This window comes from Peromyscus eremicus, chromosome 2, assembly GCF_949786415.1.
Source record: "Peromyscus eremicus chromosome 2, PerEre_H2_v1, whole genome shotgun sequence".
Classification (NCBI taxonomy): domain Eukaryota; kingdom Metazoa; phylum Chordata; class Mammalia; order Rodentia; family Cricetidae; genus Peromyscus; species Peromyscus eremicus.
In genome coordinates, this window is record NC_081417.1 from 64,287,537 (window position 1) to 64,418,175 (window position 130,639).

Below are 130,639 nucleotides of genomic sequence, written 5' to 3' on the forward strand. Positions count from 1 at the left end.
TCAAGAAGGAAGATTGCTTGGCTCTGTTTGCTCTGTCTGCTAATCAGCAGCAAGCTGAGAAAGTCATTTTCACTTTCGTGCATGTCCTTGAGAAAGCGTGGTTTCCTCTTTAACACTGGGAGGAGTGACCCAGCAAGGGCCCGGGCCTCTGAGGACTGACTAGGGGAGTCTCAGGAGGGGAAAAACAGGCTTTCACAAATACGTGTATTTTTTCCTCTCTGGAACAAAAGTCCTGGTTAGTGTGAGATTGAGATTTCCAAATTCTTAAACATTTAAGTGGGCAAACCAACTTGCAGGTTGTGGTCACGTGACCCGTGGAAGAGACACTGGGATTTGTGTCAGAAAACCTGGACAGTTCCGCCGCCATCTGTGTGGCCTTTACTAACCCTTTCTGTCTCTAGGCCTCCTCCAGGTCTGCAATGATAGCAATACAGTCCACTGTGATAAGGTCTTTTATATACAGTGTATTATTTAATCTTTATAATGATCCCGATGAGACGGGAACTTTTATTCTTCCAAATTTACAGAGTGGCTGGCAGGGATTTAGAGAGATTAGAATTTGTCAAAGGTCCTAGGCATGATGGTGCATGCCTTTAGTTCAGCACTCCTGAAGCAGAGGCAGGTGGATCTCTGTGAGTTCAAGGCCAGCCTAATCTACATAGGAAGCTCTAGACCAGACCAGCTAATGCTACATAATAAGACTCTGTCTCAAAAACCCAGAAAAATTAAAAAAAAAACCAACAACAACAACAAAAAAAAAACCAAAACATTTACTTTTTTTTTTTTTTTTTTTTTTCCTTCCCCAGAGCTGAGGACCGAACCCAGGGCCTCTACCACTGAGCTAAATCCCCAACCCCAACAAAACATTTACTAACGGTAACACACAACCACATAGTCTGTCTGTGTAGTTTTGGTTTTTTTTTTTTTTTAAACTTTTTTTTTAAAGATTTATTAATTATGTATACAATGTTCTGCCTGCGTGTACGCCTGCAAGCCAGAAGAGGGCACCAGATCTTATTACAGATGGTTGTGAGCCACCATGTGGTTGCTGGGAATTGAACTCAGGACCTCTGGAAGAGCAGCCAGTGCTCTTAACCTCTGAGCCATCTCTCCAGCCCCCGTAGTTTTGGTTTTAATATAACCCTTCAACGTTGTTATTCGTCACTGATTTGCAGATTGACTTTGTTTCACATCTCTGTGTTTGTCTTTGGGTACCAAATACTACTTGGCTCAAGAAGGAAGTAATCTTTTTGTTGGTGTATCTATTGAAGAGAGTATGAGTAAAGGTTTCCCCTTTCTCATCTTTTCCCCCTGTTTTAATTACATTTATTTTGTATGTTGGAGAGGGCACTTGAGTGTTAAGGTAGGCACGTGGAGGTCGGAGGATGCCTTCCAGGAGTTGGATCTCTCTTTCCACCGTGATCAAACCGAAGCCACAGGCACAGCAGCGGTCACCTCCCTCCGCTGAGCCTTCTTGCCAGTCCCGCCCTTTCTCCTTGTCTTAGGACAGACTTGGGTGAATGTCCTAGCTCTATCCTAGAGATGCCAGCTACAGAACCAGGCAGAGGGTTAGTTACTTTTTCTGTCACTGAAGTCACAATACCTGACAGAAACAGTTAAAAGAGGAAAGACATTTTGGCTCACGTATTTAGAGGGCTTTAGTTCATTATGATGGGGAAGGCATGGAGGAACAGCTGAGGTCATGGTGGCAGGAGTCTGTGGCTAATGCTGCTCACATTACAGAGGGCCAGGAAGCAGATCCTGAGGCTTGAACCTCCAGGTGGACTATCACTTTCTTTCTTTCCTTTTTGTTTGTTTGTTGAGACAGGGTTTCTCTGTGTAGCCCTGGCTGTCCTGGAACTTATTCTGTAGACCAGGCTGGCCTTGAACTCACAGAAAGTCACCTGCCTCTGCCTCCTGAGTGCTGGGATTAAAGGCGTGCGCCACCACTGCCACCACCACCAGCCAGTGAGCTATCACTTTCAAAAGCCTTCCCCTCATGACCTACTTCTGCCAATAGGTCCCACCTCTGGAAGTTTCCATAGCCTCCTAAAATAGTGCCACCAGCTGAGGGATAAATATTCAAAACATGAGCCTGTGGGGTTCATTTCAGATTCCCATAGCAGACAGCATCACTTATGCTAAAAATAACTCCTGACTGTTCAGGTGCCTCTGGGACAGAGCGTATCGGTACCCAAAGGAAGCTTTGACTTTAGGCTTCCCTGGTTATAACGACTCTTACTTGCTGGTTCTTTGGTTTGTGGTGCTGGAGAATGAACCCAGGGCCTTGAGGCTGTTAAGCAAGTGTGAAGGCTGATCTTGACTGTCAGCTTGCCTACACCTGGGGTCAACTAAAACTCAAGCATCTGGGCATGCCTGTGCAGGGTTTTCTTGATTGGATCATTTGGGATGGGAAGACCCACCCTATGCCTGGATTGCACCATCTGTGACAGTCCATAAAAGGATGTTGAAGAAGGACGCTTTTTCTTTTTCTTTGTGCTTGCCCTCACTTTTGTTGGCATGCTCATATATCCTGCAGCTGGTAATACAACACAAGTCCTTTGGGAGTCCAATGTAGATTTGAAGACCAGCAGAAACATTTCGCCTCGTGAACTGAGCACCTACCAGATTCTTGGCCTTTCCTTTGAAAGACCACAGCTGTTTTGGACTATCTGGACCACAGCCTGTGAGCCCCTCTAGTAAATGCCCTTGTAGTATTCATGCCATCGGTTCTGCTGGTCTAGAGAACCTTGACTGACACATTGAGTGTGGTGCTGAGCCACTGCCCGAGCTCTGCAGTGACTCACAGAACAGGGGTCCTCTCCTACGAGCCTCCTGACAGGTATGACCACAAGACACAAGACCTTAATTCCTATCTGGAACAGGGCATCTCCAAATTAAGATCACTATCACACCTGCTGGCCCTACCTCCTTCCCCTGTTAGTCAATTAGGAGCATCAAGAAGCCTAGTCCACTGGGTCACTACAAGAGTGCCCCTCCCCCAAAGCACAACCTCCTTGGCACAGTGCTTCTCATCTTGGACCCTTCAAATTAATGTGATGCCAACCAAGGCTGATGATATTTGAACGGGGTTAAATGTCTAGTTGAAGCTAAAGACAACTTAATAGTGGACATTTCAGTGGCAATCCTGGTCAAGTGGAATTGAAGATTGGATTCCAGCCCTTTTGTGTTCAACCCCAGAGCCATGGTTCTCAGCACTGGCCCAATACTGGTCTGACATTGAAGTGCTGTTGAGTCACTTGTAACAAGAGACACAGAAATGAAAAAGAACAGCTGCTACATTCAGCAACGATGAAGCTCTCAGATGGTGATGCAGGACAAAAGCTGGACACAAAAGAATGCAAACTGAATAATTCCACTGATCTAAGGTCCAAACACAGGCAAAACTAACCCAAATAGTGGTTCTCCCAATGGCCCCTGACTGGAGGTGGAAAAGGATCCTTCCAGGAAGCTGTAAATATTCTGTGTGTTGGCTGAAGGTACAGCTTAGTGGTGGGGTACTTGGCTAATGCACAAAGATCTGGATTTAAAGATCCCCTCCACCACATAAAATGGGCATGGTGGCTAGGCTATAATCCCAGCACTCTGGAAGTGGACTCAGGAGGATCAGAAGTTTGGCCCAGCATGGTGGCACACACCTTTAATCCTAGCACTCAGAGGCAGAGGCAGGTTGATGTCTGTGAGTTTGAGGCCAGCCTGGTCTACATGGTGAGTTTCAGGACAAACAGAGATATAGAGAGACTCTGTCTCAAAAAAAAAAGAAAAAGAAAAAGAAAACAAAACAAAACCAACCAAACAAACAAAACCACACACACACACACACACACACACACACACACACACACACACACACGGGGGGGGAGGGGGGAGGAAAAGAAAAAAAATTGTTCAAGATAACTCAAGAAAGGACAATGACTACTGAGTGGAAATTTGGGGAATTAGAATATGAGAATCTTTCACAAAGTGTCAGAGACCTTACAACTTTCCTAACACACCATGACCTGTGTCGCATCCAGTTATTACTTATTTCCTGTGTTAGACTTTGGGATACAGAATGAGAGACTGGTCCCAGGTCTCTCTCTCTCTCTCTCTCTCTCTCTCTCTCTCTCTCTCCTGTTAAGACCACTACTCAGAAAAGTGATGTCTAGAATTTTAAACTTTGTGTATGTGTGTGTGTGTGTGTGTGTGTGTGTGTGTGAATGTGTGCAGACATGGGGTCAGAGGACAACATCACATCTTTCTCTATTGCTCTTTGCCTTATTCCCTTGAGAATAAGAGTGTTTCTCATTGACCTGAGGCTTGCTCCTTTTTGCTAGGCTAGCTGGCCACCAAGTTCCTAAAATCTGCCTGTCTCCACCTGCAATGTTGGGCTTGCAGGTACATATGGCCATGTTGGGTTATTTAAAAAGATTTTATTTTTATTTGTGATTTTGTGTGTGTGTGTGTGTGTGTCTGTGTGTCTGTGTGTGTGACTGACTGATTATGTGCACATGTGTGCATGTGCTATCAGAGGCTAGAAGAAGTATAAGATCTCCTGGAGCTGGAGTTACAGCAGTTGTGAGCCACTGAATGTGGGTGCTTGGAAATGAACTTGGGTCCTCTGCAAAAGCAGTGGACACATGCGAACCATTTCTCCAGCTCCATTCCTGGCTTTTTAAGAGCAGGGGATTAGAACTCAAGTTCTCATGCTTACATAGCAAGCTCTCTGACCTACTCTCTAGCCACAATGACTGAAGTTTTACTTGCCAATTTGTATGATGGAATTCCTTTCAAAATGAAGCCACCGATGACCCCAGGGCCTTGGGTTTCTAGAAACTCTAGTGTTCCCATGTCATTTTCCCTAAGCTCTTGCTTGACAGTATCTGACCCACAGTCTTTCTTTTCGTGTGGTTCCGGGAATCAAACCAAGGCCTTGCCTGTGCTAACTAGGTGCTCTTTCGCTGGACCACTCTCACAGCTGCCTCTAGGCTTCTTTTCCATTAAAGAAACGATATTCAACTTTGTTTTTGTTACTTATTTACAACCAATCCAAATATGATACACTAAGAAGAACATTGTTTGTTATTAAGAAAAAAAAAATAATGATGTAAAATGACACTTGGGATCCTTGTTGCAAATACCTGGAGAGTTCCAATTATCTTCTGGGTGATGTCATCTTCTGCATGCAACTTCCCCCAGACATGTTAGGGGGACCCGGTCTCTCTGGAATTCTTTGGTTTTCCCACAGCAGTTTGTTTATTCCGTCAGGATAACACTTACCACACTGAGTTTATGCCGGTTCTCTGCACTGTTTGCAGCATGGGCGTGGCTAACACCGAGGGAACCTCCAAAGGGGAGGGCTGTGTGTTGCTGTCCACGGTCCTGAACTTTCAAAGCATTCTGTGGCGTACGTGTTTTCTTATCACGGATTCGCTAATTACACTCGACCAACCTCGCTAAAGAATTCTGAGCAGGCAAGGGAGAGGTAAACATGTGATACAAGAATGAGGACTCAGAGAGAGGCAGACAGAGGCCGCCAGAGAAGAGCCACTGAGAGGAGGCCAGGGAAGAACAACAACAAATAAGAAATGTTTTTCAAAGAATGTCATCAGAGTCAAGAAAGATGGACAGCGAGCCAGGTGTAGTGGCGCATGCCTGTAATCCCAGCATTTAGGAGGTGGAGGCAGGAGGTTCTGAGTTTATTCTTGGCTACACAGGGAATTTGAGGCCAAACTGGCATATATGGAACTGTCCTTAAAAGAAGAAGAGGAGGAGGAGGGAGGAGAAAAGGAGGAGGGAGAGAAGGAAGAGGAGGATGGGGGAGGAGGGGAAGCAGGAGGAGGAGAAAGGGGGAGGAGTTGGCTCACAAGGCTCACAGCTCCTTGGGGTTCTACTGGCAGATGATGATTTCAAGCAGAGGGAGAGACATATTCTTCAGTGGTGTAGCCAGTGGTTAAGTTGTCCATGTCCCTCTAAGTGATCCTACTTAAACTCATTGGTGTACACACACACACACACACACACACACACACACACACACACACACGAGGCATGTGCACAGAGCATCAGAAAGGCAGGGGACTATTTGGGAAGAAGGAGAAACATAAAATTTTTATAATGAAGAAAATTATTATGTATGAGTGGTATATGATAATAAAAACTAAATAATAATAATAATAATAATAATAATAATAATAATAATAATAATAATAGATATGTGAAGTTAAGCTCCCAGAAAAAAAAAAGAGCAACAACTAGATTGAAGATTTTGCCAGGCTGACTGGTTAGGACTTTGTGATTGTGCATGAATGAAAACATGAGGACATGGCTGCTGCAGGTATGGGTTGAGGAGAAGGGCTATTGTAGGTATGAGGGAGAATTCAGCCAGAAGCACCTGGAAGGGTCAAGACTGAGCATGACCAGCAGACTGAGGCAGGTCATGGGGGGCACGATAAAGTAAAAGGGGGGATAAGAGGCCAGGAGTGAGCCCGTAGACCAACTGGCCAAAAGACCACCTGATCAAAATGGCTGAGGTTATATAGAAGAGAGAAGCTGGGGGAAGGAAAGAGGAAGCCCGGCCCTGGGAGGGAGAGGTTTAGGGTAGGAGGTGGGGTGAGAAGCGCTGGGAAGGGCCACAGGTACTGAGGGATGCTGGGGGAGCTAGCCAGAGCCTGCTTTAGTATGTCAATAGGCTCCTCAATTAGCCTTTTGTCCTTGGTTTCTTTGATACCTAATACTGAAGAGTTGGAATGTTGCAAATCTGGGACCAAATTATCTGGGGCTATCTTTAATGTTCTCTAATGGCCATTCAGTGACCGGGTCTGTGTATGACTTAACATTTTTGTGGTTATCAGGAAAAATCTTTTGAAATGCATGAACAGACCACTAATTTCCTCCAACGGAGGAGCAAAGAATGTCATCAGACAGCGTCTGAGGCCTATTACAGAGACTCCCCCTTTGCTGTTACCTGGTGTTTTCACCCATGTGTTTTTATTATATTGTATTTATTATTTATTATTCTAGGTATGGTGGAGGAGAAAAGAAAGCTTATTGTAGATAAAAGGGAGAGTATAGGTAGAGGCAGGGACATCTGAGAGAGTCCAGAGTGGGCGTGACCAGACTAAGCAAGGTCACATGGAAGACGGGGGAGGAGGAGAGGGAGGGGAGAGAGAGGGGGACCAGGTGCAGCAACCAGGAGGCCAAAGGTCCAAAAGGCGGTTAACCAAAATGTCTGGATTATATAGGGAAGAGCTTCTGGGGAAAAGGCAGGGTATGCCAGCCATACCCTGTAACAGGTAGGGACTGAGGAATGCTGGGAGAACCTGGAGGCCAGGTCAGCTTTGATATGTTAAACGGGCACTTCAGCCATCTGTCCTGGGTTTGAAACTTAACAGTCTGTACATGTGTTTATGTATGTGGACATGTATTTGGAGGGCAGAGGACCTGGGGATCAAACTGAGGTCCTAAGTCTTGGCAGAAAGTGCCTTTGCCCACTGAGCCATCTCATCAGCCCTCCACTAGTGTGTTTTTTAAATGCCTTGATTTATGTCTTCTGTTCTCTAAATATAAACACATATAATTCTTTCCATGTTGGAACATGTTGAGGCAACCTGAATCTATGTTCCCCAGGTCATGCTAACTCAAACTTGGCTCCAGAGCACACTCTTATTTCCTTCTGAGGTGAGAATTGTGTTTTGTACCAACAGATATTTAAAGATGTGTCATAAGTTTGTATTCTATGCGGTACAAAGTTGTGCAAGTGTTGATATGAGGAACTATGTTTGTGCAGACAGAGAAGCAACATGTCTTGGGATGGAGACGAGGGAGACATGATCTCGCTCACGCCCAAATTTGTGTGTGTTTGCTTTTCCATCTTGATTGCATTTGATGAGTTTTAAAACAAGTGCAGAGGGGGCTGGAGCTACGGCGTGGATGGTGCTTACTCAGCAAGCCAAAGCCCTGGATCCACCCCCAGGGATTTATTTACTGCATAAACCGTGTGTGGCCCATGCCTGTGATTCCAGCATTCTGGAAATCAGGGCAAGAAGAACAGAAGAAGTTCAAGGTCCTTATGGGCTCCATAGAATGCTGAAGTGCAGCCAGGGATACACAAGACTCTAGCTCAATAAATAAAAAAATATAAAGTCACTCTTGATTTTATTCAAAAGGCCAAGAAGTGACTAAATTAATTAATAATTAAACAAATGCTTCTGGAGCCAGGGATGCAGTTCAGTGGTGTAGGATTTGCCTAGCATGAACGAAGCTCTGGGCTCATTCACTGGTAGCATATACACACATACACAAATACAAAAATTCTTTTTTTTTTTTCCAGAGCTGAGGACCGAACCCAGGGCCTTGCGCTTGCTAGGCAAGCACTCTACCACTGAGCTAAATCCCCAACCCCAAAAATTCTTTTAGTGAAGGATTTGTATAGAGACATCTGTTTTACAGGTAACTCCAGGTACTTTTAGTGACTTCTGCATCAGTACTGGGTACAAGAAGTTCTCTCCCTCTGTGAAACTGGGAGGGTGGAGTGGTTTTTCCCATAATTCCCTTATGCTTCCCTCGCCAAGCCAGTGGTTCCCTCCTGCAAGATTCTTACACAGATCTTGTTTCATATTCATGCTAGGTGCTAAAAACGCATTATCTCAGTTAATCCCCCAAACAGCCCACCATATCATGGTAATTGTTCTCATTACAATTAAATTCATGTCATGGATCTTTGAGGTTGTTTGTGAATAGCGGAGACAATGAACAGTGATTAAAAAATGTCAAGGGTCTATTCATAGTCACCTGTCTCACTCCCAAAATAGCCTTTGAATATTTGAAGTCATGAGACATATCTTATTCATCAGTAAATTCTCAACATTACCTAGTATGGTTTCTAACACATAGTAGGGGCTCAGAAATATTTGTGAATAAATGAATCAATTAATGGAAATGTACAATAATTAGCATTGTATTTGAATAATTGAATATATTTATACATAATAGAGCAAAGATACATAAGAGAAATTGTAAAACTTCTTAACTGTAGTGAAAAGGTTAGAAAAAAGCCTATACACAATGTCTGAGAGACAAAAAAGTGCTCCCTACATAGACCAGGCTGGCCTCCAATCTGTAGCCATCCCCCTGCCTCCTGACATGAGCACTGGGATTGCTCGTATATGCTGCTATGCCTAGCCCCACAAAATGCATTTAATTTTCAGTTAAGGATAGAGAACAAAAATAGTGAAATAACCCCCCTTACATAAACCAAAACTCTTTAGTAACTCTTTAGTTGGGGATTAAAGTGTGTGTGTGTGTGTGTGTGTGTGTGTTGGGGGGGGAGTCCTCCAGTTTATATTCTTCCTTCTGTCTCTTCTTCCTCTTCCTTTTTTGTTCCCAAATAACTGTGAAGATCCTCTGTGTTGAAGCCCATGAAGGTTTCAGACTTGACTTTCAAAGAATTTACTTTTTTCTTTTTTTTTTTGGAGCTGAGGATCGAACCTAGGGCCTTGTGCTTGCTAGGCAAGCACTCTTATCACTGAGCTAAATCCCCAACCCCAAAGAATTTACTCTTATTGAAGCAAACACACCCATCTCACCCCAAACAGGACACAAAATAGTTTCTTTTAGAGCCAAATATGAACGACCATGGCCTGAGAACACAGATTCAGGCTACCCCAAGTTCCATGTTTGAGCATGCTAACAGGCCCACGAAGCTTTACAGCATCTGAACAAAGCAAGTCACAATGAGGCACTTTTCAGTACATTGATAGGGTCATCTGGGAGGGTTCCCTGCTAAGGCCACAGTTGCTATCTGAGGACATTCTTAGCATTTTGATTGTTGGAAGCTTCTGGTCTGTTGAGTTCCAAAGGGTTTCACCTGCTAGTCACATGGATATTAGATGAGCCACAGAGGTGGGTAAGGAATGGCTATTAACTGGGTAGAGCTGGGTGTGGTGGCACACACCTTTAATCCTAGCACTGGGAGGTCAAGGCAGCAGCTGTCTGTAGGCCTAAGGCCAGCCTTAGGTTAGCATAGCAAGTTCCACTTGCTACACAGAGCTACATAGAGACCCCGTCTCAAAATGGGGGAAGAGGTTTAGAGATAGCCCCAAATAAATTGCAACTGGGCTCTGGACCTGCAACATTCCAGCCTCTCCACACTCAGCCTTGCAGCAAGTTTGGGGTGAGTGAGACTTCTTTCCTGGTGCTTTCCTTCACAGGCTCTAGTCAAAAGGGAAAGGTCATGACCCTAGAACCCCTCCACAAGGTGCAATGTTCTACAGTGATCTCAAGCCCAGACTTTGCTCTGAGCTGCCTTCTTGCCCTCATGCACCCCATTGTAGATGGAGTGTTCTTTGGTCTGCCAGCTCACGAATAATGACACAGAGACTTATTATTAATTATGAAAGTTCGGCCTTAGCTTAGACTTGTTTCTGACTAGTTCTTTTTTGTTTGTTTGGGTTTTTTTGTTTGGTTTGTTTTTCCAGACAGGGTTTCTCTGTGTCGTTTTGATGCCTGTCCTGGATCTCACTCTGTAGACCAGGCTGGCCTCGAACTCACAGAGATCCGCCTGCCTCTGCCTCCCAGTGCTGAGATTAAAGGCGTGTGCCCCCCACCCCACCCCCACCCCTGGCTGACTAGTTCTTATAACTTAAATTGACCCATATTTTTTAATCTACTTCCTGTTGCATGGCTCATTACCTCATTTCTCTATACTGCCCACCATGCTTCCTCCGAGTCTGACTATCGACTTTGCCTTTCTTTTTCCCAGAGTCCTTTCTGCCCCGGAAGTTCCGCTTAACCTCTTCCTGCCTAGCTACTGGCTAGTCAGTTCTTTATTAAACCAATCAGAAGGCACCTTGGCAAAGACCCATCTTCACAGTGTAAACAAATATTTGGCAACATCCCATCTTGGAAGACTTGCCTGATCTTGTTTTCTAAACACAGAAACAAAAAAAAAAAAAAACAAAACAAAAAAAAAAACCTCCCTCCTCAGTCTGTGAGCACCTGCGGTAGCTGGCAAACTACAATAATAATGAGGCTTTCAAGCCTCAAAATCATGTTAAAGCAACTCAGAAAAAGGACTGTAACAACTGGGAGGCTCTCTAGAACCTCCAATCCAACTGCCTCATTTGCAATATCTGGATGCCAGAGGCCAGAAGGGTAGATAGAGGATACTCCCACAGACACATGGCAATTCCTTACCAGTGTCCACGCTGAAGCACAGGCTCCCAACCTCCCTGTTTTCTGTTATTTTTTTAGTTCCTGATGTTTCTTCTGCTGATGGGTAAGACCTCAGGCTGGGACCTGAGCAGTGACTGAAACATGACCGTGAGGCAACAGATGCCTGCACTCCTGGTGTTATTAGCTTATTTTAGATAGTGCAAGATTACCTTTGTTTGTTTCTTTTATTTGTTTATTTCAAACAAAGTTTTGCCATGTAGCCCAGGCTGGCCTTAAGCTCATGGCTATCTTCCTTGCTGCATCCTCCTGAAAGCTGGAATTATGGGTATGTATCTGAGCACTGAGCTGGGATAAGCTTTTAGGACAGAAACCACTTTTAAAAAAATATTTTATGTGTGTGTGTGTGTGTGTGTGTGTGTGTGTGTGTGTGTGTAAGCACACATGCTTATACACTTGGCTTGCAGGTGCCCACAGAAGCCACAAGAGGATGTTAAATCTCCTAGAGCTGGATTTATGGATAGTTGACAATTGTTCACTCCAGCTCCCAAGTTTTTGTTTCATTTTGTTTTGTTTGAGACAGGGCTTCTCTGTGTAGCCTTGGTGTGTTGGTTTGAACGAAAATGGCCCCCAAAGGGAGTGGCACTATTAGAGGTGTGGCCTTGTTGGAGGAAGTGTGTCACTGTGGGGGCAGGCTTTGAGGTCTCCTCTGCTCCAGCTTCTCTCAGTGTGAATGTCAGCTGACTTCCTGTTGCCTGCAACCTCAGCTCCAGCTCCACATCTGTCTCCATGCTGGCGTGCTCACTCCCATTCATAGTCATAATGGTCTGAACCTCTGAAATTGTAAGCGAACCACCCTCAATTAAATATTTTCTTTATAACAGTTGCCTTGGTCATGTGTCTTCAGAGAAATAGAAATCCTAAGACACTTGGCCTTCCTGGAACTTGTTCTGTAGACCAGGCTGGCCTCAAACTCACAGAGATCTGCCTGCCTCTGAATCCCAAATGCTGGGATTAAAGATGTGCATCACCACTGCCCGGCTTCCACCTTTTTTTTTTTTTTTTAATGTTTTAAATTTTGATTTATTTTTTAAAAATTTTGTTTGTTTGTAATGTATGAGTGCTCTATTCTCATATATGCCTGCACGACAGAAGAGGGTGTCAGATCTCATTCTAGATGGCTGTGAGGTACCATGTGGTTGCTGGGAATTGGACTCAGGACTTCTGGAAGAGCAACCAGTGTTCATCAAAGGTGAGCCATTTCTCCAGTCCCCAACTTTTTTTTTTTTTTTTTTTTTGGTTTTTCGAGACAGGGTTTCTCTGTGTAGCTTTGTGCCTTTCCTGGGACTCACTTGGTAGCCCAGGCAGGCCTCAAACTCACAGAGATCCGCCTGCCTCTGCCTCTGCCTCCCAAGTGCGGGGATTAAAGGCGTGTGCCACCACCGCCCGGCGCAGCTTTTTTTTTTTTTTTTTTAAAGGTAGGATCTCAGGTAGAACAGGCTACCTCAAATTCACTATGTATGGGAGGATTGATCTTAAACGGCAGATCCCTGTCTCTGCCCCGCAAGTGCTGGGGTTACAGGTATGTCTCACAACATCTGGTTTATGCAGTGTTCAGGATGAAACTCAGGCCTCTGTGTATGCAAAGAAATCACGCTACCAACTGAGCTGCATCCCCAGCTGAATGACACAAATTATTCTCATTAATCTTTTTTTTTTTCCAAGTCAAGGTTTCCTCCATGTAGTGCCTGTCCTGGATCTCACTCTGTAGACCAGGCTGGCCTCGAACTCACAAAGTCATTCATCTTAATGTTCACGAAATACAAGGGCTGGAGAAATGGCTGAGCAGTTAAGAATACTCACCACTCTTCCAAGGGACCCATATTCTAATCCCAGCACCCACATAATGGCTTCCAATGCTCTGTAACTCCAATTCCAGGAGATCTGGTGCCCTCTTCTGGCTCCTCAGGCACCAGGCATACACATGATACACAGATATATATTTATATATATATATATAATTAAATTTAAATATATATATATAATTAAATTTAAAAATATATAAAATGTACATTAAGCTTTGGTTTTTGACATTTTTCTTTTACATTTTAACTTATTTTGTGTGTATGTATGTGGGTAACTTGTATGTGTGTGGACGTCAGAAGAGAACTTTCTATCCTTCCACCAGGTGGATCCTGGGGATCAAACTCAGGTCCTTAGACTTGGTGCAGTGACCCTACCCGCTGAGCCATCTCGCCAACCTAAACTGAGTTTGTCGAGGAGATGAAAGAGTGATCAATAGTTTCCCTTTCCCTTGGGTTTGGAGAGGTTAAGAGCACTGGCTGTTCTCACAGAGGATGTGGGTGTGTTCTCAGTATCAAGCAGCTCACAACTGCCTGTAACTGGAGTCCTACGGAGTCTGACACCCTCTGCTGACCTCCTTGGGCTCTAGACATGCATGAATGCACATACATACATGTAGACACTCACACCTACATTAAAAAAATAAAAATAAATAAATCTTTAAAAGAAAAGTTTTGGTCAGGCACACACCTTTAATCCTGGTGCTCAGGAGGCAGAGGCAGATGGATCTCTGTGAGTTAGAGTCCAGCCTGATCTACACAATGAATTCCAGGTCATCCAGGGTTACAGAGTGAGGCACTTTCTGGAAAAGCAAAAAGGTTATTTTAACTATCGCCCCGCTGATGTAATGGTATCACGCAGGATTCCCATTCTGGGGGTGAGGAGGTGGTTCAGTGGGTAAGGTGTTCTCTGTTAAAGTATGAACACATGAGTGCTGGTTCCCAGTAGGTTTGTGAAAGCCGGGGTATGGTGAGGTGGCACACAGTTATTTATAACCTCAGAGCTGGGGCAAGACAGATCTTACAGAGTTCACTGGCCATCCAGTCTAGCCAATCCACATGTCCATGTTCAGTGAAGAGACCCTGTCTTAAAACTAGAGTAGACAATTATTTAGGAGGACACCCAGTATTAGCTTCTGGCTTCCACACTTATGACCACATTTGTGTGCCTGCACCCACACACTGACACACACCCCCATATGAACACATATATAGCATACATACACCTACACATTAAATTAATTAAGTAAGTAAGTAAAGTTTCCTTTCAGCTTGTGAATATAGCTTAGTTGGTAGAGTGCTTGCTTAGCATGCATCAAGCCCTGGGTTTGATCCCAGACTGAATGTAGTGGTGTAAGCCTGTAATCCCATGACTTGGGAGATGATGCAGGAAGATTAGGAATTAAAGTCTTCTTCTATCATAGCAAGTTTAGGGCTTGAGCTCCATGAAACCTTTTTTTTTTTTTTTTAAGAAAAGAGGGGCTGGAGAGATGGCTCAGAGGTTAAAAGCACTGCTGTGGGATGTCTTTCTGTACGCTGTGAATATGTGCTGCTCTGATTGGTTGATAAATGAAGCTGTTTTGGCCTATGGCAAGAAAGCTTACAGCCAGGTGGGAAATCCAAGCAGAGATACAGAGGAAAGAAGATCGAAGTCAAGGAGACACCAGTCCACTATTAAAGGAGCAACATGCCAGCAGACCTGTAATGCCACGGCCACATGGCAACATATAGATTAATAGGAATGGGTTGAATTAGGTTGAAAGAGCTGATCCACAGGCCATTTTGTAAGTTTATAAGTAATATAAGCTTCTGTTCTGTGTATTTACTTGAGACCAAGTGGCGGCAGGATGCGGGTGGGAGAGATTCAGGTGGGGAGGTTCTTCCTGGCTGTGGGGCTGGGCAGGATCGGAGAAACTTTGTGCTACAAGTACTGGCTGCTCTTCCAGAGGTCCTGAGTTCAATTCCCAGCAACCACATGGTGGCTCACACCCATGTATAATTCATTCCATTTCCCTCTTTCTGGCCTGCAGTGCAGGCATACATACATACAGAATACTGTATACATAATAAATAAATAAACAAATATTAAACAAAAGGAAAGAAAGAAAAAGAGAAGCAAAGGGGGCAGATGAAATGGGTCATCGAGTTAAGACATTAATGGCCAAGCTATGACCTGAATTCAACTCCTGGAGCCCACATGATGAAAGAAGAGAACCTACTCCTGCTGGCTGTGCACACACACACACATACACACACAATAAATAAATGAGTAAATAAATAAAGTTTTAAAGTAAAAAATAAAGGGAGCTGGTGAGATAGCTTGACCTAAGTTCAGTCCCTGGAATCCACGGTGGAAGGAGAGACCCAAGTCCTGGAAATTCCCCTCTCACTTACACAGGCATGTCCCCACACTCACACACACGTCATGCACACACAATGACAATAAAATACATGTTTAAAAGTTAGTACATGAACCCCGAACAAACTGTGTTTATTATACTTTGTCCTTCTAAGATAAGATGAAGGACTTAACCGATATAGCTGCTCAGGACGTTGTAAGAAAACAAGTACTTGACGTGAAAGGGATAATTAGACCTTTGGCATGGTTAGCAGGCCTGGGCTAAATGCAGCCAGAGGTGGACACTTTATTGAGTAGGAGGAGAAGGCTGCTGGATAAGGGAGCCAGACTGTGTTTGGGAGCGCGGTGGGAATGACCACACATTCAAATGTATCTTGGATTAACAAAGGGTGGTGGGGCAGCCCTGTGACCTCTTTTCCTATAATCGCAAGTGACAATGGAAAGATCAGGGTTTGAATCTTGATCCTGGAGGAGGCTGAGTCACGTAGCCCTCTCTGAGTTTATTAACTGACTTGGTTGTGAGGGGTCATCATGGGGCTGTCAAGAGGCTTTGGAAGGGACAGTGAAAGATGGAGGGTTGGGGGAGGAAGAGGACAAAAGAGGAAGCCAGGTGGGAGGGACTATAAGAAGAATGGGGCTGGTGAAACGATTTCAGACTTCGCCTGCTGGAATAGTCGTTCTTGCTGCAAGCTGCTAGGTTCTCTTATGAACACATGTCTAAGGTGGCAGATGAATATATTTAAATTTTTTTCCCTGAAACATAACTCTCCATCAGGATGTGCCAGAGAAATGCCAAGGAAAGCAGAAGGAGGTAAAATCCCTGAATGAAGTCGGTGATAAAGGGACTTCTGCATGGACAGTGCGAGACAAGTCCTCTGGGTCTCCTGGGTGCAACTGACCATCTCCTGTTGGACTCTGGTGATGTCCTTCTCGTGGGATTGGCGTGACGCCTCACAGGCTTCTTGGTTTGTTTGCCATTGGCAGCAGATGCCAGTGCTCCAGAGTGCTAGCACCGTGTTCTAGTCATTTTACTCCCAATTCCCCCACGGAACTTACCTGCAGGACATGTAGCTGTAGCGTGCATGAGCCTGAGTCTAGGATTTGGAGCCATGGCCTTTGAGGGAAGACGGAAATCCAGGGGACAGTTGGCCTGGAAAAGGGACAGCTACGGGGGACAGATTCCCTGTTTTCAAATATTCGAAAGATTATCTGGAGGCCACATTTGCAATGGACTCTGTGGTCCAAATGTCCAGCTGGGACTAAGGAAGTGAGTTTTAGCAGCTGTTGTACAGCAGGTGTCTACAGGTAACAATAACGCTTTGCAGCCTAGAAAATCGCTAAGATGGTATGTTTCTATTTAGTTATTTATTTGTGTGTGTGTGGGTGGGTAGGTGGGTGCTTCACCATATGTGTGCACGTGGCAGGTATCTTCCGTCATCCTTTTTTTTTTTTTTTTTTTTTTTTTTTTTTTTGAGGCAGGGTCATTTATGGAATCTGGTGTTCAGCAGCATGTAATCCTCGGGATCCTCCTCTCTCTACCTCCCAGTGCTGAGATTACAGGTGTGTGCCACCACACCCACTTCTAAAGCTGGGAACTAGGACTCCCTGCTCAGGTCCTCATGTGAGCCCAGAGAGCGCTTTACCCGCTGAGCATCCCCCATCCCTTATTTCATTGTTTCAAATTCATGATTAGCATTTTGAAACAAGGTTTCACTGTGTAGTCCAGGTTGGCCTCAGCTTTGTGATCCTAAATACACAGGTATCTGCAGTAGTTACTTTTCTGTTGCTGTGATGAAATGCCATGACTGAGGCAGCTTACAGAAGGAAGAGTTTATGTGGGTTTATGGTTCCAGAGGAAGAGTCCGTTATCAGTGTAGGAGGCATGGCAGCTGAGGGCTGGAATGGGAAACGAGGGACCACATCTTCAACCACGAGCACAAAGCAGAGAGAATGAGCCAGAAGTGGGGCAAGGCTATGAACTCTCAAAGGCCTCCTCAGTGCTGTTCCTCCAGTGAGGCTGCACACCACATCCCCACAGGCTCCCCAAGCACCAGCTGCTCAAATGCCTGAGCCCGTGGGGGACATTCCCACTCAAACCACCAGATCCCTCCCTGGCCTCCTTGGGCTCATGCCCACATCTATCACAATATAAAAAAAAATGCGTTGAGTTCAACTCCAAACATCTCCACAGTCTTTAACAGTCTCACATTGTTCAAAGGTTCAAAGTTGCCTCTAGGACTCAAGGTACTCTCTCGACTGTCACTCCTGTAAAATAAAAAAAGCAAATTACACACTTCCAGCATTCAATGGCACAAAATGTACACTAGCATTCCAAAAGGGAGGTCTTGGGGCACAGTGAGGAAATATTGGTCCAAAGTAAGATGGAAACACAGCAGGACAAACTCCAAACTCTCCCGCTCCCTGTCTGGTCAAGGAACAAGAGCTTAGCTGGCTCAGGCCCTCCAGCATCGCTGCCTGCAGCCTGCATCTCTGTCTTGGGCTGGCTCCATTTCCTGTGGACAGCTCTCTTTAGCTGATGACATCTCATGGTTCTGGTATCTCCTACATATTAAGGCTTTCACCATAATCCAGGCTTCACTTTCACAACTTCGCACAGTGGCTTCTCAGGGCCTTCTGGATTCCAGACCCTCTTGCAGCAGCTCCAGCACTGACTGGTACAGCAACTCTCTGAAACCCCAGAGGAAGAGTCCACAACCGCCTCCTTCTTGCATCCTTCATGCCCCTAAGCCGGTAGCACGCGGATGACACTACCTAGTTCAACTGCCGGCTTGGGATCCAGCCTCACCCCTCCAGCCGTCGGCAGAAACTTTGATATGTTGAAACTTTCTAGCGGTAGAAGAACTCTTAAGCTCCATTCCACAAGTTGAGAGCTTAGCTGGGTGGGGTCTTTCCCTGAAGGCACCCCTCCCATTATGGCAGCGCACAGCAGGACTGCACATATAGTCCTTAGGAGCTTGTTTTCCCATCGGCCCCTGAAGGTGGGAGACGAAAGTCTACTTTCTATTCTTGTGCCCATTTCCACCAGTATATAATTTATAATGTTGAGAAATAAAAGAGCTGGGAGTGGTGGTGCACACTTTAATCCCAGCACTTGGGAGAGAGAGGCAGACAGTTCCTTGAGTTCACAGTCAGTCTGGTCTATATAGCAAGTTCCAGGACAGACAGGGCTACATAGTGAGACCCTGTCTTCAGAGAGAGAGAGAGAGGAGAGAGAGAGAGAGAGAGAGAGAGAGAGAGAGAGAGAGAGATTTTGGAGAGTTTTATTTTGAGATTCTCTTGTAGCCCAGGTGCTTAAACTTACTATGTAACCAAGAATGACCCTGAACTCCTGATTCTTGTGTCTCTGTCTCCCAAATGCTAAGATTATAGGCATGAGCCATCACACCTGGTTTATGTAGTGTTGGACATCAAACCTAGGGCCTAGGCAAGCAATCTATCAACTGAGCTATGGCTCTAGAGTCCAGAACTTTTCTTTTTCTTTTTCTTTTTTTTTTTTAGTTTTTCGAGACAGGGTTTCTCTGTGTAGCTTTGCGCCTTTCCTGGAACTCACTCTGTAGACCAGGCTGGCCTCGAACTCACAAAGATCCACCTGCCTCTGCCTCCTGAGTGCTGGGATTAAAGACGTGTGCCACCACCGCCTGGCAGAACTTTTCTTTGTAATAATTTCATATCCAGAACCTAATTTTTGTTTTAGTTTTCTGAAATAGGGTCTTGCTTTGCTCCTCTGGTTGGCCTTGAACTCTTGGTCCTTCTGCCTGTTTCCTCAGGGTGTGTGTGTGTGTATGTGTGTGTGTGTTTGTGTGTGTGAGTGTGTGTGTGTGTGTGTGTGTGTGTGTGTGTGTATGTGTTCAGGTGTATATGAATGAACATGTATGTGCGTTTGTGTGACGGCCAGAGGTCAACCTTTAGACTTCCTGTGGTTTGAATGAGAATGGTCCCCACAGGTTCATGTGTTTGAATACTTGGTCTCAGGTTGATGGAACTGCTTGGAAAGGATTAAAAGGTGTGGCCTTGCAGGAGGTAGGGGGGCTTTGAGGTTTCAAAAGCCCACACTGTCTTAGTCAATGTTCTACTGCTGTGAAGAGACACCATGACCAAGGCAACTCTTACAAAGGAAAATATTTAATTGGGCTGGCTTACAGGTTCAGAGATTTAGTCCATTACTGTCATGGAGGGAAGCATGATAGTCTGCAGGCAGACATGGTGCTGGGGAAGTAGCCAAGAGTTCTGTATCTGGCTGGGCATGGTAGCACACACCTTTAATCCCAGCACTTCGGAGGCAGAGGCAGGTGGATCTCTGTCAGTACGAGGCCAGCCTGGGCTACAGTTCTAGGATAGCCAGGGCTGTTACACAGAAAAAACACTGTCTTGAAAAAAAAAAAAAAATCTATATCTGGATCGGTAGGAAGAGAGAGACACTGGGCCTGGCTTGAGACTGTGAAATCCCAAAGCCCTAACCTCAATGACACGTTTCCTCCAAGAGGCCACGTCTCCTAATCCCTGTCAAGTAGTGCCCCCCACTAATGACAAAGCATCCAAATATTCGAGCCTGTGGAGGCCATTCTTTCAAACCACCACACCCATTCCCAGTGAGCTCAATCTGCCTCGAGATTATCTCAGGGTGTAAGGTCCCAGCTTCTGCTCCAGCTCCATGCCTGCCTGCCAGCTGCCATGCCCTCTGCCACGATGGTCAAGGGCTCCAGTCCTCTGAAACTGTGAGCGCCAAATTAAAGGATCTCTTCTATAAGTTGCCTTGCTCATGGTGTCTTATCACAGCAATAGAAAAGTAACCACTGTAGAGTTATTTCTTTGGTTTCATCCACTTTGTTTTGATTTTTTTTTTTTTTTTTGATTTTTCGAGACATGGTTTCTCTATGTAGCTTTGCACCTTTCCTGGATCTCACTCTCTAGACCAGGCTGGCCTCGAACTCACAAAGATCTGCCTGCCTCTGTCTTTCAAGTGCTGGGATTTGTTTTGATTTTTGAGAAAAGAACTCTCATTGGCCTGGGGCTCCACGACTAACCTACCTTGGCTGGAGAGAAAATAAAGAGAGCAGGGTTTGGTGGCACAAGCCTTTAATCCCAGCACCCAGGAAGTAGAGACAGAAGGATCTCTGCAAGCTCAAGGCCAACCTGGTCTACATAGTGAGTCCCAGGATAGGAAGAACTAAATATAGAGACCCTGTTTCACACTCCAACCACCACTGAATAAAAGCAAAGAACTAGACCATGAAACACACAACCACTTCATGAGAGGTCTCAGGGAAAAGCTATTTCTTTCACTACCCACTCCAGCTCCCTAAGTCTTTCACTTCCTGACCCTCTACTCCCATATTTTAAGATAGGGTCTCCTGTGTAGCCCAGGCTAGCCTTGAGCTCAGGCTCACCGGGCCTGTCTCCTGAGTGCTGATCTTAGGAATGTGCACTGCCCATACTTCCACTCCTCACTGTTTACATCTTCTCTCTCTCTCTGCAACCCCAACTTGTGCCTGCTCCCCTACCCCCTGTACTTGCTCCCTCTCCCCCCTCTCCTCTCTCCCCTTCCCCCTCCCCTCCCCATGAAACACTTCAGGCCTACTTGTACCTTCAGCTTGTGTGTGTGTGTTCAGTGTATGCCCGTGCATGTGTGTGCAGGGGAGCTCGCCTGTGCAGGCATGTGTGGAGGTCAGGGCTTGACATTGGGATGTCTTCTCCAACCATTTCTCTACCTTGTTTTCTGAGATAGGGTCTCTCACTGAACCCAGAGATCTCCATTTTGGTTAGATTGGCTGGCCATGAACCCCCAGGATCTGCATGTCTCTGTCCCCCCGGTGCTGAGGAACATGCCTGACTTTAACATGGATGCTGAGGAACCTAAACTGAGGCTTCCTGCTTGTGAAGCTAACACTTGACATGCTGAAGCCATCTCCCCAGCACCCTCTGTTTGCTTTTAGAGACAGGGTCTCCTGCAGTCTAAGCCAGCTTTGCACTCAATCATGTAGACAGGGATGACCTTGAACTTCTGATCCTCCTGCCTCCACCTTCCAAGGGCTAGGACTCCAGGCCTGCAGCACCACACCTAGTTTCTATTCTTAATTTTTTATTTCCCTGGATAGAGAGCAGGTGCAGGAAGCAGAAAGAAGAATTTGAAATGCTAACGTTCAGTGTTTTCTTCTTTTATCCTTATCTCAATCATTAATATTTGCAGAATGAGTTCTGAGAAAACACAGGAATCCTTTGATCATTGTCGAGTATTCCAGAAGAGAGTTCATATAATTCGAGGTGGGTTGATCAAAGTCTACAAAGTACTTCAGAGGCAGGCAGCCAGGCATGGTGGCTCAGGCCTGTAACCTCGGTGTTTGGAGGCAGAGGTGGGAGCCTCAGGAATTCAACCTTATTTTCAGATACACAGTGAGTTCAAGTTGTCTGGGAGAGTATTTCCCAAGGAGGGAAGACCCACCCTGAATGTGGTTGGCATTGTTCCCAGGGCCTGGGTTCCCTCGCTGAGCGTCAGTATCCATCTCTCTGCTTCCTGACCGGGGATGCACTGGAACCCAAGCCCTCCTCCTTCTCCCACCACGACTTTCCCGCCATGATGGGCTCGCACCTTTAAACTATGAGCAGAGTCTCACCCCTTCCTTTCTTCTTCTTCTTTGAGCAGGTGTTTATGATCACATTACTTATTTATTTATTTTGTATCTCTGTGTGTGCGTGTGTGCAAGAGAGCGTACGAGCCACCGGTGGCACTCCAGGGAGGTTGGAGAGGATTCAGTTCTCTTTTTCTACCAGGTGGGTCCTGAGGATTGAACTTGGGCTCTCAGGCTTTGTGGCAGTCACCTGTACCCACTGCACCCCCTTGCCATGGCCCTTTCCCTTTCCTCAGTTGCTGTTGTCAGGTTTTTGTTGTTGGTTGGGGTTTTGTTTGTTTTGTTTGCGTTATAGCAGTAAGAAGAGTAACCGTGGACGGAGGATGTAGTTCAGTTGATGAAGGGTTTACCTGGTATTCGTGAAGTCCTAGGTTCAATTCCAGTGCCACATAAACCGGGTGTGGTAGCGTGCCTCTAATCCCACACTCAGGAGCCTGGGGTTAGAGGATCACACATTTGAGGCCAATTTGAGTTACACAGGCAGACAAAAGAAAACATCTCCCCTGAGCGACCAGCAAGATGGCTCAGCACGTAAAGGTGCTTGCCACTAAGCTGGGTGATCTGAGTTTGATCCCTGAGGCTCACGTGGTGGAAGGAGAGGACAATTCCTAAAGTTTTCCTCCATCTTCCACATGAGCACTGTGGTGTACACACAAACACACCACACACACACACACACACACACACACACACACACACACACACACACAATAAAGTGTACATTGCAAGCAGGAGGACCTGAGATGTTTTGTTTGGTTTTGGCTTTTGAGACAGGGTTTCTCTGTGTAGCTTTGGAGCCTGTCCTGGAACTTGCTCTATAACCCAGACTGGCCTCGAACTTACAGAGATCCGCCTGAAGGCCCTGAGTTTTATCCCCATACCCAAGTCCAAAAGCTGGGTGTCATGGTGCTCAGTTGTATCTTGGTGCTGGGAAAGTGTAGACACGCAGATCCCTGGAACACACTAGCCAGCCAGTCTAGTCTAGTTGGTAAGAGTCACCCCAGTGAGAGACAGTGTCTCTCACTGAAAACAGGTGGATGGTGCTTGAATGACTCCAGAAGTTGTCCTCTAACTTCCCCCTGTAAGTGCACCACCCCCCACAGATACCCACACACATAAACACATACATAAAACAAACACAAAAAACAAAACAAAACAAAACAAAACAAACAAACTCCACCAAACAACAACAAAACCAAAACATGATCAACAACAACCCCAGAAGGATTCTCAGAGTAAAAGGAGCAAAGTGATACTGCACAAGAGACCAGTTTCAGCTGGCCCTGAACCCACCTCTGACCTTCTGCCAGTTTCTGAGAACCCCTCACTTACTCTGTTGCCAGTCGTGTCTGGCATGGACAGAAGTGCATCTTCTCTCAGCCCGGCAGAATTCCGGAAAGACGCTGTCCCTCCGGCACAGAGCTGTTTATAACATGAAGCAAGGTTTAATTCAGAGGAATTCCTGACAGTAATGGGAGCAGAGAGAGGCAAGGCACCGCAGAGGCATTGGTGAGGACAGAACCCTGTTATCCAGGGTGTCGTGTATTTACATGGAGGGACCTCCCGCAATGGAGCTGTTGAGTCTGGAAGGAGACAAGGCACATATGGGGCTTGACATTCTCCTCTTTCTCTTTTTCTCTGGTACAAGCCCCTATGGATATAATGAATATTCTAGAGTGTAAACTGTAAGTGTTGTGTGAGACCAGCAATTGTCTGGACTCAAGTGAGGGTCAGGGATGTATTGCTAAGAGCTATCTCATACTTTGGATGGAGAAAGCATTACAATTGTGGATACAGTTCAATGGTAGAGTGCTTATCTTGAATACCTGAGGTCCTGGAGAGAAAACAAACTACACCACACACACACACACACACACACACCACACCACACCACACCACACACCACACACACATACACACACACAACCAGACTTCAAGAAAAAGAGAAAACATTACAGAAAAGACTTGAGAGAAATGAGCATAATTAAGGTTCTCCAGACACTAGAGAATCTGGTGTACCAGGCAAATACGTGGCAGAAGGGTTTGGGGTACGTGTCGGAGAGTGACAGAAAAGGAAGATGGAAGCCAAGTGTATCGATACTAGCATGTGGATCTTGAAATCGAGAGTCATATTTGCCGGGCGGTGGTGGCGCACGCCTTTAATCCCAGCACTCGGGAGGCAGAGCCAGGTGGATCTCTGTGAGTTCGAGGCCAGCCTGGTCTCCAAAGCGAGTTCCAGGAAAGGCGCAAAGCTACACAGAGAAACCCTGTCTCGAGAAAAAAAAAAAAGAGTCATATTTATCAAGCACCTAATGGTTTCCAGTGATTACAATGGTGTCTCGCTTAGGAGAAAGAATGGAAGACACTGTGTTTAAAGAACTGTGTACTACCTTGTGGGTGATGGGGACTTTGAGCCTGAATTCAGTTGCCATAGTTCAGTTTCTCTTTATCTCCTTCATGGTGCATATCAAGGATCTCTAAAATACTTTCTGTCATGTGCCACAAGCTCAGAAATCCCAGGGTGCACAGCCAGTGGCATTTAAACTAATAAACATGGTGAACCAAGAGAGTCCATATGTGTACTAGACAGAAGTCAAGTGTGTATGTTTGAGTCAAGTGTATGCAACATATGAGTGAGCAGAAACAGCAAACATAACCTTTAGGAAAAGACAACAGGCAAGTGCAAGCTACAAGAAAACAGAACATGCATTATTCATACTGCAAAACAAATCCAAGGCAAGAAATGTCTATTTAGCTATTTACCTAGAGAAAGCAGCTATTGAACAATGCTTACAGGGACGGGCCAAATTTACACGGAAAGTATCTTTGGTTTTCTTTTTCTCTTGTCTTTCTTTCTTTCTTTCTTTCTTTCTTTTTTTCTTTCTTTCTTTCCTTCCTTCCTTCCTTCCTTCCTCCCTTCCTTCCTTTCCTGCTTCTCCTCCTCTTCTTCCTCCTCTTCTTTTCCGAGCTCATGTAGCCCATGCTGACCTCAAAATCCCCAATAGCCCAGGCTGCTCTTCAATTTCTGCTCCTTCTGCTTCCACTTTCCAAGTGCTGGGATTACAGGCATGTATGCATTGACTCTTGAGTTTTCTTATTATCTAAAAGACGGGGCTGAGATGTAGCTCAGCTGGTACAATACTTGCCTAGCATACTTGCCTAGCATACACAAAGCCCTGGGCTCTATCACCAGCTGCTGAATAAACTGTGTGTGGTCGTGGCCTATGTCTGTAAGCCCCGTACTGATGAAGTGGAGGCTGTTGGATCAAAACTTCAAAGTCACCCTCAGCTACATAGCAAGCTGAGGCCAGAGTGGACCATGAGACACCTGAATCATAAAATGAGTAGTGTAGCCAGGCAGTGGTGGCGCACGCCTTTAATCCCAGCACTCAGGAGGCAGAGGCAGGTAGATCTCTGAGTTCAAGGCTAGCCTGGTCTACAGATCGAGTTTCAGGACAGCAAGGGCTCCACAGAGAAACCTTGTCTCAAAAAACCCAAACAAACAAAAATGGGTAGTGGTGGTAGCAGGAGGCTGGTGAGACGGCTCTGTGTGTAAAAACATTTGCCTACTAAGCTTGGCAGCCTGAACTTTACCCCCAGAACCCGCAGGGTGGGAGCAGAGAGCCGATTCCCTGAAGTTCTCTCTGATCTCCACAGTACCTTTGTCCCCTGCCCCACCAAATAAATAAACAAATGCGAGAAGGGGGTGGGGAATCGCGAGGAGAAGAGGAGGGGGAGGTGGGAGAAAAAGAGGGAGGGACTTAAGCGGTCCCTTTGAAGAAACATGACAAAGGTGAGGGAGCTGGGCTAGAGAGACAGGTGGCCTGAGTTCAAACTCCAGAGCCCACATAAACATGGAAGGAGGAACCCAAGTCCGCAAAACTGTCCTCTGACTCCATGCATGCACTTAAGGCGTGCATACACGTGTAGAATGAATTAAAACAAAAGATGAGGGACTCGCCAGTGTGAGAAGGATGCGTGGTGGCAGTTTAGCTTGTCAAACGCACAAGTAATGTGATCAGAGAAGTGGAAAACCAGGCAGGAGGGCTCAGAATCACACAGGAGTTCAAGGCCAGCCTGGGCTACATGATATCCTTAAAAAAGAAAAAAAGTTAAATTTCTACAGGACTTGTCAATTATTAGTAAGAAGACAGTAGAGTTTGGTTTCTTTTTTTTTCCTGACCTCCTGCAGGGAGAAAAAAAAAAGAACTCTTGAGAATGAAAAGATGTTGGGGTAGTGACCTTGTTATGGTAAGTAGTGCCCCACCCTGTTTTGTAATGGAAGAGACGTTGCCAAGTCATGGTTCAGGTGAAGCTGATGCATTTTTTTTCTTTCTTTTTTTCAGGGATTTATTTATTATGTATACAGTGTTCTGCCTGCACATATCCCTACAGGCCAGAAGAGGGTGCCAGATCTCATTACAGATGGTCATGGGCCACCATGTGGTTGCTGGGAATTGAACTCATGACCTTTGGAAGAGCAAGCAGTGCTCTTAACCTCTGAGCCATCTCTCCAGCCCCAAGCTGATGCATTTCTACGTGCAGTTACTGATGTGGGCTGGCCCCCCAGCTCAGAGTCCTGACGCTGTTTCCCGTTTGCCCGTCCCACCCACCTTCACTATTCTAAGCTACCCTAAAGCATGCAGTGGCATGTTTCACACAGCACCAAGGACACACGACAGCTAGGTAGACACCGTGACTAGAAGTGGGCAACCATCTATGTGAAAGGATCGAGAGAGTCACAGTTTTCCAGACACTGGATTAACCCCGGGAATTGTGTGGATCTAGACACAGGAGAAAAAGATCCTCCTGCTGCCTCTCCTGACATCCATTGTGTCCTTGTAGCTGAACTCATCTCTGTGGCAGGAGACTTGTGGCTTACAGTGATGCTGACTAGCCTTGTTCCTAACTTCAGAGATGGGCGTGTGACAAAGGCCTAAGCCACTTCACACAGAACATTCCCTTAAGGGCAGGAGCTATCCAGCGATAGGCCCAAGAGCCAAGTCAGGGCAGTTAGGGCTTAAGAAATCCACTCTGCAAGACATCTGTGTGAAGTGAGCCCTGTAAAGACAAGCAGAAGTCTCCTTTCTGCAGCAACTGAGCAAGACAAGGTAGACGGCCAGAGCTCCGGCAGCCTCTTGCCTCCTTGAGGAGAATCTGAGGCTCCAGCCAGCACAGAGAAAGCTGGACCTTCTAGTGACATTGTTCGAGTCATTTGAGCCTTGTCTGGAGTCTGCCCTACCACTGGGGTTCTGTGTATGTGAGCTAATACATTTCCTCTATTGAAGCTAGCTTAGGTTTGGATTCTCTGTGACACAAAATGGCAAGGATCTCTAGTTTCATTGTGCTTTTCAAAGATAGATCTACCAATTTATTTTCCGTTCTGCATGCCTTTTTTTTACGGTGCGACTGATACTCTACCCGCAGTAGGTGGGTTCTGTGTTCACAACTCTTTTTTTTTTTTAAAGATTTATTTATTTATTATGTATACAGTGTTCTGTCTGCACGTATCCCTGCAGGCCAGAAGAGGGCGCCAGATCTCATTACAGATGGTTGTGAGCCACCATGTGGTTGCTGGGAATTGAACTCAGGACCTTTGGAAGAACAAGCAGTGCTCTTAACCTCTGAGCCATCTCTCCAGCCCCTGTGTTCACAACTCTTGAGAAGGTCAGGCTCGTGGTTGCTGTAACCAACACAGCACATCGAACCTCTGAGACTTCAGAGGCTGAGGCGTCAAAAGGCCCAGGTTCCTTCTCTGCCTCATCACGCGACCCTTGCTTTCGAAACTCCACATAGTGTCAGGAAACTGCATTTGACAGGGCACGTGTAGGCGTTGTAACCAATAGCCCTAGTGAGGTCTCAGCTGACAGCCAGAACAAGTCACAAGACGTAAGTGAAGGAGCCTTGGGGATGACTCCAGTCCCCAGCCCTCAAGTACTCCGGGCAAAATCCCAGACAGCACGGAGCAGAGGCAAGCCCTTGTAGCTGTGCGACCTGTCTGATACGCCAACCCACAGGAGTTACGGAATAAAATAAATACCAGAGATTGTTTTAATGCAACTCACTTTAGGGAGTAATTTCTTCCTCAGCAATAAATGAACTATTATTACAGAGCCTTAATTAATACAATTCGTATTCTAAGAATAGTGGAGGATTGGGAACATGGCACCATTTGCTTGCTTAGCATCATGCATCAGTCCCTGGGTTCAATCCCCAGCTTCATAAAATTAGGTGTGGTGGTAAACACCAGTAATCCCAGCACTTGGGATAATCCGTGTCTCTGCAATATAGAAATAAATGTAATAAAAATCAAGAACAAAACAAAAACCCAAGGTAGAACACTCCTGAAGAATGATACACAAGTTTGACCTCCAGCTTCCACAGGCACACACACACACACACATATAAACATGTACACACCCTTCCACACACTCACATTCACACACATATACCACACACACACACACAGAGCAAAAAGTTCCCTCAGCCCCTACCTCCTTTTAGTTAGTACTTACATGTCCATCCTCTCTGCCTCCCAGAAAACAATTGCTCTGATTTCTGATCAGTTTTGCCCCTTTGAACGTCAAGAACATAATCTAGTGTGTGTCATGCCGCCTTCACTCAGCATAGGTTTTTGATTCAGATGTTTTTTGCATGAAATCATAGTTTCTTCCCATGGGTGAGTAGTATTTCATGGTGTGGATATGTCTAACCATGTCCTTGTTAGATTTGTTCCAAGTTTAAAGTACGGTAAAGTAATATGAGCATCATTCAGCATTGTGAGGGATATGTTCTTGTTTCCTGAGAGGGTGGCTGCTAAGTTACCGGGTAAGTAGATGCTTAAGTTCATAAGAAATACTGAACAGTTTATCTAAGTAATTGTCTTATTTTGTGCTCTTCTCAACAGCAAATGAGAGTTCTGGTTACCCTACCTTTGCCAATATTTGGTATGGTTAGTCTTTTGGTATCTGTTTCATGATCTTTTTAAGTTGCATTTCCCTAGGTATAAAACTTTTTTTTTTTTTTTCATCTGTTTCCGTACTCTGCGTTGAGGCCACTCCTTGTGGGATAAGGAGTAAATAGTGATGCTAGGGTTTGGATGGGAAGCATCCTTCCCAAAGGACACCTGTTGAAAGCCTGGTGGTGCTATTGTGTGGGGACCTAATTGTGAGGTCATTAAGCTCATCAATGTGTTAATCCATCTGTGAATAATTGAATGAGCTAGGAGGATGTGGGTCAATGAGAGCACCATTTTGACTGGTGTGCCTACTCTGTACTTTTTTCTTTGTCTTTCTCTCTCTGGTTTCTGTACCATAAAGTAGGTCACTTTGCTCCCTGACATATTTCCTGTCCTGGGGTACTGCCTCCTGGCTCACAGGTTCAGAAGCAATGGGGCCACATGCCCATGGACTGATACCTTTGAAACTGTGAGCCCAGAGAAATCTTTCTGGGGCTGGAGAAATTGCTCAGTGGTTAAGAGCAGTTGCTGTTCTTGCAGAGGACCAACGTTCGATTCCCAGTGCTTACATAGTGGCTCACAACCATCTCTAACTTCAGCAGCAGGAAATCCAACACCCTCTTCTGGCCTCCTGGGGGCACCCGGCATGCATGTGGTACACATACATACATGCAGGCAAACAATCATAATATAAAATAAAAACTTTTTTTAAAAAGTGCATACTGCTCATGCTGAGGACCTGAGTTAGGTTCCTAGCACCAAGTTTCGTGGCTTACAAGTGCCTGTAACTCCGCCTCTCCCTCCTCCTTCTTGAGACAGGGTCTCACTTGTAATGTAGCCCAAGCTGGTTTCTATTCCTCCATATATAAGGGTATTTTTGGTGCCTGGTATCTGTAGAGGTCCAAAAAGGACATCAGATCCCCTGGAACTGAGGTTACAGATGGTTATAAGCCACCAAATGGGTGCTGGGAACAAAATGTGGCTCTTCTGGAAGAGTAGCCTGTGCTCACAACCTAACTGCTGAGCCATCTCATCACCCATAACTGTTTTCTAATCAAGGGTAATAGTATTTGCTTTCTTGCAGGGGAAATGCCTTGAGCCATTCAGAAAATAACTGTTTGCTTTTTTCAAACCACAGAGAAACTCCAAAGCTTAAGAAAATCAACAATAGAGCCAGTTAGATTGCTCAGCAGATAAAAGTACTGATGTTCTGAGTTCAGTCTCCAGGATCCAGGGTGGAAAGAGAGCATCAGCTCCTGACAGTTGCACTATAGCCCCCACATGTGCCCCTACTCATACACACATAACACACACACACACACACACACACACACACACACACACACACACACACATAAATAAAATACAATTTTAAAAAGTAAAACAACTTAACTGTATCCAGCATTGTGGGTATGCATCTGTGATCTTGACACTGGGTAACCAGAGGCAAGAGGATCATCACAAGTGGGAGGCCAGTGTCCACTACCTACCTAACTCCAGACCAGTTAGGGTTACATAGGGAGATCCTGTCTTTAGGAAAAAAAACCCATATAGATATATAAAAAAGTAAAAAGAAAACCAAATCCTATAAAAGCAAGCCACAGATGCTTGGGCCACATTTCAATTTCCAGAAATATGGTGCAGTGACAGAAAAAGAATGGGTTTGGGAGTTAGAAGTCCTGACTTTTTCTTTCTCGTCCCTCTTCTTTCTTTCGTTTTTGGAGACAGGCTCTTACTCTGTAGTCCATGTTGGCTTTGGACTAGGTCTTGGTCTGTTTTCCATTGCTGTGAAGAGACGCCATGACCAAGGCAACATATAAAACCAAACCAAAGGGCTGGAGAGATGGCTCAGTGGTTAAGAGCACTGACTGTTCTTCCAGAGGTCCTGAGTTCAATTCCCAGCAACCACATGATGGCTCTCAACCATTTGTAATGAGAATATGTATATATAATAAATAGCTAAATCTTTAAAAAACAAAACAAAACAAAACAAAACAAAAAAAACCCAAGCCATTGAATTTGGGACTTGTTTGCAGTGTCAAAGGGTTGGTGCATGACCATCATGGCAGAGAGGGTGGTGGCAATTAATAAATAATAATAAACAGAGCCCACAGTTTATATTTTTTTTATTGTGGAAATTTCAAACACATACAAAAGGAAAAAGGATACCTAAGTGCTTTCAAAGCTTCAGTGTGCCTGTAGAGCCAGGGATCTGGCCAGTGCAGATTCTGTGCAGCAGATCTGGAGAGGGATCTGAGGCTCTGCATCTCTCACAAGTTCTCAGGCAGGCAGGCAGGCATGGCACCGGAGGAGTAGCTGGGTGTTTACTTCTGATCCACAGGCATGAGGCAGAGCCAGACTGTGCCTGGCCTGGGCTTTTGAAATCTCAAAGTTCCCCCCAACTCTCCTACCATTGACATATATCATTCAATAAGAACACACCCCTACTCTAACAGGCCACACCTCCTTCCAAAAACAGTTCCACCATCTAGGGACCAAGCATTCAAATATATGAGCCTATGGGGGTCATCTTTGTTCAAACTACCACAGACTTCCTATGTAGTTCAAACTGGCCTCAAAGTCTCTGAGATCCACCCTGCCTCCAGCCTCCCAGGTGTGGGGATTACAGGGAGTAGCTACCGTGCCTAGCTGAAGTCAGGGATTTTATACTTCTGAATGACGGGGATCTCAGATAAATCATTTGGTTTTCCTACATTCCAGTTTACTCTTCTGAAATATGTAATAACTGTAGAGGCTGCTACAAAGATGAAGTACATTGATAATTGCTATAATTTAATCATAATGTATTGCAGTTAGAATACACTTTTTCTGGTACTAGGGTGCTGTATTCATATTAGGTGAATGCTTTATCACTGAGCTACACCCCTACTTACCTAATTACTGATAAGCAAATTAGAAATATTTGCAAGCTGTGCAGTGGTGGTGCACGCCTTTAATTCCAGCACAGCAGAGGCAGGTAGATCTCAGAGTTTGAGACCAGCCTTGTCTACATAGCAATTTCCAGGACAGCGAGGGCTACACAGGGAAACCTGTCTTCAAAACAAAACAAAACAGAAAAGAAATATTTGTTTTCTGGGCAGCCTCCATCTTACCCCAATCAATATTTGATAATAACTTTTAAGAAATATTTGCTAAGGAATGGAGGATGAGAACATAGGGGAATGGGAAGTTTGAGCTGGAACAGGGACAGAGTGAGAGAACAAGGAAAGAGATAGCATGATAAATGAAGACATCATGGGGAAGTTCCCAGGAATCCACAAGGATAACCCCACCTTAGACTACTGGCAATAGTAGAGAGGGTGCCTGAACTGGCCTACTCTGGTGATCAGAGGGGGGAATACCCTAACTGTCATCATATAGCCTTCATCCAGTGACTGATGGAAGCAGATGCAGAGATCCACGCCGGGTGCCAGGCTAAGCTCTAGGAGTCCAATCGATGAGAGAGAGGAGGGCTTCTACGAGCAAGGGACATTGAGATCATGATAGGAAAACATACAGAGATGGCCAGCCAAACTAGTGGAAACGCATGAACTGTGGACCAACAGCTGTGGAGCCCCCATGACACTGAACTAGGCCCTTTGGATAGGCGAGACAGTTGTTTAGCTTGAACTGTTTAGGGGGCCCCCAGGCAGTGGGACCGGGATCCATCCCTGGTGCATGAGTGGGCTTTTTGGAGTCTAGTGCCTATGGTGGGACACCTTGTGCAGCCTTGGTGCAGGGAGGAGGGGCTTGGACCTGCCTCAACTGAATGTACCAGGCTCTGCTGACTCCCCATGGGAGACCTTACATTTTAGGAGGTGGGGATGGGGGGTGGGTTGGGGGAAAAGGCTGGGGAGTGGGAGGAGAGAGGAGAGGGGGATCTGTGGTTGGTATATAAAATGAATAGAAAATTTCTTAATTATAATAAAAAAAGAAATATTTGCTATACATGATCCATTTCATTGTTATAATTTTATAGTATTTATATATTAAACTTTTATTGCATTATTCTCTCTTTGTGTGTGTGTGTGTGTGTGTGTGTGTGTGTGTGCACATGTGCATATATGCCACAGCAAGTGAAGAGGCCAGAGGACAACCTGTGGGAATTGGTTCTCTTTTTATAGCATGTGGGTCCTGGAGCCTGAACTTACTCAGGTGTCCTGGCTTGGCCGTAAGCACCTTTACCACCGGGCTATCTGGTGAGCGCACTGTTTATATTTTTTTATTGTGGAAATTTCAAACACACACAAAAGGAAAAAGGATACCTAAGTGCTTTCAAAGCTTCAGTGTGCCTGTAGAGCCAGGGATCTGGCCAGTGCAGATTCTGTGCAGCAGATCTGAAGAGGGACCTGACGCTCTGCATCTCTCACAAGTTCTCAGATGGCGTTTTGTGTAGCGAGGATGAACAGGCTTGCAAGTGTCAAAATTCATCCTTCACAACTCCTAATTCTTAGCTAATGTTGCCTCTACTTTCTTAACCAGCTGGCCTCTTTCTGAACTATCTTGAAGTAAATCTCAGATGTCCTATCTTTTATTTATTTATTTATTTACTTATTTACTTATCTATTTACTTACTTACTTACTTACTTACTTATTTATTTATTTATTTATTTATTTATTATTAATCAAATATAACCTAGGCTTACCCCAAACTTGCTGGATAACTGAGGATCATCTTGACTCTCCCTCCCAAGTGTAGGGGTCAGAGGCACCACCGTTCCTGGCTCATGGGGTACTGGGCTCATGCTTGCAAAGCCAGCACTCTGGCTCTGAGCATCACCCCTGGCCCCCTTTCCTTGCTTTTTGTTCTTTGCTTTTTTGAGACACATCTCACTGAATTGTCCTGGCTACCCTTGACCTTGTGAAGATCTCCCGACACCTCCCGAGTGCTGGGATCACAGGCCTATGACACTCGGCTAAAACAAAGGTAATTATTTTGTTTTGCTTGTTCCTGTTTAAAATGGGTTTCAATATGCAGCTTAGACTGGCCTTTGAAATCATGATCTTCCTGCCTCTGTCACCTGAGGGTTAGGGTATAGGTATGATTCACCACACAGGTTTAATTACATTTTTGAAAAGTTGTGGGGAGCTGGGTGTTGCTTTGAATCTCAGTACTTAAGAGGCAGAGGCAGGTAGATCTCTAGGAGTTCAAGGCCAGTCTGGTCTACATATCAAGTTCCAGGCCAGCCAAGGCTATATTACAAGACCATATATTAAAAAAAAAAAAAAAAATCGGGGAGGGTGTGGATGCCACAGAAGGAGTGTGGAGGTCGGGGAAACTTTATGGAGTCACTTCTGTCCTTTCATCTTTACGTGGGTCCTGGGGGTTGAACTCAGGACACAGGCTTTGTGGGCAAGATTGTCTGCATCGTACCAACCATCCCACAGGCCCTAGTCACAGCTTGGAAAGGCTTTTGTTCATCATTTTGCTCCTGGACTTAGGGGTCTAGACTACTTCCATGTTGACTAGAACTCAGACACTGGATTTTGAGGAAATAGCAGTGGGCATATAACCCTAGCATTCTGTGTGTGAGACAGGGTCTCTGCAGTCCAGGCTGGCCTTAAACTCTGACTGTGAGGGTGACATTGATTCCTGATCCTTCTGTCTCCAAAGACTTTTTAAGTTTAATTAGGAATTATCCAAATTTATGGGGTATAACCCAATGCTCAATACATGTGTTTTATATATATATATAACATACTATATACTACACACAGTAATATATAATATATTACATATAATTACATATTATATACATAACTATACGTATTATATAATATATCATATACAATTAGACAATATCATATAATTATATATAACATACTATATACTACCTACAGTAATATATATTACATATAATTACATATTATAAACCTAACTACACATATTATAGAATATATCACATACAATTAGACAATATCATATAATTACATGTAATATTATAATGTGGTAATGTTGTATATAATATGATATGATATATAATTATATATATAATATTTTCTTTTCTCTCTCTTTCCATGGCTGAGAGCTTCACAATTGCTAGGCAAACACTCTGTCACTGAGCCATACCCACTACTAATCCTGTATGCATCTCCCTCTCACCTCCTCCTAAGCTGAGGACCAAACCCAGGGCCTTGTGCTTGTTAGGCACTCACTCCATCACTGAGCTAAATCCCCACCCCATGTATGAATCTTTAAAAAACATTTCCTTTGAAACTTCAGCATTATACAGTCATCAGCCCCTCTCAAATTCAAAGATTAGGGGGAGACGACTCAGTGAATCCAGCGCTGCTGTGTAATCAAGAGGACCCGAGTCTAAATCCTAAGAGCCCATGGAGCAGGACTGGATAGATGTAATCGCAGCATTCTTACAAAGGGATGGGAGGAGAACCCTTGGATGCTTGAGAGTCAGGTAGCTTGGTGTAGGCAAGTGGGAGACAACAAAGAAACTCTAAGGGGCCGAAGAGAAGGCTCATAGTTAAGAACACTGGCTGCTCTTCCAGGTGACTCTGGTTCCATGCCCAGCACCCACGTGGTGGCTCGCTACCATCTGTAACTCCAGTTCTGAGGGATTTGACACTCTTCTGGCCTCTGGCACCAAGTATGAACATGGTACACAGACGTACATGCAGGCAAAACACCCATATACACAAAATTAAAAAAAAAAAATAAGAGAGAAAGAGAGAGGGAGACAGACTCCGACTCATCAAAGAAAACAAGGTGGAAAGCAGGAATCTACTCTATGGTTGTCCTGTGACCTGCTCATGTATGCTATGTCATGTGTGTGTGTTTGTAAATTCATATCTGAGTCAGTGCCTTTGAACCCTCACCCATGATGGGCATATGCTCTTTCCTAGATCTCAGGTTTGGCTTTCTTTTTTCATGACAAGGATGCTTCATAGATGATTCTGTGGTGTACATGTCCATCAGGAGTTACATAATGATTGTCGTCCTTCTGTCCATAGTCATTTTAAGGTAGCCATCTTCCTAAGCGATGGGATCGGTGGTTAGAGTATGCTGCCACCAAGTGGTAACAGTAAGAAACTGCTCTGAGATCCTAGGAAGGGAGATTTTCCTACAACTAATTACAAACCCCACCCCGCAACACACTGAGGTGCTGGTTATGGAACCCAGGGCCTTGCCTGTGTATACTAGGCAAGGGCTCTACCACTGAGCTATATCCCTAAGCCATCCAGCCTGTATCACTACTTAGATGGGTGGATAGATAGATGGGGTCTCACCATGTACCTGTGGTTGGCCTGGAACTTGCCATGCAAAACAGGTTGGCTACAAACTCATGGCAATCTTCCTGCCTCAGCCTTCAAAGTGCTTGGGTTGGATTACAGGTATATGTTACCATGCCTGGCACCACAATGCTTCTTTAACATGACATTTACAGGCAATGTTTTTGGTTTTGTTGTTGTTGTTGTTTAAATACAGGTCTTGTGTACCCCAGACTGGGCTTTAACTCACTATGAAGCCCAAAGATAACCTTGAACTTCTCATCCTTCTGCTTCCATATCCAGAGTGCTGGGATTACAGGCATGCCATCAGACCCAGTCTTATGCTGTTTTGGGGAGAGAGCCTAGGGTTCACACATGCTAGGCAAGAATCCTGTCAACTCAGCTGCAAGAGCTGAACGAGCTGCTTTTTAGAGTAAACTGATGTTGTGACTCCATGGCACATTATAATAGCTAGAAGGCACTGAGCCTAAGAACCTCATGTCTTACAACATCCGGGTTACTAAGGTCAAGCATGTCAGCACATGCCTACAATCTTCTCAATTGAGGGGTGAAGCAGGAAGGGGTGAAGCGAGTTTTGAGGCCAGTCTTTGATAAATAGTGAATATAAGGTCAGCCAGAGCTGTATAGCAAGACCTTGTTCCAAAAAACAAACAAAACAAAACAAAAAACAAGCCCAGCCAAACCAAATCACCAACCAGGGAACTTCTCTTCCAGGGAATCCAACACCCACTTCTGGTCTCCCCAGGCAAGGTTCTCAGGGTTTCTGAGAACTCATTTTGCCCTCCCAGCAACCCTCTGGAGGAGACTGAAGCTGGTCCAGATGCTACTTTTCCCCATGTTAGAGTTCCTGTGTGCCCTGGCATGTGTGTGGAGGTCAGTTTTTACCTTCTTCCTTTGTTGTGAGGCTGAATCTTTCTTGTTTCTGCCTTTGTTGCTCACTCCAGGTTGGCAGGACCATAAGCTTCTGGACTATTCTCCCATCTCCCTCTCTCATCTGACTGTAGGGATGTTGAGACCACAGATGTGCGCCATGGCATCTGGCTTTTTATGTGAGTTTTGGGGATCAAATTCAGGTGATGAGGCTTGCTTGGCAAACCCTTGTAAGCGCAGAGCCGTTATCCTGGCTCCAGGCTCTCTTTCCTCGTGTTAGCTGTTCTAATCCCTCTGATTGTTTTCACTGTAAGTTAGTTGAAATCATTCCCTTATTGAGGCATGGTGCTGCACACCTGTCATTTCAGCACTTGGGAGGTGGATTAGGATTTCAAGGCCAGCCTTCGCTACACAGCAATCTTTAGGCTAGCCTGAGCTCTACAATAAAACCAAATTAAACCAAACCCACAAACTGTCTCTTTAGTGGTGGATATGAGTTGTTTTCAAAACAAAGACAATGGTATGCTGAATATCCTTGTCATGTTGTATGTGGAAAAAAGTATCTATACAATAAATAAGTAGAATTGAAATCCCTGCACCAAAGCTCCACGCCTCTTCAAATTTGGTAGATAATATCAAATTAGTCATAAGGCACATCATTGCCAATTGCCATACTCCTATTAACAGTGTATGCATTGTTCTTAATGCATTCTTGTTAATCAGACTACTGTTAAACCAATATTTGATAACTCCACGCATAAAACATGGTTCTTTACCAAAGTTTCAGTTTGCATTTCTCTTAGAGGTGCAGCTGAACATTTTCTTATTGATTTGTACAAATTGTATGTTAAAGAAGCCAGTTCTCTGCACAAAAGTGGTAGTAGTTTAAATTAATTTTATTTACTTGAGAAAGGTTAGTCTTTTTTTTTTGAGACAGGATTTCTGTGTGACTTTGGAGCCTGTCCTGGAACCCACTTTGTAGACCTTTGTAGACCAGGCTGCAGGCTGGCTTCAAACTCACAGAGATCCGCCTGCCTCTGCCTCCTGAGTGCTGGGATAAAAGGCATGTGCCACCACCGCCGGGCATGAGAAAGGTCAGTCTTGATCTCACTCTGTGCAGGCCTGGAGCTTATGATTCTCTTGTCTCTGCCTACTGAGTGCTGGGGTTACAGGCATGTACCTCCATTAACTACTTTTTTTCCCCTAGGGCTAAAGCAAACTCAGGCTTTCACACAGGCGAGGCAGATGCTTTAGCCATGAGCTGTATCCCTGGATGTTTACTTTTCATTTTGTTTCTGGAGCTTGCTCCCTAGAGAGACAGAAACATCTATTCTCCTTGTAAAGCACCAAGGACAAATCAGACTAGGATTCCACGAAAGTCTAACTTGGAGAGCTGGTGAGTTATTTGGTTTGCAGAGCGTGGGTGAGGGAGGGGTCACTTACAGGGCACGGGTGACCCCAAAGCAACGGGACCACTGGAAAGTCACACACCAGCATGGAGGATAACTTCTCTGTAGCTGCATAGATAGGGTCTCCTCCCCTTCAGTTAAACACCCATAATCACTATGCTCTAGCGGGAGTCCTCCTGCAGTTAGGGTAGAATTACATGGGGAGGGCTTGGAGGCAGAGGAAGGAACAGGTAGAATCTCAGGTGAAAAGCCAATGACCCTCCCCCACTCTCCTCTGATGAGGAAATATCAGCAGTGAGAAGGCAAGTAGCTAGCCGTGATAAGGATGATGGTTGATCTCTGCTGGAGGACCCAACGTGAACCATCCGAATGTAGGGTACCTACAAAGACTTCAGATTTCAAGATGTCCTAGATTAGGACTATTACTTTTATCATAGTTCAATGACCAGAATTAGAAAATTTCACAAATCCCTGAAGTTGTTTCAAAATCAAATCCCAAATGTTTTTCTTTTGGAGATAGGATCTTGCCACACAGCCCGAGCTGTCCCAAACTCACCACCGTGGTCTACTTGCCTCGGTCTCCTGAGTGCTGGGATTGTCACGTGCCACCATGATCAGCTTTGCCCTGAGGAAGTTCTATTTTTTTCAGGACAGGGTTTCTCTGCGTAGTTTTGATGCCTGTCCTAGATCTCGCTGTGTAGACCAGGCTGGCCTCAAACTCACACAGATTCACCTAGCTCTGCCTCCCGAGTGCTGGGATTAAAAAAAAAAAAAAAAAAAAAAAAAAAGCATGCACCACCACTGCCAGCTTGCAAATATTTCTAATTTGCTTATCAATAATTAGGGATGTATGTGTGGCAATTTATGGGAATGATTTCTCTCATTCAACAATGTGGATTCTGGGTATTGAATTCAGGTCATTGGTAGCAAGCACCTTCACCTCCTGAGGCATCTTGATAGCCCTAAACCCAGCCTTTTCTTTTTCTTTTTCTTTTTTTTTTTGTAAAGCAGCTTTAAAAAAATCCATCTCATTAAGGTTGAGAGCAGTTGTGGAAGACGCCCAGTGCCTGCACACACATCTGCATCCACACCTACACCCACAAAACACTTGCACATACATGTATACACCTCATCTTTTTTCCCCCGGCAGAACTATGACCCAAATCTTAATTTTGTGTGGTTTTCCACTTGTAATTGCATTGGATATAAAGTTCAGGGTGTGGTTTGTAGCCTGTGGCCAGTCTGGGTGACCTCAGAAGGCAGAGTCTTGCTATAAACAACATCTTCAGAGTGTGGACTGCGGTTCTTTCCTGTTCCACTAATGACTCAGCCACACTTGGGCACAAGGATCCACGGCAGCCATTCCATCATGAGACACCCCTATGCCCCTTGCCTTAGTAGGCCAAGCACACTCCTCTGTTGGCTATGTAGCCGCTCTGGCTTTCTCTGAAATGCATGTCCACTCATCTGTTTCCAGGCCAGCATCCCCCAGAGCATAGGCTAACATCAAAATTCTTCAGACTGGGTCCGCTGTGTGTCAGCTTTTCTGTCTTATTATACATCCTCTGCATCTTCTGCTGAACAGATTCCCCTTTCTCACCAACCCTCCCTGTGTCCTGGGCTCTGCCCAACTTGCTTTTCCCCACCAGCCTCGTGTTTTCTTGCCTTTGTGCTTCTGCATACTTACTAACACCTCCCACCCCACCCCCAACCCACCCCACCCCCGTCTTGAGGATTCTCTCTCTCTCTCTCTCTCATTTTATTTTCAAGATCTAGTGCTAGAATGTTTCAATTCCGGTCAGAATTAATTGCTCCTGTTTGAGCTCTACCCTGCATGGTTGGCTGCATGCACACCTAATAGTACTTCCGTTTGGCTCTTTATTAGAATAGCTTGTTTATGAGTTTCGCACTTCTGTCTTTGAGCTCCCTTGGGCAGAAGCCACGCCTCTTGTCTTCTTTTCTCTGGCAGTGCCTTGGAAAGGGCAAAAGGTAGATGCTAGTGACTGATGAGAGAGAATGAAGAGCACCAATTATCCTTTGTGACGGGGCAGGCCCTTGTGTATAGGGATGATGCATGTACGTGTATATTGTTTGGAAAACTGTAGTGCGTTTTGGTACTGCCATTAATGGAGTGTTATTGGTAGAGATGTTCCATTCCAAATGGCCTGACCCACTCAGTTAGACACTCTTGAAACAGGGAGCAGCAGAATAGGAATCCAGCCTCCTTATTGCCCGAACAAGGAAATAGGCCCACAAAGGGTCAGGCTTTGATTTTCTGGCACAGAGGTTCATGTCTCCTGCCTTTTTGGACTGGGCTGTTTTTCTCTGCTGTATAATTATTATTTCTTTTCTTCTTTCTAAAATAGGGTTTCTTTGCATAACCTTGGCTATGCTGGAACTAGCCTTGTAGAACAGGCTGGCCTGGAACTCAGAGAAATCCACCTGCCTCTGCCTCCTGAGAGCTGGGATTTTAGGCTTGGGCCACCACCACTTGGCTAATTATTGTTTCTAATGCAGTTATATTCAAACTATTTTGAATATATTCACTCAAAATCTTAGAAATTTTAAGTAGACATTGAATTTTTCATTATAATCTTGAATAGTTACAAAAGATGCACTTTATATATGGTAACCATTTTTTTTTTTGTTTTGTTTTGTTTTGTTTTTCAAGACAGGGTTTCTCTGTGTAGCTTTGTGACTTTCCTGGAACTCTCTTTGGAGACCAGGCTGGCCGCGAACTCACAGAGATCTGCCTGCCTCTGCCTCCCGAGTGCTGGGATTAAAGGAGTGTGCTACCACCGCCTGGCGGTAACCATTTTTGGTTGTTCTTTTTAAAGGGAGATGGAGAAGGAGCCAGAGAAGGGGAAGACATCAGGGACCAGCCACCCAGCTAGACAACCATTAAGCCACAGAGTAAGAGTAAGATTTACAGAAGTAAGAGAATGGGAAAAACCCAGAGGTAAAAGGTAGACGGCATAATTTAAGATAAGGAAAGCCAGAAACTAAGCCAAGCTAAGGCTGGGCATTCATAAGTAAGAATAAACCTCCATGTGTGACTTATTTGGGAGCTGGGTGGTAGGCCAGTAAAATACCACCAACAACAGAGAAATGGCTTACTTCAGCTTATATCTTGTAGCCCAGCATGAAGGGAATTCAGAGCAGGGATTCAATGCTGAACCTGCAGGTAGAAGCTGATGCAGAGGCCGTGAAAGAATTCTGCTAACTGGATTGCTCCTCTTGATTTTTTATACAACGTGGCACTCCTGTCCAGGGGTAGCACTACCCACGCTCCCACATCTATCGGTAGTCAAAAAAATACACCACAGACTTGCCCACAGGCCAATCTGATGAAAACATTTTCTCCATTGGAGTTTCCTCTTCCCAGATGACCCTGGTTTTTGTTAAGTTGACCAAAAAAAAAAAAAAAAAACAAAAAAAAAAAACCTAAAAAAAAAAAAAAACTAACCAGTTCATTTTGTATTTAATGGACTGGAAATATCTGGGTGATTTAACACATCAACTATCAAAAATACATAAACAAAAATTACACCACTTCCTTCCATTGTTATTAATTTTTTTTGTACTGCTGTAATGGACTCTGGGGAAACACACAGGCCTCTGCTACTGAGATATGTCCCCAGCCAGCCAGCAAGTCACCTCTTTATCATTCACTTATTTCCTTTCTCTTTTCCCCCACTCTTTATATTTCCATCCTTCACATTATCTTATTTTTTTCCTTTGCTTGAAAATCTTCTATCCAACACCTTAAAATATTTCACTGTAATAAACAAAATATATAGAGGCAGATCCAGTTTGCTCTTTATTGCTATGATAAAACACCATGGCCAAAAGCAATCTGAGGAGGAGAGGGTTTATTTGGCTTACAGGTTACAGTACACCAGGAAAAGCCAAGGAAAGAACTCAAGGCAGGAACGAGGAAGCAGGAATTAAAGCAGATACCATGGAAGAATGCTGCCTACTGGCTTGCTCCGCATAGCTTGCTTAGCCTGCTTTCTTACACACTCTGGGACCACCTGCCCAGTGGTGGTACCACTGTAGCTGTAAGTTTTTTCAATCCCACCCGGCCCTGAAGTCCCGAGTTTCTCTGGTCCCGCCTGGCTCTGAGGTCCTGCAGCTGCTTATAAAATAATCACTCAGAGGCTTAATATTAGTTGCAAATTTTATGGCCTATTGGCTCAGATTTCTTGCTAGCTAGCTCTTACAACTTAACTCAGCCCATTTCTATTAATCTATGCATTGCCACGTGGCTTTGTGGCTTACTGGTACTTTCACATCTTGCTTCTCCTGGTGGCAGCTTGCAGCACCTGCCCCACTCTCCTTTCTTCTCCTCTCTCCAGTTGGAACGTACCACCTAACCTTATTCTGCCTCACCATTGGCCAAACAGCTTTATCAACCAATCAGAGCAATACATATTCACAGCATGCAGAAAGACATCCCACAGCATACCACCCACAATAGCTTGAACCTTTCACATCAATTATCAGTCAAGAAAATGCCCTACACAGGGACTTAAGAGATGGCTCAGTGCTGAAGAACACTGATTGCTCTTCCAGAGGACAGGGGTTCAATTCCCAGCATCCATGTGGTACCCAGACCAGTTCCAGGGGAATCTGATGCTCCCTCTTCTGGCCTCTGCAGGCACTGCACACATGTGGTGCATACACATAAACACAGGAAAAACACCTGCACATAAAACAAAAATAAATGAATAAATAAAAGAATGAAAAAAGAAAATGCCCTAGTTCCTTGTCTACAGGCCAATCCAATGGAGGCATTTTCTTTCTTTTTTTTCTTTTTTCTTTTTGAGACAGGGTTTCTCTGTGTAGTTTTTTGGTGTCTGTCCTGGATCTTGCTCTGTAGACCAGGCTGGCCTCGAACTCACAGAGATCCGCCTGCCTCTGCCTCTCAAGTGCTGGGATTAAAGGTGTGCACCACTGCCTGGTGGAGGCATTTTCTTAATTAAAGTGCCCTCTTCTTGGATACCTCTAGTTTGTGTCAAGTTGACAAACAACAACAACAACAACAACAACAACAAACAAAAACAAAAAACAAACAAAACAAAAAAACCTCCCAAAACCTAACCCAAACAGGGACCTAGTGGGATGACTCCTGAATGGAAGTGTGATGAGAAGGGCCAGCCTGCCATCAGGTAGTGGTGGCTGAGGCACACTCCATCAGCAATCACAAGTAGGGCTAAGTAGGCTTCCAGGAGCGTGCCCGTGGACGCTCTGAGACCGGAAAATGCGTCATGAAAGAGATGGGGACTCCAAACGTGGACACTGATACTAGATTCAGCAAAATTGCACTAGGGAATGCCTGTGTCGTATCCCTCTGTGTGGCTCTCCATGAGAAGGACTCACTAAAAAGCCCTGTACGTTGGTAGCCTCTGTCCCTTTGGGAGCTACCTTCAATACCAGACAGTCCATGAAGATGTGAATTAACTGCTGATTGTCAAATAATTATAAAACTGCAAATACATATACTTTATTTTTTCTTTCCTATGGCTGTAATTAATATTTTTTTCTGATTAGGGCTGTTGCTATAATTTAATTTATACTACCTATCAAAGTTTTATAATGAGCAAACAGTAAATATGTGAGAAAACTTCTGAGTTCATGACTCAGAAGGGGTGCTATGATGAGAAATACTTTTATTGGAATACTGGATGTTTATGGTACATTGAATTTTTCTTTTTCTTTTTTGGTTTTTTGAGATAGGGTTTCTCTGTGTATTTCTGCCTGTCCTGGAGCTCTGTAGACCCGGCTGGCCTCAAACTCAGAAATCTGCCTGCCTCTGCCTCCTTTTCTTTTTCTTAAAAAAATTTACTTATTTATTTTTTGGGGAGGGGTGAATAAGGAAGTCAGAAGTTCTGGGGATTGAAATCAGGTAGTCAGGACTGGTGGTACCTTCACCTGCTGAGCCATATTGCTAGCATTTTGATGGAGAGTTAATTTAGCTCCTAAGGTTTATAACTCATAGCAACAGATTTTAGTAAGAATCAGGAAATAGACAGGATGGGGAAAAGAAGCTCAAGGTTAGAGTTCTTGATTAGAAGAGTCAAGGCCAGGGAGGGTTTGGGTCCCTATGAACCAGAAGGGAGAAAAAGAGATCAGAAGGATGGTTCAGTGGGTGATGGAGATTGCTGGCAAGCTGACAACCTGAGCTGATTACTTGGACCCACATGGTGGAAGGAGGGAACCAACTCTTGAAAGGTGTCCTCTAACCTCCACACGTGTGAAGTGATACGTGTGCTCAAACACACACACACACACACACACACACACACACACACACACACACACACGAATAAGTGAGCGTAATAAAAACCAAGAGACCATAAGAAAGTTGATTATGTGAAAATTTAACAGGTTGATGTCTTCCAGAAAAATTTTCATACCCCTATGAGATATACACGCTGCAGTTAGTAGAAGCAAGCTACTAAAAAAAAAAAAAAAAAAAAAAAAAAAAAAGAAGACAGGAAGATAAGTGGGTTTTGGGTGGTTTGGGGAGCAAGCAGGGAGATTTAGGTGGATGTGATCAACGTACATTGTCTACATGTATGAAATTGTCAAAGAATAAATAAAAATATCTTTAAAAAAAACAAAGGGTTGGGCGGATGGCTTAGTGGTTAAGAGCGCTGACTGCTCTTCCAAGGGACTCGGGTTCAATTCCCAGCACCCACATAGCAGCTCACAACTGTCTCTAAATCCCAAGATCTGACACTCTCACACAGACATACATGCAGGCAAAACACCAATGCAAATAAAATAAAAGTAAGTAAATTATTAAAAAAAAAAAAAAAAAAACAAAACCAAGAGGCAAGGCCTTAAGTCTTCAGCCAGCCTCTCAAGGGAGCACCCAGCCACCTCTGATCCTGAGCATTGAACACCCTCCCTACGAGCCTAGTGTCCCTTAGAAGTTGGCGCCTATCTCGCCCCGCCCCATTATAGCCCCGCCCAGTCCTCTCCCGGCCCCGCCCCACCTCCCTGGGACTGGGCTTTGGGCTCCTGTGGGCCCCGCCTCTTCCGGCCCGCGAGGTTTGATTCCTTTGGCGGGCGGAAGCTGCTGGAGCTTGAATCCCGTGAAGATTCCCACCGACTTCTCTCTGTCCCAGCTCTGCTGGGTTCTGCGGCGGCTGCTTCGACCTTCTGTCCGGTTCGGTCCCGCCGGGCCTGCCGCCCCTCAGGTCAGTTCTCCCACCCGCAGACCGGGCTGTGAGCTGTGGGGCGCGGCCGGGAGACGGAGCTGCCCCGGGGTTCCGCCCACCCGTGCGGTTCTCCGTGAGAACTTCTAGACTTCTTGATCCAGGATTTTCACAGGTGGTGGTGGTGGTTGCTTCTTTTTTTTTTTTTTTTTCTCTTTCTTCCTGCCGTTCTGAGACGTAGTCTTGTGTGGTCCAGGCTGGTCTTGAACTCACTGTAGCTAAAGCGGTCCCTGAATTCTGCATCCTGTCTCAGCTTCCCAAGGGCTGGGGAGTAAGGGCATGAGCGCTCCCCACCCCCATTACCCGCTCCGGGAGTTAGTGATGGAGTTTGGCGCAGCGGTGGACGCCCAGGAGGCTGCCGTAGATGGGAAATTAAAGTTCCGTTTCAGTGCTCCCGACGGTCCGCAGAAGCGGGTCAGAGAAGGGTTTGGGGATACTTTACCAACTCAGTTTCCTGGGGGTGCTCCACTTAAAAGGGAAATGTGTGATCCCCGTTTTCAGAGTCCTAATCCTTGCTCACCTTACATCTCCTCAAAGCAAGTGGCCTGAGGCGCGCGTATTGTAAGGGTGCTCCGAGGCTGTAGCAGTAAACGGAGCAGCAAGGGGGCTCCTGCCAAGGAGGCTGTGGAGAGACACAGGGGAACCTCTCAGAGCAGGCGTTCCAGGGCAGCTGACTCGCACCACGGTGAGGTGAGTGAGTGTTCCAGTCTCACCGTGGGTAGATTTCTGTAGTTGGTGGAGGAGGAGGAGGGAGGGGTTTCAGCGTGGCCTGAAATGTTGCTTAGAGGCTTAGATTCCCAATTTTAGTTCATGTTTTGGTTTCTGTTTTTTATGAGGTGTGAGAGAAATCAAAACAGCTTATTGCACCTTCGTGGAAACAGTGGATCTTTCCTGCCTATCTACTGTGAACCAACTAAATGGGCAGATTAGTCCCCAAATGCCTTTTGGAGTGAATGCCTCTGTGGCTGTTCTCAGAAACCTGTAAGGGAGCAGGAAGGATGCTACTCAACTATTCTAAGGCCAAATTATAAGGCATTCTGCACTCTCCTTTGAAATGACCAGATCAGTGTCTCATGGGAGGAAGTTAATGTATTTTGTAGCAAGTGATAGCATGGCCCAAATAACATAATACTAGTAGCAAAACAAACTCAGTTTGTGCAGTCCATGCCTGACTTGGAACTCACAGAGATACACATGCCTCTGCCTCCCAAGGGCTGGGATAAAGGCAGGAGCCACAGCATCTTAGAGTTTCATCCCAAATCTCCCAGTATCTAGCTGATGCCTTGTTTCCTCAGAAGTTTATAACATATGCCCCATTTCTTCTATTTCACCACAACCGGAGGAGCACTCAGATATCGGACTTAGGGTCTGGTTTACTTGTACACTAATGGACAGATAGTCAGGCATCTCCAATCACAGGTATTTCTTGTTTCGTATTCCAGTTTCTAGAAGATAAATAGAATGTCTAATATTAGACATGTAGAGGTCAAATATAGTAGATATAATCGCTAGTTTTCTTCCTTCCTTCCTTCCTTTTTTTTTTTTTTTTTTTTTGAGACAGGGTTTCTCAAACAGCTCAGGCTGTCCTGGAACTCCCTTTGTAGATCATGCTGGCCTCAAACTCACAGAGATCCTCCTGCCTCTCGAGTGCTGGGATTAAAGGTATGTGCCACCACTGCCCAGGATTACTAGTTTTCTTAATAGTAGCAAAAATGATGTTCCCTGGGTTTAATAGATATAATCCAGCCCCACAATGGTGTTACTTAAAGCCATGGTGATTTGAGGGAAGAGTAGACAGAAAAAAGTTTTAGTATTTGTGCAAGCCAGTCTCTTCCTAGGAACTGGAAGTTTAAGAGTCCTTTGGGAGAAATCTGTGAAGAAGTTAATTATGAGCCAAGCCTGGTGGTACACTGTGTAATTTTGTGTGTGTGTGGTGGGATTAGGCAGGAAGTGTGGAAAGTCGAAGCTGCCTAGGCTGTGGAGAAAATTTATGACTGTTGGGATTGCAGACTCGAGTCTCCATGCTGGGTTTGCTAGCCTACTTTATAGCAGACAGCTCTCCAACCAAATTTATATCCCCCAACTCCCCCATTTCCTTCTCTTGCCCCCCCCCCCCCTTCTCTTTGAACAGGGATCCCAGGAGTTTCTGAGCTGTGTCTTGACCTCTAATCTGCTATTATTTCTTGTCCTGGAATTTCTTAGTTCTATGTTTCCAGTTTTTTGGGGATGGGGTTCTACCTGATTCCCATATTTGTCTTACTGGCAAATGACCATTAAGAGATTTCTGAGTTAGTGAGGCAAGCATATTCCCTTAAAATCTATCTGGCCGGGTGAGATGTTGTGGTGGATTGGAGAGAACAAAGCTGTTCTCTGTCCTCTCACCTCCACATGCATGCTATGGCATGTGCACACCCATATACACATTTATCATACACACACAATAATTACGAATTTAAAAAATCAGATTTACGCCGGGCGGTGGTGGCGCACGCCTTTAATCCCAGCACTTGGGAGGCAGAGGCAGGCGGGTCTCTGTGAGTTCGAGGCCAGCCTGGGCTACCAAGTGAGTCCCAGGAAAGGCACAAAGCTACACAGAGAAACCCTGTCTTGAAAAACCAAAAAAAAAAAAAAATCAGATTTACATGTATGTGTCTGCGTGACTGTGTAGCATGCTGGTACCTGCAGAGGCCAGAAGAGAGTGTTGGATCCTCTGAACTTGGAGTTACAAGTGGTTGTAAGCAGTCTAACATGGGTGCTAGGAACTTAACTTGGGAGAGCAGCAAGCACTCTTAACTGCCAAGCCTCTCTTCAGTCCTTCCTGCCAACCCTCCATTTTAATATAGTACATTATGTGTGACCTAGGCTAATCTGGAACTTCAAATCCTCTTTTCTGGTATCCGCAGTGCTGTGATTGTGGGCAGGTATCAGCATACCTGGTTCTGTTTTCTTTTTGATTCTGTCTTTGATTGTACAGGGATTCTGAACGAACACACATACACTCTTTAGTTTTTTTTCCCCAGTTGATCTGGAACTCTCTGTGTAGACCAGGCTGGTCTCAAACTTGGAGTAATAATCCTCAAGACTCTGCCTCCCAAGTGCTGGGATTACAGGTGTGTGCCACTGAGCTCAGTCTTGTGTTTTCTGTTTTTTGTTTTTTTTTTGAAAGGTAGTTTTTTTTTTAAAGCTTTATTTATTTACTTACTCGGTGTGTGTGCAGATGTGTGGAGGTCAGAGGACAACTATGGGAGTTGGTCTCTGTCGTGGAGGTCCCAGGGATCAAACTCAGGTTGTCAGGCAAGAGACTTTACCCACTGAGCTAGTTTGTCTTTGATTTTAAGTGGGTTTGTTGTTGTTTGAGGCATAATCTCCTGTAGCCCAGGTAGTCTTGAACTTGCTATGTCTAGGATGACTTTGAGCTCCTGCCTCTACCTTTCAATTACTGGGATTGCAGGGAAGTACTATCACCTGGATATGTTCAAGTCTTTATCTGAACTTGATTTGTATGGATGGTGTGAAGCAGGAATCCAGGGGTTTTTGTTTTTTAATATGACTAATTACTGCTTCACTGTTGCTTATATGCCTAAGATTTATTTTTATCTCTATTTACAAATGGAGGAGGTGAAGCTGGGTGGTGGTGGAGCACAATTTTAATCTCAGTGCTCTGGAGGCAGAGGCAGGCGGATCTCTGCCTGGCCTATGGCCTAGCCCTGGTCCACAGAGTGAGTTCCAGGACAGCCAGGCTACACAGAAACCCTGTCTCAAAAAACTTAAAAAAAAAAAAAAAAAAAATGGAGTGATATTTCTTTTATTGGTCATGTACATTTTTTTTCTGTTTTACAGATTATTTTTGTCATTTCGAATAAACTTCCAGGTGGACTATGAAAGATTATGATGAACTTCTCAAATACTATGAATTATATGAAACTATTGGGACAGGTAATTATTACTATTTTTTTTTTGGAGGCAGAGTACAGATAAAATAATCGGAGGTATGGTCTTTTTGGGTAGTTATGAGCTTTTTAGTATAATTGAAATAGCTTAAATTTTTTCTACCTACAATTAAAAAATTTAAATTTATTTTATTGTGTGTGTGTCTGTGTGTATGATGTATGTGGGACACACATGCCACAGCATGCATATGGAGGTGAGAGGACAGCTTTGTGGAGTAGGTTCTCTTCCACCTTTATGTGGGTTCTGGGGCTGGAACTCAGGCCTGTGTGCCAAGTGCCTTTACCTGCTGAGCCATCTCACCTGGTCCTTTACCTACTTTACTAAGCAGAGCAGAACAAGGGTAGAATGTTAGGGAAAGAACTTTGACTTTTAGCGTAAACGAAAGCCCCGGGGGAGCTTTGAGCTAAGGGGTGTCATCCTGGCTGCTTGAGCTCAGGTGAAGACATGGGGTGGGAGAGGGCACGGGCGGAGGTGGAAAGCTGTTGGGAAGCAATTGCAGTCAGGACAGGGACACTGGAGATGGTGGCAGCGTGGTTAGAATGACAGGGGAAGCTCGTGAGATTGAGTTATAACATAAAATATGCAAAGTGCGCAGATGTTAATGAGTACATGAATGCACAGTCATGCATTACCTGCTCAGAGAGACGTGGGCCATTTCTAGTCAGTACCTGTTTGTTTTCCCCAAGGTAAGGAGGTGGGATTTGCTGATGGAATACTTGGAGTGCTAGAGAAATGAAGTTCCAGGATTTTGTGCCCAGCCAGCCTCCAGGGAAAACAGTGGGGAAGACCTTGGAAGAGGCTATCAGAAACTTCTTTTTGGGTGTATTAACATCTTTCAGACAAATAGAGATATTTAGTTAGCCTTGACTCAGTTTTAAAACATAATTGCTTACCTTCATAGTTTTTTTTTTAATTATTTTTATTTTATGTGCATTGATGTCTTGCCTGCATGTATGTCTGTGTGATGGTGTTGGGTCTCTTGGAACTGGCGTTACAGACAGTTGTGAGCTGTCATGTGGGTGCTGGGAATTGAACCAGGGTCCTCTCGAAGAGCAGCCAGTGCTCTTAATCTGCCATCTCTCCAGGCCCACCTTCATAGTTTTTAAGCTCAGTGAAGTTTTATATAATTTGTCGTCAGTCTCAGTAACTTTATGTTGTGTTCTAGCATGTTAGTAAAGAAAATTTAATTGCAATGTTAACCATAGAGTATATTCTTTTTAAAAAAGATTTATTATTTTTATTTATGTTTATGTGTGTGGTCTGTGTGTGAGTAACGTGTGTGTGTGTGTGTGTGTGTGTGTGTGTGTGGCTGTGGCTGTGGCTGTGGCTGTGGCTGTGGCTGTGGCTGTGGCTGAGGAGCCTAGAAGAGGGTGTTGGATGCTCTGGAGCTGGAGTAACAGACAGTTTTGAGCTGTCTAACATAAGTGCTGGTAACTAAACTCTGGTCATCTGTAAGAGTGCCAAGCATGCTGTGACTTGTTAGCCTTCTCTCCAACTCCCATAAAACATATTTCTAAAGAGTGAGGGTTTTTTTTTCCTGCTTCTTTATTATTTATTCTTTATTTACTGTTCATGGTAGGAAAGAAAAAAACTCCATCTAGCAACCTTCCTAATGCTGTGACCCTTTAATACAGTTCCTCATGTTGTGGTGACTGCCAACTATAAAATCATTTCGTTGCTACTTCATAACTGTAATGTTGCTACTGTAATATATTGTAATGTAAATATCTGTGTTTTCAGATGGTTCTCAGGCAACCCCTGTGAAAGGGTCTTGACCCACAAAGGAGTTGTAACCCACAGGTTGAGAACTGCTGACCTAGAAAGGCTGAAAAGAACCTGGAGTCATGGCTAACCTGTTGGAAGTGACAGAGGAAGGACAAACTTCTAGGAAAATGTGGCTTGAAAGAGCCTTTTTAAAAATCTGTGCTTGGGCCCTTGTTTATCTCTTATTCATTTTTTTATACTTAGGTGGCTTTGCAAAGGTCAAACTTGCCTGTCATATCCTCACTGGAGAAATGGTAGCTATAAAAATCATGGATAAAAATGCTCTAGGGGTAAGTTGAAATTATTTTTTTCCCCTTAATTGTACAAAATAATGGGTTCCATTGTGATACTTATATATATGGAGTTATAGAACATTGACCATTTATCCTTCATGACCTTAAAAAAAAAGGTTATTTTGAGTCAAGATTTCACTATTATATAGCACTGGTCTTGAACTTACTTTGTGTCAAGATTGGCCTTTAACTTGTGATTTTTCTGCTTCAACCTCATGAGTGTTAGGATTGCCAGTGTGTGTCATCATGCCCTACTAAGGAATATATATAGCTTTTCATATGTATGTATGCATGGCATATGTGTGGGCACACGTGTAGGTATGCGTGCATGTGTATGCCCATGCATGTACAGAGACCTGAGGTTGATACTGGAAATCTTCCTTGATTGCTTTCCACTTGATTCTTTTTTGAGGCAAGGTCTCTCAGTCAAACCCCGAGCTTGCTGATATGGCTAGTCTTGCTAGACAGCTTGCTTGCTTTGGGGATCCTGTCTTTGTCTTCTGAAGGTGAAATTCTAAACAAGTTGCCTTATGTATCTGACATTTATGTGGTTTCTGGGGACCCAAATTCTAGTCCCCTTGCTTGCATAGCAAAATGTAAAGATCTGGAGACTCAAGAGATGACTCAGAAGTTAAAAGCGCTTGTTCACTTTCAGAGGACGCAAATTCAGTTCCCATCACCCGTGTCCAGCACTCACAACCATCTGTAACTCCAGTTTCAGGGGATCCAACTCCTCTGACTTCCTGGAACACCTGTAATTATGTGCACATACCCGCGCGCGCATGCGCGCGTGCACACACACATAATTAAAAATAGTAATAAGCCGGGCGGTGGTGGCGCACGCCTTTAATCCCAGCACTCGGGAGGCAGAGCCAGGCGGATCTCTGTGAGTTCGAGGCCAGCCTGGGCTACCAAGCGAGTCCCAGGAAAGGCGCAAAGCTACACAGAGAAACCCTGTCTCGAAAAACCAAAAAAAAAAAAAAAAAAATAGTAATAAAAAAAACTTTAAAAAAGCAAGAGATGGTTCTGTTGGTAAAATATTTACTGTGTAAGAATGAGAACGTTGCCTGGTGGTGATGGCTCACACCTTTAATCCCAGTACTCGGGAGGCAGAGCCAGGCAGATCTCTGAGAGTTTGAGGCCAGCCTGGTCTACAGAGCAAGTTCCAGGATGGCCAGGGCTACACAGAGAAACCCTTTTTTGAAAAAACAAAAACTAATGAGAACATGAGTCTGGATCCAAAGCACCCACATAAAAAGCTGAATGTGAGCGTGGTGGCTTTATACACCTATAATCCAGTGCTGGCAAGGTGTACACCATTTAGCCTAATTGGTAGGCACCAGGTTCAAAGAAAGACCCTGTCACAAAAAATAGATGGGTAACGATTAAAGAAGACATTTAATGTTGACCTCTGGTCTCTACATGTATCTGCACACATGTGCACACACATGGACTTATACATATGCCACACACATATATACCACATTCACAAAGTAAAGACCTGTATTTTTAAAGTAATCTGGATCCAGGCATGGAGGCACATACTTATAATCCCAGCACTCATGAGGCAGAAGCAGGAGGATTGCTCCAAGTACAAGGTCAGCTTGGTCCACATAGCAAGTTCAAGGCTAGTGAGTACCTCAATAACAGACATAACAAAAAGTTTTTTACAATGAATTAATTCTTTTCTTTTTTTGAGACTCCTTGTTCTTTAATCCAGACTGATATATAACTCGCTTTGTAACCCAGGTTGGCCTCAGATTTTCAGTCCTCTCCAAGCCTTCTGGCTGCTAGATTCTATCCAGGCCTGCTAATGGGTGTCTCTGTACTTTGTGTGAAACGGCCACCTTCTGCAGTAGTCCGAGATTCTTTCAGGATTGTGGGCATTGTACTACTCTTGACCTCCTCTGTCAGCTAGCTTCTTGCCATTGTGACAGATACTTAAGGGAAACAATTTAAAAGGGGAAAGATTGAGTTTTGTTTCCTGTTTGGGTCCAGGATCCACTGCTTTGGGCCTGAGGTGAGGTTGAATATCACAGTGGTTTGAGCATGTGCCTCTGTAGCAGCTAGGAAACAGAGAGCATGCCTCTGCTAGTGGGCAACCTCCTCTATCCCACCCATGCCCCAGTTTATTGAGTGGTGCCACCGTGTTCGGTGTGGGTCCTCTCTGGGTCCTCAGACACTTGTAGTATGGGCTTTGCTGATCTCCACTCACTCAAACGGGCAGATTAACTGTCACACTTACATTGAGCTTGCCTTCATAAAATCCTCAGAACACTAATTTTGAAATGTTTTTCTGTATTTTTGAGCAGCTTGTTTTAGAACTATTGATAGGTTTTCCTACCTAGTATTAAAACTATTGATATTGATGCTTGGAACACTTACCAGGAAATTTGTTGCTTATCTGAACTGATGTTTTATCAAACAGAGTGATTTACCCCGAGTCAAAACTGAGATTGATGCCCTGAAGAATCTGAGACATCAGCATATATGTCAGCTCTACCATGTGCTAGAGACAAAAAACAAAATATTCATGGTTCTTGAGGTTAGTGGTGGTTCCCAGACAGCTAAAAGTGCTTGTTAGCTTTTTCAGTAGTTGAGAGATAATTCTATCTTCTTACCTGAAAAATTAGAATCAATTTGTTCATTTCTATCGCCATGATAAAGTAATCCTTATAAGAAGTAACTTAGAGGAGATGGGTTAGCCACAGTCCAGGGTCCCAGGAAGTTAAGGCAGCACAGATTTAGCAGAGCAGAGAGAAATAAGGAAATGCTTGCTTGTCTGTTTGTGCTGAGCTTGACTTCCCCAGTCTTACACAGCTTAAGACCCCTGAATAGGGAATAGTGCCACCCAGAGTGGGCTTTCCACATCAATGAACTTAGAAAAGATAGTCAGCCACAGATATGCCCACAGGCCAACCCAGTATAGACAGTCCCTCACTGGGACTCCTCCCAGGTGATTCTAGGTTTCATTAGGTTAGTAAAGCCAACCCTTAAATAACTTACTGGTTCTTTTCTTCCACCTTTTTGTTGGTTCCTGGGATCAAAGCCATATTGCTGGCCCTTTTTGTGCCTTTTATTAGTATATATTAATTATACATAATGTGTTTCACTGTGACATTTAATACATATATATATATTTATGTATATACAATTTATTTTTAAGTTTGATTATTTTATCTGCATGTCTGTCTGTGTTCTCTCTCTCTCTCTCTCTCTCTCTCTCTCTCTCTCTCTCTCTCTGTGTGTGTGTGTGTGTGTGTGTTTGTGTCTGTGGTGCCTGTGGAGGCTACAAGAGGGTGTTGGATCTTCTGGGGCTAGAGTAATAGATGACTGTGCATTGCCATGTGGTTGCTGAGAAATGAACTCAGGTCCTCTACAAGAGCAGCCAGTGCTCTTAACCTCTCAGCCATCTCTTCAGCACCCTATATAATGTCTTTTTGACCATATTAATCCTCTGCTACCTTCTCTCTATTACCACTGGTCCCCTCCTTCTTCTCAACTAACCCCACTTCTACTTCCACGTAATTTTGGATAACTCAGTGAGTTTTTTGAGGGTTGCTTAGAAGAACATTGCTGTGGGAAGTTCTGTATGGCAAATGTGTTGCTAATTAGTCGATAAATAAAACACTGATTGGCCGTTGGCTAGGTAGGAAGTATAGGCGGGGCAAGGAGGAGAATAAAGCTGGGAAGTGGAAGGCTGAGTCAGAGAGACACTGCCAGCCGCCACGATGACAAACAGCATGGGAAGATACCGGTAAGCCAACAGCCATGTGGCAAGGTATAGATTAATGGAAATGGATTAATTTGAGCTGTAAGAACAGTTAGCAAGAAGCCTGCCACAGCCATACAGTTTGAAAGCAACATAAGTCTCTGTGTTTACTTGGTCGGGTCTGAGAGGCTGTGGGACTGGCAGGTGAAAGAGATTTGCCCTGACTGTGGGCCAGGCAGGAAAACTCAAGCTACAGAACATGGGTACCTTACCAATGACTACATCATTGAAGAAAATGTTTCTCCTCCCTTATCAACCATTAACTATATAAATCTCAGAGAGGGGGCTTTGTAAGCCCTTCCCCTTGTTGTGTGTCTCCTATATTTGTGTGTGTGTGTTTTGTGATGTGGTGTGTATGCCTGTGTGTCAGACATGTGTGTTTGTGGGTATGTGTGCTTGCATACGTGCATATAGAAATTCAGAGTGTCTTTCTGTATTGTTCTCTCCCTTACTTGTTAAGACAGGGCCTCTTACTGAACCCGGAGCTCACTGCTTAGGTTAGGCTGGCTGGCCAGGGAGCCCCAGGATCTGTTTGTCTTTACCTCCTTGGTGCTGGGGTTACAGATGTGTGTTGCTAACGTAGGCTTTTATGTGGGTGCTTGGGGATCTGAACTCAGGTCCTTATGCTTGTTCAGCATGCATTACCCACAGAGCCATCTCCTTGGCCCCTAATGGGCTCTTTGTAGGGAGATGGAAAAATCACTTGCCTTTGGACAATGACCAGCAATAATTGCTTAAGAAACAGTAATTACTGCTGCTTTTCATTTTTGATGACTGTACTAAATGTGGGTATGTTAACTTGAGAATGAGTTTTAGTACTTTGTTATAAAAATATAAAGCCCTGAGTGAGCTTTTTAAAATCACAGTGGTAGTTGGTTTGGCTTCTGTTTATTGGTAGTAAAACTGCTCAAGGGAAGAATTATTGTTCTCCTTCCTGGAATAATTACGGACTTGTTGGATCCTGAGAGTGTAGTTTTAGATATGCTCACTCAGTTCCCTTGCCTTTAAAGTCAAACTAATCCTGAATTCAGTGTGGTTTTTACTTTCCATTCCTGGGAAGTGATTTCTGTCAGCTCTAACTGTGTGACTCTTGCTGTTGAAGCACTGTCCGGGAGGAGAGCTGTTTGACTACATAATCTCCCAGGATCGCCTGTCGGAAGAGGAGACCCGAGTCGTCTTCCGTCAGATACTGTCTGCCGTTGCTTATGTGCACAGCCAGGGCTATGCCCACAGGGACCTCAAGCCAGTAAGTGACCCTGTCACAGGTGCTCGCCTGAGAGTTGAGTGTCGTCTGCTTCTTATTTTCGGGTGTCCATGTGTTCTGTTTAAAAACCACCAGTTTTGTTCCTTAGTTTTTCTGTTTTAGTTAGAATCTGTCACATCCATTTTTCTTTCTTAACATTTCCATCACCTGTCAGTTGTGACATTGGATGCCCTTGGAATGAAGGTTTTATCCTTGGGAAAGATGTGCCTTCAAGTCTTTTCCATTCAGTGTTCTGTTTTTATTTGGGACAATGTCTGCCTATGTAGCCCAGGCTGGCCCCAGCTTTAGATACTCCTGTCACTCCTGACTTAGCCACCCAGAACGCTGAGATTATATTCCTTTAATTTCAAACCAATACTCCCCAGAAGGGAGCAGTTCAGTAGAGTTGACTGACTATTTTTAAAGGACTGATGAAAAATGTGAGCCTCTTTCTGTCTTTAGGCTCTAAGGTGGGTGATACATTTAAATGTAACTTTGTAAAACGGGGTCGGGGACATAGAGAGGGTCTGTGGCAGTGTTATCACTGTTTCATGTTTTAATACCTCACTCTTTGGTGTCAGCTCTGCCTTTGGCAGAAGTTGTCTTCACTGTAGTTGGGCCTCAGTGCTAAGGAGGGATGGTTTTTCCTCCTTTCCTTTACCGTATTCTTTGAGTCGATCTCTTACTGAGCCCAGAGCTTGCTATTTTGCCTCGACTGTCTGGACAGTGAGCCTCAGGGATACTCATATCTCTCCCTCCCCAGTGTGGGGTTGGAGGTGTGTTGTCTGTCATGCCTGGCTTTTTACATGGGTGCTGGGGTCTGAACTTAGCTTCCCCGTGTTCGTATAGCAAGCCCTTCATCCACTGATCCGTCTCCCCACACCGCTCTCTCCTCCTTTCTTTTTGAGGGAAAGTGCTCTTCCTCTGAGCACATCTCCAGTTCCCAGTCTTCTTTTCTCTCTCTCTTTTTTCCTTTTGGTGGTGGTGGTGTGGGGGGAGATAGGGTCTCTGTATGTAGTCGTGGCTGACCTGGAACTCACTACGTATACCATGCTGGCCTCAAACAGATCTACTTGCTTCTGCCTCCTGAATACTGAGATCAAAGGTGTGTGCTTATCCCCAGCTTTGTTTTTTTTCTTATCTTTTCATTAGATTTTAGTGATGTTTTAACTTATATTGGATCTCAGCTTCACATAGAAACAACTCTAAATCAGTTCTAGAAATGGTTAGAGGTGGGATATGATATAAGGAAATCAGAATACAGTTATCAAAATATCTTTGTTTTCTTAGGAAAATTTATTGTTTGATGAGTATCACAAATTAAAGCTGATTGACTTTGGTCTCTGTGCAAAACCCAAGGTAAGTGTGAAAATAAAAATACACTTATGTCTATAAGTATACCTGTTGGTGTGTTATTTTGCACTGACTTTCATTTAATCTTTATTGAGCTAAGTTACATCTATTTTGAAAAATGTTGATTTTTTTCTTTAGCATTGGTAGTTTTATAAGTTTGCTAGATAATTCTGAGATGGAGCCAAGATTGTGAGCCACCACTGTAGGGCTAGGCTTTGTCCCCACAGGTAAGCTATAAGAATCTGTAATGCCAGGTAACAAGAAGCCCTTATACTATGAATACTAAATCATGTGTTTGTAGTTTGAGTATGTTGCCACTAGATGATCCCTTTGTTCATTTGTGTAGAAGCTGAGAATTTGGTGCATATCTAGTTTTTATTACCCAGATGATTTACTGATAACTGAGAATTAGTTATACTCTGAGGTGATTCTCCTTCCTTGTGAAGAAGAAGGAGAATGGATGGCCACGGGCTTCTACGTTTATACTGCTTGGAATTCCCCTAGTTTGCATCTCATATGTAAGTCCTGGTGATCTCTAGCATAACTTCTCTTTGAGGTGACTTTGAACTTTTCAGCTCTGCTGTCTGCAGCAGGTCTCCTGTGTGGCTGCTTGTTGGAGGCTTCCTTCCTGGTTCTCTAATGATGCCACTCCATTGCTAAAATGAGCTGTCTACATTCATTAAGAATGTTGAAATTGCAGACTCCTCTCAGCCCTTTGTAGTCCCATGGTTATTTCCTGCCCCTCAGAATTAGCAAGGTGCAGAGGGAAGCAGATTTTGCCTCTTCAGTTTTGAATGTCTGGTTTTTTCTGATTCTTCTCCCACTGATGTCTATTCTGAGATTATCAGTGGAGGCTTGTGTCTGGGAAGCAGATGATTCAGAAGGCATTTTAAATTTTTTTTACAGACATAAAGCTTATAAAGATCATCCTTTGACAGATAAGTTACATTCTCCACAGGAGGTCGGTGGGGATGTTTGTAGAAGACTATTAACCTTTTTAAAAAATGGCTGCCACAGATTCAACTCACATAGACACCATCTAAGAAAATGGGGGTGGTCTGGGAAAGATGGCCTCGGCCTCTGTGGGGTTCTCTCTTTTGGGCATGTTTCCTTTGTAAACAAAATCTTAACGTTTCTAGATCTTTTGCACCCTATAGGGCTCAGCATAGGAGTGCAGGAGCAACTTCATTTTCATAAGGCCTATGTTTCTGTGGGAGAGTAGGAGAGGTTGGTAGATGTAGCTAGAGTTTTCCTACCTGGCCCACAGTCAGGACAAATCTCTATCACCTGCCAGTCCCACAGCCTCAGACCCGACCAAGTAAACACAGAGACTTATATTGGTTACAAACTGTATGGCCATGGCAGGCTTCTTGCTAACTGTTCTTACAGCTTAAATTAATCCATTTCCATTAATCTATACCTTGCCACGTGGCTCGTGGCTTACCGGCATCTTCACATGCTGTTTCTCATCCTGGCGGCTGGCAGTGTCTCTCTGACTCAGCCTTCCACTTCCCAGCTTTATTCTCCTCCTTGTCCCGCCTACACTTCCTGCCTAGCCAATGGCCAATCAGTGTTTTATTTATTGACTAATTAGCAACACATTTGCCATACAGAACATCCCACAGCAGGTAGATCACCAGTTAAGGTGGTGATTTGTCTTACCACACAGTCTGGACAACAGATTAGCAATGCATCACCTACTTACCAGTTGCTTCTTCCTGTGAACAAAAAGGAAATTCTTCTGTATTTGTAAAGATTTGATGTTAAAGATATGGACTTAAATTGTGTGGTTATTCCTTAAATACCTGGGGGTAGGAAATCATGGGTGCATGGATGGATATGAGGTTAATTACTGTGCAAATGAATATCTAAGGAAGTATGGACTTGATTTGACTTAACTAAGGGGAAAAAGATCTTGTTCATGTGAGGTTGAGTGGTATTGGAAATCCAGAGAATCACAATTGGCTTATGTGCATGTACATATATACAAAGAGCATTTGCAGAAATCTCTTGATTATTTGGAATAGGTTTTTGTTTGTTTGTTTTGTTTTTTTGAGACAGATTTTCTCTGTGTAGCCTTGGCTGTCCTGGAACTTACTCTATAGACCAGACCCAGGCTGGCCTTGAACTCAGATCTTCCTGCCTCTGCCTCTAGAATACTGAGATTGAAGGTGTGCACTACCATGCCTGGCATGGGATAATTCTTCATCTAGCCTTTTTTTTTTTTTTTTTTTTTTTTTTTGAGTTCAAAGGGGAGAGTTTATCAAAGTTGAATGTTTTTAGTGGGTATTTTTGTTTTTTGAGCCAAGGTCTCAGATAGCCCAGACTGATCTCAAGCTTTCTATGTGGTTGAGTCTGGCCTTGAACTCCTGAGCCTCTTGCTTCTTTCTATTGCCCAAGTGCTGGGATTACAATTGTACACACCGTGCCTAACTTGAGATTTACTATTCTTAGGGTCTGTAACTAACAAATGTTTCATTTTTATGTTGTGGTAGGGCCACAAGGACTGCCATCTACAGACATGCTGTGGGAGTCTTGCTTATGCAGCACCTGAACTAATACAAGGCAAATCGTATCTTGGATCAGAGGTAATTGTTACTGATTAGTTTGGGGGCATATTTCTGTCATCGTTGTTGTAGTTGCTTTTTGTCTAAAGTGTTCTGCAGTTTGAGCTGGTTAGGTCAGCTAGGATGGCCCAGTGCTACAGTGGCACACCTAGTTTTCAAAGACGTTTATTAGCACGGAAAAAAACTACCCTTCAAGTGTGGCTGACACCCCGAAGCCAGCCGTCCTGTCACGGGTCCCTGCTCAGAAGGCCTGGCTTTGCTCCTTTGCACTTGCTCCCTCAAGTTAGGCAGCCCCTCTTCTCTGGAGTTCAGGTGGTGCTGCGTTAGTGGTTTAAAGAAATAAAACATGACTTGTCAGAGCTTGGGCGTTGCTGGGCTGAGCGTCTCCTGTCTTGCATGCATGCTTGTACAGTGGGACCTTTGGAGGGGAAACAGCCTAGGTGGCAGCTGGTCCCAGCTTTCTCTACCTGCAGGATCCACTTTTCTGTGGAATATCTCTGGGGAGAACTTTGGAAATACCAGCTTACTTAATTTGGAATACGAGTAAATGGGAATTTGTATATTTTTAGTGACTTCATTTTGATCTCACGTTTAAAGTATTGTACAAAAATAGAATTAAGAACTTTGGCATATTTTTATTTAAATTTGTAATTATTTACATTTTCCTCATTTGCTTCTTTCTCAGAACATACACATTATGCAGATCCTTTTTTTAACCGTATGAATGTGAACTGAACACTGTATCCGTTATAACTATATGTACACTTTATTATTTTTTAATATATTGTCTCTCTTTAAAAAAATTCTTGCCGGGCGGTGGTGGCACACGCCTTTAATCCCAGCACTGGGAGGCAGAGCCAGTTGGATATCTGTGAGTTCGAGGCCAGCCTGGTCTACAGAGTGAGATCCAGGACAGGCACCAAAAGTACATGGAGAAACCCCGTCTTGAAAAAAACCCCAAAAAAAAAGAGAAGAAAAAAAATTCTTTACTATATCTTTGTGTGTATATTGGGTGCAGCGAATGCCACAGTGTACATATAGAGGTCAGAGGATAACTTTTAGGAGTTAGTTCTGTCCTCCCACTGTTAAGGTTCCAGACATTGAACTCAGCTTGTCAGCATTGGTAGCAAGTGCCTTTATCTCTTGAGTCATCTTGCCAGCCCTGTTCTTGTTTGTTTTTGTATTTAAATGAGCCAAATTTTTTAATTGTTCATTTCTTGCATTTGAAGTGCTCTTCCATGACCTCTTGGCCTGAGATTCTTTGCCATAGTCCTTACCCACTAGGTAGCTCCAACCAACCACTCTGTGGGCTTTCCTCCTTGATAGTTCTGAGGCCTACCTATCATTTAGTTTCTTGCTTTCGGTAACTTTAGGTTGATTTGGTGCTCAGCATAAAGGGCCTTCATCCTCCTGACATACATAGGCATATCACAATTGGAAACAGACACACAAAGAAGTGCTTGGCGCTGTCTAAGGCTTTGGCACTTCTGTGCATTCACGTGCTAGGCTCTCATGGATGGGTGTGGCCTTAAACACCTCTTGTAAAGCCATCCATCCATTACACCTTCAGCAGCAGTGCCTTTTTTTGGCCATGATGGTGGGGTGGGGTGACACTGAATCTTGAATGCACTTGAGTCCCTGCCTCTGGGAGACTTGGCTGTGGCAGGGAAATGCTTATTTGTTTATTTGTTCTAGAAGAAAATGCTTATTTATTTATTTGTTTATTTTGGAAGAATAGTTTATTGAGTATATTTCAAGAGAGCATCAGGCTGGGCAGTAACTGGAGTTATAAAGCCTGTAGCTTTTTTTTTTTTCCGGAGCTGAGGACTGAACCCAGGGCTCTGTGCTTGCTAGGCAAGTGCTCTACCACTGAGCTAAATCCCCAGCCCCGCCTGTAGCTTTATGTATGTATATTTTCTGAAAGTCAGGAAGGACCTTTCCTTTTTGGTGTGTGTTCACATGTGTGTTTATAGGTGTACATGCATTTGTGTGCATAAATCTGAAGTTGACATCAGGTCGATAGCTTCTACATTATTGAGGCAGGGTCTCTTACTGAACTCCGTAGTTCATCAATTCCAGCTAGTTTTGGTAGCCAGCATGACAAGGGAGTCACTTGTCTCTGCCTTCCAGGTGCTAGGCTTGGAAGTCACACTGCCTGGCTTTTATGTGGACTTGGGGACCTAAACTGCCATCCTCATGCCTGTATGGGAAGGTATTCATCCACAGAGCCAAACCCATTTTGTATGCTAAGCTGCTCTGGAACTCACTGTGTAGCTCAGGTTGGTCTTGAGTTGTTGAGTGTTTTTGCCTCATCTTCCCTTCACCAGTCCTGGGATTACAGGCTTAAGTCATTCGGCTGCAGACCCCTGTAAAATGTGTGCCTGTACCGATGTACTTTTTATATCCTTATTGCCTTGGTTACTGTATTTCTTTAGCTCTAGTTACATGTATGTATGTATGTATTGTGCATGCAGATGAAGACCAGAGGACAGTTTATGGGAGTTGGTTTTTCTCCTCCCACTGTGAGAGTCTTGGGGATTGAATTTATGTTCAACATGCTTTCAACATGCTTCTTTACCTGCTGATCCATCTTGCTGGCACTCTTGAGCTCTTTTTAAATCCAGAAAACTTAGGCTTTCTTCATTTTCCTTACAAGCGCCCCCCCCCCCCCCCCCGCCCGGTTGCAATATAGTTCTGGTTGGCCTGAAACTCACTATGTAAATCGGGCTAGACTCACAGAGATCCCTTGCTTCTGCCTCCTGAGTGCTGGAATTAAAGGTATGTACCAAAATGCCTGGCTTGTTTGTGAAACAGGTCTCATATAGCTCAGGCTATGAACTTCTGATTTTGTCTTTACCTCCCAAGTGTTGGGATGATGGCCATGCCACTGCATTCAGTTTATGTGGTGCTGGGGATCAAATCAAGGGCTTCATGCATGCTAGGCAAGTGTTCGCCAACCGAACTACATGCCCCCAGCCCTTTCTTTTTAAACTTTGGAAAAATGCACATAACATAAAGTCTACCATGGTAACTGGTTTGCAGTTCAGTTTGTTAAGTATAGTCACACTATTGTGCAATGAAGCTCTATAGTTCTCTACCTTGTAGAGCTAAAACCTGATGTTCACTGAACAATACCTCCCATTTCTACTAACCCCTCTGGCTTTTGTCCTATTCTCCATGTCGCTAAATTTGGTTATTCCATGTCACATATAACTTTTATTCATTCATTCATTCATTCATTCATTTAGGTTTTTCAAGACAGGGTTTCTCTGTGTAGTTTTTGGAGCCTATCCTGGACTCACTCTGTAGACCAGGCTGGCCTTGAACTCACAGAGATCCGCCTGGCTCTGCCTCCTGAGTGCTGGGATTAAAGGCGTATGCCACCACCTCCCGTCACATATAATTTTAATAATTTTTTATGAATATCTTATTTCACTTAACATAATGTCTTCAAGGTTTATCTGTGTAATAGCATGTGTCATTTAAAGAAAAAGTATGTGTGTGTTATGTATGTGAGGGCTTTCCCTGAACTTAAGGCTCCTTGGCTGGATTAGAAGCCAACAGTCCAGTGCAATCCTTCTGTGCCTGCTCTCCTTGGAGCTGGACTTTATAGGCAAGTGCAGGGTGCCCAACTTGTTACATGAGTCGTGGGATTCGAACTCTGGACCTTGTAATTGTGCAGCAGACACTTAACTATTTCGCCATCTCTCTAGCCCTCTTTTTTTTTTTTTTCTCGGTTTTTCGAGACAGGGTTTCTCTGTGTAGCTTTGCGCCTTTCCTGGAACTCACTTGGTAGCCCAGGCTGGCCTCGAACTCACAGAGATCCGCCTGGCTCTGCCTCCCGAGTGCTGGGATTAAAGGCGTGCGCCACCACCGCCCGGCTCTCTCTAGCCCTCTTATGTGATGTTAAGTAGTATCCATGTCCATGTGAGTTTGACTTTTTGTCCTTATGAGATAATGTCTTAAGAACTGTACCAAGGAGTCCATTGTCATGCTTGAGTGATGCAGAACTCAGGCCTATACACTTGGAGATTTTGGTTTGATTGTTTAAGAATAGTGCTTCATTTTAAAGTAAGCAGTTGAGGTAATTCTGGTGTTTATCCTGCCTAGGACATGTTCCATGGTAGGGTCTCTTAAGGCTTCCACAAATTTCTCATGGGAAATGTTTCAGATTTTTTTCTTTCCCCAGTTGTTTTGATCTTACTTGCCAATTGATAGGCTTATTTACATTTGCTTTGGCTTATGATTTTAGTTAATTAGTGTGTTCTCTTATCTAATTTGAAACAGTGACGTGAGATGCTTGATTGTGTTAACTGGAAAGTCTGTTTCTTTTCAGTAGGCTGTTGTAGATTTTTATGGAAACATTACGATACTTTTTTTTCCCTCTTTTAGTATAATCTCAGACATAATCTGTTTTGACCACTCATGGTATTTGACAAGGCTATGTTTACTTTCTGTATTGTCTCAACTTAATAAATGAAATGGCTAACACCTCTCAGGCATAAATGCTTAACTTCTGATCTCCTACAGCTTGGAACACAGATCACTTGTTGACTTGAAAGGCAGATTGTTCACTTCAGCATCGTCACAGAGTCCTGACTGGTACTCTGATGTGATTCAGTGGGCAGGACTGGGTTACCTGGTTATCTAGTGCATATGTACCACCTAGATATGTGATGCTGCCTAGGTCGTTTTAACTGTTTCCTCTTTTTTTTTTTTTTTTCTTTGTAAAAAATGCAGTCCTTATTTCTTACAAATTTCCCAAGGATCAAATGAGGTTGAAAGGTATGACTTACAGTTAGGCACTCTATCACTGGGCTACTTCCCCAGTAAGCGAGCTCTGGTAGAATTCTCTAAAGGAATAGAACTGACAGAATGGAAAAAACAATGTGGATTTATTAGACTGATTTATAGATTGTAGTCCATGTAATCCAATAATGGCTGTCTCACAACAGGAAGGCCAAGAATCTAGTAGTTGTCCAGTCCATGAGCCTGGGTGTCTTTGCAGTCCCAGTCTGGTTGGTGCTGGAGTCTGAGAGGATCTGCATTGGAATCCTGACTGTATTGGGTATAATACCAGTCACAGCAACAGGATAGACAAATTTGCCAGTGAGAGTGAGGGCAAGCGGCAAAAAAAGCTTCATTCTTCCATGCCCCAAGGCTGCTACTGGAAGGTGTGGCCCAGACTTAGGGGTGCGTCTTCACACTTTGAATATCTGATCAAGCAACAGCAGCACCTTGGTTTTAGTTGATTCCAGATGTGGTCAAGTTGACAACCAAGATTAGCCACCACAGGAGCCATGACTAATAATGTGACATTATTATTGATCAAAGCCAAGTACTGCTTGAATAAATAGTTAATGCTGAGGACTCATGGGACTCAAGGATATCTCAGAAAGATGGAAACTTCTTTCTGGAGTTTAGGATTTGTAGTGCTGTTGTTCTGGCAGGCTAACTTCTAGCCTACATATTTGAAAAGTCAACCACTGAATTTTATTAAGATCTCTCTATATACAAAAGATTTTACAGCATGGCTTAATTACATTTGCAGATGACCAGGAAGTTTCCACATTTGTTTTTGACAACCCTCAATATGTTTATATAATCCTCATATGTAACCTTAGCCCCTGGTAGCCTTAAAATTGTCTTTGAGAATCAGAGACCTGGCTTCGTTTCCTTATCGTGGCTCAGTTTCTAGCCAGTTGGGAATTATTTTCTATTCGGTATTAGCATGTAGCTAGAGGAGTATACTAAATTGAAAGTCAGGAGGTCTTCCATTGAGTCAGTGACTTTGGACAAATCTTCCTTTCTGGGCTTCCTCTTCACTGTCTGTAGAATGAGCAAGTTGAATTGGCTGGTTTCTTAGTGCTCTTCCAGCTTTGTGAAGATTCTGTGACTCTCTTTGTGTCCTGCCTTTTTGAAATGTGTTTTAATGCTACTTTTTCTCCCTCATAGGCAGATGTTTGGAGCATGGGCATCCTCTTATATGTGCTTATGTGCGGATTTCTACCGTTTGATGATGATAATGTCATGGCTTTGTACAAGAAGATTATGGTGAGTATTATGGGTACAGAATTTCGGAATAAAAGCTCTCTGTGCTGCTTATTGTATGCTTCCATGGAAAAAAAGTACCAAAAGGCAAACATATTCCGGCCTGTTAGAAGTTAAGACTATAGGTATTATTTGGCCATGGTTAAAAGGAATGGAGTCGGAGGCTGCTTTTTCTTTGCCTTTTTTTTTTTCTCCCGAGGCAGGGTTTGTTTGTGTATCCCTGGCTCTCCTGAACTTACTCTGTAGACCAGGCTGGCCTCAAACTCAGAAATGCTCCTGCCTCTGCTTCCCAAGTGCTGCAGTTATATAGGTGTGCACCATCACTGCCCGGCATGGCTGCTTTTTCTTGATCTGGATTCCAGTCATACTTTTTGTATTCAGTTTTTGAAAACTTATCAAGATAAATGTTTATGATATATTTTAGTATAAATATACATATTTATCTCCTATACTCACTCAGTAAAACGTTTAACAAAACACTAGCTGAAAGTGTTCCATATTTTAGGCTGCTGCAAAATGAGATAAATATGTAAGATTCTTTTCCTGTTTAAGAGTTGTGTGTGTCTATATGTATGTGAATGCATGTATTGAGAGCGTCTGGTAGCAAAAGTCCATGAGAGTATACAGCAGTGACAACTAGTGTTCAGAAGGTCAACCTATCAGAAGCAAGGGTTCTGTTAGAGGAAACCATCACGCAAGGCGTTATGGAATTGCTTCCTTTTGAATGAATTGGCTGTTTCTTGTTGTAAACTTCTTGAGCAATAACAGCTATGATTCTCCCCATTTACCGTGCATTTCCATGTTATGTGCACATGTAATCTCACGATTGCATCTCAATCTTATGGGCACACATAATTGTGGATAGTCTAGAAGATGGTTTCTTATTTAACTGTACAATTTTTATGAATAGAAACATACTAAAATATGCCTCATACTAGATCTATTGTTCCATGTGGACTGTAGACACGTAGAGGTCTTATTCTCTATCCCTAGCTACTAACAAGGTAAAACTGGCCAGACAAAGTGTCTTTGTAGAACTTCACAGAGCGGAATTGCAGGTGCCTGGCCTTGTTGGATCAAAACCCTTTAGAAGAATTGTTAGCGAACTAGAAGTGATATCGCGTGTGTCTGGCCTTATTATATCTTAGTCCTTCAAGAGATCAGTAGCACCTATGTTGCCCTAAGCTTCCTCCACCGGCACCTCCCCACTCTGATTCAAATAACAACACTTTGTATTTATTTCAACACCAGTTTTTAATGCAAGATTTTAGGCTAAGTAGGCTAATTATGTATAGGTCCTGAGAGTCAGATGATTAACAGAAAAAGGCTGTTAATTGACTAACCATGTCTGGATATTATTAATCACATAAAATAGTACACGTATTCTTTGCCTTTTCCTTAAATCTCTCATTGGTTTAATTTCTTCCCTTGTAACTGTTGTATCTGTCCATTTAAGAGACAGCCAGAACTTTTTACAACCCACAGCTGTTGTCAGTCACCAGATAGCTGACCAAGTCTTTGCCAAGTGTGACTCCTATCAGAATGCTTGTGCCTGAGAGAGATTACTTTGTGTTTTTTACTAACAAGTTGTAAATGAAGGGATATATATATATGTATGTGTATGTATATGTGTATATATATATGTATATATATGTATATGTATGTATATGCTTGGGAAGAACAAAGAGGAGGACGAAGATGAGGAAGAACTAAGTCTAGAACAATGAGAGTACAGCAGAAGAAGAGGCATAGGGAGCTAAGTATAAGAACAGAAAAGAAGCTGTGTAGATAGAATTGAATTAGAAGAATTAAGTGAGTGAACTAAAGAACTCAGTGTGCTTAGATTCATTGAATATCCCTCAGATTAGATTCCCAGCTGGTTGTTAGATTCTTCCACGGACCTTAGGAGAAAGCAATATACATGTGTATGTTTATGTGTGTGCTTATGCATGTGTCTGCATATGGAGGCAAGATATGGACAGAGGATGAAACTTAATGACTGTCTGCTAGGGTCTTGTTGGAGTCAACCACAGGCTGTCTAAAAAAAGGGCAAAGAATGCCGTATAATATCAGTGTGTAAGTAAAAGCAGCAGCAGCTGAGGAAGAACTTGGTAGAAGTTCTACAAGTAAGAATTGGGCAGGGTGTTTATAAAAAGTGCTTTTGATAGAGTAGCAAGTACATAGTGATAGGAGAAATGTGTGGGGGAATGTTGAGAAGGTTTTGATTGGACCATGCAGTCTTCTAGCACCTTTATGTAAGGAGAGACCCTAAGTCAATAGAATTGAAATGCAAGCCTAGTTGACTTGTGGCTCACTGTGGAATGCCAAATCTAAGGGCACAGGTTTGAATCTTCATTTTAAAAAAAAAATCAATAGTTTTTCTTTTCTCCTAAGTTGTAAAAAAACTCTTTAGAATTGATGTCTACACTACTCAGAATAATTTTAGGAAGAGATTCAGTTGTGGGAATTGGGCTCCTTGGAGGCTGAGCAGGTCTAATCCTGCAGGCTTGCTGATAAGTGGAATGAAGGCAGTAGCCATTACTGCTGCCTTGGCAGCCTGTGTGCGTCTTTCCTTCTTGGGAAAGAAGAGAGATGGGCATGGAGCTGAAGGCCAGCCTCCTGGAGCCTGCTGGTGTGGCCAGCATGGTCTGTATTTCTACCTATCCCTTCTTAAGCTTTCTCTAAGCTTTGTGGGCTATCAGCTGTGGCTTTGGCTCCTGCTTGCTGAGTGTGGCAGTACTTCCTGTCACAGAGCTGTGTCACCCCAAGGTAGCAGTGCATTTAGAGTAGGGTTGGCTCACTCTGGAGCTTTGTTGTTAGTTGACAGAGTGCAGCCTTGGTCTTTGGGCAGTTCAAGAACATTTTTCCAGTTGTGTTTTGAATAAACAGTAGCTTGTCTTGAATTCTTTTCTCTTCTGGTCTTTTCTGCAAAGTAGAGCTATGTTTCTTGGTCTGAAAAAGAAAGTCTAGTATTGTAAGCTGCTATTTTATTATATTCTATGCTTCTTTGGGGAACCTATGCCAAAGAAGTAAACTGATTTTTCCAAAGGTGGGCTGACTAAATCTGCCTACTGTTATATAGTGCAGAATCTTACACCCCCAGAATTCTAGGTGAGTGTTCTCTTTCCAAGTTCCTCCCCGGCTCTCACCTCCCAAAAGTTCCAGAAAGACAGTGTAGGGCTGCATAATCATTGAAGTTATACTTGTGCAAAGAATCTTGGGAACTTTTTCTTCCTTTGATGCTTGTTCACGCCTTAGATACATGGTGTGGTCTTCTCATGGTGGGAGGAGCCTTTGGAAATAGACTATGAGGAGCAGTTCATGATGCTGACTGAGCGACAGAGTCACCCTTGGTACTGAAGGAAATGCTGATTTCCAGCCTTAGGACATCTGGGCCAGGTGACATTTTGAAAATTAAAGACTACTCTGGCTGTGGGCTTTGGCGAATTAACTTCTTTGTATCTGAGTTTCTTCTGTAAAATGGGTGGAATATACCTACAGCATAGGGCTCTAAGGATTTAGTGAGTTAGCTTATGAAAAGCATTGAGTAGTGTTCACTAAACATCAACTGTTTATTAACAAATTTCTATGTCGGGCTAATGTTTTGTCTAAGACTTAAAATTGTTCAGAGATTAATGTGTCTTTTTTCTTTTTAGAATTTGTAATGATGGCCAGGAGGTGGTGGCACAGGCCTTTAATCCCAGCCCTCGGGAAGCAGAGGCAGGCGGATCTCTCTGAGTTGAAGGCCAGCCTAGTCTATAGAGTGAGTTCCAAGTGTATAGCCAGAGCTACATAGAAAGACCCTTCTCAAAACAAACAAACAAACAAAAAATTGTAATGATGTTGGGCAGTGGTGGCGTTTAATCCCAGCACCCTGTGGATGCCAGCCTGGTCTACAGAGCAAGTTCCAGGACGGCCAACGCTGTTACACAGAAAAACCCTGTCTCGAAACAAAACAATTTGTAATGATGATCTTTTTGTGTGTGTGCATGCATACATGTGCATATGTGTGTGCATGCATACATGATGTCTGCGTATGAGCCCGTAGGTGTGCCATAGCATCCATGTGGATGTCAGAGGACATGATTTAATTTAGTTTTAAAGATTTATTATATTAAACTATGTGTATATGTGTGTATCTATGCATGTGAGTGCAGGTGCCTGCAGAGGCCAGAGGAAGGTGTCAGATCCCCGGGAGCTGGAGTTAACAGGCATTGGGAGCCCCTGACATGGGTGTTGGGAACTAAACCTTCAGAAGAGCAGTAAGTGCTCTTAACCACCAAGAGAACGAAGGAGAACCAGGGTGGGGGGTGTGGTAGGGATTCAGCTAAGAGATTGGGCAGCGTAAATGGTGAGAAGGTGGGCAAGTGAAAGAGAAGGAAAGGGTGGGGAAATGTCTGTTTTATCCTCTTGAAGTACTGGATGGGGGCTGGAGAGGTGGCTCAGCAGTTAAGAGCACTGGCTGTTCTTCCAGAGGACTCAAGTTCAATTCCCAGCACCCACATGACAGCTCACAACTGTCTGTAGTTCCAGTTCCAGGGGCCCCAACACTGTCACACAGATATACAGGCAAAACACCAATGCATATAAGAAAAACAAAAAGTACTGGATGATCTGTCTAGAGCATTTCTCTCTTAAGTTCCTTTTGGTCACTGTCTTATCACAGCACAAATAGTAACTAACTCACAGGAGGGAAAGTGAGGAAGAGAGAGGGAAGGTAATTTGAGGTTACCCACTTCCTGGCAGAATTGATAGGAGCTCAGCTGGTTCAGATTCAGTCTATATTCCTAGCCCGCTAGAGCGAGTCCTGAGGACTAATACCTGTCCTACGTGTTACTAAGCTACATAGTGTAGGGATTTTATACTCTATTTATACTTTTTAGTAGTAATTCTTTTTCTTCCCTTTTTTTTCGTTTTTCGAGACAGGGTTTCTCTGTGTAGCTTTGTGCCTTTCCTGGATCTCGCTCTGTAGACCAGGCTGGCCTTGAACTCACAGAGATCCGCCTGCCTCTGCCTCCCAAGTGCTGGGATTAAAGGCGTGCGCCACCACCGCCTGGCCAGTAGTAATTCTTTGATTAATAATTTTAATGTCAGATGTGGTAGGGATCCAACTTTTCCCTTTTCTTTTTCTTGAGGTACCAGGGTCTCTAATCAAGGGACTTGTGTACGCCAGGTCAGGGCTCCATTACTGAGCTACACCCCAAGCCTAACTTCTTCCCTTTTAAAAAAATGTAAAAATACCCTTTTGTCTTATAAACTTGTGAAGGTAATACAGAGTGTCCATAGCCCCCACTGCTTTGTCTGTGGTGTTGTCCATTACAGGCACACTTGTTACACTAAGGAACTAATGCTGTATTCTCATTAACTAAACTTTTACTTGGATTTCAGCTCACTTTCTCTAATGTCCTTTTGGTATTTTAGATCCCTTCATTTTCTCTCCTTAGTTTTCTCTGATTTAGACTATCTTCTAGTGATTCAACATTTTCCTCATTGGATTAGCTGCTTATTTCAATACTACTTATCAATAACTCATCATTTTTACAGTTTCTGTACTGAGGTTTTTTTTTTTTTTTAGATTTATTTTATTTTATATGTATGAATATTTTACCTGCATGCACAACATGCATGCTTGGTGTATGTAGAGGTAAGAAGAAGGCTTCAGCTTCTCAGATGGTTGTGAGCCCCCTATGTGGGTTCTGGGAATCAAAACCAAGTCCTCTGCAAGAGCAAGTGCTCTAAACCACTGAGCTATCTCTTCAGGCCCTGAAATGAGAGGTTTTTTTTTTTAATAGTACCAATCTCTTAATATTCATGCTTTCCTTGTCTACGGCTTCAAATGGTCCTTTTCTGACTAAATTATACATTTTCCAAATCCCTCTGCCCTTATTAAACTAATGAATACCAGCCATAGTGACCATGCTACAGCTTGGGTGCTGTGCTGTTTTGAAATATCTTTAGTTAGACTATTCCTTTTACATTCATTCTCATCAAAGTCTTGGGATATAGGTCAAATATAGGCAAATTCTTAGCTAGAATTTAACATGAATGGCCAGTAGTATAGTTTCTTATAGAGTGTCCTTTCTCCATCTTCAGCCTCGTGAATCTGACCTTCTTTGTCTGTATTAACATTGACATTCTTCTTTTCTGAGCTCCCTCCAGTCCCTCCTTAAACTCTTCTTGTAGCATTTTAAGCTTTTCCGACCCCGATTCTGCAAACTCTTTTAAATTGTGACAAAATGTGTGACATAGCAATTTATATAGCAGAAGTTGTAGTTTGTTCTGTTTCATGTTTTATCTGTCATGGTCAGGAGAGCATAGTTTTGTAGTTCACAATATGGGCAGGAAGCAGAGTGGAGTGACCAGAAGGGTCCAGGGGCAAGGTACCCCTACTTTTCTAGTTTGGTTTCTGTTGCTGTGATGAAATATCTTGACAAAAGCAACTTAGAGGGGAGAGGGTCACCTCACAATTCCAGATTATAGTCCATTGCTATGGTGATGTCATGGCAGTAGGAGCTTGAGACAGTCATGCCACATCCTCTGTTAAGAGCAGAGACATGGCCGGGCGGTGGTGGCGCACGCCTTTAATCCCAGCACTCGGGAGGCAGAGCCAGGCGGATCTCTGTGAGTTCGAGGCCAGCCTGGGCTACCAAGTGAGTTCCAGGAGAGGTGCAAAGCTACACAGAGAAACCCTGTCTCGAAAAACCAAAAAAAAAAAAAAAAAAAGAGCAGAGACATGAATAAGCGTTTGCTCACTTGCTTGCTTATGCTCAGCCTGGGTTTCCCACAGTTCAGGACTCCTTGCCTAAGGAATGGTACTGCCCAGTGAGCTAGATTTTTCCCCCATCAGTTAATTTTAATTAAAATCTTCTACAAACATGCCCACAGACCCACCTAATATAGACAGTCCTTCACTGAGAGTCTTTAAGTGATTCTAGATTATGTCAAGTGGACAGTTAAAACTAACCATCATATTTATGTACTTCCTCCACTAGTTTCCAGAACCTCCCAAAGTAGCACTACCAGGTGCAGATCAAACTCTTAATACACTTTATACCCATCTTATTAATTCTCTGGACCCATGAGTCTTAGTGCTTTTTTTCCTTTTGGAAAACATTCTTGTTAAATTACAGTAGATATTAATAGTAGAACACCTGTAGATTTAAAAAAGAGCTGGGTGGTGGCGGTGCATGCTTTAATTTCAGCACTCAGGAAGCAGAGGCAGGTGGATCTCTGAGTTCGAGGCCAGCCTGGCCTGCAGCAGTAGACTCATATAAAGGTTTTCCTTCTTTGTTGCCTACTTGCTCTGGCTAGTCCTCCTTTACCATGTTGAATACAAGTGGTGAAAGTGAGCGACTCTTATGTTTTATTTTTTAATGGTGTTTCACTTGCATGTAGGTCTGTGCTCAGGGTGTCAGATTCTCTTGAATAGACAGTTGTGAGCCACCATGTGGGTGCTGGGAATTGAACCTGGGTCCTCTGGAAAAACAGCCAGTGTTCTTAACTGCTGCTGATCCCTCTCTCCAGGCCTTCCCTCACCCCTTTTTAATATATAAATATATGGTCTCATATGGCCCAGGCTGACCTCAAAGTTTTGTTTTTAAAATTCACTTATCTACTTGTTTGGGGGTGGTACTACTGTGTGTGTGTGTGTAGGTCAGAAAACAACTTGTGGGAATTGCTTTTTTTTTCCTAACATGTCGATCCTGGGGATTGAACTTGAGTTGTCAGGCTTGGTACCTTTCCCTACATGCTTAGCCATCTCACTGGCCCCAGACGCGCACTTCATGTTTGTTGTTTTTAGAAAAGGGTTTCAGTATGTAGCCTTGGCTAGCTTGCTATGTAGACCAGGCTTGCCTCAAATTTACAGAGTTCTGTCTGCCTGCCTCTACCTCCTATGTGCTTGGCTTAAAGGCATACACCACCGTATCCAGCTGCAGTTTGTATTTTTGAGGTGGTGTCTCCTACTATATTCCAGGTTGTCCTGGAATTCACTCTGTAGCCCAGGCTGGCCTTACTGCCACACTCAGTTCTGGGTGCTGAGATTATATATAGACTGTCACCACACTCAGCTCTTTCTGTTAATCTTAGAGGGAAAGCTTTCAGGGTTTTCCTGTGGCATATGATGCTAACCTTACGTTTTCATTATGTTGAGGTAGTTCTTGTCTATTCCTACTTTGTTAGGTGCTTTTATGGAGTGGTGTTAAATTTTGCCATATGCTTTTCTGTATCACTGTAGATGATAATGTGTTTTGTTAATGTGATTTTGGTATGTTGAACAGTCTTCAGACCTTGTAAGAGAGACTGTACGGTCATGGTGTATATAATCTTTTTAATGTGCTGTTGAACTTGTTTTGTGAGGATTGGTACTTTATGGATAGGATGGTAAGTTTTTAGTGAGCTGATGTGGAGAGTGGGGAGATGATGGTACTGACCAGCCATGAGTCTCTCTGTAGCTGTATAGAAAAAGAGTTCTTTGCTTTTGAGCTGTGCTGAAATCTTTGTGCCTATAGCATACACTTTAGGCTTTTTGTTGAAGTTTTGTTTTCCTACTGCCCCTGTTCCTCCAAGGGTGTGGAGCCTTCTGACATGTAGGCTGCCTGTCTTTGTTTAGCTGGCACATGGTTGCCCAAGGAAAAAGAAAATGCTTGCTGCATGTGTGTCTTACTCCTTTGTAACAAGAATAACACATGGCGTTTGTTCGGGAGCTGTGCTGATTGCCAGGCTCTGTTAAGGAGGACACTTGCTGTTACTGTTTCCTTCTGTAGTGGAGGGAGCGAAGGTAGAGACTTCGATAACTTACTTCCTCAGGGTCTTCTGGCTACCCAAGCCCAGAGCCCTTCCTCGTAACTACTAGTCACGATTTCTCAGTTCCGTAGTTGCTAGTGTACAAACCCACAGGCGCCCAGAGGAGACATGACTTCCACCGCAAGCTTATGTTTGCGCCTATCGTCTGCAGTGTTCCCAGAAATCCCTGCTTTCCAGGGTTACCATGGTTACAAGTTCACTTCCCTAGTTCACAGTAGGAGTTGTTATGCGTGAGCTTTTCCACTGACTGGATGGCATTGTATCCTGACTAGTTCTGGTTTTGTTCATCAGTATTGTTACAGCATTCCAATAATCAGTGATTTCTAGGGTCCGTTCCAACTCTCTGTAGCTCTGAATTCTTTGACTATTGTTTTATGTTTTTCTTACTGTTATGTTGAAATTTTGAATGCTGATTCTTCTGTCATGTAATAATAACTGCCACTGCCAGTGGGCATTGTGCCACTAATATTTCTAAATTGTTTAAAAACTGAATGGGCAGGACATGTAGTGGCACATGTAATTCTAGCCATTAGGAGGTGGAGGTAAGAGGATCAGGAGTTCAAGGCCATCCTCAGCTGCATAGTAAGTTCAGGTTAGCCTGGGCTGCATGAGACTCTGTCTTAAAAAAATAAAATGGGGCTGGAGAGATGGCTCAGAGGTTAAGAGCACTGACTGCTCTTCCAGAGGTCCTGAGTTCAATTCCTAGCAACCACATGGTGGCTCACAACCATCTGTAATGAGATCTGGCACCCTCTTCTGTATACATAATAAATAAATAAATCTTTAAAAAAAAATAAAAAAAATAAAATGGAAAGAAAAAAAAGGGGGGGGATTGGAGATGTAGTTCACTACATAGAGTGCTTTCCTAGCATTCATGAGGTCCTGATTCTGTCCTTAGCGTTATATAAATTGGGAGTGGTGATGCATTCCTGTGACCCCAGTACTTCATAGATAGAGGCAGGAGTATCAGGAATTCTTTGCTCTATAGTGAATTTTTTTTCAAGCATTTAAAACAGAATTTAATAGAGACATGATTCCTGAAGAAAAACCCAAATGAAATTTTATTGAAATGAAGACTCAATAAACCAAACTGAAAGTTAAGTGGAAAGCCTCACTTACTAGTATGGATCATGTTTAAAATATAGTAACAAAGCTGGAATATAGGGTACAGATATTGATTGGATCATTCAATTAAGGTCAGGGACACATTAAAATTACGAATGGAATATAGGATACCATGAAAAAACAAAACTTCAAAATTAGGGGCATAGGAGAATACTTCACCAGAAACATAGGAAATGTTTTCAATAAGAAATTTCAATAGAAGAAAATGATCAAAATCTGTAGAAAGAGCTCTCAGCACAAGAAGCCTAGAAAAACATCAGCTACAGTGAACAGTAAAAGATGACACTGAAAATAAAAGATGGCACTGATGGTAAATCTGGATCTTTTTTTTTAAATTTTTAATAAATTTTTTGGATTCCCTTGTCCTCTCTCTTCCCTCCAATCCACCCCCCATTCCCATCTCCTCCAGGGCAAGGACTCCCCTGGGGATTCAGCTCAGCCTGGTAGATTCAGTCCAGGCAGGTCTAGTCCCCTCCTCCCTTCACCCAGGCTGAGCAAAGTGTCCCTGCATAGGCCCCAGGTTCCAAACAGCCAGCTCATGCACTAAGGACAGGTTCCAGTCCCACTGCCTGGGGGCCTCCCAAACAGATCAAGCTAATCGACTGTCTCACTTATCCAGAGGGCCTGATCCAGTCAAACATGGTATGTACTCACTCATAGGTGGATATTAGATGTAAAACAAAGATAACTGGACTGCTACTCACAACTCCAGGGAGGCTACCTAGTAAAGAGGACCCTAAGAAAGACACAGGGATCGCCCAATGACAGAGAAATGGATGAGATCTGCATGAGCAAACTGGATGTGAGGGGGGGTAATGAAGGGCAAAGGTCGGGGGAAAGAGAGCTTAGGGGAGCGGGAGATCCTTGCTGGATCAAGAACAGAGAGGGAGAACAAGGAAAGAGAGACCATGATAAATGAAGACCCCATGGGAATAGGAAAAAGCAAAGTGCTAGAGAGGTCCCCAGAAATCCACAAAGATACCTCCACAATAGACTACTGGCAATGGTCGAGAGAAAGCCCGAACTGACCTACTCTGGTGATCGGATGGCCGAACACCCTAACTGTCATGATAGAACTCTCATCCAATGACTGATGGAAGCGGATGCAGAGAGCCACGGCCAGGCTGCAGGTGGAGCTCCGGGAGTCCAATCGGCGAGAGAGAGAGGAGGGAGGAATGAGCCAAAGATGTTGAGACTGTGACTGGAAAAAGTACAGGGACAAATAGCCAAACTAGTGGAAACACATGAACTGTGAACCAATAGCTGAGGAGCCCCCATGGAGCTATATAGTGAATTTAAGGCTGCATGAGACCCAGGCCTCCCCCACCCCCCAGCTCCAGGAAAAAAAAGGGAGGTGCCATCCATCTCTTACTCTGAATCATGGCTGTCCTCAGACCTCTTGTAAAACCCAATATTGTTAAAAAGAGGACCAAAATGTCCCTCTGGCACCAGTCAGACTACATCTGGCAACAGTAGGGGTGGGGTCCAAGGATAGCTTCTTGATGCTCTTAGTGCTGGGTATTGGAGAGACAAGAAAACAAAGCACATGCTATCCAGTGGTTTCCAGATGTTCCTGGTCAGTGCCTTGAGAGAACTAGAATCTTACCTGTGTTGAGATTACCCAGTTTTCCTCCAGAAACCCCAAATCTATTGTAGAAAGAGGAGCTCAGTGGGCCATCAAAATCACAGTCCTGGTGCCAGGCTGTACAGTGACAACAAATAGCTCATGTGCACACTTATTGTATTTACTAAAAGAGCAAGCTAGCAGGAAAAATACACTGAGCAGTACAGGCTTACCTGAGGGTTTGTGTATTCAGTTTTAGGCTGAATCCTATCCAAACTATCAAGATTTTTATAAAAGAAGTGATTGTTCATAGTCTGTGGAAACCGAGTTACATTAGGTCCATGATGTTCTTAATTTACCAACTTGATCGTGAGGTGTTTTTGCCTGTCTGGACCTTAAACTACCGTGCTATTTGCTTTCCTTTGCTGTTTCTGCAAAGTCACATTCATACGGCAGATGTGGCATTAATACTATTAACTATTAATATTGTTTAATCAGTATATTTATTTATTTGAGTGCACTAGTGGATCTTGAATAAATCTTTTGGGGGCTGGAACTTACCTTAAAATAATATGAAAGTGTTCTACCCTAATAGTAAAATCCAAGGTTTTATTTTTGGCAAATTGAGTGCCTTTGCATGACATGAATGTGGTAGAAAATGTCTAATTCTTGTTTGGTAGAATTTGGCCTTCCTAATTAATACTATTTACTAATACTGTGTATTCTTTGTTTCTCCTACTCTGAATTTCATTTTTTAGTTTTTCATGTGTTTGCAAGTTGAAAATTGATTCAAATTAGGATTTTTATGCATTATTGTGGAATTTAATTTCACACATTATAGATTTTGAAATTTATTGTAATCTTGGCTCAGAACTATTGTTCCGAGTCGCGGTGTAATACAGTCTGCTGGTTGAATCTAATTAAGGTGTCGTATCACTTGCATACAGTATGTATCTGCCTAGAGTGTTCTAAAAATTCTCACTTGGGACTATTACAGTCCTCAGTTCTTGGCTTGGCTGAAAAGCCCAGCAATATTTGACAGACACACTGTGTAACTTATTTAAGAGGCAGGCTTCGTTTATCTTTGCATTTGTTGGCTATTTTAACTCAAATGCTGAGCTGTAATTTTCAGCATGATTACTTAGAGATTGTGTATTAATCTTATTAAAGTCACCTATTCATTTGCTATCACAGTATTTGAAGACAAGCATGACCATACTTCAGTTCTGGTACACAAATATTAGAGTAGTCTATGTAATTTAGAAGTCAAAGTTGCATAGCCTGAAGGTAAAATTGCTTATCAGCTGTTACTTTCAAATTTAAAGAAAATGAATAACTTGTCTCTTTATGAGATTATATTTTTATAATTTTTATAGAGTTGACTATGGTGCTGTCATTGTGTGTTGGAGAGACCGCCTGCCTTTCTTAGTACCATGTGCAGAATGAACAATTTCAAGGCTGCTAGAATTCCCAGGATTATTCTTAGCCCGTAGATCCTTCTCCTCCTCCCACTTGGCTTTACCCGCTGTTGCGCTTGTTCTCATTTGCAAGGTAATCATCCTTTAAATAAAGAAATAAAGAAGCAGGGTTAAGGGGCACAGCCCTGGCTGGCACAGGGCCCTCTGTGGAGATGCCCCTCCTCAGCGGCATTGTTCCCTGAGGTCTTTTCTGTTTGGTCTTGGGAGGTATATTTTACCATTTAAATCACCCCTCTGTACTTGTAGGCTTCCCTGGACCTCACAGCACACAGCACAGCGGAAGCAGCACTGCCTCCTCCTCTGGTCCTTTTCTAGCCACTTACAAAATTGTGTTCTGTAACAGCATTTTTCAACCTTGGCTCTGTTGTTGATATTTGGGACCAGATCATTCTTTGCTGTAGGTGGTGGAGTGCTGTAGCACTGGGGTGTACAGCAGCATTATTAGAGGTCAGGACTATCCCCTGACCCTGCACACTCTGGCAAAGCATGGGACATCTACTAAAAAGTTCCTCATGCTGGGTGTAGTGGTATTATGTAATGTGGAGTATTCCTACTTTTAGCTAAGAGTGGTTTTTTTTTTTTTTTTTTTTTTTTTTTTTTTTTTTCCCTTTTGGATGTTAGTTTAAGGGCATAGTTTGGTAGTTATGAGCCTGTTTTGGAGTATCAGAAAAGCTGGGAACCTGGAACCAGACTTCTCCTTGGGAGGCTGATGGGAGAGTGGCAGCTGAGGAGGTGAGACCCTAACTGAAGCTGTAGGAGTTGCTTAGTGCTGCTATAGCCAAGAACTTGAGGGTTGTGGCTTAACACAGCTGATTTACTCACACAGTTGGGGCTGGCACCAGCCAGTATAGAGAGGGTCAGAGAGTAAGCAGCAAAAGTCTGCAGCAGTTAGCATGAGGCAAGGCCACCCAGAGCTCATGGAGTCTGACCAGTGAGTGACAGTCAGAGGAGCATGTTCTGATCAGAAACTCCGGTAGGCAGGTCCAGCTCTTCTTTCTGTGGGACCTTGACAAGAGCAAGCTGAAGCTTATGAGAGAGGCAGGCAGACGGACACTCTGCTGAGAATGAGAACAAATCCAGTTCCCAGGGGGAGACTCGTGAGAAGCCTTTGTGTCAGGAGTTAGGAAATACTCAACTATGGGAGGGGGCCAGCGAGTGGTCCAGCCCCATATTACAGGAGAGTTGGCTGCAGCATCTAAATCCCTCCTTCCTTGGGATAAGAATTGGGGCCAGGTAGCACTGAACCTTCGCATTGGGGTTCAGTTGGCTATAGGTAAAGGCCAATAGGGAGAAATAAATTAGGGATTTTGTCGCCATAGTCTAGAAACAGATTGGGTCAGTTTCTGACTTAGGCAAGCATTAAGACCCCCTAGCAAGGTAAAAATGAGTTGGCTCTCTGTGTCACATTGAAGACTGAAGAGAAAGGCAGTGACAACTTTGGAACTCTGCTTACCTCTTTAACGTAGTGGAAAACCAGCCTGCCATGTAGTTCATCTGTTTATTTCTTTTTCTTTCTTTTCTTTTCTTTTTTGAGATGGTCTCACTATGTAGCCCTTGCTGACCAGGAACTCACTATATTCTCCAGGCTGGCCTCGAACTCACAGAGATCTACCTGCCTCTGCTCTCCCAAGTACTGGGATTAAAGGCCTGAGCCAAAACATCTACCATATAGCTTATGATTTTGAATGACCTGTAACTTGTCCCCGACTTGTAAGCTGGTTTGACTTCTGTTATATACCCTTACTAGTGCATGAGTAGATGGATTCACGGAGTCTCCTTCATTACAACTGGCTTTGACTTTCTTTCTATGCCTGCCTGTATCTCCCTGGACTACATTTCTTTTTTTTTTTTTTTTTTTTTTTTTTGGTTTTTCGAGACAGGGTTTCTCTGTGCAGCTTTGCGCCTCTCCTGGAACTCACTTGGTAGCCCAGGCTGGCCTCGAACTCACAGAGATCCGCCTGGCTCTGCCTCCCGAGTGCTGGGATTAAAGGCGTGCGCCACCACCGCCCGGCTTCTGGACTACATTTCTAACAGTCCTCACTCAAGGGATTTATTTTATTGTGGCTTTCTGTGGTTTAGGAGGCCCTTTGAACTCGGCCATAGGTTCTTTCGTGGTATTACAAACAGTTGTGTAATAAATACTACCATTCTTACATTTTTGTACACCAAATTATTTGCTTAGATTAAATTAATGAAGTTGCTGAATTAAGGATATACAGTTTTGAGTGTCCTAATACATATTTACAAGTTATTCTTCAGAAAAACTTATACTCTTGTAGATTATATAAATACTCCTGGTCCTGAGCTCTTTCTAGTAATAATGTGTGTATTTAAATATCTATCTTTCTAAAAGTGTTTTGGTTTATATGTGCTTCTAGTCTCAGCTACTCAGGTTGAGGCAGGAAGATAACTTGAGCCCTGGCTATTCTGGGCAATTATAGTGACACTCATCTTAGAAAAACTAAATAATATGTTTGTCAGTGTTATGAAAGCAATATCTTAAACTTTTTTTAAAGATTTATTTTTATTTTATGTCTAGGATAGTTTTGCCTTCATGTATATATGTGTACCTTGTGTGTGCCTGGTGCCCATTAGAGGTCAGAAGAGGGTGTTGGATCCCCTGGCAATGAAGTTACAGATGGTTGTGAGCCACCTTAGGGGTGCTGGGAACTGAATTGGGATCCTTATAAAGGATAACAGTCAGTGCTCCTCATTGCTGGGCCATCTTTGCAGCCCCTTTTTCCTTGAGACAGGGCCTCTCCTTGTCTCTGTTTTGTGTGTATTATGCATGTATGTATATGTACATGAAGGTATATCTGTGGAGGTCAGAGGACAACTTTTGGTTCACACCTTCTACCTTGGTGAGACAGTCTCTCTCATTGTTCTGCTGTTGTGCTGTGTAATTCAGGCTAGCTATCCTATTGGCTTCTGGGTGATTCTGTCTCTGCTTCCTATCTCCTTGGAGGACTGCTGGGATACAGGTACAGCACATAAGGGTTTTTAGAACGTGGGTCTCTGGGATTGAATTCTGGTTGCCTAGTTTGTGTGGTTAGTGCCTGTACCCATTGAACCATCTGTCCTACTCCTGCTTGTTTTTTGAGACTATTCTCCTGCAGTCCAAGCTGACCTTGGGTTTGCATGTAGTTTAGGAAGACCTTGAACTCCTGCTCTCATGTCTTAAGTGCTAGGATTACTGATGAGTTGTTGTGGGATAACCTTTTTGTGCACTGTGAAGATGTGTTGCTTTCATTGGTTTAATAAAGAGCTAAATGGCCAGTAGGTAGGCAGGAAGAGGTGGGACTTGAGGACAGGGAGAGAGTTCTGGGATGAAGGAGAGGGCAGAGTTGCTAGGAGATTTGGGGAGAAGCAAAATGAACATGCAGTACTGAGGAAAGGTACCGAGCCATGTGGTAAAACATAGATAAGAATTATGGGTTAATCTAAGTTGTAAGAGCTAGTTAGTAACAAGCCTAAGCTATTGGCTGAGCATTATGATTAATAATAAGTCTCTGTGTGGTTATTTGGGAACTGATTGTCAGGACAGAAAATTCCACCTATAGTGAGTGCCACTACACCTGGTTTTATACAGTGCTGAGGATTGAACCCAGGGTCTTGTACATGTTAGGCAGTCATTCTTCCAACTGAGCCACATCCTCAGCCCTTAAATTAATTTTTTGTTAAATTAATTGAACATAATTTGATGCGTGTTGCCTGTTTTCTTTTAGAGTGTATGCTTTTTGTCTAATTCCTTCCTTTAGTCAAAAAATTTTTTTTTTATTTTATAATTTAATTTAATTTTACATATCAGATTCCCTTGCTCTCCCCCCTCCTGCCCCCCCCAAGTCAAAAAATATTAATTGAGCACTTTATGCACACTAGGGCCAGACACTATTCTGGGTCAACAGAATGGCAAATTCTGTATTAAGGAGCTTGTTTTTGAATGTAGTGAGGAATAAAATAGAAACTGATGGTGGTAATAAGGACTGTAAAACAAGTAGGAATGACGGGTGGAGTGCTGTGGTGAACGGTGCAGGGCAGGCTGGTCTTCACTGAAGCACACTCTCTGCTGGCAGCTAGCACAGGCATGGCAGACAGGGAACCATGAATGCTGAGGCCAAGGCAGGCTGCTTTCGTGAGTGACTCATTTGGTAAGGGAGAGTGAGACATTAGATGAATTTGAGGGGTAACAAGAAGTGGGATGGACATGAGGAAACGGACCACCCTGAGCGAGATTGGGGGGTCACTGGGGAGCTTAGAGTAGTGAGGTGACATGACTTGCCCCACTATTTTTAGGGAATATAAGTGGTAGTGAGTGAAGACTAGACGTCAGGGGACAGTGGTACAGTCTGGAATGTGCCACAAGAGGCTTGTGATGGTGTAGATGAGGTTGCCAGATGTGTTTTGAGCACAGTCCAGATGCTGATGGGTTGAATGTAGGTGTGGCCAGAAGAGAGGTTAGAGTCTGGCAGTCGGCAGAGTGCTTCACCACTCACTGGGCGGGGAGGCATGGAAGAGCTGATGTAGTGCTTAGTGACTTGCAGGCCTTTTAATGTAATTAAATGTTGTAATCTTTCATCTAGGCAGGAAAGTCTTTTCCCCGATGGCTGTTAATCTTGTTAGTGTTTTGCTGTTCAGAAATGTCAAATGTTTGTTTTGTCATGATAGTCTTAAAGTTTTTGATTTTGCTGTTGTGTCTAGAAAAAATTCTAAAAACAACTTCCCCTGCTTTCTCTAAATACTGTTAAAATTTTGTATTTGCATTTAATTTGGGTGAAGTTAATTTTCATGCATGCTATGAATTACACATTCAACTTAATTTAGGTTTTCTCAAATAATTATCTTGTTATTTTAGCATCACTAAGAAATTTGATGTCTGCTACAAGAAATTATTGTATCATTTCCCCAGAATTGGAAAAGAGGATGTTAGTGGCAGGTTCTATCCAAAGGTATTTTCACCTGAATTAAGGTTTAACAACCTCCTGGCTTTGTCTTTGCTTGATGATATAGTGACCAGGATGTGCCAGTTAGCCAGGTTGTAAGCATTTCTTTCCTTAGTCTCTTCCGTTCCCTCAAAAAATGTTTGCCTTAGGAAATGCTTTTAGAGGGCTGGTGAGATGGGTAAAAGCACTTGCCTCCCAGACCTGATGACCTCATACACCTGATGGCCTCACGCCTGATGACCTCATACACCTGATGACCTCATACACCTGATGGCCTCCCAGACCTGATGACCTCATACACCTGATGGCCTCCCAGACCTGATGACCTCATACACCTGATGACCTCATACACCTGATGGCCTCACGCCTGATGACCTCATACACCTGATGACCTCATACACCTGATGGCCTCCCAGACCTGATGGCCTCCCAGACCTGATGGCCTCCCAGACCTGATGGCCTCCCAGACCTGATGGCCTCAGCTCAATCCCCAGAACCATTGCAAAGGTGGAAAGAGATAACCGTCTCCACAGAGTTGTTTTCTGATCGCCACACACATCATGTCACACATGTGCCTGCATTCGCATGCACATACTCACACAGTATTGACAGTTATCAGTTTGTTCAGTGATTAACAGTTCTGCCCTGTGTACCATGTGTGTTAATGACCTGTTTTGTTTTGTTTTGGAGCTGGGTACCAAACTCAAGGCCTTACCCTTGCTAGGCAGACACTCTACCACTGAGTTCATCCCCTGTCCGTTGTGGCCTATTTTTAACTACATGTCCTGCTGTCAAATATGTTTTGCTGTTGCTTCACTGTGTCAGCTGATAATTGCTCTAAGAGGATCAACTCTAGTGTGCTTTGGCAGTACAAAGTGAGTGTAGTGTTCTCTATGCTCTTCCTGTAATCATAATATGGATTCCTAAGCCTGTGAGTATAGATATATTTCACTGTTAATTGTAAATATATTCTCAGTACTGTAGTCCTTTTCTGACAGGTGAATAATTTAGAGATGATGATAGTATTTAATTTACTGGATTTTTTTTTTGTTTTCTGGCAAGAACTAGGAGTTGTTCTTATTGACAATGTTGACTGAATCTTGTAGTTGGTAAAGTATTGAAAGTTATAGAAGCAAATTCTAGCATCTAACTACCATAGAATATCAGCAAGGCAGGTTGGACCTAAGTTGTCTTCTATGTTTTCTTTGCTTTTTTGTAGAGAGGGAAATATGATGTTCCTAAGTGGCTCTCTCCCAGTAGCATTCTGCTTCTCCAACAGATGCTTCAGGTAAAGTTTGTTGTTTATTTTTAAGTAATAGAAGCCCATTGTAATCATTTGGTTTAACTTTTAATATAACTGTGGGACTGCAGCATTTATCATTATCTATTAGCTTAAAAAGGATTCCAGTCATCCTGTATCTTGTAAATATCCTTTCCGAGAACCTCTGCTAATCATGTTGTAAACACAGTTGCTTTAGACCTCGTCTGTCTTTGATGATGTGCTTTTTAAAAACCTTTATTATTTATTTGTTTGTTTAATAATCATTCTGTTTTCTCTAGCTCTTGCTCTCCTCTCCATTTTCTTGTTTCTACTCCTGCACATTAGGCATATAAACTACTGAACAGATGCTTGGATGAACTGATATGTGGTCTATGGGCCCTGTGATCTAGTGTGCTTTTCAAACTTAAATGTGTCAGAATTGCCAGGTGTGCCTGTTAAGACACAACTTACTAGGCCCCATCCCAGTTACCTAACGTAACAGATCTCAGGCAGGACTAAGCATTTGCATTTCTAAAAGGCTCCTGAATGGTGTTGGTGCTGATGGTTTTGGGACCACTTTGAGAATGACTCTTTGGTGGAATGATGGTGAAAGGTGCTGAAGTCTGGGTATTCACCCTCTTAACCAGGCAGTAAGCCTGTCTTCTAAGCTGTGGTCTATAAAATGGAAAGGGTGTGTCTGAGCCCACCTCACTGCTCTGGCGTGTGCTTTGGATGCAATGAATTGGAAATACTTGGAAATAGTGAATTATTTTATTTATTACGTTCCCTGAATATCTTCCAGTTTTCCATCGATTAAGTCATCTTTACCTTTAATTTAAAATGTACCTCAGGCTCACCCACCTTGATTAAGTAGAGCCAGACCACCAAATCTCCATAGTGAGATTGAAAAATGCCTCAGCCTTTCTTCTAGACCCCAAAACTTAATCTTTGTTGATTAATTTTTCTCTCCTCACATTTGAACATCACAAATGGAAACGAAAGGTGTGCTTTTCAGCTTGTTCTATGTGATTGCGAGTGAATCGGAAGTAGAGATTGCATATTCAGTGTGAATGCCTGGCATTGCGCTTGCTTGAATACTAAACTGGTGACTATTTCCCATGAATAGGTTTTCCAGCAAAAAGACTATTACATCATACAATAGATTGACTGAACTTCATGAATAATGTCCATACCAATGAAGTTCGTGTTTGTTAAACATTTATCATGTAGGCCTGTGTTGGTTGCTATAGTTTTCTTGCCTCAATTGCCTTTTTAAAAGAATTCATTCCAAGGCCATTTTAAGGTCTTTGACAGCGTTGTTTGTGATGATAACGTTTACATCTGTTCTGGTGCATTTTGAGTTCTCAGGAGGAAAGGTGTTGTAGTCTCTGTTTGAAATGTACTTTAATGGCCACTAGGTGGACCCAAAGAAACGGATTTCTATGAAAAATCTTTTGAACCATCCCTGGATCATGCAAGATTACAACTGTCCAGTTGAGTGGCAAAGCAAGACTCCTGTAAGTATAATGAAACCCAGTAGTTTGTTTTCAGAAGTTTGTGTGACTTCAGAACTTGTGATGATATGCTCTAAAGAGGAAAGAAAGTTTATTGTCTGGATCGCTGTTGGGAGACTTATAGCCCAGTCCTATATTACCTGTCAGTCTTTGGGCCAGTGAGTGGTTGCTTAACCTGTACTACACACGAGAATCACCTAGAACCTTAAACAGCAGGGCCTGGCAGAAAGAGTGCCACGTGTCTCTAGTTCCAGTGTGTAGGAGACGAGAGCAGAAGTTCAGGAGTTCAGCGCCCACCGCCACCAGCAATTCCTGCTTTCCATCCCACAGTATTAATGAGTGCTTTTCAAAGCTCCCAGCTGTTTTCCACGTGCAGTCAGGATTGTGAACAGTGCTCTGGGAGTTTTGAAGGAGTTATTTAACTCTGCTTAAACCTATTTATTTATCTGTAGAAATAAGTTCAACCAGTTCTGCTTCCCAGTGTAGTGACGAAATCACATCAGTTTCTAGATATCTGAGTTTGAGAGGTTTTTTTTTGTACCCTTAATATTTATTTATTTATTTATTTATAAAAATGTAACAGTAAGAGTTGAGTGTAGTGACACATACTTATAATCCTAGCACTTGAGAAGTTGAGTTTAGGACAGCCTAAAGCAAGTTTGAGGACAGCCTGGCCTATATACTGAGACTGTCTCAAAAGGAAAAAAGCAATCAATAAATCTGTTACATATCATGAGTAAATATTTTTGTGAATAAAAAAACATTGAAAAATAAATTTGACAAAAGAGTGGCATGTTGATGTCTTTACAAGTTTCTGTGAGGTCTGGCATAATAGCAGACACCTGTATAGTCTTCCTGTTTCTCCATTTAGAAAATGTAACCTCACCCAGACAGAGAGGGAACATGGGGAATATTCAATAGACCTTTCAGATAGTGTCTGATAATTCCTTAAAGTATGGTCTTTTTTTAAAAAAAAAATATTTATTTTAGTTTATGTGTATGGGTGCTTGCTTACGTGTACATATGTATGTACACCATGTGACCAAGGAGGACAGAAGGGAACATGGGATCTCTTGGAATTGGAGTTGCAGGTGGTTATGAGCCACCATGTGGCTGCTGGGAACCGAACCTTGGTCCTGAGCAAGAGTACTGAGGACTATCTTTCTCTAGCCCCCAGTTTGGTAATTTCTTAAAGATTAGTTGCAGGTGGAATATGAAGTCAGTGAGCACTTTGGACTCTCATAAAAGTCATTAGTCTGTTCATGGGCTCTTTTTTCCATGTACCATTCTGTATTGGTCATGTGGAAAATACTTGTGCGGCCCTGAGTGGTACAGATTTTCCATTGCTGACACATTTTCCAACACAGCATTAAAAAACCCCACATTTTCTAAAGTCACTACTGACCTTATCGGAAAAGACATTTTCAGTGTTGGAAAGCTGTCAAGCTTGTGTGACAGTCACTAGTTTTTTAACAATTCCTAATTTTTGCTTGAAAGATAAAATTGCATTGTTTACAACAAATACCATTAGTTAATTCACTTTGTTTGGCTTTGACAAAGTATTTCCAAAATACCCAGTCTGAATAACCAGTAGGAAGTGGTATTCTATGACTAAAATGGCTAATTGAAGATTTACCCTAGTCACATAGGTTCCTTGCTCCAGACGGCAGTGGCTTTGCACCTGACACTTCCATCTTGTACTAAAAACACACATGTTCAGTGTTGACGTGTAATAGGATTCTTTTCTTTGCTTCATCAAGGACTTAATAGCACCTGGCTTATTTGGGGAATTATGAGTACCTGACAACACCCTGTCCTGGAACATCTGGATTTCCACGGAAGCACCAGTTTCACTCCTTGCTTTTGTGCTCCCAGTTCAAATGTCAGCACTGTGAAATGTGAGCAATAGTATTGTAGAAATAGTTTTGTGCCTGGAGACTCAGGAGACTGCAGATCACACTTTAAAAATTGGTTTAATATATCTGCCCTCTGAGTCCTCACAGGTACATGTAATGCATATACATGTGCATATATCATATATACATCATTTACACACAGACACACAGACACACACAGACTCACCCTATATGTAGCTAGAAAATGGAGGAGTATTTTTATAACCTTTGCAGATAATTGAGACTTTTCTCCACTTCTGCTGTGGTGTATGATATGCACATGGATTGGAATAGCTTGGGGGATGTGTCTCAGACATGTCACATGTAGACAAATGGAGCATTTGCTTTTTGAATAATCACATCAGTGAATATAATTACTCTTCTCACTAGCTAGCTAGTCTTAGAAAAGTAGACTTTCACTTCAAGCATCTACTCTTCTCCCCACTTTTCAGGCCATACAGACCTAACTAAAACTCTTCCTGATTCTGCTTTGATTGTTAACTCTTACTCTATCTCTTATCCTTATTCTCCCAGGCCTCCATGATGTAGTGGATATCTGTTGAGTAAATGCAGCTTAATCTAGAGATTACCAATGCTGAGAAACCACGAGTGTGAGTGTCTGAGCAGTTCAGCAGAAGAAACAGGGAAACTGATGTGTCCTTTGTGAGGTGGAGATTAGGGGATGCAAATGCCTGTGTTCAACCATTAGGGGTCATCATTTCTCCATGTGTAGAAGGCTTTGCATGTCTTTTGAGCCATGATTCTAATATGATAGAATACACTACTGCTCATGTTAGAAAAGTTACCAAAATGAAGAAAATCTCTCTCATAGCTTGTTCGATTTTGAGACACAGTCTCATGTAGCCAAGGCTGGCTTGGAACTTCAGAGCCTCCTAACTGTGCTCCTGAGGACAGTCTCTGATTTAAACATCAGAGGTTTTGTGTGTTTGTTTTCTGTTCTTTGTTTGTTTTTTTTTTGTTTTTTTTTTTTAATTTGGGGCATAGTATAAAGCAAAACCTAGTTTTGAGTGTTCCCAGGGCATACAGTTTACTTACATCTTAATATAATTGCTAGTCAGCTGTGGTAGCATACATCTATAATCCAAACTCCTTGGGTATCTGGGCAGTAGGATGACAAATTTGAGGCTGATCTTAGAAACATAGTGAGACTGTGTCTTGGAAAAAAGAAAGGAAAACAAGCTAGGTGGTAGTGGTGCACACCTTTAATCCCAGCACTCGGGAGGCAGAGGCAGGTGGATCTCTGTGAGTTCGAGGCCAGCCTGGGCTACCAAGTGAGTTCCAGGAGAGGCACAAAGCTACACAGAGAAACCCTGTCTCGAAAAACCAAAAAAAAAAAAAAGGAAAACAAATAACTGCTGATCTGGATGTGGTGGCATGTGCTAGATCTTGGGAAACCAAAGCAGGAAGACTGACATGAATTTGAGGCCAGTCTGAGCCACCTAATGAGTTCTAGGCCAGCCATAGCTACAGTGTGAGACCCTGTCTTAAAAACAAATAAAACTATGGCTCAGAGGTTAAGAGCACATATTTACTGTTCTTGCAAAGGACCCAAGTTGCATCCCAGCACCTGGAGCAGGTGGTGGCTCACAACATTCTGTAACTACAGCTCCAGGGGATCCAACACCTGACCTCCCCAGGCACCTAGACACGTATACACAATAATAAAAATAAATCTTTAAAAATTGCTAGTATTTGTTGAGCACTACACTAGCATGCTATTTATTATAAGATTCAGGTTTTATATTTTACTACGGAATGATACGGGTAGAACTCTTTGGATAGTACTTTCCAGTCAAGTATTGTTCCATAGGCTTTGCTAACTCATTCAGGCTTTGACTAGCTCTCTGAAGCAGAGCCTGTTATTTCCCTATTTTGCAGATGGAGCAAAGGATGTGCATTATTATGAAGTAACTTGTCCATAGTCGAGTGGCTAGTATGTGTAGAGTAGAAAACCAGAATTTGAATCAAGCGGGAGGGCTGCAGCATGGAAAGGACCTGGGAGGTCAACTGGATTAAACCCGGGGTCTGTATCCTGCCTGTCTGCAACCTTTGTGGCAAACATTCCTTTTTTTCATAGAATCATAGATAAGTAGCATCATGGCGTGGTAGAAAAGTCTGGCCAGGAACAGAAACATAGATAGGCAGTATCTTAGTGTGGTAGAAAAGTCTGGGCCAGGAGCAGAATCATAGATGGTAGACAATATTATGGTGTAGTAGTAAAGTCTGGGCCAGGAATCAAAAATGCCAGTTTTGGGGCCAGATAACTGACTTCTTAATCTTTGTTTCATCACCCATAATCTGGACATTTTACTTAGTGTTCTGTCTGTCTAGAGGACCTTTACCCATTAGCTTACTCATCTGCTCTGCCTCCTTACAGAGCTGTTGCAGGGTAAAAATGAGTTGTAAATAGAAGAAATATAAGGGTTGTTGTTGCTTTTTGAAGTATTTGCTTTTTTCTTTCAGTAGTGTGTGTTATCAAGAATGAACTATAAAAATAATTCTGATTTACTTGGATATTTAAGGCATAGATGCTGTAATAATTCTACGCATGATCTCCTCATGCCATTTTCATGCACAGCTCTAGTACCCAAGTATTGTATCAAATAGAAGTTATATTCAGTTCCATTTTCTGCCCTAGTGAACAGGAAATGTAGCAGGCACGGATAATCCAAAATAATTGGCTACTTTTGGACATGCATTTTTGTCCTTAACCTGAGTATACATAGCTGAGAGTTCAGAGCACCATCAAAGTATTGAGTCCCTTTGGAAGACTCAGTTTAAAATGAGAGTCCTTCTCAGACCTTTGTCACTCCATCCTTTTTATTCTAGTTTAGGAGTCCAGGAGAAAGCAAAGTACCTCCTTCATGCCTGCTTCTCTTCTGCATAACATGTTAGATTTGCAGGGTAGGGAGGTGTGGAGAGACAGGCTGATTGTCTTTGCCTTTAAAAAAGGTTTTGCGTGGTTTTTTTTTTTTTTGCGTTTGTGTGTGTGTGTGTGTGTGTGTGTGTGTGAGAGAGAGAGAGACAGAGACAGAGACAAGACCAGAGAAGTTGACTTTCCTTCTACCATGTGGGGCCCTACAGTCATTCCAGGTCACTGAGCTTGGTGGCAGGAGCCTTTACTTATTATGCCATCATGCTAGGCCTAGTTGTTTTTTGTTTTTTGTTGTTTTTTCCCCTTCTTTTCCTTTTAAAAATAGGCTCTCCCAAAGCTGGAGAGATAGCTTAGCAGTTAGGAGCACTTACTGCTTTTGTAGAGGACTGGGTTCAGTTCCCAGCACCCATATAGTGACTCAAAACCATCTTTAACTCCAGTTCCAAAGGATCTGAGTTTTTTGTTGTTGTTTTTGTTTTTGTTTTGTTTTGTTTTTCGAGACAGGGTTTCTCTGTGTAGCTTTGCGCCTTTCCTGGAACTCACTCTGTAGTCCAGGCTGGCCTTGAATTCACAGAGATTACTCCACCTGCCTCTGCCTCCCAAGTGCTGGGATTAAAGGCGTGCGCCACCACCGCCCGACAGGATCTGACTTCTTTGGGCTCTAGGACACAGGTGGTGCACATATATACACTCAGGCACACATGTACATATAAAATTAAAATAAATATGTAAAATATAAAATAAAAATAGTGTCTTCCTATATAGCCTATGCTGGCTTTCAATTTGCTACATAGCCCAGTCTGGCCTTGAATTCTTGATCCTCCTGTCTTTTTTTTTTTTTTAAGATTTATTAATTTGTTATGTATACAGTATTCTGCCTGCATGTGTTTGCTTTTTGTCTTTTTTCAAGACAGGGTTTCTCTGTGTAGCCCTGGCTGTTCCATAGAACAGGCTGGTCTCAAATGCAGAGATCCTCCGGCCTCTGCCTCCTGAGTGCTGGGACTAAAGGTGTGCACCACCATCACCTTGCTGATCCTCCTGTCTTAACCTCCAGTGTGTTAGAATTACATGTGGCACCATACCTGGCTGAGAAGTGTTTCCTGTTTAGGGGATAGCTAGAATCTGGAAAGAACTCCATAAATCTCTTATTTGAGCTATGATATTAATAAAAAGATGTCCAACTGGGTGTTGAAGTGTTTGGGCTTTTGAGGTTGAGATCATCCTAAATAGGAATCTGTACTCTGAGAGTCACAAAGGTTAAAACAAACCATTGAATACATGTCTTAGCACTTTGGAATTCTCCAGTGCCACTGGTATAAATCTGTGTGGTCTGAACTCTTTTTTTTTTTCTCTCTAAATAACCTTTGATTTTGTGCTTGTCCAGCCAATAGTGCAAGTTTGTCTTGATTTCTTCAGTGTATTCGACCTTCAAGAACAGAATACCATAAATTGGGTGGCTGGGAAGTTCAAGACCAAGGCCTCTGTAGTGTCTGGTGATGACTTGCTTTTCTATTTTTGGTGGTTTCCTTCACATTGTATCATCCTTCTATAGTGGAAGGACTGAAGGATGGATGCCTTTGAGGCTTATTTTTGTTCAGGAGGACAGATCGCACTCATATCTCATCACTTTGTAAAATCCCCACCTCCTAACACTATCATGTTGGCCATTAGGATTCAGCATCTAGTTTTTAAGGAACAGAAGCAATGGATCACAGAAAAGTCACCATCTTTTCTGTTTCTCTCCATCCATGATGGTGGGGTAAGTCTCTCTTGAGCACACTGTTATCATGTGATGTTCTGCATGAGGGTGGGTCATGATACTGCTGTATCTGATAACTGCTGTATCATTTAGAGGGGAAAGTGGCCTGTAACAGATATATTTAAATTTCTGAAAGGTTATCAAGTTAAAGAGGAAATAGGGTTGTGTATATTAATAAAAATAGCTAACCATTTTTTTGGGCCTTGTTTAGATGCTATACTTGAATATTCCTGTGTGTTACATATGTGGCATGGCATGTACCATCTCTCTCTCTCTCTTTTTTTTTGTTTTTTTCGAGACAGGGTTTCTCTGTGTAGCTTTGCGTCTTTCCTGGAGCTCACTTGGTAGCCCAGGCTGGCCTAGAACTCACAGAGATTACTCCACCTGCCTCTGCCTCCTGAGTGCTGGGATTAAAGGTGTGTGCCACCGCCGACCGGGCGTACCATCTCTCTTTTACAGATACAAAACAAGCTCAGGGAGGTGTAGTGGCATACTCAAGGGCACACGGTTATAAAGTGATGTCACAATTAAAACCAAGATGTGAGCGGTCAGGCTGCACTGACTCGGTGGCTGGAGATCCCTTGGGGACAGACATAGGTGACAGGGTGAGGCTGAGCATCCCAGCTGTTCCAACTTCCCCACAGAGGGGGACTTGAAGCAGAAAGGAAGACATTATTTCCTGGAGCTGTTACAAAGAGGTCTTCCTTTGGAAATCATGTTCCTTGTGATTCTCTTCACATTCCATCTTCTGAGTGTTTTTCAGCTCAGACAAGGCCATTCCTGTCATTTTGTTCTTAGTGAGGTCCACCATGCAGGGGTCTGAGGACTTGTCATTGCTGTCCTTAAGCAAATTGGAATTGAAGCAGATAGAGTTTCAGTGTGTTTCAACACGATGGTGTGCTGTACCTTCTGTGTGAAGGTGGTTGTGTTGCGTCTGTCACACACTGTCACAAGGCCTCCTGGGATGGTACAGACCTAAACATGACCCAAAGTGCAATCCAGTACAAGTCAGAGCCACTCATTGACCATTTGTGTCAATGCTGATTTCTAAACATGGCTGCTCTTTGGAAAAAATGCCTGACAGACTTGGAGTAGACATGCAGAGGAATGTGACCCCTTTACAGCATGGAAACACTGTAACAGTCAGTCAGGTGATGGGATAGGAAAGCCAGGAAAGAACTCATCTTCTTGAAATGGTGTTGGCCTCTGATTGCTTGTGGACAAATGAGGACTAGTGGGCTGAGAATGTAGCTCAGCAGGAGAGCATCTGTCTACTGTGAGACTGTGGGTTCCAGTCTGAGCACAGCAAAAAGAAAAAAAAAAATCATGCATATTGATGTGTACCCAAAAGTTTGATAAATTCATGTTCTTTCCACATGTTGCTGTTGGACTTTTTTGAAGTGATTATGTTGATTTTTAAGTTTCAGAAGAATATATTTGTAAACTTAACAGTTTATGAAATTGTGTTTTATAGTTGATTCACCTTGACGATGATTGCATAACAGAGCTTTCCGTACATCACCGTAACAACAGGCAAACAATGGAGGATTTAATTTCATCGGTAAGAACTTTTCATTGGTAAGATCTGGTACAGCATGAATTTAAGGGTGGTAGCTTTTGTTCATTGTCCTTTTATTTTGTTAGTACATTGACAGTGATAGAATGTTTATAAGACCCACGGGACCATCATGAATTTAAGCGAGGCACTGACTGTATATTCATGTATGATGCATTTCTTTGCTTATGTCTTCTGGGTCTCTTACAACCGTATCTACATTTATTTATTTGCTTATTCTGTGTGTGTGTGTGTATGTGTATGTGGTGAGCACATGCTTACCATGTAAGTGTGTAGAGCTCAGAGGACAGCTTGAAGGAGTTGGTTTTCTCTTTATACCATTGGGTTGCAAGGATTGTACTCAGGTTGTCAGGCTTGATGACAGGTGCCTTTACCCACCGAGCTCTCTACCAATCCTGGATGTCCTCTTTAAATGTGAACACTGTACTTTGGACATGGATTGGGGAAATGTAATGAATAAACACTTGAGAATCAGAGCAAACGAATCCATAGAGAATTAATAATTCTGACTTTCACTGTTTTAAAGTTCTAGAATCAGAATTCTAGTTCTGCTGTAAACGAAGACAACATACTTACACACCTTTTTTCAAGAGCTGGGCGTCTAGCCAGTGGTAGAGCACTTGCCTAGTGTGTTTGAAGCTCCGGGTTCTATTTCTAGCACTAGAACTAAACAAGAACGAAAAGTTTTGTTTTCAGGCAGGGGCTTGGATGTAGCCTCAGATAACATGCCCCACACTGTCTCTGTCTGTCTGTCTGACTGACTGACAGTTTTTCTGTATGCTGTATGCCTCAGGCTGGCCTTAGCCTGGAGCGCTGTATGTAATCCAGGTTAGCCTTCTACTCAGTTTTCCAACTTCTGCCTTCCCAGTGCTGGGATTGCAGGCATCTACTACTGCCCAGCTCATACCACAGTTTTCTTCCCTAAAAACAGTCCTGTAGCATCAGCATGTGAAATGGGTGCTATGAAATCATTGGCAGGATTTCTGATATTGGATCATTTTTGCTTTTTTAGGTCCTTGATATCTAGGCTAAACATGTGGTCTTTTTCTAGAGACAGGCATTCACAGCTCTTGAGTCCTGTCTGGTATGGCAAGTGAGTCCCATACCCCCTCTTGCTCCTGGTCCAACACTAGGTCTTTTGTCACTTGTGCTTCGTATTTATTTTCTGTTTTCCATCGTCCAGGGTAGAAACCTTAAACACTTGGTTTTGAAACAGAGCTTTACTGCTTTGCAGTGAGATGTAAAGGGTGCTGCATGCAGTGGCTCTGGATTGTTTACAGAAAGTGACAGCTCCTTAGCCTATAACAGTACACATTTGAAATTTAATGCCAGGCCTGGTGGTTCACACCTGTAATCCCAGTCCTCTGAGGGCTGAGGCAGGAAGATTGCTACTACAGTGTGAGACCATCTCAAAAACCAACCAGGCATGGTAGCTGACACCTGTAATTCCAGTACTTGGGAAGGTGAAACAAGCCTGTGCTGCATTCTGAGATCCTGTTTCAAAAAATGAACAAAAGCCAGCTCCTGGTCACCACCTAAGATTAGTGCTGCACTTGGCTTCAGAAAAGCTTTTTATTGCCTAGGAGGCAATTAATGCAGAAACCTATAACTGGCCAAAATGCTAAGTGTAAGTGATGGTGGAATGCTTCACCCCAAGTGAGCCATCACCCTCTCCAAAGTTCTGGGAACATCTTGGAAGAATGGGCAGAAGGAATGTGTGAGCCAGAGGGTGGAGAGATGTGCTGCAGAAAGAGTCTTCTGGATACGACACGGCAGCTGCAGACAGGAAGTCCTGCAGCTGTGGTGATCTGCACACGATTGGGCCTGTCAGCATTCATCGTGGATGGACTGTTGGCAGCTAATGGTTTCCAGGGGAAGGGCCGTTTTCTTTAGTGGTGTAGCCACCGATAAGGTGTCCAGTCTCCAGTAAGACTCTCCCCATGCTCTTGCAAGCAGCTCTCATTAACCTCAGTGGGTCACACCAAAGGAGCATGAAAGAGGAGGAGATTCGTTGGGAAGAGGGGTTCATTGGGAGAGGGAGGGCTGATGAAAGGGGGTTGGGGAATGAAAACAGCTAAAATTTATTAGTACATATATAGTAAATATATATATATATATCCTCAGAAAAGTTATAGTACAAAGTTACAGACACCTACATAAGAAGAGCTAGGATGGTAGCAATGAGCTTCCAGGCATTCATCGTCCAGCTTCAACAGTCGTTAAAATGTGCCAACTTTATAGGGTTGGGAATGTAGCTTAATGCAGAGAGCTTGCCTCCCGTGTGTGTGAGAAGCACTGGGTTCAGTCTCTGGTCCCACAGAAAAAGGGGATAATAAGCCAGTTTTAACTATATCTCAGCACTATAATTTATTTTTGCCAGCTGGGATATTTCAGAGGATCTTGGATATGTCATCTTAGCTAGGAAAAAAATTTGTTTGAATGAATTTGACGGTTGTTTAAAATCTGCCTCTTAGAACAATCAGTTTAAACATCATTGGAAAAAGTCTTTCAAATGGTATCCTGAAAATTCTCTCTGTAGTTTTCAAACTTAAAAGTGAAAATTGAACTAATTTCTTTCTTTCTGTTGCAGAAAATAGAGATACTAAGGCATTTTAGAACTTACTTTCTGCGGCTAATTTCTTTAAAGGTTCTGTCAGTTATTCTGAAAGATGAGCGTGAGTTTGAGCCAGGGTCTCCTGTAGCTTGACTGAGGATGACCTTGAACTGCTCCTCCTGCCACCACCTCCCAAGTACCATGCCCATCTCACAGTGTTTCTTCTTTAGTACTGCTCTTCATTTGTGTGTATGTTTGGGGTGGGGAGGAGAGGGCGAGTGAGCACAGGAGGTCAGTGGACAACTTGGTGGAATCCATTCTTTCTACCATCAGATGCCTTTACTGAGCCACCCTACCAGCTTTTTCTCATTCTTTTTGAGATAGGGTTTCTCTGTGAAATAGTCCTGGCTGTACTGGAACTCACTCTGTAGACCAGGCTGGCCTCAAACTCACAGAGATCTGCCTGCTTCTGCCTCGGATTAAAGGTGTGTCACCACCTGGTTGTTTTCTCATTCTTTTTTTTTTTTTTTTTTTTTTTTTTTTTGGTTTTTCGAGACAGGGTTTCTCTGTGTAGCTTTGCGCCTTTCCTGGAACTCACTTGGTAGCCCAGGCTGGCCTCGAACTCACAGAGATCCGCCTGGCTCTGCCTCCTGAGTGCTGGGATTAAAGGTGTGTGCCACCACTGCCCGGTCCATAAAGAACTTTCTAAGCTCTAGCCCTTGTAACTCTGTCTAGAAATGAAAAGCTTGGTAGAAATGTTTGAAAATAAAGTTAAGGTGACATTTTCAAAAGTAGGACTGAGAGACAAAAAGAAGGGTTAAGAAAGATGTACCATGCATATTACTATTAATAGTAATAGAAGGCTGAGGAAGGTTAAATAGTGAAGGGGGAAGAAAGCAGTAAAGAAACTTCACGATAACCAGGATTAACAGAGGATGAAAACATACGTACCCGTTACTGCCTCTTCTAGTGGAATTTCAGAAAGCTGGGGAAGGACCATGAAAGTTTTCAGAGACAAAAGCTAACAGCATGGGAGTTAGGGAGCTCTTTTAAATATAGCTGTGCCAGAATCAAGAGGAATAGTGTCTTCCAAACTATGAAAACTATTGTTGGTCTGTAACTCTCTACTTGACCAAACCAGAGTCAAGCATAAGGCTAGAATGCTGTCATATATCAGACATGTGGGGCTTTAAAACATTTACTTCCTGTCAACCCTCAGAAAGTTACTGGAGGATGATTTCTACCACCAGAGTGTCAATCAAGAAAGAAGAATGCTTGGATCTAGGAAAGTGAGGGTACATTGTAGCATGGAGGAGAAAAAGTTGCTAGACAGGCAGGTGGCACACGGAATGCCAATATCTGGGAATGTCTCTAGGACATTCTGGGAAGAGGTAGGTTAGCTGATGTACCGTGAATGTTGAGAGGTCACAATATTAGATTTCGTGGGAGAAGTAGAAGAATGAACTTAAATAAATTAATTTTAAGAATGATATAGTTCTAAAACAACAAAAAGGAAATACAAGAATGAGGAATCTTTCTTACTCTTCTGTTTTTGTGTCTTTCTTTCTTTAGCTCTGTGTGGTTTGGCTGCTGGGCTTATAACCGATCAGTATGGCTATTATTAAGATGTTAAAATATGTATATAAAGCTTAGTAAATAGCCACTGTTCTGACTGTTACCTGTCCCAGATACCCTGGATACCACTTCCCCTACATCTTGTCTACTTTTATTTTGTGGCGCTGGGGATTGAACTAGGGTTGCACATGCTAGACTAATTGAACTACTTTTTAGCTCTGCATCTCACAATTAAATAGTTAACAGTTGATGTGGCAGGGTCCCAGTATCTTCTTGGCCACCTCATGGTCTCTGTTCTGACTGGTTGTGTCATGATAATAATTAAATATTCAGAACATTACCCCTATTTAGTTGTGAATACTACTTACAAACTCATTATGATGTAAATTTGGAATGATTTGCTTAAAAATTACCAGAGGAGGAGATGGAAGATGTGTGTAGGAAAGAAGTTATAATAGATCAAAATTCTTTTTTTTTATAACTAAGAGTTCTATGGAGAGTACCTGAAGATAAAACAATTAGAACTACAAAGGAAATTAACTTAGAAATAGGAAATTGATAACAAAATAGCCTCAAGGTGTTTAGAAGTCCTTTTTGCACAGGACAGTTTTAGGTATGGGGGGTATGTTAATTAAATACCTTGTCTCTGCAAAGCTATTGACTTAGAATTCTGAATGCCTATTGGATTGAAAGACCAGTTTAACTAGAATAGCATTTCCTTACACACTGCAGTGTCTTAACTGCTGATCTCCTTTTCCTTCAGTGGCAGTATGATCACCTCACAGCCACCTACCTTCTGCTTCTAGCCAAGAAGTCTCGAGGGAAGCCAGCTCGCTTACAGCTTCCCTCTTTCTCCTGTGGAACCTCCAGCCCCACTCCAAAGGTAGGTTCTAGAACCCTCGTGTGAATACCTGCTCTTCTTGCTGGCAGCCTTGTTCATGAGCAGACTGGCATGGCTATCAGCCGTATGCAAGAAAACTTCTGTTTCTTCTGCAGCCCCGGGCCTTGTACATTTGAGGCAAGCACTCTACCACTGAGCCTTTTCCAGTTGATTTAAACATTCTTGAAGAGAAAAATGGGAGTTCTGAACTTGAATTCTCAAAGTTTGAAGTTAATATAGCATTTTAAAAACACTTCCTCTAGCCCAGCGGTGGCGCATGCCTTTAATCACAGCACTTGGGAGGCAGAGGCAGGTGGATCTCTGTGAGTTCAAGGCCAGCCTGGTCTACAGAGCGAGTTTCAGGACAGCCAGGGCTACACAGAAAAATTCTGTCTTGAAGAACAACAAAAAAACCGCAAACCAAAAGCACATCCTCTACCCTTCTTTTTTCTCCATAAAAGCACATCCTGATTATTATAGGAATAGACAGACTAAAAGGAAATACAGGATTTACTTATAAACCTACTAGCTTTAGATGATATAGTTAATCCTGTAAAAGAAGATTTACTATTTTTTATGTGTATGAGTGGTGTGTGTGTGTGTGTGTGTGTGTGTGTGTGTGTATGTATGTATGTATGTGTGTGCCCGCGCACGTACATGCACACGCATCTAGTGCTGGAGGAAGCCAGAGAGGGTGTCAGATCCACTAGAACTGGAGTTGCAGACAGTTGTGAGCCACCATGTGGGTGCTGGGAATTGAACCCGGGTCCTCTGCAACAGCAGCTAGTGTGTTATCCACTGAGCGGCCTCTCAAGCTCTAGATTTAGTTAATCTGTAATGTGTCTTTCCCATCTACGCTTGTCCTTGTACATATAGGGTCTTTAAGGGGGTCAGACCTATGAATACATGATACATCTTATATGATGTATTTTAATATAAATACTTTCATTTTTATGTTACTGTTGGGATTTAGGTTTCTGTAGTTACGATAGCTTGTGCCATGTAAATTTGTTCCATGAGAGTTGTTTTTAAGCAAGTTGTGATTCTTTTTCTGTTTCTCCTGTTGTGAACATTTATAGAGATGCAAGCAACATCTCATTCCTCCTAGATGCTCACATTTGTTTTCATTTGATCTGTCTTCCATAGTTGAAGCTTATTTTATATTATTTGTGTGTGTGTATGTGTGTGTGTGTGTGTGTCTGTGTCTGTGTGTCTGTGTGTGTGTGTGTGTGTCTGTGTCTGTGTGTGTGTGTGTCTGTGTGTGTGTGTGTGTCTGTGTGTGTGTGTGTGTGTGTCTGTGTGTGTGTGTCATCTGTGTGTGTGTGTCTGTGTGTGTGTCTGTGTGTGTGTCTGTGTGTGTGTGTCTCTCTGTGTGTGTGTCTGTGTGTGTATGTGTGTGTCTGTGTGTGTGTGTGTCTGTGTGTGTGTGTCTCTGTGTGTGTGTGTCTGTGTGTGTGTATGTGTGTGTGTGTGTCTGTGTGTGTGTGTCTGTGTGTGTGTGTGTGTGTCTGTGTGTGTGTCTGTGTGTGTGTGTGTGTGTGTCTGTGTGTGTGTGTGTGTGTCTCTGTGTGTGTCTGTGTGTGTGTGTGTCTGTGTCTGTGTGTGTGTGTCTGTGTGTGTGTGTGTGTGTCTGTGTGTCTGTGTATGCCACTGCATGCAGGTGGTCAGAGGATAGCTTTTGACAGTTGACTCTCTCTGGGGATTGAGTTTAGGTCTTTAGGCTTGATGGCGAGCACCTTTACCCACTAAGCTCTGTGTTTGTTCCCACCCCCGCCCCCATTGCTTAAAATTTTAACTGTCTGCTCTTGGTAGACTGAAGCAGAAGAATTACTGTCCTTAGCCAGCATGGGTTACATATATCAATTCAGCCCATCCTGTGGCTGTAAAGTGAGACTCTGTAAAACAAGCAAACACAGGTGTCTGAGTACTTTGTTAGATGGGTGTAGGATTTTGTAATATAATTTTCTTTCACCTTAATTCAGATTGCAGTTTAATGACTCCAATATTAGGAAGACATCCCTTAGGGTTGCAGCTGTTGCTCAGTGGTAGAGTGTTCATTTAGCATGCGTGCCTGAGGCCCTAGGTTTGATCATAGAATGGAAAAAATCAGAAAGAAAATGTTGCTTTGTTATCCTCAGAGAGCCATAGGTGATCCTCTTTATAGATTTAATATAACCCAATGGACCTGAATTAGGCTATTCTTTTTTCTTTTAGATCTCAAACTGTTTTTTTTTTTTTCAAACTGTTTTTAAATAAGTTAAAACCATTGCTTTCTTGATCTCTAGTTGAATCATCCGTCTCCAGCTTCCTTTAACTCCCTTACAGCCTGCTTTTTATTGCCTGTCAGTCATGAGCTGTAGGTCTAAGCGGATGTTAGGGTCTTGCTAGACCTTATGAATATCTCCCATCTTTTCTCCCTTCTTGATCTTTTGACCAAACTCAGGATTAGATATCGGTGCAGTTGACCACCATGTGAAGTCTGTGAAGTGAGGTCTTCTCATTTCCAGGCTGGTATTCTGTTTAGGTTTGGAGGGTTTTGTTAGGCTGGTTAACATGTCTTTTGTCTGTATGCTTAGTGAATCAACCTGTTCCTTTTCTTGCTGATTTGGTTAAACCCTTTTAACCATGGTTCATTTGAGTCCAAGAAGGCATTACAATATGGGCTTTGTTTTTGATCAGGGTAATTGCAGAAAGGTATTATTTACCTCTACAGTTAGAATAGTTACTTTAGCTAAACATTCCAATTTACTCACCTCAGTTAAGATACCTGGGACATTCTCCTGAGCCATTGGCTTTTCTTGTATCTAAGTTGGCGTGGTCTCAGTGAATGGCTTCCTTGATCTAAAAAGGATCCAAGTGGGAAGATCTGAGAAGATATTTATTCTACCGCATAGTGAATATTTACCTAATCATTTCATTATTTGGACAGTCATACTAGTGAACCAATTTTTATAGCAGATGATATTTTTTAATGACCAGAAAATAAGTAGAATCAAATTTTGAATTCTTTTCTGGTGTTTATGCAAATGAGTGAACCTTGATTAGGCCATATAGTTTCTTTGAGCCCATTTTCCCCTGATAGGATAGCCTCTTTTTCTGGGGTTTTGTTTTTAAGAAAATAAGTAATTCTGACTTAGCAATCAATTGATGGTGCTCTCAGTGAGAAAATAATGAAGTCTGACTGAGGAATCACCAAAGCCCACACAGTCACCAACAGTGTTCAGGAGCCGTGGGTTTGGAGAGCAGATCTATTGAGTGTGGTACTTGCTCTTGGAGTAGTCCTGCTGCGACAAAGTACCCATGCACAGGGCCACAGGGACTCTACACCTCAGGCAGTGGGTTCCAGGTAAAGGGGCTGCTGTGGGGACTCTGGAAAACAGGAGTGGACGCCATTGGGAGATCCAGACTGGACCAGCAGTTGAGCTTGAATTTAGAAACATAGAAAAGAGGGAGCATAGTGATTGGGACAAAATAAATGTAATTAGCAGAGCTCAGGTACTAAATTGTGCTCCATTTATCCTGATGACAGTGGGCAGACTTCTTTGATAGGGAAGAGCTAAACTCTGGGGAACTTTGAAATGCTGAGTCACAGTGGTTGACTGTTTAGTAGGAACCATTGACTTCTGAACAAGAGAGATGTAGATGTAACCAACCGTCTTATTAAATAAGAAACACAGAGCCAATACAGAGATCAAAGCCAAGAGGTCAGAGCAATAGCTAAGAGCTAAAAACCTTACACTTCACTGTCGCTGTTGTCCTACCTCTCTGAAAGAGACCTACTTCCTGTGTGTCTGTCTTTTTATAGTGTTTCTATTCTGCCTTCTCATTGGTTGTAAACCCAACCACATGACCTCCTAGTCACTGCCTGTCTGTACAGACCTCCAGGTCTTCTATGGTTGGTATTGAGATTAAAGGCATGCGTCTCCATGCTGGCTGTATCCTTGAACACACAGATATCCGCTTAGCTCTGCCTCCCAAGAGCTGGTATTAAAGGCGTGCACCACCACCGCCCAGCTTCTACGATGGCTTGCTATTAGCCCTGATCCCCAGGCAACTTTATTTATTAACATACAAATAAAATCATATTTCAGTACAAATAAAATATCACCACAGAGAGAGGCAAAACAGTGATTTTGAAAAATGTATTCAGTGGTAGGCTGGAGATGCCTCAGTGGGTAAAGGCATTTGGCAAACTTGACCCCTGAGTTTGATAGCCAGGTCCCACACGGCAGGAGAGAACTGGTTCCCATAAGCTGTCCTCTGACCTGCATGTTTGAGCATACACACACACTGAAATAAATCAATGCAAAATTAGAAAAAATGTACATAGAATTGTTCAGTCAAAGATGCTGTGTGTATGGTTATTGCCTACCGTAGGTAGCGTCATCACAGCCATCTTTATACAACACTGAACTTTCCCCCACTAGGCCTAACTTAACATCAGTATTTTTCTCAGCCTGGTACTCTATTTAGTGAATTCTCATTGATAGTAATTGGCAACCCTGGAGAACTCTCACAGTAGGCAGAGAGGGCAAGGTTGCCTGCTTGAGTAACGTAGATATGAGAAGATTTGGACTTGAACTGCATTAGCTGTAAGTTTGGGCATAGGGATGTAGGTATTAGAAATTCAAGTAAACGTGCCTGGTCAGGTTAACAAGATGGTGAGTAGTGTACCATAGTCTCAACCTTTAGGCTATGTCTAGCATACTCTTGGTTTGTATAGGGCAAGGATGAAGGAAAATAAGGAATCTGGTGGTAGTGTTAGCATAGGCCCCTAGTGTCCTGTTTGTGAACGATCTTTTGTAAAGCTAATTTACTCCTGGCAGAAAAAAAGAGCTGTACTGTGTGTTTTTAAAATTTACTTATTTATGGGGCTGAAGAGATGGTTCAGTGGTTAAGAGCACTGGCTGCTCTTCCAGAGGAACCAGGTTTGATTCCCAGCACCTCATGGTGCCTCACAACTGTCTGTAACTGCAGTTTCAGGGGATCTGACACCCTCTTGGCCTCTGTAGGCATGATGCATGTATGTGGTGAATGAACATACATGCAGACAAAAGATGCATACACATAAAATAAAAATTAAAAAAATAACATTTGGATTGAGATTGTATAATATATATGTAGGGGTGGGTATACATGAGTTTAGAGGTCAGAGGACAACTGTGTGGAGAGTTCTAGGGCTCAAACTCAGATGGCCAGGACTGCAGGGCAGGTGCTTTACCTGCCGAGCCACCGTGCTGGCTCCTGTTACACAGTCTGTCAGGAGTTACGTTCTTCCCAGCTTCTGCTTGGTTGGGGCTTTATTTGTAAACTTGCAAACGAGTTGTCTGCTGTCACTGTGGAGTACTGATAAGCTAAGTAAATTATATACCATCTAACATCTAGCTTGTCTCTTGTTCCTGCTCCCAGGGTGTCTCCCTGGGCCTGCTATGTGCTGTTGTAAAGTTTGAATCGTGGTGTTGTTTTTGCTAACTTCTTTTACCTTTTAAATTAATAGTCAAAGAATCTGAGCCTGGAAGATATGACCACAAGTGACGATAGCTGTGTGGCAGGATTAATAGACTATGAACTGTGTGAGGATAATTTATCAGCTCCCCAGACACCACAGGTAGGTAGTTTTATTACTACTTAACGCAGAATGCGTGTCTTAATTATAAACACATCTAGTCTAAGAGGAAATCAAGTCTGTGCTTGTATATTTGTTGAATCTCTAAGCCACTGAAGACATTAATAGAGATTATTGGAATATTAATGAAAAGGAAGTTAAGAAAACCAAAGTTCCATTTTGGAGCTCTTCATTGCTGCTCCCCTCTTTAAATGAAGTATAATTTGCATGTAGTTACATAGTTGAAATTAACCCTTTTTAGTGTTTAGCTCTATATGTTGGACAACATAGAGCCACCAGAAATTGTGACACAGTAATTCCATCGCCCCCTCCAGGTCCCTCAGGCCCCTTTGTGTGAACTCTCTCCTCTTAACTCAGGGCAGCAACAGATACGTGTTTCTCCTCTTCTGAGAATTTTTGTTTTAATCCTACTTTGTTTGTTGGACTTCTTAGGTGTGTGGTTCAAAGTTTCCCACCAAATATGGGACTTTAGGACCATTTTTTCCAAATACTATTTTTTGCTCCATTATTAATCTGTCTTTATCCTTTTTTCTTTGTGTTCCTTGGAGTAATTGATCCACCTGTTTCCAGTTTGCTGCTTCTCTTTCTAATGCCTCCTGAAATGCTGCGAATTCTTCTAATGCTGAGTCATCTCTCCCCTCCTGTCTGTCTGTCTGTGCCTGTCCTGTCACCCCCCACCCCCGTCTTTCTTTGTCTGTCTGTCTGTCTCTTTCTTGACTGGACCTCACTATGTAGTGCTGGCTCCCCTAGAGCTCACAGTGTAGCTAGCTCCCAGACAATGGCAATTCCTTCATGCCTCTGCCTCCTGAGTTTTGAATTATAAGGATACACCACTATGTCCAACTAATTTTTAAAATTACTATACTTTTCAATCCTAGAATTTCTTGATAGTTCTTGTAAATAATTTTGTCTCCATAGATTGTCTATTAATTGTGGTGTTGCCCCTATACTTTAGTTCTTTAAGGCCTAGCTTTTTAACTATTAGAGTCCCAACCTCATTAGGTTGTGTTGATGTGAATGTGGAAGTTGAGAAAAATTTGGCAACAGCAAAATGTTTATGAGTATAAAAGGATCCAAGATTAATTTAACACCAGCGTGTGATGAGCCTGAGGTGTTCCTGGTTGTGTTTGCCTGTATTGCATCATGTGATTTCTCTGTAGCCTCCATCCTAAGCACTCAGCGTATGAACTGTGCACCACAGATACCACACGTGCTCCACAGTGGGCCATGAAGGTTGCTTGAGATGCCTTGGCTCAGATTTGAGATTTGCTGTGAGTTAAGCTCCATCCTAGGTCATCATTTCCTTAAACTTCTCTTCCTGTTTGAGAATTGAAATGTTGATCTGCCTGTGCTAAGGAGAACTGAAGGACACTGCCAAGTGTCCGCCTGTTGCCAGCAGTGGCCTCTGGGTAGCATTGATGTTCACAAGAACAGTACAAGGTGACTGGCTGAGTGTTAAGGTAGGGTGTAAAGAAATGACCTTTCTTCCTCAGTGTGCTTTATTCAGTACCTTTCTTCCTCCAGGTTACCAAGCACTGGGCAGAATCAAATGATGCGGCATCTAAATCACCAGCTCCAGTAGTATGCAGAGCATTGGCAAATAAATTAAAGGACAAAGAGAATGTGGGCACTCCCAAGTCTGCTGTGAAGAACGAAGAGAACTTTGTGTTCCCAGAGCCAAAGACTCCAGTTAGTAAGAACCAGTATAAGAGAGAAATACTCACCTCGCCAAACCGTCACACGACGCCTGCAAAAGGTATTTGCTAAGGGGACTAAGCGGAGGCCTAAAGGTCAGATGCCATGTTTACTGTTGTAAATGAACACATGGACTTCTGGAAGTAACTAGCCTTGTTCTCTGGCTTCTAGGGCGGGTTGGCTGCCTTTACATATGTACTGGCATTGGTGGAAATGGAGACAGTGCTTACCTTGTAATTCTCAGATGGTGTTGTTACTTTATTTTCCACATTTTTTAAAAAATATTTAATTTACATTTATGTCTCTGTGTGTATATGCTGTGTGTGTGTGTGTGTGTGTGTGTGTGTGTGTGTGTGTGTGTGTGTGTGTAGGGGGGTATCCAAGGAGGCTTAAAGAGGATGGTGGGTCCCCTGGAGCTGGAATTACAGGTATTTGCCAGCCACCTGATGTAGGTGCTGGGAACCAAACTCTGGTCCTCTCTGGAAGCACAGCAAGCACACTGAGCTGCTCAGCCATCTCTCCAGCCCCTCCCTCCCACCTGTGGGATTGAAGCATAGCACCATAGGAGAGCAACTTAGAGCTTGTCATGTTTCCACAGTGGAGGAACCTGAGACTCAGAGGAGCGAATGCTATGCCACGGTCCTATGTCCAGCCTTAGCCTCTTCATCCCCACTGAGGATGACTGAGGCTGGAGTTTCTGCTGAGCTCTTCTTACCATCTGGTTCTCTGTTGTGGTAACTTGGTCCTGCCCTGCCCTGCAGCAGTACTGCTGGAGTCCAGAAGGCAGGGGGTCTGTGACTCCTCCCCTTTCCCCTGGTTTCCTCTTCACTGTAATCTCCAGCAGTTGTTTAAGCTGTCCCCCAGGACATGTGGTGTTTGGCCGCTGTCTTTATCTGGACACGTTCTGCTGTGTCAGTGTAAGGCCACTTTGGATCAGGTCTCCCGGAGATAAGCGGTCGATGTATGCAGCAGAGCTCTGTCGTGTTTACTGCAGACTTTCATGCTTTGTAGTAGGGTCATATTTGCTGAGTGAAGAAATAAACCAGAGCTGGAAGCAGTTTTATTTACCTTGATCTATTGTCTGTGTCGTTTTTAAGCACAGCAGCTAATTATCGTCTTTTCCCGAGCAGTTGTGTCCTTCTCTTGTGCTATGTTGAGATCCTAATGAACCCCAACTCTAAGGGTTGCCATGTGAACTCCTGCTAAGCCCCTTCTCCCATTGTGCTTCCAGTTTGCTAGTAGGTCGACCACCACTTCAAGAGGTCATCATACTATACATGACGGCATGGTGGAAGATTTTGCTGAAATATTTGCTAGAGTTCTATTATTATGTTAATGGAATTTTTCATTTCATCAACTCATAGTCTCCTCCAAATGTGAGGCCAGTTTGATATGATGAGGTGTGTTTGTGTGTGGTTGTCTGCACTTGTCTCAGTAAACTGCAGGTTTATTAAGAACATAGTAGGATCTCAAAAGTGGTTGCCATTTCATCCTTCCCCAACAAAGGTTTCTCTCTTTCATTATTCCTCTTAATATAATTGCACTGTCTTTTAATTTGTTTATTTTTGCTTTTTTGAGACCGTGTCTCATGTAGCCCAGGCCAACCTTAGACTCACTGTGAATATGTAGGTGAAAAGGATCTTGGAATCCCCCCCTGAGTCCCCCCACAACCCCCCCAAACCCCACACCCCATACCCCCTACCCTCCGAGACGGGTTTCTCTGTGTAGCCCTGGCAGTCCTGGAACTAGCTCTGTAGACCAGGCTGGCCCTGAACTCAGAGATCCAGCTGCCTCTGCCTGGGATTAAAGGCATGTGCCACCACTGCTCCAGCTGACCTTGAATTCTTTTTTTTTTTTTTTTAATAATTTATTTAGCTTTATTTTATGTGCTTTGGTGTTTTGCCTGAGAGTGTCAGATCTTAAGAGTTACAGACAGTTTTGAGCTGGCATGTGGGTGCTAGGAATTGAACCTAGGTCTTCTGGTAGAGAAGTCAGTGTTCTTAGCCGGTGAGCCATCACTCCAGCCTCCGACCTTGAATTCTTGATCCTCCTACTTCCACCTCCCAATCCTGCTGGGATTCTAGATGTGCACCACCTTGCTTGGTGGAGACAGAGGCAGCGGAGGGGAGGGGAGGGGAGAGCGCAGAAAGAGAGGAGAGAGAGAAGAGAACTTGTGTGTATACCAGAGGTCAGTCTGGAATGTCATCTTTAGGAACCACCTACTTTCCTGAGACAAAGTCTTAGTGAGACTGAGGCTTGCCAATGAGGCTGAGCTGTCTGTCCAGCAAACCGCAGGGACCCCATCTGTCTCTGCCTCCCCAGTGCTGGAATTAGAAGTTCGTGCCAGTCCATACCAGGCTGTTTTTTCTTTCCACCAGGGTGCTAAGGACCTAAACTCAAGTCTTCATGCTTCAGCCATTTCCCCAACCTCACTGAGGAACTTCAAAGAAACAAACACAACAGCAACAAGAACCCTTTGACAACAGTCTTTATTATTATACTTTTTTATTGTTGATGCTGTTAGTGGGATTCTAAAGGGTTTGAAATGTGGATGGTTTGAAATGTAGTTTACACATCTTGTCCCTGCGAGACTGTGTTAGTGAAAAACTTAATATTGGCTGTTTTCTTTAAAGAGAAGCACCTCCAAGAGAGCAAGTGCTGAAGATGTAATTGGTAGCTTCCACTAGTGTGTCTTACTTTTTTCTTTTTTTTTGACATTAACAGTAATTCCTGTGTGTGACTCCTATGTAGTCCAGGCAGTGGTAGTTGTCATAGGGCAGCTATATATGTACCATATTTCTCTTAGGACACAAAGACAAACTAAAAACAGCTATTTTTAATTAATATTTTGTTGTTCTTGTGACCCTCGAGAGAACAGAATTTATTAGTTAAAAACAAAACAAAGTCCCCACTTAAAAGTGAGTTGTCAATATTACCACTAAAGTACATAAAACCTGTGTGTATGTGTTTTCCTGGGATTGAACACAGGGCTTTGGGAGTGCTAGGCAAGTGCTCTGCCACTGCGATACACCCCCAGGAGATCATTTAAAAAAAAACAAAGGCTACTCAGTTAGTGGTAACCAGATCTGTTGATGCCCATCTGTGGTAGACCCTACCCTATGTAGGGTAAAGCACAAAGTTCTGGAATAAAGAAACAGTCAATTAACAAAACTCACGCGGAACTTTTTTCAAACTTCAGAAGGAGAGCAGTTTCTTTACCTAACAGGAATTAAATGGGGTTCTGAATTGAATTAACACTTTTCAAGTATGCTCCAGTTTGTAGTGAGGTTTATATTTTGTTTTAAATAATTACATGTAAAGCAAAACTATTTTTTTTAAAGGGGGTTTTGTTTGTTATATACCTTAGCCTGGACTTGAACTTACGCTATATATAATTTTTATTTAAAAAAAGATTTTCTTTTCTTTTACATACCAACCCCTGATCCCCCTCCCTCCTCTTCTTCCACTACTCCCAGCTACCCCCATCCCACCCCCATCCCCTCCTCACAGAGAGTAAGGCCTCCTTTGGGTAGTCATCACAGGCTGTTATACCATGTTGGGGCCAGACCTAGCCCCTCCCTCCTGCATCAAGATTGAGTAAGGCATTGCATCGGGAAACATTTTTTTAAAATTATTAGAGCCAGAGCCAGGCGGTGATGGTACACGCCTTTAATCCCAGCACTCGGGAGGCAGAGGCAGGTGGATCTCTGTGAGTTTGAGGCAGCCTGGTCTACAGAGTGAGATCCAGGACAGGCTCCAAAGCTACACAGCGACACCCTGCCTTGAAAAACCTAAAAAACAAAACAAAACAAAAAAACAATTATTAGAGCCAGCAATTTTACTGGCCAAGTGGTACCAATATTTTGGAGTCAATGAAGGAAGTGATGTATGTATTATTGATCGGTATTGTCAGATACACAGGGTATGTATTTGCTGTTTTTCTAATAGCTAGAAACCAGTGCCTGAGAGAAGCCCCAGTCGGAACGCCAGGGAAGTCCACAGGAGCAGACACCTTAACAACGGCCGTCATCAGCCCTGAGAGGCGGTAAGTATTGCTGCTCAGACTCCATCCGTTCTTAGTGTAGGCCATGGGATTACTCTTCACCCATGAGAAAGCCTGGCGGAGGGAGTGGAGACCTGAGTGTGAGGGCGGGCCATGGCCGAGCATGGGACTGTGCTGGTGCTCTGCCTTCTCGGGCCCAAGTCATGAACCTGATCAGAGTGGGGCCTTAACTAAAGCACAGCAAGCTGGAAGGCAGAGTCCCTGCCTGTGGCCATGCACTTCCTTCTACTTCTCTGCCAGGAGAGTCTTGGTGTACACTAACAGTCAACATTCCCCCAAATGGTAAAAACACTAATTTAGGTTACAAAGAAAACCAACTCATTTCTCTAAAGGCATAAGTGAGCCTTCACTGCATTTCAATTTTTTTTAGAAGCATGATTTATTTAGGGGAAATAGAATATAAACTATTGAATGCTGCTGCAGTTATTATCTTTTTTAAATGTCTTTGGTATTACGGTTTGGTAAGAAGATAGTCTCAGTTATTGGAGGTGTACACAGAAGTGTTTCAGAGTAACATATTATGATACCTTCAGGTGGCTGAGCAAGCATGCACATGTACTTAAGCTGTGTATTGTCTGTTTACATAGAGAAGCCACTGACCAAATCTTACTAGTTGTTGACCCTAGGAGGGCATGTGGATGTCCGTTGTACTAATATGTTCATGTTCCTATGTTTGATTTAAATAAAAAAGTGAAAGATCTGAGCCTTGGCATAGGCCTGGAATCCTAGCTACTTGGGAGACTGAGGTAGGAGGTTTGCAAGTTCAAGGCCAGCCCAGGGAACTTAGTGAAGATCTTGTCACAAAAATAAAAGGTAAAAACAAGGGTAGGGGTATAGCTCATTGGTAGAATGCCTTCCTAGTATAAATGAGGAGCTAGGTTCAATCCCTGTTATCTCCTAAATAAATACACAAAATGAAAGGACAAGTAGTTTGGTGGGTAGTGAACCTCTTTCTGATGGGAGATGGCTTTAGTGCCCCTCCCCAGAGGAGGACTGAGGTGATCTGGCTCTGGCACACTTACCTGCAGCCCTTGGTGCATGTAGAGGGGCGGGCACAGCAGCCGTGAGGGCCGCAGGACCGTGCCGCTAGTGCTCTGTTGGTCTTGAAGGTGCCGCTCAATGGAGGTGGATCTCAACCAGGCACACATGGAGGACACCCCTAAGAGGAGAGGAGCCAGTGTGTTTGGAAGCCTCGAGAGAGGACTGGACAAGGTTCTCACGGCACTTACAAGGAGCAAGAAGAAGGGCTCTACCAAAGACGGGCCAAGAAGGCGAAAGGTAAGTGGACCAGAGTCTACTACAGGTTTCAGAATCGACTCTTAACTGAGTGTCTCTAGCCCCAACCTCTTTGTAGGGTCTCTAACCAGGGCAATCTTCTTCCCTCAGCCTCCCAAATACTGGGGTTACAGGCATGTGCCACCATCACCTCACCTGGTTGCACTGATTCATGGTCTCTCTTTCTCTCCCTCCCTCCCTCCCTCCCTCCCTGTGCATGTGTGCGTGTGTGTATGTGTATGTATGTATGCCACTGCTCGTCCATCCAGTGTGGGATCCAGGGATTAACACAGGTGTCAGGTTTACATGTCAGGAGCTTTTACCTACTGAGCCATTTTGCCAGTCCATCCTTTTGCTTTTTAAAAAGAAATGTGTTGCTGGGTAGTGGTGGTAAGAGTTCCAGCACTCAGGAGGCAGAGGCGGGCAATGTCTTGAGTTTGAGGCCAGCCTAGTTAGTCTACAGAGTGTGTTCCAGGACAGCCAGGGTTACACAGAGAAACTCTGTCCTGAAAAACATACATACATACATACATACATACATACATACATACATCAAATAAATTTACTGATTTTTAAAATTACCTACTTTAAATTGCCTATTCATCAATACACAGTTTTTGAGTAGTTAGTGCATGCATGTTCTTATGTGGTGGGTTTTAAGAATGTATAGTTGGGCTAGAGAGGCTCAGCGGTTAAGAGCAATTGTTGTCTTGTAGAGGACCTAAGTTCAGTTCCCAGCATCTACATGGTGCCTCACAACCTCCCATAATTCCAGTTTCAGAGAGAGGATGCCCTCTTGTGACCTCTGTAGACACTAGGCACACTTGTGATGTATAGACACACAGGCAAAACAGTCATATACATAACATAAAATAAAAACCTAAAAATTTTTTTCAAGAATGCAGAGGTTATTTAGGTAAGTCACCCTCTTCAAAGAACATATAACTTTAATTCAAATAATTCAAAATCACACACATTGATCACAGGACAACATAGAGGTAGGAAAACATGGGATGTATATAAGAGAAATTAAGAGCTGCTTTCACGTTGGAGACTTGTGCTTAGTTGTCCTGTTTCTGGCACGTTTGAAGAGTCCCTGACACAGATGCTTTCATGGGTTTTCATGAAATATTTGCATGCACTGGAAATTAACTGGAACTTTAAAAACAGTGGTTTATTGTGTGTGTGCACATGCACACATGTGGAAGTCAGAGGACAACATGCAGGAGTCTGGTCTCTCCTTCCATGGTGTGGGTCCTGGGGATTGAACTCAGGCCATCCAGCTTGGGAATAAGTACTTTTACTCAATGAACCATCGTGGCAGCCCTAATTTGAACGTTGAGTTGTAGTATGTGTAAGGAAAATAGTGAGTGACAGGCTGGGCAGACAGGCTGGAAGGGCATTAAGGGCCTGGCTAAGAGGTTTGCATCTTATTTAATAACCCTGTTATACTTTTAAAGAGTTAATCTATTGGTGTAGACAATATACGTGATAGGGAAGGAAAAAAAGGCTATTAGCAGTTCTATTGCTGTGAAGAGACACCATGACCAAGGCAACTCATATAAAAGGAAGCATTTAATTGGAGGCTGGCTTCCAAGGGTTAGTCTGTTGTCATCATGGTGGAACCATGGCAGCAGGCATAGCAGGCAGATGCTGGAGAAGTAGCTGTGAGCTACATCCTGATCTGCAGGCCGCAGGAAAAAAGGAACTACTGGGCCTGGCATGGACTTGAAACCTCAAAGCCTATCCTTAGTGACACACGTTCTCCAATAAGGTCACACCATCTTTTCAAATAGTTCCACTCCCTGGTGACTAAACATTCAAATATAAGAGCCTATGGGGCCATTCTTTTTCACACCACCACATTCTATTCCCTGGTCCCCAGAGACTTGTAGCCATATCATAATGAAAAAATGTATTCAGTTCAACATCAAAAGTCTTCATAATCTTTCACAGTCTCAACACTGTTTAAAAGTCCAACGTTTAGCTGGACATGGTGGCGCACGCCTTTAATCCCAGCACTCAGGAGGCAGAGCCAGGTGGATCTCTGTGAGTTCGAGGCCAGCCTGGTCTACAGAGCAAGATCCAGGACAGGCTCCAAAACTACACGGAGAAACCCTGTCTCAGGGAGGAAAAAAAAAAAAAAGTCCAAAGTTCAAAGTCTTTTCTGATACTCATGCAGTCTCTATACACACACAATCCTCCTGCCCCCCGAGACAGGGTTTCTCTGTGTAGTGCTGACTGTCCTAGAACTAGCTCTGTAGACCAGGCTGGCCTTGAACTCACATAGATCTGCCTGCCTCTGCCTCCTGAGTGCTTGGATTAAAGGCGTGCGCCACCATGCCCAGCACATTTTTTTTTTTTTAATGGGGATAATACAGTAGTTTCTGATGGAGACAGTCTTACTCCCCACTGCTGTGGTAAAGCGGCTGGCTCAGCTGGCTGGTCTTGCAGTGTTTTCTGGCAGTGTTCCCATTTGAAAAGGAGTTTTGAGCTTTTGTGTCAAGGTGAAGTCTGACTCCCCCCGTTTCTTTCTCAGCTGCACTATAACGTGACTACAACCAGACTGGTGAATCCTGACCAGCTCCTGAGTGAGATAATGAGTGTCCTTCCAGAGAAGCACGTGGACTTTGTGCAGAAAGGGTGAGCCGTTCCTGACCACCACGTTCTTCACTCTGCTGCCAGTCCCTCCTGGTCCCCACTGAAGCGTTCTCCCCCACTCTCCAGAAAGATGCTATGGTGCCCTTGTTCAGAATTGGTTGTCTTTACATTTTCATCTCAGAATTGGGAAATCTGGACTTCCGTTTATTTTAGGACAGTCCTCTAGGTCCTTTCATTTTCTGCTTTGTTGTGCTATTTGTCAGTTGTAATCTTAATCAGTGAGATACTTTGGACAAGTGGAAGCTTGTAGATTGCGTCTCTGTGACCAGCTACCGTATGGAGTTAGTTTTTGGTGGATTAAGGAAGGTAATTCAGCTGAGTATCCCTGCTGAGTGAGCTGTCAGAGGCTCCATGGTGTGATCTCATGGTCTGAATAGCCAGTTCTCTTCTGAGCATGCAAACTGTTCCTATTTCTAAGAATTTCACTAAGTACTTTTTTTTTTTCCCCTGAGACAGGATTTCTCTGTGTAGCCCTGGCTGTCCTGGATCTCGCTCTGTACTAGCCTCGAACTCACAGAGATTCATCTGGCTCTGCCTCCCGAGTACTAGGATTAAAGGGATTAAAGGTGTATGCCACCACTACCCAGCCACTAACTACATCTTTAAAATGACTTATTTATTTTAATTTTAGTTTTTATGTGTATTGATGTTTTGCCTGCGTGTATATATGTGAATCTCATGCATGCCTGGTGCCTGCAGAGGTCAGAAGAGGGCATCAGATCCCCTGGAACTAGAGTTATTGATCATTGTAAACTGCCTTGTGGGTCCTGGGGATTGAACCTGGATCCTCTGAAAGAGTAGTCATTGAACCTAACCTCTGAGCCATATCTTCAACTCTGTTCATTTATTTGATAAAGAGCCTTCTATGTATCCCAGGCTGGCATGGATCTCCTGATCTGGGTTGTCTCAGTCTCCCAAGCACTGGGATTACAAGCATCTATCACATTAGCTTCTAAAATGCCTTTATTAAACAGCTGTGTACAACTGTTTATTAAATTTACCAAAAGCATGCAGACAGGATAATCTATATAGAGTTTGATTTTTTGTTTCCTTGTTTACTCTTTTGAGACAGGACCTCATACTGTGTATAGTCCAGACTGGCCTCAACTTTGTATCCTCCCGCCTTTGCACCCAAGCTCTAGATTATCTCTGGCTGACCTGGATTGCAATTGACTAGTCCATGGTGGCTTTGAACTTGTGATTGTCCTACTGCCACCTGTGAAGCACTGGGATTACAGGCTTGTGCCACTATGGCTATTCTAGAGTAATACTTTAAAGATAATCTTTTGTGAATGTATCATCACTCATACTCTGTGTTACCTACGTGAACTTCTTTCAGCCTCATTAGAACATTTGTCTCACTCATTCTCAGTGCTTCTTATTCGTGCTGGTGTTTCTCTGGCCCCAGAAGCTCTAGCTGAATCTCACAGGCCTGTGCTGATCTTCCCTTTGGCATGTGATTCAGCAGCAGATCACTAGCTGAAATCTAACTAGTGCTTTGACCTTCTGACATCTTGAGCAACCAGAGTGGTCTTGAGGTGACCCTCTTTGTTCGTTACTTTCTGTCTACTTTACCTTGTGACAAAAAAAAGGGGCAGCATTCAGCTTCTCAGTGGTGTGATAGCTCATATTTTTTCTTCCAGTTCTACAGAACTAAACTGTTCTTCACCTTCCTGTGTAGACTCTGCTCCCTAGGATGTTCCTTTTGACATTTCTGATATTGCTGCTTATATTCTAAGATACTCTATCCTTTCCCTCAAACTCACTGTACTAAGCAAGACAAAGAATGATGTCTTGTGAAACTTCATAATAAATCAAAAAATTGCAGTTGTGCCTGGTAGCATTTGCATGACTGAGTTTGAGGCCAGCCTAAGCTTTATGGTAAGTTCCAGACTAGTCCGGGCTGTATGGAAAGATGCTGTCTTTGTTGTTTGGTGCTTGTTTATTTTTGAGACATTCTCATGTAGCTCCAGCTGACCTCAAACTTGCTATGTAGCAGGGGATAACCTTGAACTCTTGCTCCTACTGCCTCTATCTCCCAAGTTCTAGGAGCCCATGGTTGCAAGACCCTGTCTCAAACCCCCCCAAAATTGTCATACTTCTGAGCAACAGTCCCTAATCATATGCTTAAATATTTAGAGAGCTTAAATTTAAAAGAAACCGTAATGTTTTTGTTTTTATTTTTGAAGATCAATCACTAAGACAACTCTAATATTTAAAATGTAAAGTAATTTTGTTTATATGAGTTCAGTCCATGCCACTTTCATAGTCAAGCCCTATTTTGTGTTGCCACTTTGACTGCATATGCCCTATGCCTTCAGTGTGGGGATGCACTTCCCTGGTCTTTCTTTTGCTCTTCTTTTTACTGTAAAGTGTATCATAACTTCTAAAGTTGTATAGGGAAAATCTCAAGGCAGATTTCTTTCTAGAAGGTTAATTGCTTCAGCTTTATTTAAATGAAAGTCACAAGTTTCAGAGATAAGAATTGTCTAAATCTCCCTTGTTTTCCTTTGTTGGGAACACTGTGGAAATGACCTCACACTCTTGTGTTACACTGTTGAAAAGGCCACATAAAAAGTGCCAGGCTTCCCAAGTGTGCATGGCATGCACAGCTGTTTCAGAAGGGCTCTCCTGTGGTTTGAGGGAGCGTTCTGGTCAAGCTTTCTCACCTTTTCTTGGATCATCACTCAGCTTCTGGGGAAGCACCAGTCACCCCGTCACTCAGCATGGCTAGGCCAGCTGGAAACTGCATGGAGAATTTATTGCTTAGCGGGAAATAAGGGCTCATTTCCCACCAGCTCTTAGAAGCTAGAGACCTCTCGAATTATCCAGAATACTTCTGGCTCCCTAACTACCTGGTATCTTAATGTTTTTCACAGTTACACACTGAAGTGTCAAACACAGTCTGATTTTGGCAAAGTGACAATGCAGTTTGAACTAGAAGTGTGCCAGCTCCAGAGACCTGACGTGGTGGGCATCCGGAGACAGCGGCTTAAGGGTGACGCCTGGGTTTACAAGAGGTTGGTGGAAGATATTCTGTCTAGCTGCAAGATGTAACTGATGGATGGTTTCCATCCTGCCTGGATGAATGTGGATGTCATGCTGTGCCCAAGAAGACCCGTGTGATTGGTTGGATTTTCAAGCCCTTTGGAAGCTCATTTCTAAATAGTCATCTTCAAGACCAAGACCCTTTCACCTTTTCAACAAAAAATTTTATTTTGTGGCTGAATCCAAGGCAACCAACCCTTCTGTCATTTTCTCCTACTCTTTTTGAATCATGTGGCTTGGCATGTGAGTAACTGTTGATTTTACTGTGTTCACTTCCATGGGGGATGGCAGCTCTTCCTGTGAGTCATTTTGATGTGAGTTTCTTTCTGAACTAAAACCATTTGTGAATATACCAGGCTTCTCTTTGTATCTGATTTTGATCCAAATAAACCTCGAATGGCTTTCTGACTGTTAAGTAGAGACTATTTGGAGTGTGTTTTATCTGTTATCAAATATGCCTTGGGCAGAAAAACAGATAAGAATTCATTTGCATAATTTTTTCCTGTCTCTGATTTAAGTAGGATTTATTGAGATCGTTAACTAAGTCACAGCTGTGGTTACCAGAGTTAAACAACACATTTAATATGTGGTATAAAAGCGTATTGACTCCAGTAAGTATGTCCAGTCAACAATGATAAGTATCCGAACTGCAGGTCCCATGAAATGTTACTTTATGCTAATCTCCCTAAGTCTCAACGTTGGCCCCAAATTTGTATTTTTATTTCATTTTATTGGTCTCTAAAGGCCAGAACTCAAGTTACATTTGTATGGATTTTTACCAATTAAACTAGTTGGAGAAAAAATAGCAGTGTTTCTGGTCAGTAGTGAGGGAGTGTTTGTCATTCATTTACTCAATAAACATTTACTGAGTGCTTCCAAGCACTTGCTGCTGGAGCTGAAGCTGGTACTGTCTAGCAAGCCAGGGAGTTCAGAATCCGTCATGAGGGCCAGATGTTTTCAGTATTCACACAAGATCTGAAGGTAGAAGTGATGTCTTGGGAAAAATAGCATTTATTCTGGACAAATCCATAGGGATGATACACCAGACAGAAGTGGGAAGTATGATGTTCTTAACAATGTATGCAAAGGCAAAGCCTTTTCAGGTGGTGCTGAGTAGAAGTTTTCAATGGGAAAGGAAATGACAGTAAGTATAAGAGAGAATAGATGAGAGTGGAAATTTAGCCGAGATGAGGCCTGACGGGACCTGAGTGCCCAGCTGAAGAGAGTGCCTTGGGTAAGCAAAACCAACTGCCGCAGGATTTACACTGTGCAGTGACAACTTTATTGACATGTAAGTCACATCTTACAGGTTCTGCCGTTTATAATTCAGAGATTTTAAAAGCGTACTCATGGGACAGTGAAATGACTCAGCAGGTAAAGATGCTTGCTGCCAAGCTTACCCAGAACCCACATGGTGGAGAAAACTGACTCTTGCAAACTGTCCTCTGAATCCTGTGTGCATGCTCTCCTCCCACTCCCCTCTCCCATGACAAAATATGTGTAAAATTTTTATTAAATAAGGATTGGGAGATAGCTCGGTGGTAAAAGTATCTGCCATCCAAGTATGAGAACCAGAGGTAGGATTCCTAGAACCCTTGCAAATGCCCACCTAGAATTCCAGCCTCAGAAGGTGGAGTCCCCAGAGCAAGCTGCCAGCTCTAAGTTTGACTGAGATACCTTGTTCAATGAGTATGGTGGAAAATGATGAAGGATGATTACTGGCACCAACCTTAGGCTCTGTGTATATGTGCATAAATGCACACACACCTGTGCACACATGTATGCACACGTAGGAAAATGAGGAGATAAAGCTCGTTTGTAGTTATGCAACCATGTAAGATTTTCATCCTGACAGAAACCGCCACTGGAAAGACTCACTCTCCATCCCCTCAGCCCATAGCCCTGATGGACATACATTTGCTTTCTGTCTTTACAGATTAACTATTCTGTACAATCCATATAAATAGACTCTAGTTTCACGCTGTTGCTTTGACAAATACCATGGCCAAAAAGCAACTTAAGGAAGGGAAGGGTTTGCTTGGATTACACTTCCGGGTCACAGTCCATCAATGAGGGAAACAGGGCAGGAACTCAAAGGCAGAAGCCATAGGGAAATACTACTTGCTGGCTCTCTTGCAGACCCATGTGTACCTATCTTAAACGTTAAACACAAGTTATTTATGTGTGTGGGCTTGTAGATATTAGTGCAGGTACCCTTAGAGGTCAGAAGGGGGTATTGGATTCCTCGGAGGTGGGCTTAAGGGTAGTTATGAGTCACCCGGTGTGGGTGCTGGAAATTGACCTTGGGTCCTCTGAAAGAACAGCATGTGCTCTTAACCACTAAACCAGTGGTTCTCAACCTGTGGATCATGACCCCTTTGGGATCACATAGACATTAGATATTTAGATTATGATTTGGATGAAGTAGCAATGAAATAATTTTATGGTTGGGGTCCCCACAACATGAACTATTGAAGGGTTGCAGCATAGGAAGGTTGAGAACTGCTGTACTAAACCATTCTTCAGCCCCAGCTCACTTTCTTATATGGCTCAGAACCACCAAGGAAAAGTGTTGCCCACAGGGGCTAGGCCCTCCTACTTAATGATTAAGGCAGTCCCTCACAGAGATGTCCAAAGGCTATGTCAGGTTAGCAAAGCTATCTAGGACAAAAATAGGGCTAGAGAGATGGCTCAGTAGTTAAGAGCACTTGCTCAGATCAGGAGGGGGTTCAGATCCTAGCGTCCATGTCAACCAGCTCACAGACATCTGTAAGTCCATCTCCAAGGGCCTCATAACAGGCACACACACACACATACACATATGTGCATAAATAAACCTATTTTTTTTTTTTTAAAGCTAACTAGGACAAAATAGATCACATATGTCGCCTGTGGGATCTAATTTCTCTAACGTTTTCAAGATTTATCATAATTCCTGTATTAGTACTTCATTCTAATTTATAGCTGAAAAACACTCCATTGTGTGGATATAGTACATATACATTTTATCAGCTGATAAAAGGCATTTGGAGCCGGGCGGTGGTGGCGCACGCCTTTAATCCCAGCACTCGGGAGGCAGAGCCAGGCGGATCTCTGTGAGTTCGAGGCCAGCCTGGGCTACCAAGTGAGTCCCAGGAAAGGCGCAAAGCTACACAGAGAAACCTTGTCTCGAAAAACCAAAAAAAAAAAAAAAGGCATTTGGATATTTACACCTTTACATCTTAGATAATGCCAGTGTGAACATTTGTGTGCAAGTTTGTGTGAACAGTTTTCAGTTCTTGTGTGTATACCTAGGAGTGAAATGCTGATTACTCTAACATTTTGAGATACCACCAAACTTTTCAAAGACACTTTATACCATTTTACCATCTCATCCATGATGTATGCGAGGGTTCTGTATTTTCCACACTCTGCAACACTTATTATTTATTATTTTAGCCATCTCAATAGGTGTATCTTACCATGTACTTCCCTAATGATGAAAGATGTTGAACATGTCTTTGTGTACTTTTTCATCTATATATAAAAGAAACGTCTATTCAGATCCTTTGCCCAGTTTCAGTTGGGGTTTTATTTGAGTCATAGGAGCTCTTTACAGATTATAGATGTAAGTTTGGTCTCTACTGTCATAAGGTGACACGTGGTGATTTGACAGCATGTGATGTACAATGTTTTTCTCATTCTGTGGTGTTTTAAAGTTTATTTTTATTTTAAATGTATGTGTTTGTGGTTTTGTGCATGTGACTGCAGGTGCCTTGGAGGCCAGAGGCTCTGGATCTCCCTGGAGCTGGAGTTATAGGTGGTCATGATCTGCCTGATGTGGGTGCTGGGAATCCAGCTCAGGTTGTCCATAAGAGCAATAAGTACTCTATAAATGGCTGAGCTGTCTTGCCAGCACCTTATTCTGCTCTGTTTGTTTGTTCAGCTTTGTTATGTCTATGGGTTTCCTAATTTGATGGTAAATTTTAAGGAACAAAAGTTTTAGTTTTCTGAAGCCCAATTTATCTGTTCTTGGATGGCATAAGACAGTGTTTACCCTTCTCCATTCTATGGAGAATGGCATAGAAAGTGAACCTCAGTATTGTTGTGTTTACCAAAACCCACAGTAAATTCATATAGTGTAAGCCCTTATACATTAGTAGTATATCACTTGGGGATTTTTGATTTTTTGTTTGTTTGTATTTTTGAGACAGGGTCTCTCTATGTAGCCCTAGCTGTCCTGGAGCTTGTTCTGTAGACCGAGCTGGCATTGAACTCAGAGATCTGCCTGCTTCTGCCTCCTGAATGTTGGGATTAAAAGGCATGCACTGCCACTGCCCAGCTTCACTTGGGGATTTTGAGGAGAGAGTTTTGAGGCACATCTCACTCTAGCTCAGGCTGACCTAGATCTTTATTGACTTATTAACAAAACTACAGTCAGATACCATTTTTATATATTTTTTTTATTGTGTTTCTCTAGTCACTTTGTTATCTGTTCTGGACAGTATGTCATACTATTAAGTGTATGACAAATAAAAGTAAAAGAACAAATAGTGAATAGCACGTAGAGAAGAGCAGTAGATGGGCAGCAGATCAAAGCCAGTGCTCAAAACACCCAGCAGAGAAAACTGGAGTAACCCAACTCCGATAGCACACTAAGGGCAACATCAGGGACTTAGAAACAAAGCAGGAATCATCAGCTGGGGACGCATAGGAGCAGCCAGCTGGAGGTCCCGATCCATTGAGAGTCCTGAGCACAGCAGTGTCTCCACGGGTGAAGCTTCCGAGTAAAGGAACAAATAGGAGCAGAAAGATAACATCAGACCAGACAATCATCCAGTACACACACTGGGGAAGCAGAGGCAGTTGGCTGGAATTCCCTATTGAGCTTTCTACTCCATGACAACTTCCAGCTTCCTCTTCCACTGGAGGATTTTTTATATCATGGGATAAACAATAGGAATCTCTGTTAGAAATGTTTTGTTTTCTAGTTGTTCTCAAGGACACACAATGTTTTTCATTCCTGTCATAGAGTTGGGGAGACCAGCCCACCCCCAGACAAGAAGCCTTGGACACTTTTAAGATAAACATGCTTGGATCTGAAATGGGAATGGGCAAAGTGGGATCTTGATAGTAGCCTAGCCTGGCCTTGAACTCAAGATCCTTTTGCCTCAGCCTCCCGAATGTTGGGATTGTAACTATACTATGTCCAGTTAATTTAGTTTTCTCAATTAAATATTTTATTTTTAGTTATGTGTATGTATATTTGTGTTTGGGTATGTGCCTGAGGATGCCAAAGAGGGCTTCAGATCCCCTGAGCTTGAGTCACAGTTGGTTGTCTGCCTGATGTGGGTGCTGGGAACCGAACTTGTGTCCCCCGGAAGAGCAGTTTACTCTTAACTGTTGGCCTTCTCTTCAGACCCCTGTAAAACATTTAGTCTGACAATTGTAATCTTTGACTTTTCACTACATTTACTTTAATAATTCATTTTTTGGGCATCAGGTTTATTGAGAGATAATTTACATAGAGTAGAGTTACCCTTCTTAGGTACATAATTTGAGAAATACATGTAGTTATGAAATTATCACCACAGCCAAAATTAAAACATTTCCATCACCCCAAGGGGTTGTACCATACCCTTTTATTGTCAGTCTCTGCCTACACCCCCTCATCCTGGACCCACTCTTCTCTGATTTCCATCCTTTTTAAAGATGGGGTCACATGTATTCCAGGCTGACTTCAACCTTGGGAGAGCCAAGGATGACCTTGAACTTCAGATTTTCCTGCCCCCACCTCTCAAGTGCTAGGATTATAGGCATGTGCCACCATACCCAGTTTATATGGTACTGGGGATTGAACCTGCAGCTTTGAGCTACACCCCACCCCTGTTTCTGTTTATATGAGACAGGGTCTTGCATTGTAGACCTAGCTAGCCTGGTACGTGCTGATTTCAGTCTCCTGAGTGCTAGGATTGCAGACCTTCACCACCACACCCAGCTGATGTCCATCTCGGAAGTTTTGTTTATCAAGAGTGTTACACAACTATTTACCATGTGGAACATCTATCTGGAGTGTAACTTCTTTCACTTAACATGATTCTGAGGTTTGTTTATGTCATTATCTATAGTAGTAACTCATTTTTATTGTTGAATAATGTCTATCAGTACATCCCTAATCAAAAAATCTAAAGTACTCCAAAATGACAGTGTGCGTCTGCACACGTGTGTGCAGATGTGTGGAGGCCAGAGGTGGCTTCCTCTGACATCAGGTGGCTTCCTCAGTCACTCTCTACCTTATTTGTTTTTGAGACAGGGTCTCACTGAACCTGGAGCTTGCTGGTTTGGTTAGGTGGGCTGGCCAGAAAGACCTAGGGATCCTCCTGCCACGACCTCTCCTGTGCTGGGATTACAGGTGCGTTCGTGTGTGTGTGTGTGTGTGTGTGTGTGTGTGTGTGTGTGTGTGTGTGTCCCCGTCCCCAGCCCCTTGGTTCTATTCCTCTAGAGAACTCTGTCATTTATATATATATTGACTTCATAATTTTATGACTTTTCTAGTAGCTTTTTGGGGGTAGATTTTTTTTTTTTTTTTTTTTTTGAGACAGGGTTTCTCTGTGTAGCCCTGGCTATCCTGCTATCCTGGAGCTTACTCTGTAGACTAGGCAGCCTCAGATTCACAGAAATCCACCTGCCTCTGCCTCCAGAGTGCTGGGCTTAAAAGCGAGCACCACCACAGCTCAGCTATTGGTAGATTCTTGAGTGTTTTCAGTGTATGTAACTATGTCCATTTGTGACTACAGCTGTTTTCTACCTTTTCAATCTGTACATCCCCTTTCCATTTCCTATCATATTATTAAAGCTAGGACCTCCATTTGTGATGGTTTGTATTAAATGTCAACTTGATATAATCTAGAATTGACAAGAGATAGGCCTCTGGGCATGCTTATGGGGTTTTGTTTTCATTGTGTTAGTAGATGTGAAAAGACGCACCTTAGATATGGGTGGCACCATTTCTTGGGCTGGGTCCTGGACTGAGTGAAAATGGGGGTGAGCTGAGTTGTTGCCCTCTGCTTCGTGACTGTGGATCCTGTGTGATCAGATACCCCAAGCTCACCGTTGTGACGTTCCTGCAGTGATGGACTGCCACCTCAGCCAGAATAAACCCTTTCTCCCCTAAGTGTTTTATCACAGTGGCAGGAAAAGAAACTAAGACATCAGGATAACGTTGTGATAAAAGACTTTAGAAGATAGCCTTCTGCAGGAACTGAGAGAGTTGTATGGATTTTCTCTTAGATTTGAGCATGTGAATTAAAACAGTGTTACTTAAACGGGCTTGTTGAGTACAATGTAAGGGACAGTGGCAGTAGTAAAAGTACTTCTTACAGCCTTTTTTGAAACTCAGTCTAGGGTCTCCTGTTGCTAAGCAAGCACTGTGCCAGAGCTGTATCCCCAGCTTTGAGGATTTTCTCTCTCCCTCGCTCCCTGCTCCCTCCGGAGTCTCAAGTGATGCAGCCTTAGCTGGCCTCTGACTCTTGAGTGCTGGGATTAGAGGCTTGTGCCACACACCCATCAAGAATGTACTTTCAATACAATGCTAACAGAGTTGGATTTGTAGCTGTTGTTTTACTGTTAATTTTTCCACCTTGTATATTTACCTTTGCCTTCAGTTCACGGCTGTATTCTTTGCTACCTGTTGTTGCACACTTGTTAATTCTCTTCTTTTAGACTTGTTTTATTTTGGATGTGGGGTGTTTTGCCTGCATGTATGTCTGTGCACCATGTGCATACCTTGTGTCCTGAGAGGCCACAGGAGGCATTAGATCCCCTAGAACTGGAGTTACAGACGTTTGTGAGCTACTCTGTGGGTGTTGGGAACTGAACCCAGGGTCTTCTGCAAGAGCAGCCGGTGCTCTTAACCGCTGAGCCAGCGTTCCTGCCCTGTTAATGCTCTTTGTAGTTGAGCACACCAGTTAGTGTGTTACAGTCTCCCATGGGGCTTTGCAAATAGTGAAAACCTAATTATTTAATTATGTTGCCCCCTCTTGCCTTTTGCCTTCTTGTTGCTTACATTTTAAGCTCAAAATGCCCGAGTGTTACTGTGTTTTCTAGTTTTATGCTTATCTACACATTTCCCCTCTCCATCGTTCTTTATTCCTGCACTTCATGTTTTCAGCTGTGGTCATGTGGCTTCTGACCTTTGCAGAAAGAACTCTTACTGATTTTAGTGCAGCTCTTCCAGGATAAATTCCTTTATTTATCCCTTTATTTGTTTGTTTGTTTGTCTGAAGGCATCTTTACCTTCTTTGCGTTTGTAAAGCCTTCCCCACTGGTATAGAGTTATAGATGGGCAGAGTTGCTTCCTTCTGTTATCTGCGTGTTAAGGATGTGCTTCCGTTGCCACCAGGACCCCATAATTTTGGGGGAAGGGACATTAGCCAAATGCTTCTTTGAAGGGTGCTGCTTGTGGCATTTCTCCACCTGCTGAAGTTTCTCTTGTCTTTAAATTTTTTCCCATAAGTTGATGATGTAATTTTGTTTTGTTTTCCCTTGAAATGTATGTTGTCTGGGCTTTGTTGAGACTTTTCTGTTATCTTTTATTATTTCTACTTTTTTTAAGATGTTTGTCTTCTAAAATACTGTTTACTTCTCTCCCCCTCTCCCTCCCACTCCCTCTCCCCGTTCTGGATTAAACCCAGGCCCTTGTGCATGCTAGGCTAGTGCTCTCTCTGAGCTGCAGTGGCAGCCCCCTCTCTCCTGGGACTCCAGCACATGTACGTTACACCGTTTGTGTCTCTTACATCTCGTATTCTTTTGTGCTTTTCTTCTGTTTTTCTCTGTGCGCCTCACTTTGCTGGCCTGTCTTCCTTTTCACTCATTTTGTCTTCTCATGTCTAATTTTCAGCCATACCCATCTGTTGCTTCTTAACTGTAGAAATTATATCTTTAACCTTTGAACTTATTTATTTAAAAAACATGATTTAAGCCTGAAGTCTTTATGAGAAGGGTAGTTTGGTTTTTGTGTTTCTGGTGGAGAGGACCCAATGCCAGGCAGGCAGGCACTCTTACGAAGCTCTATCTTCAGCTTTTTAGCCCCTCTTTTCAGTGCTGGCAACTGAGCCCAGGGTCTAACATGCGCTAGGCAAGCATTCTGCCGTGGAGTTGCAGCCCCTGCCTTCATTTTGAGAGAAGCCCTCACCAAGTTGTCCAGGCTGGCCTTGAACTTACTTCACAGTCCAGGATGGCCTTGAACTTACTTCACAGTCCAGGATGGCCTTGAACTTACTTCACAGTCCAGGCTGGCCTTGAACTTACTTCACAGTCCAGGATGGCCTTGAACTTACTTCACAGTCCAGGCTGGCCTTGAACTTACTTCACAGTCCAGGATGGCCTTGAACTTACTTCACAGTCCAGGCTGGCCTTGAACTTACTTCACAGTCCAGGCTGGCCTTAAACTTACTTCACAGTCCAGGCTGGCCTTGAACTTACTTCACAGTCCAGGCTGGCCTTGAACTTACTTCACAGTCCAGGCTGGCCTTGAACTTACTTCACAGTCCAGGCTGGCCTTGAACTTACTTCACAGTCCAGGCTGGCCTTAAACTTACTTCACAGTCCAGGATGGCCTTGAATTTGTGATCCTCCGGAGTAGCTGGGATTACAGGCTGCAGGACTGGGTCTGGTTATTTTTCCCTTTTAAAAAACATGTATTTTATCCAGGTGGTGGTGGTGGTGGTGCACACCTTTAATCCCAGCACTGGAGAGGCAGAGGCAGGCAGATCTCTGTGAATTTGAAGCCAGCCTGGTCTACAGAGTGAGATCCAGGACAGCCAGGGCTACACAAAGAAACCTTGTCTCGAAAAATCAAAACCAACCCCCCCCCCCAAAAAAAAACCCAAAACATGTATCTTGGTATGTCTAGTGCTTCTTTTTATTTTCTTGTTGTTGTTTTTTTCCTTTAAGACAAAGTCTCCTGTAGCCAGGCTGGCCTTGAACTCCATGTATAGCCAAGGATGAACTTGAACCCTGATTATCCTGTCAAATACTGGGATTACAGGCTTATGAAACCACACCCATCTTTATTTTGATTTTTCTTAGTAATTATTTATTGAATAATAGACATTGTATATTAAAGGTTGTCAGAATTGTAGATGATACCTTCCTCAACAAGGCTTTATCCTCTTCTTAGGAAGAGTGCCAAGGGCAGTCAGCTTCATCCACTCAATCACCTTCATCCTCTCAATCACCTTCATCCTCTCAATCAGCCTCATCCTCTCAATCACCTTCACCCTCTCAATCACTTTCACCCTCTCAAGCCTGTACTGAGGCTTTCAGTGAGACGGTGCTTTTGACTGCATGCCCAGTGTACTCAGTAGGTCTCATATTCAAAGCAGACCCTGAAATCTACATTTTCCCTTCTCAACCCTATAAGGTGGCAGGAACTACTTTTTTTTTTTTTTTTTTTTTTTTTTTTTTTCCCTTGAAACAGGGTTTCTCTGTGTAGCTTTGGAGCCTGTCCTGGAACTCACTTTGTAGACCAGGCTGGCCTCGAACTCACAGAGATCTGCCTGCCTCTGACTCCTGAGTGCTGGGATTAAAGGCGTGCGCCACCGCCACCCGGCAAGATTTGCACTCTTAAAACTATAAAGTAATACCCCATGTTTATAGATAGGAGGACTTGATGTTCCTGTGACAGCCATGCCCCCAGATGATCTGGAGGCAGTACATCCTTATAATCCCAAGGTTCTTCTTTTCAGAAACTGACAAGCTGATTCATGTGACTATGTATGGGATGGAGACTAGCCAAACAACCTTGAAAAAGAGCAGAGTTGGAGGATTCTCATTTCTCTCAAAATGCATGGCAACTCTTCAGAAAACAAGATGGTGCAGTCAGTAATGGCACAAGGATATAAATAGGGATCATAGGACAGAGTTAAAAAATGAGCACATTTTTTATTTTATTAGTTTTCTAATTTTGCTGTCACAAATTTAGTGACTAACCTTGTGGTTGGTTGTTTTTAGTCTTTTGCTTTTTGCTCTTTTGGGGGCCTGCCGCCCAGCTCCCAAATAAATCCCACACAGAGGCTTATACTTAATTATTATAAATGCCTGGTCTTAGCTTGGCTTGTTTCTAGCCAGCTTTTCTAACTTCAATTAGCTCATCTTCCTTTTGCCTCTGGGCTTTTACCATTCTCTATTTCTGTCTATCTTTTCTTTCCTTCTTACTCTGTGGCTTGCTGTGTAGCTGGGTGGCTGGCCCTGATGTCCTCCTCTCCTCCTGTTTTTGCTCCTTTCTCTTTTGTTTTCTCCTCCTCTTTATTCTCTCTGCCTGCCAGCCCTGCCTATCCTTTCTCCTGCCTCCTCAATTGGCCGTTCAGCTCTTTATTAGACCATTGGATGTTTTAGACAGGCACAGTAACACAGCTTCACAGAGTTAAACAAATGCAACATCAAAGAATGCAACACATCTTTGCATCATTAAACAAATGTTCCACAGCATAAACGAATATAACACATCTTTAAATAATATTCTGCAACACAACCCTCCTCCCACCCATCATTATTATTAAGGTACAGCTCTGTAGATCAGAGTTCTACCACAGGTCTCACTAGGTTCAAATTAAGACCCTGACAAAGCTGCTCTCTTTTCTCTAGGCTCTGGATAGACACACTTCCTTAGTTCTTCCCCTAGAACAAAGGTTTTCAACCTTCCTAATGCTGCAATCCTTTACTGCAG

The 130,639-nt window shown here is 43.3% G+C and overlaps 1 protein-coding gene and 1 long non-coding RNA gene across 5 annotated transcripts; one reads left to right on the plus strand and one right to left on the minus strand.

Annotated features, from left to right (window-relative positions):
- Positions 1 to 45,592: 45,592 nt before the first annotated feature.
- On the plus strand, positions 45,593 to 119,347 carry Melk (maternal embryonic leucine zipper kinase). 3 transcript variants are annotated; one of them, XM_059254255.1, is made up of 18 exons: positions 45,593 to 45,730; positions 49,589 to 49,684; positions 51,668 to 51,753; positions 54,185 to 54,301; positions 56,631 to 56,774; positions 58,062 to 58,130; positions 60,620 to 60,712; positions 66,647 to 66,745; positions 85,874 to 85,942; positions 87,334 to 87,432; positions 95,454 to 95,540; positions 100,448 to 100,567; positions 106,062 to 106,172; positions 107,715 to 107,946; positions 111,834 to 111,930; positions 113,058 to 113,226; positions 115,763 to 115,866; positions 118,764 to 119,347. In XM_059254255.1, the coding sequence occupies exons 2-18, from the start codon at positions 49,627 to 49,629 to the stop codon at positions 118,939 to 118,941; spliced, it is 1,932 nt and encodes a 643-aa protein (XP_059110238.1). In that variant the 5' UTR covers positions 45,593 to 45,730; positions 49,589 to 49,626; the 3' UTR covers positions 118,942 to 119,347. The 3 variants fall into 3 exon arrangements, with proteins under 3 accessions (XP_059110238.1, XP_059110239.1, XP_059110240.1); XM_059254256.1 differs by lacking the exon at positions 87,334 to 87,432; XM_059254257.1 differs by lacking the exons at positions 85,874 to 85,942; positions 87,334 to 87,432.
- Positions 97,097 to 100,555, minus strand: LOC131903589 (uncharacterized). Of its 2 annotated transcripts, XR_009377545.1 has the most exons (3): positions 100,478 to 100,552; positions 99,061 to 99,094; positions 97,097 to 97,598 (listed from the first exon to the last, which is right to left on the minus strand). It is a non-coding gene; the product is annotated as an uncharacterized LOC131903589 (long non-coding RNA). The 2 variants fall into 2 exon arrangements; XR_009377546.1 differs by lacking the exon at positions 99,061 to 99,094 and having other exon boundaries at positions 100,478 to 100,555.
- Positions 119,348 to 130,639: the final 11,292 nt, after the last annotated feature.

Bases quoted from the DNA above. Each gene is read 5' to 3' on its own strand.
- Melk (XM_059254255.1), top strand. From the start codon at position 49,627: ATGAAAGATTATGATGAACTTCTCAAATACTATGAATTATATGAAACT. The intron at 87,433-95,453 runs GTAAGTATAATG...TGTGTTTTATAG, and splicing joins AGTGGCAAAGCAAGACTCCT to TTGATTCACCTTGACGATGA. The intron at 115,867-118,763 runs GTGAGCCGTTCC...TGTTTTTCACAG, and splicing joins GTGGACTTTGTGCAGAAAGG to TTACACACTGAAGTGTCAAA.